Source organism: Cupressus sempervirens, chromosome 5, assembly GCF_028749045.1.
Source record: "Cupressus sempervirens isolate cs-2001-9-10 chromosome 5, ASM2874904v1, whole genome shotgun sequence".
In the NCBI taxonomy this organism is placed as follows: domain Eukaryota; kingdom Viridiplantae; phylum Streptophyta; class Pinopsida; order Cupressales; family Cupressaceae; genus Cupressus; species Cupressus sempervirens.
In genome coordinates, this window is record NC_143122.1 from 351,270,987 (window position 1) to 351,415,165 (window position 144,179).

At 34.7% G+C, this 144,179-nt stretch overlaps 2 protein-coding genes across 3 annotated transcripts; one reads left to right on the plus strand and one right to left on the minus strand.

Moving 5' to 3' along the window:
* Window positions 1-27,759: 27,759 nt before the first annotated feature.
* LOC149556168 (uncharacterized) lies at window positions 27,760-97,819 on the minus strand. Of its 2 annotated transcripts, XR_016364640.1 has the most exons (3): window positions 97,427-97,819; window positions 28,109-28,375; window positions 27,760-27,988 (listed from the first exon to the last, which is right to left on the minus strand). XR_016364640.1 is itself a non-coding variant. In XM_089830295.1 (2 exons), exons 1-2 carry the CDS (start codon window positions 97,679-97,681, stop codon window positions 28,172-28,174), a joined length of 459 nt encoding a protein of 152 aa, XP_089686421.1. In that variant the 5' UTR covers window positions 97,682-97,770; the 3' UTR covers window positions 27,760-28,171. The 2 variants fall into 2 exon arrangements, 1 of the variants encoding a protein (XP_089686421.1); XM_089830295.1 differs by having other exon boundaries at window positions 27,760-28,375; window positions 97,427-97,770.
* On the plus strand, window positions 89,840-93,759 carry LOC149556169 (uncharacterized). Its single transcript, XM_089785841.1, has 6 exons — window positions 89,840-90,984; window positions 91,100-91,252; window positions 91,394-91,794; window positions 91,937-92,342; window positions 92,477-92,585; window positions 93,531-93,759. Exons 1-6 carry the CDS (start codon window positions 90,771-90,773, stop codon window positions 93,757-93,759), a joined length of 1,512 nt encoding a protein of 503 aa, XP_089641967.1. The 5' UTR covers window positions 89,840-90,770.
* Window positions 97,820-144,179: the final 46,360 nt, after the last annotated feature.

Sequence of the window (144,179 nt, forward strand, 5' to 3'; positions counted from 1 at the left end):
ATCTTCTTACCAGTTCATGCTTCCTCTAGAATACCACAACCCAAAGAAGTAGAGGGACCTCTAATAATCAAATATAAAATAGTATTGATAGCCTTCACTCACATGTGTAAGGGCAATCCAGCATGCAACCTCATGCTCTTTGCACACTACATTATAGTCCTCTTCATGTGTTTAGCCACTCCATTTTCCTATGGAGTCCTTGGAACAGTTTTTTGTCTACGAATACCATTAGTGGAGCAATAATCTTTAAATTCATGACTGCAATACTCACCACCATTATCAAATCTAGGACATTTTAATTTCTTACTAGTCTCATTTTCAACCAAGCATTTCCATTTCTTAAAATTTTGAAATACATCATATTTATGTCTAAGGAAATAAACCCATTCTTTTCTAGTTGCATCATCAATAAATGTAACATAATAATGAGAGCCGCCAAGGGAAGATACCTGAGCTGGTCTCCATACATCAGTTATGCACAATCTCTAATTTCTCCTTTTTATTTTCCCTCCCAGTCTTCACAAAACTTACTCTCTTTTGTTTTCCATACACACAACTTTCATAGAAATCTATATTAACACATTTTAGACCTAGTAGAACTTTCTTTGAATGAAGTACTTTCATACACTTCTCACTCATATTCTCAGTCTGTTGTGCCATAGTGTTGTATTAGAATTTACAGCAACTATTTGTTCTCCCTGCTTAACTATAGCAATTGTTCTTGAACATTCATTTTTCTCTAAGACAATTAAAGTAGAAGGAACAATATGACTTGTACAAAGATATCAGATGCCTACTTTCACACTTTTTACTACTACAAGGGAACTTTTTGAAACCTTCCAATTTTTATCATTAAAAGTAACTACACAACCCTCATCATTGAGTTTCCCTACTAAAATTAAATTCCTACTCAGCCTTGGAACATGTCTTACCTCATGTAGTAGCCAATGATTCCCATTCTACAACATAATCTTAACTTTTTCCTTTCCAACAATCTGTGTCACTTGTTAGGATTAAACCATAGATAGAAATAACAATTACATGCAAATATAAATAATATAAAAAAATAATAGATCACATAAAAAAGTACACAAGACACCAGGATTTAACGTGGTTCACCCAATCCCTGGGCTACATCCACCAAACAGCAAGTTTGATATTATTATGATCCAATGACTACAACCTGATTATAATCCATAATCCCTTACAACTCAATATCATCACAAGAACCAAAATGAAACAATCCCTAACCCTAAGCCCTTTTATACAAGTAATTTTAAGTTTTTTTAGGGTTACAACATGTTAGCCATATGTCGGCCATACATCAGATATGGCCCAAAAAATATTTTCAGGCTGATGCCCTAAACCATAAAGAATTTATGATGGATGTATAGTACTTCCTTGATCAGTCACCACAAACTAACAATATTTTGGACATGATCTTTTATACCCGATCGTTGTGATGTGTCACGTGTTTTCTATGTTGAGTTCTTATCAATGTTTGTTAGTGCTTTCCAATTCTTGTGTAGACCTAAGGTAAATGGTATGATTTTTCTGGTGTAACCTTTGAGTCTTCGATCAGTTGTCTTTTGATGCTTTCCAATTGCTTGTATAGGACTGAGGTGATTATTGTGTTTCATCTTTTGGTGCTTTTCAGTTGCTTGTATAGGATTGAGGTGATTATTGTGATTGGTCTTTAGGTGCTTTCCAGATGCTTGTAAAGGACTAAGGTGAATACTATGTTTTAACTATAGGTTCTTTCTAGTTTCTTGCAAAGGATTGAGGTGAAAATTGTGATTTTATGGCTTCTAATTTTTATGAGCCTAGGGTAGGCAATATGTGTGTATGTCGGGAAGTGGCTTGCAATGGAGGCTGGAGCCCTAAAGAGATTGCCTAGGTAACCCATTGTAAGTTTTTTTAATAAGTGATAATATTTCATTAAATGAGAGTAAAATGCATTAATAAGAGTCACTATTTTTCCTCACCCATGCCTTGAGTGCTAATACAAGCTAGGATGGGAGTAGAAAGGATGCTTGGTTTTTACCTTGCTTCATTAGTATGCCTTGTCTGTATGAAAGGATACTAGTGCCACATAGAGACACTAGGGGGCAAAATCCAAAGAGGCTGCCAGGGTAGCCTTAGAGTTAGCTCATGCGATGACACTTGCCCACTTGCATAAACGATTTCCTAAGTGTCTTTGTTACCTCTGGCATTAGATCAAGATTTCCTTGACCTAGATGTTGGTTATGATTTGTGGATTGATATTTGTATGGGACTTGAGATTATCTCCTCAACATGGTGGGACTGGGCCATTTAGGTTCCACGAGGTTGAGTGGTAGTGCATTCTTACTTATACCATTTGGATCTGACAGTTGGATGTCGATGTTGGATGTCCTTGTGCAATTGATCCTTTCTTTCTAATCTTGTATTTCTATTGGATGGTTATATTCTATTATATTGTACTTTTTTTATCAGAAATCTTATGAGATGATTTATTTTATTGATGATGTATATTCTTCAAGCTTTTCATACTTTGTGATTTATATAGTAGGTGATTATGCATTTTGGTTATGCCAAGTGGCATCTTTTGTGATTGTATATTATTTAATTGGATTTATAATTGTGGTTTGTCTATGATGTGGATTTGTTATATATTAGATTTAATATTAATAAAACTTATATATGTGATTCAACGTATTGGGACCCTTAAGAGTTATAATCTATTTATGATGGTTGTATATATGTGAGTTATTGCTTCCTCTATTTTATCTCTTGTTCTTATCATCTCTTTTTTTTTTTTAATGTTTGACAAACTTAGTGAAACTTTAGGTTAGTTTCTTTTGGATTCCCTGGTGGGGTGTTACAAGTTGTTAGTCACATCTAGTTTGTTGTCAATTTGTTCTTTTTTCATGTGTATTGGCACAATTATATGATCTCAGTGAAGTGATATAACTTTTTATATTTGTAATTTCCAATGATGAATAAAAAGCTCAATTTTAGTTTCTCTATTTTTGAATTTGTTGTTTTATTTTTCTAATATGTTAACTATGAAAAGTGTAGTTAACTGTTGGAAGAGGTGCAATGATTATTTTCATGCATAAATAAGGAAAACTAGTGATCTTTTCTCACACTAGTATCTTGAAACACAATTAATAAATTGTCTATTGTGAATATTGTGATCATTAGTGTATATGGTAAAAATGTAACCTGCTTGAAGGATCTAACTATAGAAAATGAGAATTGGTGAAGTCAAAGGTATTAATATGAATAGTTAAAGGATTGAAAAATGCAACACAAAATTGATTCTTCTATTTTGATTGATGTGATCAAGAAGCCACAACCAAAGTTCAAGCTTTATTTGATGAAGGCAAGTGAAATTGACATAACGAGTTCTCTATATGCAATACCCTTAGGTGTATTGTTGATAGAAGATGTCTAATCATATATCTATTGCAAAATTGAAGTTAACTTAGAGTTGAATATATTATCAATGAGTACAAGGAACTATGTGCGAACAACAAAATTGAGAAGTGTACACAAAAATCTAGAAATAAAAGGTTTCACAAATGCAATGAGTATTCCAACATAATTTCAACATGAATGGATCATATATATATTGAGAAGACTATATGAAGAAATTTTTCCATTAGACATACCACATGTGATAACAATGGAAATCACCCATGAAGTTGTAGGTATGTGCATAATTAATGAGATACCATTGATTAGAACAAAGTTAGGAAGCTTCCTAACGTGATTTACAAAGGAAAAATATGAATCAAGATCTATAAGAATTGGTATCATAGAAGATGTGGAAGTAAGGTTTACATCTATGATGATTGGTAACAAAATTTATCAATTCAATAAGTTGAATAGTGTGTTCTTTGGAGAAATTGATGTGGTGTACACAATGGTCAAAGAAGATGTTTTCTATGATTTGAGTGAAATGTTGAGGAGTCAAATTGTTGTTGAAAATAGATTGATATAAGCATGAGATTGTAATGTTTCAATCATTGTTTTGTCACTAATGGAAAACCTGCTACTTGCTGTTAAGACAACTTCTTAGATGATTTGAGTATTATCATTTGTTTGATTGATGAGGAGGTTTTGATCAAATAAGATGACAAGATCACCTAGAGGAAAGGTTGAGTTATGGTATGTAAAAGGAGTACAAATATCAGTTAAGACAGTGATGACATAGTGTACTAATTGTCCACTTAAGGTTGCAAAGGATGGATACAGTAATTAAGTCTAGAAGAAAAAATAAGAAGAATTGATTCTCCCAAGCTTGACTAAGTGGATAGTAGGTGCTGAGAAAACTTAGTGCAAGTTGAGAAGAAAATCAATTGAAGCCAAAAAAAGTGAACTTTTAGTGTACACCGAGTGAACTTAGTGTAAGCTGAGTAAAGTTTAGTTGATGTCGAGCACTAGAAAATTTTAGTGTTTTTCGACTTATCTAGTGGATGACGAGTGGAAGAATAGTATGAAAGCCGAGTAACAACATATTGATGTCATGTGCCATTATTCATGCTAAATCATAGATTTGATGAATTTGAGCTGACTATTTTTTTTCTTCAATGGTGTGAAGTGTGTTGAAGATAACGATGATGAGTTGGTGGCAAAGAATTCAAGGTAAACCATTTTTAGGTGAATTCAAAAAAAAATGAGGGAGAATTTTCTAGAGGAACCAAATTGAAAAGTGGGTAGATTCATTGTATCCTACCTAACCCTAAAATGTATGATTGAGGTTGAATGGAAAAAGATCTTAAATCTCTATTTATAAAGAAAGTTGGTTAAAAGAAAAGGTTGTCATGTGTGAGAACCTAAGGAAGACAAGGAGTCTAGGGTATTGCTTCAATCAGTGACCAAACAGAAGAGATTGCTATTGGTAAGAAAAGCAAGAAGGCTTAAGAGTATGAATGTTTGAAGGGTGAACAAGCTATCAAAGTTGAAGTGTGTGAAAGCCAAGCAGAATAGAGGACTAGAACAAACATTTGTAATTTGCAAGTGAGTTGTAAATTGTTATTAGATCAAGCCTTATTGTTACTTTCTCATCATTGTATCAGTCTGGGGTAAATCCTTTGGATTAAGGTTGACCTAACAGTCATTTGTAAATCTTTTAATTGGGTGACATTTCAAATGAATGAGCTAAAGCCCTGTAACAAGGCTCACTCCTAATAGGGTGATTGAAATTCTCTAACCATATCACATTTAACAGTGTGCATTGTAACCTTTAACAAGGTTTTCCTTTCATAACGCATCACTTCATAAGAGTGAGAATTAGTAGCATGTTACTGTTGGTTTTTTCCAAGTAAAATCCATGTGTCAAATGTGTTATTGAATCTATTATGTTTCATGTTTACATTTCTGCAAAGATGTTTTGACCTAGGACAGAAACCTACAAAGTTTATGCACTGTATGATCTAATGGATGCATACTTATTAAGTTTATATGGATATGGGTTCACTAAGAATTGAAAGTTTTATTTGTACATCTAGACCTTGGATAACTGATTCACCCCCCTCTTAGTTATTCTAAAGAATTCCAACACTTGTTGCTAATAGAGATAAGATCAAATGGGACAAAAGAGAACCATTAAGGTTTGGTGCTATCTTGGTGTGTATATTCTTTCATCTACAAAATTTATTTCCAAGAAAGAGAATTGTTCAATGGTCTAAGGACAAACCCATGATACTACAAATAAAGAGAATTGTTCAATGGTCTAAGGACAAACCCATGATACTACAAATAAATGAATTCATTAAAGATTTAGGTGATAACTTCAACACTATCATGTGGGATTACTTCAAAGAATTTAAGTCAGATATGTATTAGAGGGGAAAAGTCCCTTCCCACATAATTGAGGAATACAAAGAAGAAATATATTTTTTGGTTGACACTAGTACTTGTATAACCCAAGTGGTTTAACCTAGAACATTCTAGTTGCCAACAATAGGTTATGAAGTTAATGAGGACACCATTAGGACACATGCTAAGGAATTATTATCAAGACCTATAGATATAATAGCTCAACAATTTGGAACCTATGAAGAAGCATTTTCAAAAATCAAAATAGAATTGAAGAAACTGGTGTTTCAAAGAAGTTCATAGAGAATGATGAGCATGTTATCGCATAAATTTGGAAGTAGTGAACCTAGCACTCAATTGTCAAAATTGAAGAATATGAAAAAGAAACTCACATTGAGTTTATAGGTGGATAAATAGAAAATACTACACCCTCCACTGAGTAAAACTATCAAAAGAATGGTAAGGAAAAGGCCAGTAATGAAAAGAAAGAGGAGATAGGTGTAGAGAGTGTTGAGGAGAATCAACCTAAAGAAATCAAAAAAAGTGAAAAGGCTTTAGTTAATCATGTAGAATCTATTTTGAAGGACATGATAGAGAATGGGAGACTAAATGACATAGAAGGAACCTATGAACTTTATGATGAAAAGGACAAAAGGAATGTGGAAAATACCTAAAGATCTCTACAAATTAGTTGATGGGAAATGGATAATTGCATTGAGGATAAAAAATGAGATCATGGTGAGAGAACTCATGGAGATATATGTTGAATGCACTAAAGAAGACATTGACATGTTCACTGAAGCAAGCGAACAAGATTTCAATCTCAGAAATAGATTTCTACGAATCATGGTAGGAGATATTCAAAGTGTTCATGAAAAATTGCGGACAACTAGAAGGACATGAAGGTTGCACAGGAAGAACTAGATAAAGAAAAATAAGAGAAAATTGATGAGAGAAAGATGGATAAATCTGTCTTATCTCAATCCCGCACTCCAGCATAAGTAAGAGGACAATCCAAGAAGGGTATATTAAATCAAGAATGGGTCGGGAAAGAATAAGAACAAACTAGTGATGATATAGTGATCATAGAAGAAATTGATCATATATCAAAAGCTCAACCAATACAACTGGTCATAGAAAAAAGTGTAATGATTGGAGAAGAATTTGTGACAAGGAAAAGGAAGTTAAGTGTTAGCATTATAAGTGAAAGAAAGAAAATTAGACCAATAATAAATATTTCTATAGATCAAACAAATGAAGAAGATGAATAATTTGAGAATGCAGACATCTTAAAGCTAAAACCAAGAGAACTAGGAGAGTTTTCAGAAAAATTAGAAAGAAAGGCAACTAGGGATGGATTGAAAGAAAAGAAGAATAAATCTAGAATAATGGAGGTTACAAGAGATGTCCTTAAAGAACTAGTACTAGATTTTTCATCTTATCTGAATGCAAGCATCATTGATTAAATGGACACATTGACCAAATCAATTCAAAGCCAAGTGCCTTAATTAGAAATGGCAATACTAAAGTTATAAGAAGATACTTATGAGAGGAAGAAAATAGAGAAGTTGATGGAAAAAATAGATAAGGACATAGTTACATTATCGAAAGAAATTAGTGAAGTCAAGACTATTCTAAAGGAAGTTGGATAGATGATGATTAAAGTACCAAACTTGTCATATTTTGTAGATGTCTTTGAGAAGTGCAAGAAGGTTGCACAAAAGGAAATGGATTTCTTAATAGAACAATTTGATCCAATGACAAGTTCAGTAATGGAATATTACTCAAAGGTGAAAAAAATTATTCAAAAGTTGAAACAAATGCAGGCACGACAAAGGAAAAGAATGACTAAACTATTAGAGATATGATCGTACATATCCCCTATTGTGGAGAAGATTTGATAAAGTGTTAGAAATGTAGAAAGGATAATAATTTTACCTAACATGAGCCCTATGGATTAAATGGAAGAATTAGCAAGTGATTTGCATAAACAAATTATTACTTTGTCATACTTGAAGAAATACTTAGAGGCATCAATGAAAAGATCCAAAACATATTTCAAAGAAATATTTGAAAAATTATGAAACATCTTTGTCATTGATGACAAAAATGGAAAGAAGTGAGTAAGTATGTAAGTACAAAGGGGGAGAAGTAATTAAGTAAAGGAGAATCAATGAAAGGAGGATAATAAGTGAAATGACAATGAGATGCAAGATGAAAGGAAAGTCTGAAAAATTTAAAAGATTTTTCCATCAATGCCAAAAGGGGAGATTGTTAGCATTTGGCAAAGAAGCTTGAAGATTGTTAGCTTTGGCTAGTAAAATAATGATAGGTTTTCATAAGGTTACTATTGATGACAACATGGAAACACAAGTGTAGAAGAAACTAGCATTCAATCAATGACACCTAGTCATGATGGTAATATAAGTTTAATTGATAGGTAATATGATCAAGTGATTGATAAAATCGATCTAGTAAAAGATAAAGTAACAATGGTAAAGTTTGTAGAAGATGGAACAAACACAATAATAGTTGGAAAGTGGAAGCCTAATAGGTATAGAGAAATCAAGTAGGAATTACACAAGAGGAGACAATGATGATCAAAGGAAAGAACTGGAAACATATCAAAGACATATAAATATGTGAAGTAGACAAGGTGCAAGTGTCAAAAGAAAGTAATTTGAATGAAGGGATGAGGTTAAGTGATAAAATAAATATAGGTAAAAAATGATGAGAGGTGAAGTAAGAAAGGAGATATAGAGAGTGAATGGTACAGGTGAAAGAGAACAAGCAGACGATGAATGTAGAGTGATAGGTGAAGACAAACACAAAGATGTGATTGGAAAAGAAGAGATCAAGTAGAGGGAAGCTTAAGTGAAAAGTAGAATAGAAAGGATCTTATAGGCAAACAGTGCCAAAGATAGGTCAACCAACTTATTTTTACCTAACAGTTGCAATGAAGGCAATCCCTTAACAAGGTGGACTTTAATCGATCTTGTGATTATAAAATCCTTTAGTAGGGTGGAGTCTCAAAAGGAGTTTTAAGTCCTCTAACCAAGGTAGATCCTACTAGATCTAGTTGTTCCCCTAACAGTGTACAAAGCACTCCTAACAAGGTGAAATCTCAGAAAGAGTTTTTGTACGCTTCTAACAAAGCAACATTTTTAACTGTACCAAAAGGATTTATGGGTATCATCCCCACCACAATTTTAACCTTCTAACAAATTTTTTCTGTGAAACCAAAATACTAGTGTTAAGTTTATTTGTCTTGTGAATGATTGGTGAGCTTAGTTTATTTCACTACAACAATTATTTGGTTGAATAGTTTAATCAATTGTTTCAATTAGTAAATTACTTATTGTACTTATTCACCCCCCCCCCCCCCCCCCACACACTCTGTACCATCTCATACCAAGAAATATCATCATGCAATAATGTATTTGATTTCATTTTCATTATCCTCGTAATTTATCAATTTTTTCTTCACTCAATAATTTATTGTGATATTGCTATCATGATTCAACTATGTAGTTTTTTAGTCAAACACATTGACCACATATTTCATGAGTAGTGGTTCATAGAACCAATCTCTCATGGGAATGAATTGAACACTTGACATGCATTGGATCTAGGTGATGCCCATAGAGGTGAAGCATCAGGACTTCCCAAGAGGTAACCCATCTTAGTACTACTCCAGCTTGAGCCCACTTAACTACGTAGTTCCCTCCATGGTTAAACCCACTCTACTTGTAACCCCATTTGCAAAACTTTCACCAAGTTTTGTGCCTTATGAACCATTCATTATAAATACCCTTAAGCTCATCGATTGATTGATTATCTCCTACTTATTTAATAATTTATTGATAGATTATCATTGTCTACCTCTATAACAAGTCTTGTTATGTTGTTTCTACCAAAGACTATTGAGGCGAGTGTTTCTACTCTCAAAATGAGTGAATAGAGATCCCTTCCATAGTTTATCATGGTTATTTGCATGATGACAAGAAGATTAAGGGTTTGGGAAATCTTGCTTCTCTTGAGCCTCTCTAGTGATGTGACTAGGTTTTGTGCACTTAAGTTTTCAAACATCATTAAGCCCATGTACAACTCAAGACATGGAGATGTAGTGTATTATGATAAGGGTGCACTATTTCCCTTAGGGTAGGAAGGAAGGCATGCCTAGAAGAGACAAGATTGGAATGAATTCCTCCCATGATCAAACTGGAACTCTCAAACTATGCCTCATTTTTATGGTTGACCAAGAACACACAGAGTGTCATGTTAGGGAATAATATTTTATAAGAAGTAGATAAAAAATGTATCTTTTTCGTTAAATGTGGATTGATCAAAAGGTGTTGAGGTTTGCAGTTGAGTCTAGCAAAGTTGCAGCATTCGATCATGGAAACTTTGGCAACCCATTTTGAAGGCATATCTTCATATTTGTACATGTGAGGGGTTATTGTAGATGGTTTCAACAACTCTCAAGTTTGTTGCATTGTTCTTTATGATTATTAGTTCAACTCTTACCAACATTTACTAATGTTGAAGGTCTTACATGCCTCATTTGATCTCGCTATTGAACCCTTCATTGTGATTCTAATTCTGGTAAGACTAAACCATCCATTGCAATTTTGGTTTGAGTCCTATTTTGAAGCAATTGGTAATTCATTGCTAAAATTATTAGGTGTTGAGAGTTTTCAGGATGCACACACATTGGTGGATATAGACAATACAAAAGAACTCACTATGAAAACTAGATATTGGATATAGTTTTTCAATACCCCCCCACCTCCCCCACACTAGAAAAAAAAAATTAAAAGAAAAAGAAAAAGACATCACATTTTTAGGATGGGGACATCTTAGGATGAGGATGATGCATCCCCCCACCATCCCTATATCACCACATGTTGCACAGAAATGTCATTGAGATGCTAGGACATCCCATGAACACCAAGAAGTCTCTTGTGCAAGTAGGGTGACAAGGAGGAAGAGAAAGAAGAGGAAGTAGTCTATACACCAACTTGGAGATATTTATCAAGCACAAGGTAGGTTGCTATGCTTTATTTTATTGTTTTAGAATTTACTTTTGTTCTTTTTTTGTAAGTTTCATTTCAAAATTTTATTTAATCTTTGATGTTAAATGACATATTCATGGATTCAATTCAATATTTATTCTTCATTTTTAATTTTGTTGTCAACATTCAACATCAAATGGTCCAATTTTTATATTTCCATAAGTTTAAAGTAGGCACTTATAGAGTTTATGTTATTTATTGCATGAATGAAGATGAAGTAGAGGTTCATTCTCAAAGTGAAACTAAATATGATTATTAATTTAAGGCTAACAGGTGACCAAGGGGCTGACTTTATAGCCCAAACTAGCTCCACGACATGTACAATAGGTTGTATAGATCACCTCTATACACCAATGGTTGAGTATGTGAAGGGTTTGTTTGATCAAGAGTTTCCTCTCAAATAGTTCAGAACAAAAGGATTACTACCAAGAAAGTCAAGGTCAAGTGGTGGCACAAGAAAGTAGAATGCAACTATTGTAGTGTAAAATGGTATGGTAGTATCGAGAGAGTTAATGCACACCTTTTTATTCCAAGAAAATTTGTGAGAAGATATGTTTCTTTTGAATCACATGAAGAACCTCAAATGAAGAGTTAAAATTAACAAGCTTTGCAGCATTCCATATGACACTTCGGCTACATTTATGCCTATTATTATGTCTAGGAGGACATATGTTCAACATAGCCAATGTAGAATTTTGTTTATAGTTTGGGGACTTCCTCAAGTGTCTTTGACCATGCATTAGAGGGTAGGAGAAACAAAGATAGAAAGTAATCTCATAGCTAACTTGTTTATGTTGAAAGATGAGATAGATAATGTCATTGGCAAGTTCTTTGTGAATGAAATCTCATTTCATGTAACTCAATCTCCTTATTGTAAGGAGATGTTATTGGTGGTAGCTAGGGCAGGACCATAATATGCTCCCTCAAGTGCGAACAAAAGGCGAGGACCATAATCTTGGATAGGAAGCATTCAAAGGTTAATATATTGGTGGAGAAGATTTAGGAATGTTGGGTGAAGATCAGAGAGAGAGTTGTGGATGGGTGGATGAACGCTAGTCATCATCCACTCACCAATAATGTGGTTCAATGGACTAAGGGCCCAAATTTTCTTATAACAATTGATTGTTTAAGGCATTGCAAAAATATTGATTTTCAATTTCAAATCTTCAAGCAAGCTCTAAAGGACTCCATATTGTGTACACACCAAGAAACAAAGCACTAAAGGACGCAGGGAAAATTTAGTAGATATGACCAAACATAGTGATGCTAGAGATATGTAGGTGTTTATCTACAACCACCACATTGTTAACTACTAGGGTTGTCATTGCACCAAAAGATCGACTTGTCAATGCTTGATACAACCACTAGATTTACAGAAGACACTGGAAGCTATTAAACCATGTTGCAAATCCAACAAGAGGAGTTGGCCCACTGCCAAAAATCTCCCTTTATTATAGCTTGCAAGGATTCGAACCTATGACCAAACTTTGATACCATTTATTAACACTACTATGATTGTCATTACACCAAAAGATTGACCTATTAATGTTTGATACAACCACTAGATTTATAGAAGACACTGGGGGCTATTTGGTGCAAGAACACCTAAGAAACAAGAACACGAGGAGGATAATATATCTTATGTGATATATTTAAATTTATTTGAGCCATTTATAATGTATTTGAGTCTACTAAGTCAAGATGTAAAGGCTAGAGAAGTCATTTGTAATAAGTTGTCAAAATTGTGCAAGGAGGTCTTAAGGTGGTCAAGTATGTCAAAATAGTTATTTAATATGTGAATGGAACTATTTGTATCCATATACAGTCATTTGAGTCATAATTTTGATCTATGTTGGGTTTATACAAAAGTTGTAATGTGAAAATGCATAAAGTGCATAAATGTTGTCAAAGTTGCATAATGATTAAAAGAATGTAAGGAGGTAATTTAAAAGGTGGCTTGGAAGTTATAAGCAACCAAAAAATATATAAAAATGGATATATGGTTGAACCAAAGTAATAATGGGAAGTAAGAGATACATTTGTAACAAATTTGGTGAAATTTTGAGTTGTTATTTTGATTGGTTTTTCAGTTTTATTGTTGGTTCCAAGTCTTCTACGGTCATGTATAGTCTGGAAACCATGTACAATTTGTATATATGAATAGATTAGTGAATAATATTTATTTTGGCTTTGGTTTGAGTTTATTTCATTTAGAAATGAAGAAGTTATGCAAGTTTTGGAAAAAGTTGTTATTTTCAGGTTTGAGGATACCCTACTAAGATTGAAATGCTTGGTATGAACATATTTGGATGAATAAAGAACTCTATTTGAATTCATTGGAAAGATATGTGAACTTTAGTTAGTTTTCAATTGGTTTGAGTCATTTTCATTCAAATTTGTGTAAGTTATGGATATTTGAGTGAAGACTGGTTTTTAAGGATCTCCATTGAAGGTGCAGGCAAAGATTTGATCTTATAAAATGATTTATGTATTGGATAAATTAATGGCTTACAGAGTATGAAACTAGATTTGATGAAATTGGTTTGGTTTCAATTGGAATCATTTGAGGAAGTTATTAGATGCCCTAGGCAGGGTTACTAGTTTTACTTATGATTTATGACAGAGATAATGGGTCTAAGTATAGAGACAATAAATTGTAATGGATTTATTGTTTCTGGCTCCACTTTGTATATGTTTTATTATTCCTAATGTGGAACAATTTCAGTAAAGGTTTTGGAAAGAAACGTTAAGGATTAAAAGTTATGAATAATGTAATCAGACATAGAAATCTGATTGTATGAATGAAGATGTTGTCTTAACTGCCTAAATGTCAGGTTCTCTATTGAAATCTTTGAGATGTTCTTAGTTCCTTGAGTGTGTACCAACCTATTGTGAATCCCTTGAGTTGAGCTAAGATTCCTTGAAGGTAAATACGGAGGGCACTGTATCACTATTAAACCATGTCACAAATCCAACGAGAGATGTTGGCTCACTGCTAATAATCTCCCTTCGTTGTAGCCTGCAAGGATTTGAACCTGTGACCAAACTTTGATGCCACTTATTAACCACTAGGATTGTTGTTACACCAAAAGAGTGACCCATTAATGTTTGATACAACCACTACACTTATAGAAGACACATGAGGTTGTTAAATCGTGTCATGAATCCAATGAGGAAAGTTGGCCAACTGCCAACACACACTTCACATGCACATAGTTCTTGAAACTCATTCAAACAATATGAACATCATAATTGTTAATGTCTGTGTAGTTTCAATTGGATAGATTGAAGATATTTAAAATATATGAAAATATATTAAATATTTTGTATATGTATAAGATATATTTTAATTCATACACACACACACATATATCTTACTCTTTATCATGACAATAAGTAAATGTTATTGATAACTAATAAGAGTTAAAGAGGTGTATCTCTATGGAGACATGCCTCTTAAAAGCATATGCATATGCTTTGAGAAGGTAACTTGAAACACACGTAAATCTACTGGTGCTATTACAAGTTACAACAGTGATAAATCTATTAAACCTCAACATAGTATCAAAACCAAATTTCTTCTCTAAAGTCTAATAACTTCAAGGTAGATCTTCAAAGTCAATTTAATCCAATTAGACTATGGAAGCAGAGTTGAATCACATATGAAGGAATAATATATGAAATTGTCACTTATCACAATGAACATATATATTAAAATACATGGATGTTGTTTGAATGTTCACTATGCGGTTGTATTCTTAAATGCCAATGTGGATTAGATTCTGAGTGGTATGATCAAAAGGGATGTTGTAACATAACTTCTCATGTTGAAGAATAGTTCGAGTTCATGCTTGAAGGAAATATAAATACAAATTGGAATGTGCACTCAGTTTTAATTGTGTATGACCTTCGAATGCTTGTGAATACGACCTTTGTATAGACCAATCTGGATGTATGATACAGGAAGGCAATATGTGTTCTCTGATATGTGATGTGCAATGCATAACAAGTTGTGTATGATGATTCATTAATCTCTTGTGTTTACAAAGGATGTCCATTGTCAAGGAGCAAAGGTTGCAATGATAATGGAAATGCACCCAAGTAGATTAGGAGGTCTTTTATACATTGGAGCATTGTTGTTTACTTTTAAAATTTTGTGTAAGTTGAGATATTCTTTTTGAATACTGGTATGTATAGAGAAACAAAGACAACAAACTGGTATATATATTGAGTGGAACATTATATGACCAAGTTCTTTATGTATAAAATCAGTCTTGACCAAGTTTTTTTTACAACTTTGATGCGCACTACTTCAATGCCTTACCAAATCATCCTGCATTGTTTCCTTCTATTGGATGCACAATTGTTAATCAGAAAAATTTTGTATGCAGACGCCGACAAATTTATGACTTTATGTTGAACAAAGGACAAATAGTATCAAAAATGGTTTATGGGAATGAGACATCCATCACAGATATTGTGCAAGATAGAAAACAAAAGTTGAGTAAATATTGTTTCTTGTTTTATTCTAATGTGTTGGGTCAAGCTAACAAGAAAGGAGCAGGAAAAAAAAAATTCATTTATTTGAAGCCGTGGTGTTGAATATGAACCGACCCCTCCTCTACCATTTCAAACTATTTGATGTAGAATGTTGCAATGTTAAACTACCTACGGGATTAAGCTAAGAAGAGATATATGTTAAGACGCTTTAAACATTTTTTCATTTCCATTGAATGCATTGATAGTAAAGGTAAATGGAGGAGGAATTGTAACTATTGATAGTATGTTGACCCCTCATGGTAGACAAATCTTTTCTATATAAGTGAATGACTTGTTGGTTTGAAGGAAGGTGTATGAGAGTTCATGAAATATATGGAGTGAACATGAATTATTTGATTTGCAAATAATTGTATAAGTTTTAGAGCATAAAATCTTTAATTTACAAAAGATATCTTTGACCTTTGACCAATCAGAAGTAGCATGTGGGAATAGTAGAAATCGGTATTTACTCATCAAAAGATGTATTTAGTATTCAAAAAGGAAATGTCATTATCATTGAAAACAAAATGCACAACTTAAAGTGGCATCAATCCTTGGTAAAGGGTAATGACTCTAAAAGAGATCACTCCTCTTGAAAGTATACAAGACACTAATAAAGAGAAACATACACTTCATGGGAAGAACTTTTGGTACAAAATGCAAATGTGGTGGAATGAACTTCTAAAAAGAGATGTGATCCTTTGAGAAGAGAAGAGTGAACTACTTTAGCATTATGTACAAATGCATATTAGCAAATCAGAGATGGCATTTCAAGATTATAGAGACTAGGGATGAAATAATGACAAACAGGAAATGTTATTAGTTCTGCAAAGGGCATGATGTTTGGTTTATAATGAACTTAATGTCATTAGAGATTAGAAACCTAATAATGTTTCTACAACACGCACATTAACAACTTCAATTGTTTTAAAAACAATCAAAACCTGGTTTTCAACACGACAAAGGAAAACACAATGACCTAAATCCCTTCCACATCAGCTGCCCTGAACAAACAACTTTTGTACACTGATGAGTAAAACTCCATTAGGTAGACAATAGGTCTATAGAAAAAGTGAAAATGAGATTAGAAGGCAATACACTTGTGCAATTGGAATATGTATTCAGGAAAAAATGGCTACAAACTCCTCAAAGCTACTCTTGAAGATGAGGACTAACCAAGAAATCTCTATTGGAATATGTATTGCCTACCAAAAGTAGGTTCATTTGGTTGGTTAGCAGTTTGAAAGAGGATTCTAACAAGAGATTGATTAATGATACTTGTTTAAATGGCCCCTTTGATTGTGTGTTATGGAAAGGGAAGAAACGCTGAACCATATTTTGTGACATTGTAAATTCTCTATTGTTCATAGGAAGCAATGCAAAAACTCAATTAGTCTTTTCCTTTTTCAAAAACTCTGAAAGATATATCTTGAAAAATATATCAAAGCTAGCTCCATAAACAATGTATACGGTATGTATTTTAAAATGTGTTTGCAAACAATCACAATGATGTCAAACATATAATGGTCAAGTGGGTCTATAAGATTACCAGCACCTAATATGTATGAACTTAAAAGAGATGAACTAGTTCTTAGACTTTCTTAATCAATATACTAAGCCTCTGGTTATGGTCGGTATTACTTCATCCATGATCGAGGGTGCATATTAACACTACAGACATTCAATATCATTGTAGACAAACGTCTTGAAACAACTAGAAATGTCATATCATATAAAAATTACTTGAGCATATGATTGCAAGACATGAGGATGGTAATTCCATTCGGGATAACAACTCGTAATCATGAGCTTCAACACAAGAATGAGTTTTGTACTAATAGTAATGGTGTGGCATTTCTTATAGCTTGAGGTGCCGCAATGTGTAACAAAATAATATAGTATTCAAGGTAATAGCAGACGGAGGATGAAATTGTTAAATTTCCATGGATATGTTGCAAATGTATTAAACATTGCCTCATTAGGTATATTTTTTCCAAATGCAACAAACACTTACATTCATATTGAGTATAAGCCATGAATAAACATGTCCCTCCATGGGACATGGTTATTTGTTAATTAGATAATTTATATTTATATTTATATCTCAATTATATCTCGTATAATTATATATATGTTTATCTAACAAAAGCTATCAAAGATCAGCACTCACTCTTAGCTGGGGAGGATATACACACGTATTACCTAAAAGTATTATCAAGTTAGCAAGATTGAGGACATCTTTGATCAAAAAATGTCCATCATTTTGATACCGAGAGTATTGGTCTCCTAGAATATTATATGATATTCACCAAATATTCAAAAGGTTTTGATATTACATTTAAAATCATGAGTCTTGGTCTCCCAGAATATCAACATTCAATATCCACCAAGTACTCAAAAAGTTTTGATATCACATCTGATATCATGGGTATTGGTCTCCCAGAATATCAACATTCAATATTCACCAATTACTCAAAGATGTTTGATATCACATCTAATATCATCAGTATTGACCTCCCAGAATATCAATGATATTAACCAAATACTCAAAATAATGTTTGATATCACATCTAATATCAAGAGTATTGGCCTCCCAGAATTTTAATGATATTCACCAAATACTCTTTGAGTAATGGCCTTCCAGAATGTTGAGATGCAAGACATTCACCATATACTCAATTTGTTTGATCTCATAATACAAGTTATTGTAAGATTGTCACATTACAGTAACTTCTGCAAATACAAGTGACATCATTTGGAAGTCGTCACTTCCTCGTGATGTGCACAAGGGATAGGCCCATTAAAATTACACAGTCATGAGACATATTTATAAATCACAGTCCTCTTGGCTGCTACAATTTATTGATCACTGGAGAATCCATCTCAACATGGTTTACTCCCTTCCAATCAATATGATCGAGATCACCAAAGATTGACTAAATCATATCCTCAATACATTCCCTCTCTTTCAAGGTTGTCACTAATGAAATGTTTGGCTCCCTTTGAATCTAAATCTCCTTCTTCTTGCAATAACATTCTCAGAGGAAAAAATCAAGCCAAATGCTCGTATAGAATATTAATATTAATCATAATGTTAGTAATCTAACTCATGCCTATTACTAACATTAATGATAAAATGTCTCCCTTTATTTTTTATTAGCAGAAATAGAAGATAATATAATACTCAAACTTTACCTTTCATATTTTCATAATAGATATCTTTATATTTAACAAACATTATATTAAATTATTAATTATCAATTTGAATAAATGTATTGCAATTACACATATAAATACACGTATTCATATATATATCTAAATATATAGCTATTATATTCTTATTATTGTCATATAACAATGTGAGAAAAAGAGAACTTAATATACCTCCTATACTCAAATGATTGTGCACCTTGGATTTATCACCTGCAATATATCAGATTGCACATTCCCTTTCTCTTATTCTATGTAATTAAGGGTCATTTTAGTCAATCCCTTTATGCATGGAATTAATGATTTGAAATTAAGAAGTTAAGAAGTTTACTTCGACTGCCTTTGTTCTTATTCGATCCTCCCTTGATCGACACTACAATGACTTTACTATATATATTATTTTTGCTTTTCTCAACATTTCTTGATTGTATCTGCTTTCTTTTCTTTTTTGCAACTTTGAACATGACTAAATTTTCCAGCTACTTCCCCAATGCCACCATGTAGCTCCAACCCTTATTATTGACTTTCTACATCTTGCTATAATGTCTGCACATGATTTGGCACCTTGGAAGTTGTTCGTGTAAATGAACCAAATGCAGATAAAGAAACAAAACGAAGGGCTTGGGCAAGTCCAAAATGAGACTAGTTGAAACCAAACCAAAACTGATTGGATTATCCCACGTTGTTATGTTCTTTTATTACAGGTATATTGCATATTGTAGATTGTCCCATGAATCTGCAATATGCATGAGTGAATAGAAGTTGGTATGAACATGGAAATTATTTTTAAACTATCAATTTTCTTGGCTTTTAGTTGTATGGACATGGTCTACATAATACTTGAGGATTGAGACCTTTTGGATGCTTTTTTTAGTTCTCATTGCAACTATAATTTTACTCAGAGTAATGCGAGTCATGGTGAGTCACGTAAGTCAGCGAGCGGAGAGTCACACAGAGTGACTCGCGTGACCCGGCCCTCCTTGACCTAGCCGCGGCAAACTTAAAATTCGGACATTAAAATATTATTTTTTACAAGTTTTTTTAAATATTTTTTTTGTTTACATTTCTTACTCATATAACCCTAAAAGGGCTCCCATAATAGTCTATAGTGAAAAGAAGAAAGAGAGAGAGAGGTAGAAGAGAAATAGAATTTTCTTGTTTTGCAACTAGCTGAAAGGAAGAGGAGAAAAGCTTGCATTTGTGACATTGGAGCTTGCATTTAGATCATCAAAGAGTTTATAGGAGCTCTCCTCAACACTTCTCAAAGCATTTGAAAGAGGTAAGACTTGATTGTTTATATTTTGATGATTTTTTTGTCTATGCTTATGGGTTTTTTACATGATTTTTTTTTTGTTTGTTTATGAATTTTTTGTTTACTTCAGATCTTTATAAAATGCAATGATGAAATAGTAATATTTGGTCTAAATTTTCTTATTGCAACAACCTTTATATTTTTCCTTAATTAAGTCATAATTGCTTCTGGAGTTAAAAAACCCAAGCTCTCTAAAGGCATCAAAAAAGACGAGTGTTGGAAGTTCAGCATAAACTTTTCGAGTAGAAAGAGAACCCAAACAAAAATGTCTATTTTGCAAAACCATTAATAGTGGGGGAATAAATAGATTAAAATACCATATTGTTGGCATACATGGTCATGATACTGAGCCTTGTGGAGCTACAACTGTTGAGGCTCAACATTTTTGTTATGTAGCCTTGGAAAAATATGAACAAGAAAAAGAATTAAAAAGAAAACAATTAGAAGAGTTAGCTCAAATTGGTTCTAGTTCCCTTCCACGCTCATCTACAAATGTTTATAATTCTGAGTCGTTAAGTTGTGTTGGAGAAGGTTCTTCTCGTCCCCACTATCGTCCTAGTGTTTCTGTTGCTCATGCTTCTTCTACATCTATTCCTTGCACTTCTAGTGATGCTACTGTTGATGCCCCTTCTAGTAGTACTGGCTTTACTTTTCATCCTAGAGTCAAAAAATTCTAGTACGTTGGACAATTTTTTTGTATTGCGTACCACTCCTGGTGCACAACCCTCACTTGAGAGAATAGGCTGGAATATAGAGATACATGAAGCTAGAATAAGAGCAATTTGCAAGTTTTGGTTTTTCTGCAACATTCCATTTATAGCAGCCAGGTACTTCAAGTTTTCAACTTCATTTATATTTGATTGTTTTACGTTTTAAATTTTAAAAATTATATTCAATTTTATACTTTTAACTTGATGTTGAAAATTTGAAATATGCTAATTAAAATGCTTTTATAAATGTAAAAGGACTCCTTATTGGCAGGGGATGATTGATGCAGTTTCCATCTATGGTGTGGGGTTCAAAGCCCCCACTGAAGATGAATTGAGTGGCCCCCTCTTACTAGATATGGTTGAGGAGATGAAACTTGAGTTGGAGGATCATAAAAAGGTTTGGAACCAAAAGGGGTTTACCATTATGACGGATGGATGGACGGATAGGAGGTCTAGAACCCTCTTAAATTTTCTTGTTTCTAATGGAGGTAATTCATCATGCTCTACTTCTTGAAGTCTAAAATTTAATCATAATGTATACTATTATTGAATAACGAAAATTTTGTTTTATTGAGTATTGATTCTTGATTCTTGAATGATAATTATTTTGTTTAATTTTCACTTTCAAAATCCACCATTTTTTGAGGTCCATAGATGTTTCCTCACGTGTGAAAATGCAAAATTCTTATGTGAGACTATTGAGGAGGTCATAAGGGAGGTGGGGGAAGAGAATGTTGTTGAAGTGGTGACTGATAGTGTAGCTAATTATGTTGCTGCAGGTAAAATTTTAACTTCTAACTTTCTAAGTTCTACTTCTAAAAAATTTGTTATAATTTTTCATTAAATTTTAGAAATTAAAAATCTTTTAATACATCAAAAAAAATTATTGTTTACTAACTAATTTAAAATTAATGCAGGAAAACTTTTGATGGAGAGACATCCAAAAATCTTTTGGACTCTATGTGCGGCCCATTGCATCGACCTCATGTTAGATGATATTGGCAAGCTTTTACGGGTGAAATCAGTTGTTACCAAGGCCAAAAATCTTTGCAAGTTCATCTACAATCATGCCTTGGTCCTCAACACTATGAGGCAATACACGAAGGGAAAGGAGTTGGCTCGTCCTGGTATCACAAGATTTTCCTCTAACTGTATCACACTAAAATCCTTGTTGACTTCAAAGTTAGAGTTGAGGTGCATGTTTGTTGGTCCAAAATGGAATTCCTCCTCCTTTGCCACCAACCCTATAGGGATAAATGCAACAAAATGCATCTATGATGATGAAGGTTTTTGGGAGCCATGTTCGAAGATTGTGGAGGTAATTTAAATTTTAAATTTTAAAAGCTTCAATCTTAAAATTTTATAAATTAATTTATGTCATACATATTTTTTATTTATTTTCATTATGCAACTTTACAAAGTTTCATCATTCATTAAATTGTTTTTTTGTTTAATTGTTTTGTAGATCACTGAGCCCCTTGTATCCCTCTCACGAGTTGTTGATGGCGAGAAGCCCTCTATGGGCTACATTTATGAGGGCATGGATAGGGTCAAGGAGGCTATTAAGGCCAAATATGTAGGAGTTGAGGAAAACTATGGCCCTATTTGGGACATAATTGATAGGAGATGGCAAAATCAGCTTCATAAGTCCATCCATGCAACAGCCTATTACCTCAATTTGGCATACCGCTTTCGTGATGATTTCAAGGCAGATGAGGAGGTTCTTAGTGGCCTATACACAGTGATATCGAAGATGTCCCCTAATCCCACAGATATATTGCTTGAGATGGATGCCTATAATAATGCATCAAGGGCCATTTTTTCAAGTCAAATTTGCAAAGGAGGTCGTACAAAATTGCAGCCAGGTAAAAATTGCAACTTAAGCCTTATACAATCTAATTTCTAAATTTTGAGCTTTAAACTTAAAGTTCAAATTTTGAAATGAGACTAATATTTTTTTGTTTTCTTTTTTTCAAAATTCAAATAGATGGTGGCAAATGTTTTGGCATTCAACCAAAAACCTTCAGCAAATTGCCATCCGCATTTTGAGCCAGCCAAGTAGCGCTTCTAGATGTGAGCGCAACTGGAACATGTTTGAGCACATCCACTCGAAGAGGTGTAACAAGTTGTCTGTGCAAAAAATGAATAGGCTAGTCTTTGTGCACTACAACCTACGCATTAGGATTAGGGAGATTTTGGATAGTGACACCTCTCTTATTACTCTAGAGGAGGTTGATCCAAAGTCTGAATGGATCACTGAGGCTACTGATCCTTTCTTTGATGATGAGGACCTACAGTGGCTTGACAAGGCAGATAGAGAGGGCCAAGCTGAGGCTATGGCTATGGCAGCAAAGGACCAAAGAGCTCTAGTTGTTCCTAGTGGCACCTCACAAACATTGGCAGAGCAAGAGGCAAAGAATACAGTTGATCCTAGAGGCACCTCAAAGGCTGATGCTATGGCTATTGAGACATCCAGGACCTACCTTAGACGCCTTACTAAGAGGCATTTTGTAGATTATACTGAGCCTGAGGTTGAGGCTGAGGTTGGGGATGACGATGACGATGAGCCTGAGGATGAGGATGATGATGAGGACTTCGACTAGGAGCCATAGCTATAGACTTATAGTCTTGTTTTAACTTTTTGTTTAAAAGTTTAACTTAATATATGATCAGCATTTGGAACATTTGAATTTGAAGATGACTTGAATCTTGATGTGTTGGAACTTGGATTTCATAATGCATAATACATATTTTTTTGATGGTTTGCATGGATTTATCATTTTATATATGATTCCATGTTTTACACTTTTACTTTTATAATGTTTCCTTCAAGCTTCAGCTACTATTTAAAACTTTAAACTTTAATTACTAGTAATATAGTATTTACTTTTAGCAATTTACCTTTGTAGTATTGTACTTATGTAATCGATGTTTGACTTTTAAGTTTTAACTTTTAAGTATATGCATTATGAATCTATGATCAAATTATCTTCTATTTAATGATGTTATTGTGTCTTTACGCTTTATTCAATAATGGGTGCATGGAATGTTCTTTAAATCCTAAAAAATCTCAAAATTTCGAGATTTTTTCACTTTGTCGAGTCACTGCCGAGTCATTGCCGAGTCGGGTCACGAGTCAGAATCGGGTCACGAGTCAAGTTACCCTTGCCGAGTCTGGGCCCAAGCCGAGTCTCGTCACTTTGATTTTACTGATTTGGCATACTTTGCAATGACAAAGGCCAAGTTTGAGTACGTTATGATACGATACATGCCAAGTCCAACTCCCTATGTAGGCAAAGATAACCCTCACCTTTCTCTAAAAAAATTGCATTATGCATATATATACAACCTTATATATCCTTGAATGTATGTGCCTGAATACCTTCAAGACTTTTTCGCCACTATATCATCATTGAAAGTTGACCAAGATATATGCACACTCATTTTACATCTAGTTTCCAAGACAAGTTGAAAGATCAAATTAAACGTTAATGCTCCTTCAACATTGCTGCAAGATTTGCAATGACATATATATTGGAGATAATTTTAATACTCACGACTTCTATTATATCTAGTGTTACATTTTATTCATGATTGTAAAATGTAGAACTCACACACCTGCATGCTTCACAATCTCTTTCTTATACTCTTCATTTGATTTACATCTACAATTAGGCTCTGATACCATATTAAATTTTCATGGATCTGCAACAAATGTATTAAACACTGCCTTATTAGGTATATGTTTTCCAAATGCAACAAACACTTACATTTATATTGAGCATAAGCCATGAATAAACATGTATATCTCTCATAATTATATATATGTTTATCTAATATAATTATATATATGTTTATCTAACAAAAGCTATCGAAGATCAACAGAAATACTTTGCTAAATAAAACTCGGAGCCATCAAACAACAAAGAAAAAGAGAGTCATTCCCCAACAATAGGGGGTGTTAAAATAGATCTCTCGCATGCTCCCTTGGTTACAAGAAAGGGCGTGACAGTGCGTGGCTATCCATCAGTCACAAGTAACTCCTCCAACTTTAAAATTTTGAAAAAGGAATAATGTTGATATGAAGGTGGCAATCAATATGGAGCCAAAATAAAGACAGAGATTATACTATCTCAAGGTTTATATCAAATGTATATTGACATCATGCTATTGGTGTCGCCTAAATTGTGTAATTGTGTGTGCGTGTGCGCATATGCGCGCATGTGTGTGCACGTGTGCGTGCACGTGCACGCACGCATGTTAGAGTTGCATTCTGATGATTACTCCATGGTTGCAAAATAAAACAAAGGTAACATTTTCTTATGTTAATAAAAGTTGAATGTTTTTCTTGTGTTAAGAACCGACCGGGTAGCTCATGATTGTCCAAGGCATACTTTGTGTTAGCTAGTCGCTAAATCCTTCACCAAGACAGTTAGAGCCCATATCTGATAATTTGTCAATTAACAAGTAGTTTCACATTTAATTGTTTTTTTATTGTGTAATTATCATTCACATGAAATATATAACGACTATATGATTATTTTAAATGGGCAAAAATTTGGGTTGTAACAAGCATAGATAGAATCTAGCTCCGAAAGGAGTGTCTTCTATTTACTCTTGAAAAGAAAATTGGGTGCTAAGAACCCTGAGAAAGCCTCTAAGAATAAGAACCAACCATCTACTCCAAGTAATTTTCCCCTAGGCCAACAATTTCCCCACCCCAAGCACCAAATTGTGTTGCTCACCTACATCACAAAACTGAAATGGATCCAAAGCCCCCTCTATACGCAAGCCCCTCGTTCATGAGATTTGAAGGAATAAGTGCTTGAAAAAAACAAGTGCCCTTTCACAAGCCCAACTCAACGCACCAAGATCTACAAACATGCAAGTTGTCAATCACTTTCTTTAATATCCTCGAGAAAAATGTAAAGAAGCAAATCATCACTATCCACACCCCCAAATTACCCCCAAACTCCTTTGTCTGCATTGTCTTCATCGTCTTTAGAGCTTCCATGCTTGCAAAAAATTCAAAACCCTCCGCCTTCCTGCTGCTTGCCATGAAGAATCTTTAACATAAAACTCTAAATTAACATAAATAAAAATATATAAAAGTTCCTCATTCACAAGATGGTTAAATTAAAACCTGTGAAATTTTAACTTGAGTTTTGGAGGAGCAACAAGAGGAACCTGGACAGCTATAGTACTAGACGCATCATAAAGCACTCTGACGGCAGACTGATAATGTCAGCAGTGGTGCCAAAGAAACTTAACCCTGGTACAAATATTGAGACAAAAGCAGAGGCCCTGCTTCTTGTACTTCTCTTACTTCAGACATGCAGACTTCAAAAGATTCATATGGAAGGGCATGCTCCGATGATTCTACTCAGCTTAAGAAAATGGCACTCTACAACTCTTCACAGAAGCGAAACATTCTAGATGTCAAAAGAGATGGGTTGTCTCATAAAAACTCAATGACTTGAGAATATAATCAAGAAAAAAATAATAGATTTCTTCACTCAAGTAGGCAATATATAATCTGTAGCCTGTTATTTGACATCTGCAAATGGATGGATGTGATGAAAGCAGAGGCTACAAGATCTATATTGAAATCAAGTTTTAAGGTCATACAAATCTATGATGTATAATCCTTGTAACATGATATTAGTGAAAGAGGGCCCTTACCACTTTTTTGACTAATCTGAAAGAAATAAAACGAAGTTCTAAATATATAGGGATAAGATGAAAAGATACTTTGATACGAATATTCATAATCTTATCGATTAAAAGTCTTTCATTTGCTATCACTGTATCTGAATTTTCCATTATATTTGTTTAAAAATTAGCACAATATTAAAAGGCTTACCCAAACACACTGCAGTTTATAGGAGGTGCAATTCCGAATTCTTGTAGTCTAATATATATATATTTCCCAATTGGCATTGCATATCTCAATCGATGTGTGTGGGGTGCATGAAGCCACCAAAAGCTTCCCTTCTTGGCCTGTTTCTTAAATGAATTTCATTCAGAAGAATTCCGATAAATAAAACACATGAATCCTCATTCCTCACTCTGTATACATGCAGGCTCATGCCTCAGTAAAACATTTTTCCTCTAGACCTATATTTCATTCAGAAGAATTCCGAAAAATAAAACACATCTATCCTCATTCCTCACTCTGTATACATGCAGGCTCGTACCTCAGTAAAACATTTTTCCTCTAGACCGATCAATATTTCAACAAATAACCAAATAAATTTATTGTTATTTGAAACGTGCTAAAGATTTTGGGCTTGGACACTAAAAGTCCAAAAATGTTTTTTCATAGACAATTTAATCTTTTCTATTATGTCTGAAAATTTTGTTCTAGTGTCATCATAACTTGCACAAATAACAAAATAATAATAAATCTTCCAATCTGGGAAAGGAGTCCTTCAAAAATCCATTTTAGATAGGAAAAGACCATGCAGTCAACAAAATACTATCCAACCACTTAAGCTACTCAATCTACTTTGATACACAAAACAGAGACCAAAACAGAGATTGACCAGTCATAAATTTACCATGAATATTATATTGTTCATTTCATTTTGCCTGAATAGTATGCCTCTTTTATTTGTCGTGCCCTGAAACTGCAAGATAAAAATACACTCTATGGAACTTCCTGTTGCTAATACATTCAACTTCCCAACATGGCAAATGCTTGTATATATACAAAGTCAAACTACAGTCAACAACATTTTGACACCCAAACTAAAGAACCAGTAAGGTATTTGCAAGAGTTGTGGAAGTTGCACAATCTCAATCAGAGATCAGTTCTCATAAATACACATAAGCTTTCACAGATTCATTTAGACGTAAATAAAGCAAAAATATAAACCATCACTAACATCGCACTGAAATATGTAGTGGAAATACTTCAACATAGTCAAATCAAACAAAATGCAAGCATCTCTGCCTATGGCTTGAGATCAAGGTAATAAGTTCGCCGCCTCAAATTTATTTCTAGTTTTGTCTTTTCAATAAAATAAGAAAATTTAATTTGCATGACTTTGCCAATATAATTGCAGTAGAAGAAAAATCAAAGCATGTCATCTACAAGTCAAGATTCCTCAACAACCCAAGTTTAAACTCAGCATAGCATGTGTTACACCAAAAATGTTTACAGACAAAGTTGAATATATTCTATACCCGGCTAAACAAATATTTTTTATATATAATCTCAGACTCCTGTGCTTTGAATAATGCATCATGAAAACATTGTTTGCAATGAAAATTGTTTCATGGCATAGAACAATCTAGCAGAACAATTACAAGGTACATTTCAACCTCTACACCTGCATATGCTCAAAGACCAACAGATCAATAAATTACGTTTGGGCATATAAAGCCAGGGAAATTGGGTACAAGATACTAATAAGAAGAAAACACCTATGATAATCCAATTTGACAATCACCTTGGTTGACTCACGAACTCGAGTGCTGGCAGCTTCTAAAGCTTCTAATGTCAACATTGCTATTTAAAATTCCTCTGGTACTACTTCCTCCTCCTCCTCCTCCTCTCCCTCTTCTGGCTCCTGTGGCTCCTCCTGTGGCTGCTCTCCCTCTTCCTCATCATCCTCAAGAGGAGGGTCAAATGGCATTGGGGGAGGAAGCGGAGTCTTCAATGGGCTAAATTGAGGGAATATATCACGCCGACGAGGGTTCCTTGGTTTTTCCCATTCCTGCAAGTATGTTGACTATCATATCACATCTAATATTGATGAAACATCTCTAAAATATTATGATGCTTCAGCTTCCTTAATGACCAAGAAATGGCTAATAATGAGGGACCAAGAAATAGTTTAAAACACCCTTTCATTAATCCTCAGAATTTGGAATCGTTAACAGTTCTAATAAATTCATTCAAGCTTATGCATTTTTATTAGACAAGTTCATAGGTCTTATATGTTTGGAACAGGATAAACTCTAATATTCCCATACATTTGTGAGTTGAATAACATGCATACAGACAAATGCAAATGAAATATGCAACTTGAAAGCATTCCATCAACCCAGAAACTGATTGGCAGGCTTGAAACAAGAAATGTTAACGCTTTGGTTCAGTAGGAATATTTTTATGCTGTAAAATATTGGATGGAAGTCAGAAAAAAAGTTACTTGAATAATCAACCTTAAAAAATGACCTCAACACGGGGATGGTGATGATCTGGAACAGACCAAGACTGATAATTTTAAGTAAAAATAAAGCAAAACCATGTGAAAAGGAGATTAGAAGGCAATACACTTGTGCAATTGGAATATGTATTCAGGAAAAATTGGCTACAAACTCCTCAAAGCTACCCTTGAAGATGAGGGCTGACCAAGAAATCTCTATTGGAATATGTATTGCCTACCAAAAGTAGGTTCATTTGGTTGGTTAGCAGTTTGAAAGAGGATTTTAACAGAAAACTGATTAATGAGACTTTTAACAGGAAACTGATTAATGAAACTTGTTTAAATGGCCCCATTGATTGTGTGTTATGGAAAGGGAAGAAACACTGAACCATATTTTGCGACATTGTAAATTCTCTATTCTTTATAGGAAGCAATGCAAAAACTCAATTAGTCTTTTCCTTTTCCAGAAACTCTTAAAGAGATGTTGGAGTGTAGGAAAACCAAAATCTACATTCTGGAGGACTTGGAACATTGTCTGAGATCAATAATTTGGAAAATCTGGAAAGAAAGGAATAGCCGCATTTTTAAGGAAAAGAAAGGAGGAATCGTGCTATGAATTGAAAATACAATTCCTGAACATTTACCTCTTGAGGTTAAATTTGACAACCATCTACATGTCAAAACCTCAATATTTATTACAAATAGAATATATCTTTAAAAATAATTTAATAAACACTACATAAAATATTTGTCTAAGTAATCAACTTTGGAGATGTAAATAATCATTTTTCTTAGAAATTAAAATAAAAAACTTACGTGAGTGCAAAAATAAATATAAATGCAAGGAAATATACATATTTTTAGTTGTAGTAAAATTAAATCTCGATCAGCATTTCTTTAGATAGATTCATTTAAGATATCTATACTCGTTATATTTATTTTTAAATGAGAAATTACATATCTTTAAATTATAACTTAATTATTTAAAATATTAAATTTCAATATGTTAATAAAAAGTTAAAACATATTATATAACAAATCTAAATGCTATATAATAACTTGTTACTTTAATGTTTCTATCCTCGGAAGTTTTTAGCATTTATGAAGTTGTTTACGTTTCAAAATGTTTTGACACATTTATGCGCAATCACATTAGCGTTTCAAGTTGAGTATGCAGTTTGCTCCCAATCATATTTAAGCCATTCCTCATTGAGAAGGGCTCAAATAAACTTCATCTCAGTTGATGGTGGAACCATTCTTACAAGTTGCTCAATATTGATTAGTACTAATTAAAAACATGCGCAAATGATAATTTTTGGAGTGCTTGACTTGGAAAAGCCATAGAAAATGAATTTTTTAAATATATTTTGTGTAAACAAATTGTACCCTTTACCTGTACAAATGTCAGGTGAATTTCAACAAATGTTTTTCAGGTTTTGAAGTTCATTGAATTTCAAACTACATGGCTGAAAATCAGTGAACCCTGTGACTTATATTTGAACACGGCAAAATTGCAATGCGAACCAGGACCATTAAACATTCAACTTAGTAACATAGTACGTAGTCACATTCCCAATACAGTAGTAAAATTCAAAAGTCAAAATTCAAAAAATCAATAAATAGGAATTTCATTTATATTAGTTCTATCAAAGATTTAAATGTCATAAAGATGATTACAATGAACAACGTGATATGGATCATGATCGATGCCTAGGAGTCCCTTGGGAGTCCTTTGGGAGTCAGGGGTGGGAGCCCACCAGCCATCCTGAGACGTCTTTGAGTCCCCAAGAATCCAACCAATGCGGCAAGGGTGTGGCTGAGAATCAATGGAGATTGGGCAGCAACAAGGTACTTGGGTACTCCAAATACCCGTCTCGAGCACATTCCCGTTTTGGGTGCTCTAGAGTTTTGGGTGGGGTGATGGTCCCCGACTTTCACTAGACCGTCTAATTGAGTTTTCCAAAGATGCATCCAAAATATCTTTCATTCAACTAAACACTACTTCTAACCAACATGAAATGAAATCCTATTCTAAGTGACGAAATGTAGAAACCATGCAATAAAAATCGTAGGATTTTAGAAGGGAACTTTCAAGATTTCATGTTTTGTATATATGAATCCAAAATTGTAACACAAGCAAACCATGTCTTCAAAACCACTACAATAATGATGAAACTGACTACATTGAGTTTTGGAATAATTTTAGATTGGTTTGAGACAATTATAAAATTGTCATGAAAATAGGAAGCATATCTTCAATCCCACTACAGGAATCGTATAGCTATTTCAACTTGACTTCAAATGAACTTTAACTAGCTTTCAAATTTTGAAAATAATTATAGAAACAAGGCACAATCTTCAAATCCGTTAAAAAACAATGTTACCAATTATAAGAGCGGGTGACTTCCAAGCCAAAGCACGCAAACAATAATCACTCAAAAAATCCAGAATGGAAACAAGAAACCCATCCCATTACACTAAAAGGCTTTGTCGTCTAAGAAAGTTATCATGTGTTATAAAACTTAATAGTTTGATATTAGAACATGGAAATGAAGTCTTCTTGAATAGAAAAGTACAAGACTATGTTTCTAAACAAAACAATTGTTAAGTGACTACGAAAATTTAAAAATAACTAATAAAATTTAACTCTAAAGATAACCAATAGAAACATTACATTATCTTAGTACCCTCCCTCAATGGTCATCGTACTAACTACCCTGCAAAAGACAATCTGCAGGCTTTTGGTCACGGATGCATAGGAATGCCACCCCCTTCTCATCAGAATACAACATGAGCCTACTACTGAGACACTCCTTGGATCTGCAAAACTTCTAGCAATCACCAAGTTAACAGCCCATCCAACCTAATGTTAAGAAACAAAGGCATCAGAGACACTGAGGTCACTGAAACCACGTTTTTGAGAAAAAAATTGGCAAATACTTGTGCAAATCGTTGCCATAGCAAGTCTAGATGCTCTAGAACAACTGCAAGAAACCATAATTTTTGTGGAAAAACCCTCCCAGTAATATTTTTGGTAAAAAGAAAACAAACCTAGCCATAATTTTTTGGAAAAGAACAAAAAACCCAGCGATGACTTTTGACGAATAAAATTGAAAAAATCAAACAAAATATTTTTGGAGAAAAATCAATCAAAGCAGGCATAATCCAAGACAGATCAACATACAAATCTTCTGTTTGATGAAAAAAGTTAAAACCTAGGCAAGAGCTTATAACACAATGGTAACTTGTGAGCCTCTCATGTGGGAGGTCTTGGCTTTGAGTCTACTTGAGCTTAATACATAGTAATAATAAATTTCAACAAATAAAAATAATTAATCTAGGCTTTGGCTGTTTATTGATAAAAAAATGGTAAGACCATTTTAGAAAATAATTTGGAGGCAAAAAAATCACATAAAAACCCACAATAGCTAAGGAAAAAAATTATTCAAAAAAAACCTTAACATAAGTTTTGCCAACAAAATTATTAAAACCCACCCACTTATTTCTTTTTTTAGGACAAAATAAGAAAAGCCATCATGATGTTTTTTTGTGAAAAAAAAAATCAGAAAACCCATAACCATGATTTTTTGTGGAAAAAATCAGAAAACTCACCATCATAATTTTTATGACAAATCATGCAGAACCCTCACACTGCAAAAAAAAAAGTCACAACTGGGGCAAACAAAACAGCTCATCTCAAAAACCTTCGCACGACAAAACACCAAACTTCGTGTGGTAAAATACCCCCCAAAAAATGGCCAAACTTCGTCACGCAGAAAACAATACATAAGCAACATGCAACTCACAAAAAACACATGCAATCAATAAGCAAGTACATGCAGCCCACATAACCCTAGGCCTTTCGTGAGGGAATTAGACCCACACCCACTTTAATAACATTAAAACAATGGAGACTGAGGCCTCGTTAACTAGAAAAGTATAAGATGATGTTTCTAAACAAAATAATTACTAACTGAATATGAAAATAGAAACTAACTAATAAAACTGAGCTGTAGAGATGACTGTTGGAAACATTACATAATTATCTTAATAACCTTTACATGTACAATAAAGTTTCAAATCTGTGATAGGTATTCAATAGACCATAGAAATGATCTTCACGGTTAACATCAAAATTACGGCAGGTGCAACTAACAGCTGGATCAACAATTTGAACTGAACCTGACACACTTTCACACATTTTTTGACAGTGCATACATGTCATTGCTTACCCTCAGATTTTGTGGTGTTATTGCTACCAATTGCGAATTCAGGCTCAGAAATATGGCTAGCAATGAAGTAGGGGACTAACTGCAAAGGATTTCTGCAATGACTTGTCATGATCACTGGATTTACATAACGCCAGCTTCTCTAGCAGAATTCAGAGGCATCTGTCAGGATCACATGACTATGCAGAGATACTTGTTCCTCACATTTCTGCTTATAATTCTGCTCTTGGTCACAAGCAGAGATAAGGTAGTTGGCTGCAGCTGGCCACAGGCAAAAGTTTCAAGGGGTGCAGCCTAGGGCATTACTCGCACCGGCTGCAAAAAAGGGACTGAAATGTAGATACCTGAAGCAAATTACTGATCTATATATGCATGCCAAGGTCTAACCTAGGAGCATGAGCACCAAGTAGTAGAGCATGAGCACTGAGAAGTAGACCATTCGGGAGGCAACTTGCAACACTTTCAAGAGCACCACAATATAAAGTCTTCTATGTTAGAGGAGTCTTAGGTGGACAAAAGGTAACAATTCTTATTGATAGTTGAGCCACTCATAATTTCATACAAAACTGATGAAGAACCAGTAAATAGCTAAGGAATAAAGATGACAGATTTTGAAGGATTTGATGTTAAAGTTGCCAGTGGGTCATATCTTCCTTCTAACAATAAGGTTTCATAAATGGAGTAGTTGATGGGAGAGTACAAGATGAAGGATAATATACTTGTGATATAGCTATCAAGATTCAACTATGTAATTTTTCAAGTCAAACTCATTGACCCATGTTTCATGAGAAGTGGTCAATGAGTTTGACATGAAAAACTACATAGTTGAATCCTAATAGTAATATCATAATTTGACTTGCTGTGGAAAATATCTCCTACTTTCCAATTTCTATACTATCAGCATGAAGGACACAAAAGTTGATCTAAGAGTTAAGTGGTTATACTCCTTCAGTAAATAAAACAGAGTTGGAAGCAAGCCATGCCAACTCTGTTGTATTTACCGAAGGAGTATAACCACTCTGTTGTCATTAGTTCAAAACCTCGCATTGTCAATAATAATAAAAAATACAAGAGAGTTATCGAACAATGGAGTTTTCATTCCAACACAAGGGAAAAAAAGATAGTTCCCGGCTTATTTAATATGGTTCTTATTGTAGTTTCAGCCAAGATGATGGAGTGCGCTTTTTTGTGAGGACCAGGTAGCATGGACAGTTGAACGTTTGATTTTAGACAAATTTCAAAGGGCGGATCCTACTATGCGGCAATTTAGTCTATTTTGGACAAGCATTGCAATGTATTTGAAGAAGTAGCAAAACCAATCAATGCCACTTCATATCCTCATCCTATGGTATACAGGGAAGAAGTTAAACAGGCAATCAAGGATCTATTGAATATGGGGTTTACAAGGCCCAGCTCTAGCCCTTTTGCCTCATTTGTAGTGCTGGTCAAAAAGAGGATGGAACTTTGAAGATGTGCATTGTTGCCCCATTTTTTGCACCAAAAATAAAAATGGCCTACAGCAAGTCTTTCGTCCTTCAAACTTCCCCCCTTAGTTTCAGCTTTGTCGGGATTTCCAATGTGGGTATGACTAGGAAACTGTCCTCGGAATCCAAGCCTTCTATTGGAAATATCCAATCTTTAGTCTTCCTTGTCTCCTTGGTCAATCTTGTCCTTGGTCAGTCAAGTGTATTGCGTTCTGCAGAAATTAAGCTTCGTAGTTGACAATCATTTCTGGAACTATCTTTGGGATCAAAAGAAAGAAATGGAACCAGCAAAAGATTTGAAGAAGATGGAATAATTCATAACAGTACATTCATTTGGAAGGGAGATTTTGTTCTTGAACAACCTTTGGAACCCAAACAATGAAAGGGAACCAAGCAAAGCTAAAAGAAAAGTTAGAAGATGCCCAGAAATCAAAGATCAAAAAAAGCCCCTGTTCTGGAATAGCCATCGCAATCTGATGAACCAAATGGAAATTAAAAATAGAGAAGAAAATGAACTCAGGAAGTAGATCCAATACACCCTTTGAATTCAACAGAACAAAAGGAACAAGTTGATTAAAGAAAAGATGATGGTGCTGTGAGCAAGATGAAAACATTAGAAGGAAGTAGAGGGAGGTAACTTTGAGTTCAAGGACCACCGTCAAAACCCAAAGCTTGAAATGGAATTACCAATTAAAGAAGAAATTGTCTCCCCAAACAAATGAGAGAAGAAAGAAAAGTTAAAAAGAAACTTCCAGAACTAATGTCAGAGTCTAAAGCCAGACATGGAAAATGAACAGAGGAAGAGATAAAAGTGAAACTAATACCAGTATTCGGAAGTTCCGTCCATAGCCATCTTTTCCGATAGTATTCAAAAAGGTGACTATTACCAAAAAGAGATGACATGTCCCAATGATGCAAAAAGCAGATGGGGCATTAATTTTGAAAAGATTGACATTAATGAAGGTAATTAAGTACCTTCATATCAAAGCTTTGAGAATGTGATTCCTTAATTATTTTACCCATATCAAAGCCGGAAGTCAAGTTTGAGCTAGGGCATCAAAGTCTTAAATTCACAGTCAAACAGAATTAAAGAAGTTAATCAACTCTAAAATCGCTTTTTTTTTCCTTGCCTTTTATTTCTGTCAAAGCTAAAGAAATACTGTTACTTCAAAATAATCATGAAGCATAAATACATGGGAAGTGATCATTTAAATGGTCCAAGTGTGCATAGAATGAAATTGGGGATACAAAATTAGGTGATGTAAAACTAGGGAGAATTCTGGGAGAAAGTAGACTGACAACCTAGACACCCAATTACTCAGAAACTAGTAGAAAGCGAGCTGATACAAGCTGCTTGCTTCCCAATCTCCATCCAGTGCTACATATATTAATGGAGAGTACAAGACAGAGACAATCCTAACACCAAACAAATTGAAGCGCGAGACGAAAGGGTTCTTCTCACACTAGACAGGGATACCATACAAAGTTATTTTCGAATACCTGTGAGGGAGACATACACAGATAGGGATTTTGCCCTATCTCAATCAGAATTCAGTCAGAAAGGATCTTACTTCAAAAACAAGATTGCAACACATTAGTTTCCCCAGCCAGGAAAGGGCAGACAAAAATACCAAAAAACATTTCTCAAACAAATATTAAGGGTGAAATTGCAGATATAATAGTGGTGTTGCACAGCTTGAGGGGTGATGAAGACACAGTTTGCCTAGATCATCAATAGATGCTTTTCTTCATACAGGTGATATGTGCTAAGATTGGATATTTCGATTGTGCTGGGTTAATCAGCAACCAGATGCATAATTTGGTTAAAGCATTCAGGATTGATCAATTCTTTATGTCTTCATATTTACTTTATGCCCTAGCATGCATGCAGATTTGGCTAGGTATGGAACATGTGGAAGAATTTGATGATGACATACAGACTTCTGATTTCTATCCTAGCCTGCACCTACAAAATAGCTATGCAAATTTCTGTAAGGTAAAGGATGCCTTACCCATGAAGTTGGCAAAAGAATTTCAGGGTTATCCGAAAAAGAGAATTTCTCCAGAGACAGTTGCATTGATAAAAACTTATGGAAGCTGTAATATTCAATTCCCTACATTTACTTACATAAGAACAGGCGCTTTCGGTGATTTCCCATGGAGGTTGTCTCGTTACACTGATGACAAGATCATCGCAGTGGAATTGTGCAGTCAGATTTGTGAGGTCAACAAGATATGTGTGGATAAACAGTGAACACAAAACCACTTATACGTGTGCCTCTTCCTCCAACGCTATCATGACAAACACAATTACCAAATACAGCACGGTGACGTATGATGTATTGAGAACACACTTTGATCCCAGTGATTATGTCAGGGGTAAATTGCAATTAGGGCTTGCATACTGCCATGTTCCCACCATCAAGGATTTCTGGGCTGATTGTAAAGATGACCTGGATGTGAGAAGGTGATCATGTTCTCTATTGAGTGCGAACCAAATTAAGGCTTTAAATATTTCGTTTGATGTTCAGGGAGTTGTGAAAGATGGGTCAAATGTTATAGACCCTAGATACTACATAAAGGTACAGGGCACTCGAGATGCTCCAGAAATGGATGATCTAGATATCAGGACTGCTCCAATTTTGAGAACTCGAAGTGGACGTTAAAGATGAGAGGAGGAACTCAAGACACTATCACATCGAGCATTCCAACAGAAAAAACAGCACAGAGCTTGACAACAACCTCTACCCAGGTTGCACCCACTCCCTGCATCACAGTGATTGATTTATCTAGAACACCTGGTGGAGGAGGTGATGGAGGACCTCCAAAGAAGCCTGTTAAAGTTCTTCCTACTTGTATCTCTAGAACCCTACCAAATATTGACCTTACAATTGATAATACGATCCCGGAGCAGCCAGATGATACACAACTCAACCATCCAGAAACTACTCAACCAAATCAAATGAGGCAAGGCGACCAAGTTGGTCCCATTGGATCAACATCTACAAAATTGGGCAGCAGATAAAGGGAAAGGTATAGCATGCCCAACAGCTTGTTGGATCAAGGAAATGTGTTAAAGTTTCAATTTTCAACCAAAACTACTACTCCTTCAGTGCAGAGGATACTTACTTTCTCCCCAGATGATTTGAATCCTGCCTCCAAGGTATTGGCAACCCCTGCATGGTTGTAGGAAAGCATCGATCAGAAGAGGAGGTAGGCAGATGTTGTCCACAAAAGGATGCAATCACATAGATTCTACAACATGCCCCTCCTAAAACTAAAAAGCTGAATACAACCTCTTGATTGGGTGAGGATGAACAAACCAAACGTATTTTCTTGGAATTTGCACAACCAGCAGCAGATAACAAGTTAGATTCTGCCACCGCTGATGACTACACCACTGCAAGGATTGACACTGGTGATCTTGAGTTCAACAAAGCTAAGGGCATTTGGCAATTTATGAATCAACTAAGGCACAAGATAAAAGAGAAAACCAAAACCAAATTAGACAAGGACCAATAGAAAGTGATAGAACCAATTGTCGTTTGAGAGCCTCAGATCAATAATAGGTCCCCTCTCTGCTCAGCAAGCTATTTTGTCTGATACTTTTTTGGACCCTACAGCAGACCCACAAACAATTAATCACTCAGTTGCAGGTGGACAGCTTATTTGGGAAAATAACTCGAGGATGGATTTTAGATTTGAAGGTTAGAGGCCTCCCATTTATTGACAGGCTTAGTGAATCATATGGTACCCTAATTTTGGCCAAGAGTGGTGCACTTTGAGAAATCAGAGTAGCCAAATTAGAAGATAATACACAAACATGATATAAAGTTAATCAAAGAAATTGTTGATATGAAAATTGAGATGGCTTTACGCCTCAGTTTGGGTATTGTTAAATGTCTACCATTGTTTTAAAAAATTAAAAAATATTTAATTGTATTATAGACTTAAATTTTTATTTTTAGTAAGTAGAATAAAGGATTAAATTAAAAGTTATTAAAAACATATATAAACTCTAAATATTAAATTTGAAACGTATTTTTGATTATCTATAAATAAAAATCGAAACAAAAAAACTAAAAACTTTTTTTTTTTTAAATACAAAACAAGGTAATAGTGTAGACGAGAAGATTAGGCAATCCAAGATTAGGCTATACCAAGGAATTTGACACAATTGAGAGTATTTGTGGAGCATTGCAGTCACTTAAGAAAATCTGTAAAGGGATTCTCACAACTTCCAGCTCCTCTGACAAATTTGACCAAGAAAGGAGCAGTCTCACGGAGTTCAACAGCACAGCAAGCTCTTAACAAACTTAAGGAGGTAATGAGCTCATGTCCAGTTTTAGCAACTTTAGATTTCTACATTCCTTTTGTGCTAAAATATGATGCTTCAGGAAAAGGCATTGAAGCTGTCTTGATGCAAAATAAACATCCCATAGCATATGAGAGCAGAAAGATCAAAGAGGGAAAACGAAACTGCTTATTTATGACAAAATAAATGGTGGCCATAAGGCATGCTTTAACTTTATTTCAACAGAGTTTGATTTGTGGAAAGTTTGTAGGTCAAATGTATCATAGAGTGTATGATTTGAATGATAGGAAGAAGAAATGTTTAAGTAAAACTCAAGCCTATGATTTTGATATTAAGTACGCAAGGGAATAACAATGTGCTGGCTGATGCACTTTCCACAAAGATTTTGTTTTATTCCATAACTGATATATCTGCTGATTGGAAGGCTTCAGTTGTAGCTGAGTATGTAAAGGATTCATTTGCTAATGACATTTTGGAAAGGAAAGTGTAAGATAAAAAGTTCAAAGTAGTCAATGAGCTCATCCTTTACAAAGACTGAGTGTATATCATACCTAAATCTAAGATGGATAAGATTTTGAGGATATATCACGACACAAACTTGCAGGTTGTCCAGGCTCCTACAAGACATACAAGCAGGTGAGAACATTTTTCATGAAAAAGGCTTAAGAATGATGCATTGAGACATGTGAGAGAGTATGGGGAATGCCAACAAAACAAAGCGAAGAATGTATTCCCAACTGGCTTATGTCAGGCCCTACTTATTCAAATCAGAAATGGAAAAGCATATTATGATATTAATCAATTTCATTACAACGTTGTCAAAAGTTTAATGTAAGGATTGTGATTGGCTCATTAAGTAGGCTCATTTTCGTTCTATATCTTCAAATTCAAAGCTCTAAAAGTGTCCAATCTGTTCTTTAGGGAAATTTTCAGACCTTGTCAATTATCAAAGAATATTCTAAGTGGCCTAATGGAAGTATAAAATGATTGTCTTCTTTGGATGCCTACAGATTCATATAGGATGATCTTCAATTCTGGTGATTGTGGCATCAAAACTCCTAAAGCCTCATCTGGCAACTCAAAGTGTAATGTCCCCATTCGTTACCAGCATCAAAATTTCAGGGATTAGCCTAATATTGGATCCTCGTAGGCTAATGAGGATGGTTAGAGGGTCTTCTAAGGATTGAGCCATCTCCAACATTCAGCTATTTATAGATTTGACCTTCGTTCGATGTCATTTGGACTCCATTTGCCATAATTACTATGTATAGTAAGTTAGGGGTAATAGAGATGGACCCTTCCTATTTTTAGAAAGTGTATTCGGTCACATGGGGAATTATGAGGAGAGATTCCTATTTCAGACAGCACGGCAATTAGGCAAGCATTTCAAGAAATATTAAAGTTCAAGTGACTTAAGTGATTTATTTAAATATTTTAATGTTATAAAGTTATAAAGTTACCTAAGTGACTAAAAGACGAAATAGTCTTTTATCCCGCATTACTAAGTTGTTCAAGCCTTTCCTCATTTTTGTAATGTCCCCATTTTGGTTGACATCGTTTTGCGTGCCGAATCAGTCTATCACAGACTCTCATAGACTAGTGGTTGTGATGAGAGGGTCATTCTGGTGTTTATTTGAGGATTGGATGGTTTATTATGCTCTTGGAGATATTATTTTATCATTACTTTTTATACGCGGCCTACATGTTATAATTTTAAGTTAAGATTGCACTTTTTATTTTATAAAGTCATTTAATTATAAAAGTGCATTATAATGGGATTTTATAATGGATGCTTCTAGAAGTTCTTAGTAACTTCTTAGAAAACTGAATAAATAGAGGGCTTGGCCTGTCATTTGCATGGACGGGATTTGATAATTCAACTACATTCTCTTTGAGCATTTGTGGCACCATCCAAGTCTGCAAATATTCAGCATAATCCTTGAGAACAATACCTCTCAAGAGATTGCATAACTGAGGAAGTGAAAGACCTTCTGAAGGGTTGCACTTTGGAAGTGATATTCAGCCATTTCAAGTTGAGATTAATTTGTATACTCAAATTACCTGAGGGTTTGATTTTTTCGAAAAAAAGCAGGCCGAAAAAGCAAATCCGAAAAAAAAGCAAGTGGAAAAGCGCAGAATCGAAAAAGCAGTCCGAAAAAAAAAGGTCCGAAAAAGCAACTCGAAAAAGTAGATACGAAAAAGCAAATCCGAAAAAGCAATTCGAAAAAGCATTTCAAGTTGAGCTTCATTGAGTTTTCAGACTAGGGTTGGAAGTGAATATCTCTGGAGTCATTTTGGTGAAAAGATTGCATCATATTTGTTAGAAGGGTTTTGTAAAGTCTGGGGCAATATTTATGCACAAATCTGATGCAGAACTGGTCATCTTCAAAGATCAGATTGGGAGCATATTTGGAGTCATAAATTCATCATACCTGGTTTGAAATTCAAGTTGCCAATTTCTTTGCATTCCTAAGACCGGGCGATTCAGACTATGCTTGATTTAGCATCATTTGGAGAAGGAAAAAATTTATACTTAAATCGAACAGGGCCTGTTATACAACTGAGACACACATATTTGCTTATATCTAACAACCAGTTGGGAGTCTGATTTTCTGTTGCAGGGAGGATATTCCTCTACCCTAGGCACCTCCATTCTTGCTATTTCGGCCAGTTACTGCCCAGCAACAATTTATGCCAGGTGTCGTACAGTCCATACAAGTACGGCTGCAGATTGTACAGCTGCCGGTGACAGGACAGATTGTGGTTGCAGTTTGATTATTACACCATCAGCGATCAGACAATATCATCTTCATTATATCAGGTTCTTTCCCTATTCGGTTGTAATAGCTAGATGATTATTCTGTCATGATTGTACTAAAGGTTTGAATAGATGTGTTAACAGTCAATGCATAAATTGCAGTTCAGTTACTGTTATATACAGCTGTATGAAACAATGCATCCTAAATTGAAGTAAATTGCATGTGACAAGACCTTTATGATCAGTCCAATCAATAAGGACATCCTTGCATTGTATAATCTGTAGTAGTTTTCTGAGAACCGGTCTATTTGTAAATTCGGAAAGTACAATTGTGTGTAAGGAAGTCTATATTGGAATATATTCACATTGGCACCATTTTTTTGCATTATTGTGTTGCCTGGATTGATTGCTCAACAATATATACGATCAGTTATTTACTACCAGCAGTATAGTTGATTGCTTGCCAAGTGTTTGACGTAATTGCATAGTTCAGTGTTAGTAGTTTTTAGTGACCTTTGAGTAAGGGTCATTACAATTTTGAAGTTATAAAGGAAAGCATTTGCATTGGGATTGTTACCACGAATATATGATATTTCTACAAAATCCTAAAGGTTGCTTAAATGTGACAAGATATTTCCTAAGGACGAAACCACTTGGTGAAAGTAGTGAGGCTAGACGAAAACCTAGTAACTCATATTTTCATTTCAAAACTGTAGTTCCAGATTGATACATTAAAGATTTGCAAGGAGTGGAAGTTCAGCAGTAAAGTGAGTCGGGTATTGATAGTCATTTCACGAAATTGGTACGTACAGTCCAGTATTGGTATTCTGGTTTTTACTTGGTAGTAGAAATAGCAGATAATAAATTCAAAGCTAAGGGAGTAGTAAAAGTACTTGCAGAGGCACATTTCCAGGTGTTGAGCAATTCATGTAAACTCTGGACCATGATTGGTCTCAACTCTTCTGCCACAAAGAGATACTATGGAGTATACTAGAAGTGAATTGCAATGAAGCAGCATACAAGTATATAATCCATGTGAGGGCAGCATACAGTAAGAAAAGTCAGCCGCAATCAAGGGAAGAAAATAGAACTCACGTGAGCAAGTTCCAGCAGACAATCTCACGTTTGTGATAACAGCTATCAGGTATCGGGCAGGCAGCAGGAGTGTAAGTTGGAGGACAGCATCAGTTTTAGATCTTGGTCAAGCTTCCCTAGTCGTAACACCTACAGAGAAGGGGGAGAGTAGAATCAGGTTGTCATATAATATAGAAGAGGAGTCTAAGAACACTCACAGTGGTTTCCAGTTAGTTCACATGGCCATTTACCTTCCAGCAGCATTGCTACTTCGCCAGTTGCACAGGCTTACGACTCTCACCCAATGGGCATTTCATTGCTATATCATTTGTACTGTTTATTTATTATAATTCAGTCTGAGGTTGTATCTCTGTAAACTCCTAAAACTCTAAATTGCTTCTGTATGATTTTCAATAACATAAAGGGAATCGATTGGATAGCAGACATCATTAAATTTGTTGCATTATTACCTTGTTGTAACTCTGTATTGCAATTTTATGTATTTAATATATCAATACTATGAGTCTTTGCAAATATTAAATCAATGAACCGGACATCTGAAAGTTAGAGTGAATCATGGTCATAATCAAGCTACAGGGAGTCATTGACCAACAGTAGTATTGTATATGCCAACTGTTTGATTAAATTCTGTGGTTTGAAATTCAGCATCCTTTCAATATCTTCCAAGAAGATTATTACAGTGGTATCAGAGTTGTGCATCCTGTCAACCTGTGAAATAAACTTTCAGCCTGCGAAACATATTTTCAAGGAAATTTAATGAGTGCCAAACCTGCCACCCTTTTGGGTTTGTTCTGCATTTGTAAACAAATCAAAAATCGCATAGTTTCCAGAATTATATTATTGTTGCTATTGCAAAGGTGTTTTAGCAAAGTTGTGGACGACATTCAAATGACTCAATTATAATAGCCAGTGAGTTTTTGGTTATTGGTGGTAGCATAGACACCCGTTTGGATTTAGTTGGTGGCCAATCTATTATTCATCAGAGCAGTGTATTTAGCCAGCCAGTGTGGTTATCAGAAATTGTTTATCAAAAATTCTACTCAGAGATTTCATCAGAAACATTTTACAAAAGGTTTAATCTGAATGGTTTAAATTTTCTGATAAATGTTTTGAAAATTGTATTCTATTAGATGTTTGGAAGAATACTTCTACGTGAGAAATAAAGTGATGCTATTGCCAAAGCTATAAGTCCTGCTATCTTGTGGAGTAGGAAAGTTATTTTATGTTCAGATTTACTATTGCTTTTGAAGCGACCAGCACTCTAGCTTTCTTTTTCTATGGACAAACATAGGAGGATTGGTAGTTCTAGAAGCCGGTGGAGTAATGCAGAATTTAACATGAAAATGAATGCTTTGCAAGAGAGTATGGAAAGACTTAAGCTTCATCAATAGAGGGTGGTAGAGAGCTAAGCTTCATCAATAGAGGGTGGTAGAGAGCTTGTCGGATCCAGAGATAGTTCAGAGGGCAGTGAAGTATATAGTTTCTGCTTTTAGAAAGCCGACTTCGAGGTTACAGGGAAGGAAGCTTCAATTTTTCCCAACAGATGTCCATGATGCAGATGTACGTGTATTTAGTACGAGCCCTGCTAGTCCTATCTGCAGTGTTGATGGTGGAGACATTTTACAGAGATCAGTAGATGTGTCAGTACCCTTGGTGGATAGCAGCACTAAGCTTCAGCACATTGAGGCCCCTAGAGTTGTTGCACTTCGTGCAGAGACAATTGATGCAGTTATTACTACTGATACTTCAGGCTCTCTTGAGGAGGAAATTATTATTGGAGATTTGCATGGGAGTTGTCATAGTGTTGCTCTAGTGTACAAGGTAGTGGCTTCCTCAGGTGGGACCAATGCATGCATGGAGTCACTAAGCTGTGATGCTTATGATTTGGGGGTTACAACGAACTCAGTAGACTTGGATTCATGCTCTAGCATTATTGATTCACAGTGTGGAATAGTCATGTGTGCAGAGTCAGGTGATGGCAGTTGAGACTATTAGGTGACGGGGATGTAGACAGTGTGGACACCTCTGGTGATTTATTGGATGATGCTATGATTTGCACTGGGTATGATACCCCTTGTCAAATACTGGGTGATGACTCTTATGAGATTTTGGATTAGTCCCAAGATCAATGTTTACAGGATCTTACTATTGAGGTGGAAGTTGAGACATGTGGGGATATTGAGATAGCGAGGGCTTCTATTTCTTCGGAGGAGTTATTTGAGGTACATAGTAGTTGTATCTCAGATGCAGAGTTGTGCAAGGACGATAGCACATGTATAAGTGATCTTGTGGAGGATAGTTATGATTCAATTTCCTATCACGGTGCAGTTAGTGAGACACAGAGCTTGCAAAGGAGTCAAGGGTTACAAAGGCATCATGTGACTTATCAGCTGAAGGTGAGTGACATTTATTCATCTCTTGATCATTATGATGCTATTCAGCATATGCTAGCTACATCTAGTTGGGGTGCCCTAATGCCAGATGAGCACAGTGATAGTAGTCTTTCCCTAGCAGAGGTTCATGCACTTCGAGAGGCTGTTAGGATCTTGAAGCATAGTTACTCTCAGTTAGTTGATCACAGAGATTAACTTATAGAGTGGGGTAGCACCTACTATGAGGCGTTGTTAGGGAAGGAGGAGGTGGTTGAGCTCACTCGGGAGCTTGAGGTGACAGTGGACTCTCTTTAGTATACTCAATTGGCTCTTCAGGAGTCATTCACAGTTGGGTGAGGTTACCGTGGAGTTAGAATGGGTATAGTCAACACCAACCCCAAACCTTGTTCAGTTACATATTGTGGTTAGTGGTGAGTTTGCTTCTACGATTGAGGATGAGGGACGTGATGATGTGGCAAACACATTCGTCCACGATGAGTGTAGTATGTACAGAGGAGGCAAGAGCATCAATCGAGATAGGCTCTCATGGTGATTTGCTTCCTTCTTCTAGAAGTGAATCTATTTCTTCTTTTCATACAACTGGTAGCATTGGGTAGTTGGCATTGTCACATTTTCAGAGAGATCAACTGTGGATTGCAGGGGAGCAAATTGATGCTTCCACATATAATTTCTACTGTACTGAGTCATTCATGGAGTATTTGCTTGACAGCTTGGATTTGTGGGAGGTTTCATACAGTATATCTGAGGGTGCTCTCATTCGAGGCTCTCGTACTATTCGACAACTGGTGAGGAAGATTGTAGACACCTTGGCTAAAATACCTCCCAATAGGGATTTTGTGGTTGGGCTTGCTGAGAGGATTGCTCAGGATCCTACCCGACCAATAGTTCAGAGTCAGAGATTGGAGCCATCTTCTGATCTCCAATTTGATGACGATGAGCCCTTGACAGAGATTGGGAGTTTTTATCGGCATTACACTGTGAGGAGTGTTTATTAATTTTCTTCTGACCCACAGGTGGAGGACTTGGTTTTTAATATTATGGATGGTGACAAAAGGTTTGGTATTCATTACACTTGCAAAGGGCATACTTCTCCACTAATGGAGGGAGATTCTGAGATACAGGGTATTGTGAAACAATTGGATGTGCTAGTGAATGAGATGAATCAAAATCACAAACAGATGACCCAACTAATTTCAAAGCCAAGATTTGAGCAAAGAATGATATCACTTTTTCTAAGAGCAGAAGGTGATGATACAATTGCAATTTCAGATTTGTGGGGCATTTCTTATGAGATACTGCATGAGTTGGGCACAATTGAGGTGGAATGTGATGAGGATTTATGTCAGGTTAAGTCAGATGATGCAGTTGTTGGCATTAGTTCCCTGGATCAGGTATTTGATGGCAATGCAGCGATAGTTGGACTAGGAGCATGCGAGGATACTATCATATCAGCAGCCACTTCTCTATCGATTGAGCCATTCAATGAGGATTTTAGCAGTATGCAAGCGGTGGTATATGTGTGCTCTGATGGTAGTACACTTGTTATTGTTAATGAGGTGAGCGATGTAGTGATAGAGTCATGTTATACTATTGATCAACAAAGTGTTGATGTTCACTTCATGAATAGTCCTATGTTTGACATTGATGCAACATTGTCTTATGACAATCCGTTGTTTGAGATTGATGATGATCACTCACCTGAGTGGAGTTGGGTTCAGTGTTCACCATTTGTAAAGATTCAGTTTTGTGTTGCGACAATTAGTAACGTTCTTGTGCCCACAGATTTTGATGTGGCAACACCTATGGTTGATACAATTGGCATGAGTGCATATGATTCTCTTGTAGCTACGTCTCTTCAAGGGATTGTTGATGTGAATTCCAATCCAATTTATATTATATGGGTGAGAACCAAGATGAGGATATTTCTTGTGGGAGATTCTTCTAGTGATATTCTAACTCCTATAACATTACCACAAGTTTTGAGTGCTATACTGCATGTTATTTTGTTGGTTTTGATGATGTTAGTGGCATGCAATTGGTTCAATGTTAACAAGGGTGTCACGTACTACTTAATTTGGGATTCAAGGGGAGGTTGGAGTTCACTGTTATTGCTGGATTGCTTGAGGGCAAACAATCTCGAGAAGGGAGGACTGTAATGTCCCCATTGGTTGCCAGCATCAGAATTTGGGGGATTAGCCTAATATTGGATCCTCGTAGGCTAATGAGGATGGTTAGAGGGTCTTCTAAGGATTGATTCATCTCCAACATTTAGCGATTTATGGATTTGACCTTCTTTCGATGTCATTTGGACTCCATTTGCCAAACTTACTATGTATAGTAAGTTAGGGGTAATAGAGATGGACCCTTTCTATTTTTAAAAAGTGTATTTGGTCACATTGGGAGTTATGAGGAGAGATTCCTATTTCAAACGACACGACAATCAAACAAGCATTTCAAGAAATATTAAAGTTCAAGTGACTTAAGTGATTTATTTAAATATTTTAATGTTATAAAGTTATAAAGTTACTTAAGTGACTAAAAGACAAAATAGTCTTGTATCCCACATTGCTAAGTTGTTTGAGCCTCTCCTCATTTCGAAGTTATAAAAGAAAGCATTTGCATTGGGATTGTTACCATGAATATATGATATTTCTACAAAATCTTAAAGGTTGCTTAAATGTGATTGGATATTTCCTAAGGACGAAACCACTTGAGGAAAGTAGTGAGGCTAGACGAAAACCTAGTAACTCATATTTTCATTTCAGAACTGTAGTTTCAGATTGATACATTAAAGATTTGCAAGGAGTAGAAGTTTAGCAGTAAAGTGAGCCGGGTATTGATAGTCATTTCAAGGAATTGGTATGTACAGTCCAGTATTGGTATTCTGGTTTTTACTTGGCAGTAGAAATAGCAGATAATAAATTCAAAGAAGGGAGTAGCCAAAGTACTTGCAGAGGCACATCTCCAAGTGTTGAGCGATTCATGTAAAGTCTGAACCATGACTGGTCTCAACTCTTCTGCCACAAAGAGATACTATGGAGTATACTAGAAGTGAGCTGGAATGGAGCAGCATGCCAGTATATAATCCATGTGAGGGCAACATACGGAAAGAGAAGTCGACCGCAGTCAAGGGAAGAAAATAGAACTCACGTGAGCCGGTTCCAGCAGACAATCTCACATCTGTGATAACAGTTACCAGGTATCGGGCAGGCAGCAGGAGTGTAAGTTGGAGGACGGCAACAGTTTCAGATCTTGGTCAAGCTTCCCCAGCCGTAACACCTACTGAGAAGGGGGAGAGTAGAATCAGGTTGGCATATAATACAGAACGGGAATCTGAGAACACTCGCGGTGGTTTCCAGTTAGTTCACATGGCCATTTACCTTCCAGCAGCATTGCTACTTCGCCAGTTGCACAGGCTTACGACTCCCAGCCAACAGGTATTTCATTGATATATCATGTGTACTGTTTATTTATTATAATTCAGTCTGAGGTTGTATCTTTGTAAACTCCTATAAGTCTGAGTTGCTTCTGTACAATTTTCAACAGCATAAAGGGAATCGATTGGATAGCAGACATCATTAAGTTTGTTGCATTATTACCTTGTTGTAACTCTGTACTGCAATTTTATGTATTTAATATATCAATACTATGAGTCTTTGCAAATATTAACTCAATGAACTGGACATCTGAAAGTAGAGTGAATCATGGTCATAATCAAGCTACAGGGAGTCATTGACCAACAGTAGTATCGCGTTCGACAACTATTTGATTAAATTGTGTGGTTAGAAATTCAGCATCCTTTCAATATCTTCCAAGAAGATTATTACATAGAGGTTTTTGTTTTTTATTTTCTATATGGTTTTGAAATATAGAACTGTGTGCAACTTAAAGAGTGATACAATTTGAGCTTGTATTGAGTAAAAGAATGCTTATACATGCTCTGTGTTTAGAAAACCTCTTCAATGTTGTTAAATGACCTTTCGTATCTTTTATGTTCATAAAGTTTTAAACTTTAATATTTTGCATCCTATATTGAAAAAATATATATAATTAATTTTAAGTCAAGAAAGCTGGCGTAAAAAAATAATGCAGGACACTCTCTTTTGCTAAACAACAAAAGCAAGGGAACCAGAAGAAGTCAAAGGAGAAGGAGAAGGGTAAAGAGAAGGAGGACGAGGATGAGGATGAGAAAATAAAAGAGTAGTCAAAGAAGAAATAGGAGGGCGAAGAGAAGAAAGATGGAGGAGGAGGAGGAGAAGGGGAAGACAGTGGAAAGGAGTAGAAGGAGAAGGAGAAGACCAAGGAGGAGGAGAAACTGAAGATGAAGCAGAAGAAGAAGCAGAAGGAGAAGAAAAAGGAGAATATGTAGAAGGAGAAGAAGAAGGACAAGGAGGACGAAAAAAAGAAGCAGCAAAACAAAAAGAACAAAAAGGAGGATGAGAAGAAGAAGAAAGAGAGAAAAAAGGAGGATAAGACACAAAACAAGAAGAAATAATAGCAAGGGGAAGGAGAAGCCAAAGGAGGAGGAGGAGGAGGAGGAAAAGGAGGAGAAGAAAAAGTAGTAGTAGGAGAAGAAGAACAAATAGGAGTAGTGGAAGGAGAAGGAGAATACGCTTGGCTTTCCCTCCCTTGAACTCCTTAGTATACACTCTACTACACCCACACGGCAAATTTGTAAGACCCTTTTGCCCCATATATCAATGTTAGAAAATTACCATTCAAGTTTTGCTTGGGAATCAGCTTAGTTTACAACATTTGTTTCCTTTCCATGTAAATGCAACTTCTTTGGAAGGAGAAAAAAACTAATCTCATGTTCGCGTTTCCATTTTCTCTCTAACAACTCAACCTCTACTATATACTAGCACTTCTCCAACAACTAAATTCTACGAATACACTCATGCTTAAACCCTAGCAGCCTGCCTTCAATAGTCCTTCGTAAAATAGGAGTAGTAGAAGGAAAGGAGTAAACACTTGGTTTTCCCTCCCTTCAACCCCTTAATATATTAAACATGATATATCTTGCCAACGACATAACCCTTGCAACCTCTTCTAGTGCAAGTGCCAATATATTTTTTATATCAAAAAAAATCTCACCATTTCACTACTATGATGTTTTCAAATTCTAAGGTCCACTCTACTACACCCACACAAGAAATTTGTAAGACCCCTTTGCCATCTATATCAATGTTAGAAAATAAGCAATGTAACCCTAGTACTTGGGTACGTCAGGATGGCGGGACACTAGGACAAGTTTTCGGGATGCAAGGAAAATGGGCCTCAATTTTAGGACGGCTAGGGGTCGGCAGCAAGGGGAGGACAAGCCGTGGAGGGGTGTTGTATAGTATACATATAGAACTTGAAATGATAGTTATGAAATGATGTTTCAGTAAAACATACCAAATTAAAATACTTGAACATAGAAAAATTGCAGCATGAACTAGAACCAGTGAACACTCAACACAGCAACATATTACATACCCAATAGTAACATTCAAAAATAAAAACAAAAATAGAAATTCAAGTACACATCCCAAGGTGACATGGTTGCGGAATGACGGATATGGGGGTACTTGGGTACTCAAGCACCCGTTGTGGGGACATCACAGGGACAGGTACTTCAAGGTTTGGGAGGGGGGTGTGAGTCCCTATGTTACACCGAAAATAAGCATTGGAGTTCTGCTTGGGAGTCAGCGTAGTTTACATTTGTTTCCTTTCCATGTAAATGCAACTTCTCTAGAAGGGAAAAAATATAATCTCGTGCTCATGTTTCCATTTTCTCTATGACAGCTCAACCTCTGTTGTACACTAGCACTCCTCCAACAATACAATTCTGCGAATGCACTCATGCTTAAACCCTAGCAGCCTTCCTTCAACCCTACAAATTTGATTTGATTTTTTTTTAGGCTGGAGGAAATTCCCTGCGGAAATTTTTTACGTTGATGAGGATTCTTCCAATTGCCTTCACAAGACATATATGCTTTTGTTTTATTGTAGATCTCGACATTTCTAGAAGCCTGCCAATGAATATCTCTCTAAAACCAAAGAATCGTTGCTGAAAACAGGTCATGGAGTTTGTACCCTTTTGCTACGGTACTTTGTCATTGGCCACACAAGATTACTTCTCTAGCCACATTTTGAAAGATGCTTCCCTCCACAATTACTCTATGGAAAAATGCCTCTATTTCTTCTGAATATGGCAACTCTAAAGAAAAAGATTGAGATGCACCCGAGTAGTGGGTGTCATCATAAGTTGCGAATATAGATATGTGGACATGACACACCAATGCAGCAATTGCTTTTGGGGAGGGTTTGGATATGTTTGGGTACAATTGTACAAAAAAGGAATTAATATATTCAATTTGTATTAAACACATTTATTAGTATATATAACATACTATTTATTAAATATATAATATATTGTATTCTAGAATATTATATATCCGTACATAACTATATTTAATACATTTCTAATTAACTAATTAACAATACTAAATATACTATTTTCTCATACTACTTAGTAAGTTTTTAAAATAATAGTATATTAATACCAGAAAAAAAACATAGTATTTGCATCAGTAGAATAATATATTAATAATAATATGTGGAGCTTGAACGCAAAGTGGCAGTTTTTAAGAAATTATTCAAAAAATTGGAAAAACAGTTTGCATCAGCCTCCAACAATTTTGATGCATTTGGAAGTAATGGTATTTAAAGCAAAATGGATTCATATCGAAAAGAAATGGTATTAAAACAGTTTGCAAAATTTGTGTTTAATTCCTTGATGTCCTACGCAAGTCACAAGGTTTTCAGATACTATAATAGTTTATGAAGAAGAATCAATCTTTAAAAAATCCATTCTCTACTAGATTCAAGCTAAATTTGACACCCAAAATAACCCAAACCCTGCCTGATTCCACTAGCAATTCTAGTTGGTACCCGATTCAGGTATTGGCTCCTACCAAAAAACAGGCTAATATTCAGACAGTTTGTTTACTTAGGTGTTATCCAATAAGAATGGTGACCAAATTCATTCTACATATGTTTTGCAACATATTCTTGCAACCATTGATGGCTCAACTCCCTGTTGGAGGAGAAGCATTTTGGCTTCAAATCCAAAGAACTCCAAGCTTGAAGAATTATCATCAAATCTAAAAAAGACTTCAAATGTAAATATGCCACAAACAAAGATTCCTATATCCCAAGCGTTGTGGATATTGTTATGAATGTAGTTTATGCCAATGAAAACTAGACAATTGTGGAAGGTAAAATAGAAATATGTAGCTTCTTTCAACATGCTCCTTCACTCTCACATAAAAAATGATACTAAAGCTTAGATTTGTAATTCTTTACAAGTAACATGTTGATGGAGTTGAAATTTTGTAAGTGTTTTGTGGCACTCCTCTAGAGATGCCATTTGGAACTGTGTAGCCTTTAATTTATTATTTATCTACAGGATACAGCTCAATAATGCATACTTCCTTAGCAAAAGAAAAATAATATGTTTTTATTATTTTTTTCCTACCCTTTTAAAGGGTTGGATTATGTACACACAGACCATAAACACCGTAAAGGGCTTCATCCACCTTGTCAGAGGTTTGCATAGTTGGCCTTACATACAGGGCTGCACTGTAGACAGTGGCAAGCTTCTTGTATATGAAATTGATTTTTATTGTTTCATAATTCTTTCAAATTAAATTTTCACCATGATGACTTCTACAAGCATCTATTTTCTTTCCAGATTTTCAAATAACAGTTAGTAATTAATTTCATACTCTATATTTTGATGGATTGAAAGAATTTCATTTGTATTATTTCACACAATAATGTGGACAAAAATTAAAGCATCCAATAAAGAGATCCAAGCGTCCAAATATTCACTCAAGGAGGTGGAGCTTTGTTCTGAAGCTACATTCAAGCAGGTGGAGCTTCATTCGAGTTGCATTCAGTGGTGCTTTGGGCTGTGCAAGAATAAAGGATTCAAGCTGCAAATAGCGGAATGAGGTTTTGGCGGTTTATGACTGTGAGGACAAGTGTGCAAGAGGGATCTAGAGTTTGGAAACAGACAAGGTTGTGAAGGCATTTGTAAGACTGTGCCTATAGGTCCACCTTTTTCTTACAGAAAACAGGTAAGGTCATGGCTCCCAGTCTTTCTTTCATCACTTTGGTGAAGTATTCCTTTTTTTATTGATTTGTTTTGCCTTGGTCCCAAAACTGAATAACACAATTTCTTAAGTATACTTCAAGGAAACTCGCCAGACCCTTTGGTCACAGAGGCATTGTGTTTCTCAACAAAACTATCGTATGTAACAACACGAAACAAGCAGATGCTAGTAGATAACACGGACCAGTTATAGCTGAATCTAGCATACAACCTTTTGAATCTTGGTTGAAGTGGCTATTTCAGGAAGGATTGATGATTTCTAAAATTCACCTTCCTCAGATTACAAAAAGACCTTCAGAATCTCATCCTAACATACACTAGAGAACACAATTGGGCCTTGGATCTCTAGTGTCAGTGGGAGACTTATCTTTGTAAATGCAAAGTAGTATAGAGGGATATTAAGACGTAGACAAATGTGCAAGATGAAGTGATCTCAGGAAAGAATTTTGTTTATGATTCTTCCAAAACCAGCTAGAGGCGGCATTAGTGCATTTTACAAGTTGCCTCATAATACAAGTGATCAAACAGAACAATATGAGAGTAAAGGTCAAAAGGAAATAGTTTTATCGGAACAGGAGGATAACAAGGCAGTACAGATCAAAACCAGTATTCCCACAGTGGACAAGGAGGAAAGGGAGGTAATGGCCAATGACCACATGTACAGCCCCACAACCACTTCACTCTTATGGAATTTGAATTATATGTAAGGAACTCATGATGCTATAGAGAGACTTGAATGTATAGAAGTAAAGGAGGAACTTGGGAATAAAGGTTAAAAGAAATCACAGAATATAGAATGAAACTTTAAAACGAAAATAGGATGTTCAAAGAAGAAGCTGCAAAATTGCAGAGCATGGCGGAAAGTGGACAAGATGAATTTATCGTTATTCAACAAGAGCTGCTCAAAACAAGAACAGCAGAGAAGGAAAGTTCAAAGCTTAAAAAAATTAATGATACAAAGAAAATGGAAGAAATCTAATAGCAATGGAAACATCAAAATAAAAGAAAAAAACTCAAAGAAGCAAATAGAAGCAGCAAAATCGTGGACACAAATTGTGAATGGTCCATCGGCTAAGCAAACAGAAATAATAAAAGAAAAAAAAAACAAGCGAGACGAGGCTGCGACTTTCATGATCAAGGGTTTGACAGATTTAAGGGAGAAAGAAGGGACTGAGATTTTAGTAAGAGATTTTCTCAAGGATCAGCTAAAGTGGTCAGGCCAATATTAAACAAGTAGGAGAAAACAATTGACAGCAGAAGTACAGATGTAAGGGTAACTTTAAGATGTGTGAAAGACAGGAATGCAGTCATAAAGAAGAAGGGTATGCCTGGAGGCACTCGATTCTACTTTGATGAAACTTAATGTCTACACATCAAGAAAAGCAAAGGAAAGAATGAGAGAAAGTAAAACTAGCAAGAGAAGAAGGAAAATGGACTTGGCCGAAAAATGTACATGCCCAAATCATTGATAGACCTCCACACAAGAATTAGAGAAATGGGGCCCCACGGGATTACCTCTATACTGTCAATTGGAGTTGTATAGGATTCCTGTGGAAGAGAGGACAGCTATTGGGGCCCATAGCAAAAGGGGTAGACATAATTGTTTTAATAAAAACACAAGCATGATGGTTGCAAAGTTCCAGATTTTGAACACTACAATAAAATCTCAGTTTGGAATGAAGGGTCTGAAACGAGTAAAGGTCATGGAGATATTGCAGTCTTAAACCAAACATATGTGGGGAGGCATTATAAAAGTTGAAAAAAAAGATCCAAATAAACAATTTGCATAATAGAAATGGCAGATAATGAGGTCACAATTTGGTTGGCTAAATGTTACTTTGCCCGAAAGAACTCAAAGTTCTACAAAAAGAGGAATCTTGACAATGAAAACCCATATGCAGCATTAAAAAATGACATCTACTTTAATTATTTAGAACTTCAGGCAAGAGAGTTTTGGTGGGTGGTTTTAATGCATGGACAGTAAATGATCATGCTATGCAGCTGGACAGCAAGAGAGGAGATGACAACAATCCATTATGGCTAGAGGAAAGTAGAAATCATGTTTGGCCAAGGGCTTCTAAAGACGGGCAAGGAAATGTCTCTCATTTTGGAGCAGACCTTCTAGGTGTTTCTAGCTTGTATGAATTGGTTATTTGTAATTAAACAAAAAGTTGGCCATGGCCTGGAGGTATTACTTGTAAAACATTCAACGGGTAGAGGATAATGAATTATGCTTTGTGCCCTCAAGATTATATTTCTAGAGTGCTGGATTTTAATATTGAGACATGCCCCTTTGAGTTGAAATCTAATTGTATTCCACTCTTTGTTGAGTTTGGAGTCCACAATCACAATCACAATCACAATCCTCGAAAAAAATTGCTTAGGAAAGAACAGCCACAAGGGAAAATAATTGTTAATCAAGAAAATCACGAGTTAGTTGTTGCTGTCTTTGATGAGCAATAGCACCTTCAAATAGCAAAGGATGACCTCCCATGTAAAGATGTCAAAAAAATAAAGACTACATTTGCAGCAGCCTTCTGGTTCCTTTAATGCACAAAGCTCTTAAAATTTGCAAAAGATCTTGACCTAAGAAGGGAGTTAACAACACTTCTCCATCTAAACAGAACACTTTTCATCTAACCACAACACTTCTCCATCTAAGCCATGGTATGATGAAGATTGCAAAGCTGTAAAAAGAACAGTCAGAGAATAAATTAGAAAAGAAAAAAATAAGAATCGACAAGAAGTTAATATAATCTATAAAGGAAAGCTAGGTTACCCAATTCGACTACCTAGCCCCCTAGACCAGCCTAAGTATGAACTAGCCCATGATCCTGGTCCACCTGTGGGTCGAGCAATAACATTGAGAGAAGTGAATCATGTACGCTTCTAGCATTAGTCTATTTGATTCTATTACTAATCTCTATAATACGCTTCCAGTATGGATCAAGAAGCAACGAGATGATGAGAGATTATATGCAAAGTCATGGACATGGGAAATGTTGCTTGTAGCCATGGGACTGAATTGGTTACTCAACTTCAATAAAGAGGAAGAATCTATTCAAATTATCAGTAAAGGAAGAAATGACATTCAAAGGGAAATTAATCAACTGCAGAATCAAATTGAAAGGGAGCTTGTGTAACATAAGGAGAATGCTTAATTCTTCGCAAGTTTCAGTGACTGCTAAAGCCCCCTATTTGGTCAAACTTAGAATCAGCTGTCTTATTGAGATAATCTAAGTAGTGAGAATGTTGAGGGAGTCTTTGTTGAGAGAGACTCTCAACTATTCTTATACATCTTATTAATGAGTTCTTCTTGTGATAGAGTAGTTTTCCCTTGTTAATGAGTTATTCTCTATGAAAGAGAAATTCGAGGTGAAATTCCTTGTTAATGAGCTCTCTATGCAAAAAAATTTGAGGTGAAATCCTTGTTCCGCCCTCTGTGACTAGGCATGGTAATCCACCCTTTGCAAGTAGGCATGATGAAGATGCATTCTTCTCTAGGAGAAGTTTGAGATGAAAGTACAAGTATGTATGTTGGATCCACCCTTTACAAGTAGGCATAGTGGAAGTCATGTGTAAAGCTCTGTGACTTATTTTTTTGTTTCTTCACCCTCTAGGAGTGGCCATGGTGAATATCATACTGAGATAAATATATCATGTTGAGAAAATCTGAGATGAAGCTTTTCTGTTTGTCAAGATGTCATGAAATCTGCAAATGATATCTCTTTTGCTAAGAGGGAGTGTTGATGTTTGCAAGAGATATCCTAATTACTTGCATGGTGGCTCTTTCATATACACACGTTTGGAAATATGTAGACATGCAACATGCCAAGAGACGTGTATTGAACTATGAAGAAACTTGCATTTGAAAAATGAAGACTTTCGACTATAATATGAAGTCTCTCTCAATTCAAGATATATATGATTGTTTTGTGTGATGAGCAAGTTATTCAGGTAGAAGCATTGTACTCAAACCTCTATTATTTAATAAATGAGAAATATTTTTGGTGTGGTTGGGTTTTTCCCCTCAAATTGGAGGGTTTTCCCAAGATAAATTGTTGTGTTTTATTGTTCTTCATTTTGTTTATTGTTCTTTATCTTTATTTTTGGCCAAAACATTAACATATACTACCACAGCATACCCTAAAACTAAAACACAAGCACCCATTACACACAAAAGAAAGAGAGCATTGGAAATTGCATTTCAAAATGAGAGTCAGGAATGTAATAAGATGTTTTTTTCACAAATGGGATGCCTTTCAATGTTGTTTGTTCCCCATGTTAAAGTTACTTCCCAGAAATTGAGATAAACAGCAATAAGGAATAGCCAAATAGATATTGTGATGCCCCTTGTTAGAATACCTCAAGATTTGACCTGCCTACTATAATTTGTAAGAGATATCTTTCTCTCTACTCCTTATGTATTCAGTATGATATGTAAACAACAAAGTCCTCATCCCAATGTCGGCTATCTCTGTATCATTCAATCTTACTCTCACTCATGCCCTGTATCATTACCCATTCCATGTCTTCATGTTTATTAGCATTTTGTGCAATTATAGTATTCTTTGATCCCTATCCATCTCATAGTTGCTTGCTAATAATTTATATTTTTTATTTTCTTTCTTGTATATAGAAGGTTGTGACCCTTCATATTTGAGTAGATGTGTCTTCTGATGACTTTCCATAACTAATAGTTATTCTATCCATTTATATATAATCTTCATATGTTTTAATTTCATCTTCCTAAGTATCATCTCTATTTCTTATCTCCATCATATCTTAATATTTTCCTTACTTATGTACATATAACATCACTTGTTTATGATTTCTTTTATTAGGATCCCTACCTTCCACCATGGCTGCTTGTTGACTGATCACTCCAGCACCATATTGTCCCTCAATGCTTAATAATCAATTTGATCGTTGTATATGATTGTGACGGGGCCTTGCTTTGTTTTGATGTGATCATCTAGACTCCTAATGGCAACATATATACCGGCATTGTTCCCTACCATCGTTTCATATTCTTTTCTTTCTCCCTATAGCTACTATGTGAATATTTTGATTATGCCGAATGGGATGTCTGCCTGTATACATCATCTATGATTCTTTATGATCATATGTTAGGTGCTGAATGTATTCATTTCTGCCAAAAGTTAATTTTCCCAATCATATATTCCTTTTCAATTTCAGTCGCTGTTATTATTCATATTTCTGAACTGTGTAATTATTTGATACTCTCTACATTATCTTGTCACTGGTATAAACTTATATCAGATATATCGTACCAATGTTCTGAGATCCCCATATAAACATATGCCACTGCTCCCTAGTTAGATAATATAAATTTATAGAACTTCATTCATCGAATGCTAGGTATTTATTATTGCTCATTTGACTGTTCAAGAATCTTTGAAATCTTCCTGTTACTAACTAGTAATCTTCTCTTCCAATATTAGATGGTTATATAGTTTGTATATCATCACTTCTGAATAACTCTAGAAGTCTCCACCTTCTTCTTAACAGCCACCGTGATTACACTGTGATTGTGTCAAATTAATTTGGTGACTATATTGTTGGTTGTGAAGGCCTGTAAATGCTCTGACTTTAATGCTTCTTCTTTGTGATTCACGTTATGATTAAGGGTCTTGTGATTGACTGAATCATATGAATATCAAAGAATTGAATGTATGCCTTGCTATCATTGAACTAATCGGTCATGTATTTGATTGTGTGTGCAATCTCCTGTCATCTTATCCTATTTGATCTAAACTCTCTATATAGAACACAAAGAAATCATTTTGAGATATAAAGCATTGAATATCCTGATTTGATTGCTGATGTATATTGTTCCTATCACAATTCTCTTTACTAATATTTTTGTTATTCTCTAATTCCTCTCCTGTAGTGGTATCGATTGTTTACCATATGGGGTAAATGAATTAATGCACACAAATAATAGACAAGAACAATAGTGCTCCTTTTATTATTCACATGTATGTCGAAGAGATTACATAGTGCTTACAATGATGATTACACTGATCCTAGATGGTGTACATATACTTCTCGAAGGGGTCCATCGACTACATAACAATTACCAAAGGAATCAGTCGGCTAAATAACAATTACCGACGACATCAACCCGTAAACTACACAATATATACCAACAACAACCACCTGTTGACTACACAATATTTACCAAAGACATCATCCCCCAAAAGAAAAGTCATCTCCGAACGACAATACAACAAAACTCAAAAACAACTAATTACATTAATGCATAGATACTAGACCGAAGGATGTGTCTCTGACTATGTAGACCGGCTTCGTCGTCGCTGATACACTTGTTCCATCCAGACCTTTAGATTAGCTCTGATCTGTGAATTCTCTTCCACTACCTCCTTCAACATCATTGTGACCTCATCACATTCAGCTTCTTTCTGATCATGTGCTTTCCTTGCTAATTCCTTTTCCTATAGTGCTGCTGCAAGTTGTTGTTTTGCCCCCTGCTTCCCTCGTACAATTTCCTCGAGTTGTGCTAATAATGTTGTCTACTTCGTTTCCCATGCAATTTGCTAGGTGGCAAGTCGATCGGCCATCTCCTCCCGAGCCTTCTCTGCGGCCTCTGGAGCTTCTTGCCCAGCCTTTGCCCATCGTCTCTCTGTGAGCACCAACTCTACCAGGAACTTGCTTCTCTCGGTGATGTCACTAAGGCATGAATGGATATCCTTATCCTTTTCCTCCACTACTGGTTTTGCCCCCGCTTCCCTCATACAATTTCCTCGAGTTGTGCTAATAATGTTGTCTGCTCCGTTTCCCATGCAATTTGCTAGGTGGCAAGTCGATCGGCCATCTCCTCCCGAGCCTTCTCTGCGGCCTCTGGAGCTTCTTGCCCAGCCTTTGCCCATCGTCTCTCTGTGAGCACCAACTCTACCAGGAACTTGCTTCTCTCGGTGATGTCACTAAGGCATGAATGGATATCCTTATCCTTTTCCTCCACTACTGGTATAGGCCCTTCATTTGTACCCTTATACTTTTTTTGGTGCTGCTACACTCTAATCTCCTACCTCTAGTAATGCAGGAACCTTGCCAACCTCGTTGTTTGACCAAATCACCTCTAACTGTAGGTCCTCTCTCATGGGAGACTGGATGGAAGGACCTCTGGCAATAGGGGGAAGTAGTCGTCGTCTCAGATACTCACTCGCCCGATTCGTTGAGCTAATCTGTACAACTGCTGGCACCTAGTGTTCAGCTTCCGGCATGCTCAAATCAGCACCCTGATCCACTGCATCATCCAATAGTGCGTCGGCTATCATGACTACTGCATCCGTTCCAATCACCTCTAATCGGACCTGCTCTTATGCCCTTCCTTGACTATCTCCTCCCTCTGTGGCTATCGACTCTACTACTAGATGTGGCTGAGGCAGACTAAATGGTATTCACTGAGGTGATCCGTGCTCCTGTGGTACGGAGGTCAATTCTCTCCCCTCTTGAACCGCTCGCTGAGGTTGCGTTCCCGTAGGTGTGGCCGCTGGTGATGCTATCCTCCAGCTTCCTGAAGGTTGGGCAGTCGCTGAGTGTTAAACTGATCCTGCCACTCCTGCTGCTATCAGTGATCTGGGGTTTAGGGTGACAGGTCATCACCACTGGCTGTCTAAACTGCTCAAACCCTGGGATGTGAACATCTGCCGTAGTGTGTACATGCAGTGCTGAAAAAGATGGCATAGCTGTCACCAGTGCAGTCGTCAACTACCGCGGAAAGCGAAGTGGGGTTGCTGAAATCACCTCGACTTCCTCATCATCTTCCTCCTCATCTTGCTCTACCTCCTCTGTTTTCTCTAAGTCGTCCTCCTCACAAGACATATCCTGTCGGCCACTATCCGTGTTTTTTTCTATCTCTTGTCGTATCCTCTTATGGCCAACGCCTTTCTGCCCTCCAAATGTGTCTAAATGCCTCCACTGCATTATTGGAGACTCACCGGGTACTGTTGGACTTGGCTAGATTTCCAGCTTTTCTTTGGGTATCATCCTCACAGTTGCCTCCAAAAAGAATCCGATAGCATGGTGCAGCATGTAAAATGTTTTGTGTTGCAATGTCAAGAACTCATCCATGCGTGTGGCCAATAGAGAAGAGTAGTCATAAACCCTCTCATTCATCAATCTGTTCATCATACTGACCAACGGAAAGGAGATGTTTGATGCCCTATTTAACCTTGTAAGTCGACTCTTTATCACATCCATGAGGCACCTCCAATGGCCTTCTCTAATATCTAATTTTCGCAACCCTCTTCCCCTCGAGGTGTCTGTAAGGGCACACTAATTCCACCAGCTTCAATTTTCTCTCCTTGTCCATCTTTCTTGGCTTACTGTCAATTTTCTTTCCTCCTTGTGTCATTCCTAGTATGCCAAATACCCTGGTAAAGTCAATTAATGATATCACCATGTCATATCCCAAGTATGGAACTGAACTTTTACAAGAGTGCCTATCGTATGCCTTAATCATGATACACAAGACACCTTCGAAATCCTAGATACAAAAAAGTGGCATCCGGATTGCCCACTCCACCTGTGCCTTCCGTATGCTTGCTTTGATGAGGTGGTCATCCGGATTTTCATTCCACCATTTCTTGCATTCCAACCCATTCAACCCTTTGAATGCTACGTTCTGTGGCATTATCTGTACATCTGGTTGGTTCTGCACTTTGGCCCTTTGTTTCCCCTTGTCTTTTCTGGCTGGCCATGCTCCTAAAAGCCCTGTTTGCGTATCTTCACTCATGGCTGAATCGTGGTCAAGTTTCTTTCTCCGAGCCCTTTTTCCAACTAACTACATACCTATTACTCCTTTGTCGTTTTGCTCGATAGATTACCATTAGGTCAGTTGCTTTTCCGTACAGCTATCTACTGCGAAAATTCCCCTCCTGACCTTTGGCCATCATATAGAAGCAATCTATATTTTTATTAATATTACCTTTTTTTCCTTTCCCTGTACGTCATACGGTTGTACAGTTGTCCTTACTTCTTTGCTGCTAGGTGTACCGTACGGACACTATGCCTTCCCTTTAACATTCACAAACCTCCAACAACTCAACACAGACCTCTAGAAGCAAATCGCAAGCCACTGGAATTCAATTGCAGGCTCCCAAATTCTATCCGCAGCCTACCTAAGCTTAGTTGCAATTACAAAGAGATGATCACTGACCCTATAAAGGTGATTGCAAGCTCCCTCCAGCACAACGTGGCCCTGAATTCTCCAACGCAAGGTTTCATATTTGTATTGCAGGCCATGAATATTCAATTGCAAGTCTTACATATTCAAATGCGCGTCTGAATTATGGATCATTTGTGGTATAACCATTGAAATTGGCCATCATCTATTTGACTTGTGAGTTCTCCAATCATGCTGCTAAATGCGTAGAGCAATGGTATGTTGCCTTTACTCAATCAATCCCCCACACGGGTTCTATGCCCTTATTTGGTCTATGCCGCCTCCAATTTCAAAACTCATGTTAAAATCCCTCCTGGAAAACACAGGCCATGGAGCCTCTAACCCCCTGCACGTTTCTTGCCTATTGCCCGTCCCTCCATCTCATGCTTTACCTGAGGAAGAATCAACCCAACTTTGCATAAAAGTGGCGCTCCAAGACTCTGATATGTGCCTTCATAATTAGTCGCACTCTCACCCTGGTCCTCAAACTAATACTTAGTTTGACATTCAGTCATTCCCTCGCCGCCTCTAGTTTCATTGTATACGCCCCTAGCTATTTGTACAGTGGAGGCACTTAACATCGTACGGTGGTCAGCGGCCTGGGTTGCCATACGGTGACGCCACAAGAGCCTGTACGATGCTTGCGAAAGCTATCAGTATGATGGATGCCGGATGTTGAATGTCATACGATGAAGGGCAATGGTGGAGTTGTACGGTAACCGTACAGTGATCATACTTTTTTTCCTTCTTTTTGTCTTTTTTTTTCTTTTTTCATTTTTTTAATTTATTTCTCCCTCCAAGTTTTGTCATTCTCCGACGAGGGGATCGTTTTGGCATGGTACATCTTTAACTTTGAACTGTTGGTTGCTTCTAGTATTTCTTGTCCGTCCAATGTCCACAACTTTATTGCTCCATTGTCACCTACTTTTCGGATCTGGTATGGCCCGACCCATTTGACTTTAAACTTGCCCAGTTTGATTTCGTTCTGTCCATCATACTTCAACACTAGCTATCCTGGTTGGAACTTGTTCAATTTTAGGTGTTTATCATGCCACACTTTGCACCTGTTTTGCGTCACCTCTGTGGCCCATTGTGCCAAAAGCCGCCATCAGCATCAATGCCTTCGGCTTACTTTCAGGGGTCCCATGAAATCCAATCCCCATCGTTCAAATAATTCCTGCGCATGTGAGAAGTGCAGCGGCATGAAGTCTCTCTTTAGCGACTTTCCAGCCCTTTGGCAAGTATCACAACCAACGACCCATTCCCATTTGTCGTTGTACATTGTTGGCCACCATAGTTTTGCCAGTAATATCTTCCTTGCCGTGGTGTCAGGTCCCATATGTCCTCTTGCTGGGCCTTCATGCGCTTCTTTCAATACTTTTGGTATTTCCTCCTCCAACACACACCGTCGTAAGATGTGATCCGGCCCCATTTTGTACAGTAATCCATTAATCAATTGAAATGTACGGCTCCTTAATACCAATTTTCGTCTTTCATTCTGTGGCATCTCCCTTGGTGGCTATCTTGTGGAAAGGTACTCCCCAATACTCGTGTACCATTTTGGTAGTACTGCAATTTGAAATAACTGTGCATTAGGAAAATCATCATTCACGCCACCTTCCGCTAGTTCACCTATTTTAATGCACGACAGATGGTTTGCACTAACATGTTTCTTCCCAGCCCGTACAATGATTTTGAAGGTGAATTCCAATAGCAAAAGTAGCCACCGGCTAATTCTTCCTTGGATGATAGGTTTATTCACCAAGTACAACAGAGCCTGATGGTCTACATAAAACAAGAACAATGTCACCAGCAAGTAATGTCGAAACTTTTGCACTACGTAGACCATTCCTAATGCCTCCCCTTCCGTTCTACTATAATTTTTCTCTGCCTTAGATAGGAGTCTACTGGCAAAATACACCGGGTGATCTAGCCCATGGTTACCTGTCTGTGCTAGAGTTGCTCCTATTGCATAGTTGGATGCATCTACGTGAACATGAAATTCCTTGTTCTGATCTGGGTACACCAAGATAGGTGTTGTGGCCAAGCGTACCTTTAACCCTTCAAATGATTCATCCTATTCTTTCTCCCATTTGAACAGTTCCCCTTTGCATGTTAACCTGTCTAGTGGGTATGATACTTTGGCAAAGTTTTTGATGAATCTGCTATAATAGCCTATATGTCCCAGGAATGACTTTACCTCCGTTACATTTGTAGATGGCTGCATTTCCATTATCACTCTGACTTTGCCTGGATCTATTTTCAATCCCTCCTTACAGACTATATGCCCATTTGTAGATGGTTGCATTTCCATTATCACTCTGACTTTGTCTGGATCTATTTTCAATCCCTCCTTACAGACTATATGCCCCAGTAATCTTCCCTACGAAACCATGAATCTGCATTTCTTTGGATTTAAAGCTAGTCACGCCCTTCGACATCTTTCCATGCATTCGCCCAATGCTACCAGATGTTTGTCTTTGGTGCTGAATACGGACCAGTCATCCAAGAATGCTTTGAAATTTCCGACAAACATATTGTCAAATATGTGTAGTATGATTCTTTGGAACATCGTCGATGCATTGCATAGGCCGAATGGCATCCGGTTGTATGCGTATACCCCACCTTCTACCACAAATGTCATTTTAAGTTTGTCTTCTTCTACTATGCAAATTTGATTATATCCTGAGAACCCATCCATAAATGAATAAATCTCATATCCAGCTACTTCCTCCAATATACTGTCGGTGAAGGGTATCGGGAAGAAGTCCTTGATTGTTACTGCATTGAGACATCTGAAGTCGACACATATCCTAATTTGGGTGGTATCCTTTAGGGATATGACTATGGGCCACACTCATTCACTTGTTTGAAACTTAAAAATAATACTGCCTCCAACATTCGGTTAATTTCTTCTGTAACCCGTGCCGCGTCATTTTTATTCATCCTGTAAGGTCACTTCTGTACTGGCATTGCACCTTCGACTAGCGAGATGTTGTGAACACACAGCTCCGGCGGAACTCCTTTCAAATCCTTATATGTCCAAGCGAATACATCTTTGTATTCCAAGAATATTTTAAATACCACTGATTTTAGTACTAGATCCCAATTATCCCCCACCAGTATGTTTTTTGGTTTGGCCTCATCTCCCAAATTCATGGTTTCCACTATGGCTTCGTTATATTTAATCGGCTTCCCTTCACCGAATACATGTGCGGGTGTTTCATCCAGCGGTGTGTCCCCTTCTTTTATTTCCGTGAACTCTTTTGGAAATTTGTCTCTGTTGTGCCCTTCCTCTACCATTAGTATATTGCAGCTCTAGAATAGCTCATAATCCTCCATTTGCCAATGAAATAATCCGTTCACCAAATCCAAATCATCGTCCATCAATCCACCTTCCAACCGTAAGGCTCCTTCTGGATCTGGTTCCATTCACTGCTTTCCTTCATCCTCTTCTTTGGAATCAGATGAGAGAGCTTCCTCGCCCACCATTTGTGTGTGTAAATCAATAATGAATTTTCGCCCTTTACTTTCCAGTGATAGTGTATTCTTCTTCCAGTCATGCTTAACCTTTGCTTGTACAAGCCATCCACGGTCAAGAATGGCGTCATATCCTCTCCTCTTCAGCGGGATGACGACGAAATTGAGTAGAAATGGTTGTGTTCCAATAGTTACTGGTTGTGCCATCCAAACGCCAAGAGGTTTAATGCCGTGTTGGTCCGCCGTCAATAATTGGAAAGTAGGTGGCCACAACGTCGGTTGTCCCAACTTCTTCTAGGTATCTTCTGGTAACACATTCACACCTGACCCTCCGTCCACAATTGTCTGTCAGAACGGTTACAAGAATTCCCATCTCAACAACCCTCGGATGTTGTCCGGATGCGAGGGCTAGCAACATTGGGTCCTCTGCACTTGCTCTAGTTTCCTTCTCCCTTTCCTGTTCTTGTGCTAATTTAGCAGTTGGAGCGATGTATGTGAGTGCCAATCGAAGTTGAGCCATTGTGAACAATAGATCGTTTATTTTGACTGGTACTTCAGTTTGTAATATCTGTCATATGATGTTTTGTTCCACACAATTCCTCGTTGAGGTACCGGTAGTTTTCTTCAATTGTAATTTCTCCACCTGCGTTGCTTTCTCAATTTTTGCCCGCACTTCTTCCAATCTCTTCTTTTCTTCAGTCAGGTCGGGGTACAGTTTTGCTTGTTTCTGTGTGATTGCCAAAACCTCCTCTTCGTCTGTCCCAATGGTGATCAAATTCACTCCTAATTTTGGGCACTTGGCGTCTTCAACAGGACCGCACCATCTGCATAACAACTTTGGTATTCGCCAATGTACAGTTTCGTGTGAAGTGGCCCCACAAATTGCATGCTCGACACTGAACCATCGAGCAGCCGTTCGCATCGTACTGAATCTAGCTACGGCCCCCATTATTATTGTTGGTATTGTTGTTTTGCCCTCTTCTATTATTTTTGTACCCACCCGAAGTGGCACCGTCATTGTTGGTGTTTCCGCTCCCTCCTGACACAGAAGCCTCCTTAGTCAAGAGCACTTGATGCCCTCTTGTTTTCATATTGAAGGGGCATTCTTTTTGTGGAATGTCCCATAATTTGACAGATATCGCAGAACTGGTTTTTCGGACAGGATCCCTTCGTGTGATCTTTTGTCTTACATTCCGTGCACCATAGCTCGTTTCCCTTCATCTCTTTCTGCATATTCTTAAATTTCTTCATCATTCTGATCATATCCTTCTGGAGAGCTCGGACCTTCTTGCTACCCTTTTCGTCACCACTACTATCTTCTTCTGAAGATGCATCATCGGAGTCGGATGAGCTACTTTTCTTCTTATTTTTCGTTTTTTGTTCACTCTCTAAGTCCATCACCCAATTGTATGCTTTGGTGTATGATGATGGCGGCACAATCTTCATTTTGTTCCTTAACTCCGAGTGTAGTTCTTCAATGAACCATCGCTTCTTCAGCCCATCTATCGGCTTACTTTCCATTTTATTTATTAATTCTTTTAACTTTCTGGCATATACAAGGGCGGTTTCATTTTTCCCTTGCTTTGTGGTGTAGATTTTTGCTACTATCTCATTGTCGTCGCATAGCAATTGAAACTCGGTGATAAAATCCTATTTAACTCCCGCCCATGTAGTTAATTTATGGGGATTGGCATCGGCAAACCAATCCACTACTACACCTCGTAGGGTTGCTAGAAATTATCGGACCAATTCATCTGTGTCGGTTACACCATTTGTCGTCCAAATTGTTTCGCATGTCTTACAGTGTCTGATTGGATCGGCTGTTCCATCACCATCAAACTTTGGCAACTTCTCTTTTGGTCCTACCATTATTACTTCACTTTGTGTATGGGCATTGTTCGGCACTCCGACATCGACGCTTTGCACTCTGACACTAGAATTGTGGCGTTGTTCTGCACTCTGACACCAACGTTGTTTCGGATAGTCGTCTTATTTCCAACAACTGCGTTCTTTGGTGAAAGTTGTCCATTCCAAAAGTGTATCGTGGAAGAAGAGTTCACTCCACGCTTGTGCTCCTTCGGTACTCCATGTCGTGCAAGTTAATTCCCTTCTGTCTGGATTCTCTTCCCTTAGCTTATACAAGTTCAGAAATTCCTCCCTTGCTTCTTCCACCAAATCCAACCGCTATCGAGTCTCTTCCAATAATTCCTCGGTTCTTCGGTGTCCGTCGGCAATCTGCTGAAACCTCCATCTGCACTCGGCCTGTTGTACCAAAATTAAATTTTCCTGTGCGATGTGTATTCCATCTTTTCCCTTTATCTTATTTCTATCCTCTCTAAGTTGATTCAGCATTAGTCTTCATTCCTATACCTTCGTTCTAGGTCCATTGGGTAACGGCACCAAATGTTTATCGTACGGGGTAAATGAATTAATGCACACAGGCGATAGACAAGAACAGCAGTACTCCTTTTATTATTCGCATATATGCCGAAGAGATTACATAGTGCTTACAATGATGATTACACTGATCCCAAATGGTGTACATATACTTCCCAAAGAACCTTCCGGAAGGGGTCCGTCAGCTACATAACAATTACTGAAGGGGTCCGTCGGCTACATAATTACCAACAACATCAACCCGTCGGCTACACAATATTTACTGATGACAACAACCTGTCGGCTACACAATATTTACTGACGACATTGGTCTACCATTATTCCCCGTCGTGTTTGAGTCTCAGTCTCTTATATTCAGCGTGAGTGGTTGTGGTTATTACACATGCTTCTTTCCTATGTCTCTATATGTTCTCTTGTATCCTTCTCATTCATGGGCGAGTTTTAATAATTATCACTGCTCCTTGTCTTTGTTCCCTATCTTCCCTTCTTCTCCCCTATCTCCTTCCATGATGATCGTATTTTATATTATTTCAAATAGATGCCTTGAAGTGGCATGTCTAACAGATAATATTATTTATTCACACATTAACAGTTTCATTATATTATTATCATTATATTCATTTCTTTAGCATTTGACTATATCATTAATTCCTATAATGTCTCTTCATTATTATCTTGATTATCAAGATATGATAATATATATAATAATTTTCATTATAAGTATTTGTTTATTTGATCAATCACTTTCAATAATTAGTTTATTTATTTATTTATGATTTATTAATTATTCTAATACTTATTTAATATTTATTAGTGAATTTGGTCTTCAAAATTGGGGACATTACAGATACAAGAGATACAGAATATTACCCTAGGAAAACCCTTCCAAAATGAATAGAAAAACCCAGCCACACAACATATCACTTTATTGATAATAAATTGTTCCAGTGTACAATGTTTTTGACTTCATGCAATATATATAACAAAATAGAGAGACTCTACACATTACAATCAAAAGTCTCTTTAATATCCCAAAATATGACTCTGTATTTCCATATGCATGCCTCAACGCATCATAAGACACGACTTTATATTTAATAAAACAATTATTATCATAAATGTCCTCTTCAGCTGAAGGTGACCATAACGGTAATAATGCCCATATTTCTAGAGAAAAAGATCTCTATTGCAGCTACAATCTTCAACACTCCTTAGCAAGAGAGATCTTTGGCTAAACAGTCACACAAGGCTGCAAACAAAAATGTCAATGAAAAATTTTAATCACAGATTCTCATAAAAAAAAACATAATTCATGGAATCGCTCTGATGGAGCCTTAATTTTAGTCTCCATCATTTACTATGAAGAGCTAGCAAAACTGGAAAGCTAGTGTTGGAATCTAGGTTACAAGAAGGATATCATGGAGCAATTTGAAATATAGCATCCACTGAGAGCAACTATCTTATGCTCATCTATGAATAACTAGCCAAAATTGATAAGCAGCAGATTATGAGCAGTTAGCCATGATCTGTTTAAAAAGAGCTTCCTCAAATATTGCTACATTAAAAAGGAGCATTAACTGTTATCTTTGGTCAAGATTATCATAGATTGGGAAGATCAGAAACTGAGCAAATCCTTATCACCAGAGTTGATATACCAGCCTCAGGAGAATGTTTGAAGGTTGCCCTTATCTGGAGTGGACAAATTGTGTTGTCCAGGTTTTTATCAAGCTGTAGCAGATAAAGAGAAGGCATAGAGAAAAGGAGAGCAATTAACTGCAGAGTTAAAAACCACTAAGTTCAACTTGTCATTGTTCGGGCCTTTTAATAATCTGCAGCAAATAGTCAAGCATTTGTATAGAAGCAAAGATCTTAATAGACCAAGTCAAACTGCATATCCAGAAACAATGATCACTATAGTTCCTGCTGACAGCAAATCATTCAAGTGAATAGTCCACACTATTCATATATATTTGCAAACAATGATATTTATGAGTCAGTCAGACCTTCAGGCAAATAAAAGAGGAAGTGGTCAAAACTGAAGTTAGAATGCATGACATGGCACAGATGGAGTTATCATACAAAATATGTCGCAGAAGAAAAGTGGGAAAGAGAAACAAAACTATATCAAGCATATGAAATAAAAAATGAATTCGGTTGTCACATTCTTCCTGATGGCACACTCATATTAGCAGTGTTAAAGCCTTGAATGAAGGAAACATGTTTGTAAAATCAAGAGGACTTGTAAAGGTGATTGTATACTTCGGTGTTGATTTCTGATAAAAGACCTTGATGTGGAAGAGGTGTGTTTGCTGCTGGTAATGATAAGAAACTGACAGTTGTGATGTTACTTATGAAATTCCTATCCCACACACTTGAATAATGGTTGTGTACATAAGGTGTGGCTGGGTCAAAATCGGGCACAATGAGAGCTAAAACACTAGAATTCCGGCCTATAAGCATAAGAAGATTACAGAGATGGAAGACTGAAACTTTCCATGTCATCAGTCAGTGACAGCATGAATCTAATATATGCAAAGAACGAAGGGCAGCGTCTTCAGCGGTTGACAGTTGCAGCAATGATGAAAAAAATAAAACAATAAGCAAGAGGAAGCAATGATATAATAATAAAGAGAGCTATGACGCCGATAATAGGCCACTAGAAGCAGCGATTGATCGAATAGAAGCCACTGTGTAACGAGCCATCAAAAATGATGAGCACTGCCATGTTCAGGAACAAAACATATAGACATTTTCATGGTGCTGACAGGACGTTAGGTGGTTCCAGTTCATCAGCCCCTGCATCTAATATAGTATACCTTCAAGATTGTCAGATACCATGAGTGAAAAAGACAGTCACCGGCATGCATAAGGAGACTTCAGTGCCCGTTATATGAATCTGAAGAGTGAAGAAGGGCCCCAACGTTCTGCAAATTTCTGAATAGACAATATTGTGACGCAGAAACATTTCAGTGAAGAAGGGATGTGTAAGCATAAAAAATATCTTGTGCGCGAACAATGAAATTTCGTAAACAGCAGATAAATCAAAGGTTATAGATTTTGAGAACTGTCGGGCATTCAATGAAATTAGAGGAGTGTGTTATAATAAAAATATTAACACTACTAAAGTCTTAGTAATTGTTGTAAGATAGTGGAATTAATTAAATGAAACGTTATGTTAATAAAAGATGTCTCTTGTCAAAAGACATAACTGTTAGGTAAGACCAAAAGGATATAAATAAAGAGTCGTCTACGAGAAGACAAGAGACATATCCGACATTTGGAGAAGCATTTTAATAGAAGAACATTTGTACGGAGGGATAAGGAGCTTAAATATGACTTTGTAATGTAAATTCAAATATTTTATTTTAATAATAAAATAAAATGTCCTTTGTTTATTTTTATTTAAGGCATGGAGATTCAAACTGCAATTGATTCATCCTTTATAATTATTTTAGAAATTCCATAAACAATTTATGTCAGATAAGTAGACACGTTCATCTATGGCATTTTAGGCTCAATCATCGCAAATATTGTGAAATATTTTATTGTTTCCGAATCTATGTCCAATCTGTCTCCCTAACCTTAGGAGTTAAAGCGCAATTTGGACTAGTTTAGAATTTTGTATATATATTTGATCTATCACATCTTGATCATTAAACTATTTATAGCTTATGTGCATAGGACATTATAAAGTTGTACGTCATAATCTTCATTGTAATTGACTTTGTTGCCCGAATAAGCTAAAGCACTAGTATTTTATCATTGACATATTTGATTTATATTTGAAGTCAAAAAACCTATAACTTCCTTCTTACAAGCCTCAAATCCATTGTGAAAACCTTAAACAATTCATTCAATTCAAACATTCAGCATTCAACCATTTTTCAGTTTTATTTTGATCAAGTTTGCGAACCTTGCTAGCCGGAAAACTCAAAAAGCTTTAATTCACTATAGAGAGCCTTGAACCAGGCAGTCAATGTTTGAGGTGAAGGTCTACTCGCCTGGGTGTAGTGGAGCCTAAAGTGCAGGGGAATCAAGGTGATTATCATCCGTTGGCCAAAATTGATTGTGGGATCCTATTGGAGAAGTAGCAGGCTCTTGGATTTCCAATCTGCAGTTTTGGGAACCACCATACTCAACATGAAAAACCCGCAAGAACCACAACCAGCTTTCATTATGGACTCTCTCAACGTAATTTTGTCATGGAATTTCTCAACACAAAACTCCTACAAGGCCCTTACATCACAGACTCTCTCTACGTGATGCTGTCATGGAATCTCTCAACATGACAAGTCTGCAAGGATCACAAACAGCTTTCATCATGGACTCTCTCAACATGAAAAACTTGCAAGAATCACAACCAGCTTTCATTGCGGACTCTCTCAACACAATTTTGTCATGGAACCTCTCAACATGACACTCCTGCAAGGCCCTTACATCAAAAGACTCTTTCTACATGATGCTGTCATGGAATCTCTCAACATGACAAGCCTGCAAGGATCACAAACAGCTTTCCTCATGGACTCTCTCAACATGATGTTGTCATGGAATCTCTCAACATGACACTCCTGCAAGGCTCTTACATCACAGACTCTCTGTACGTAATGTTCGCATGGAATCTCTCAACATGATAAACCTACAAGGGTCAGAGCCAACTTACATCACGTACTCTCTCAACATGATGTTATCATTGACTCTCTCAACATAACATCCAACTCCCATCACAGAATCTCTCAACATGATGACATCATGGACTCTCTCTACATGATGTTCACTATAATTTCTAACAAGTGAAAGAGTTTTCGTAGATGTCCTTACAATTTTTATTAATTTGAAAATTTCGCATGAATAAGAACTAATCAACAAGGAAAATCACCACTGGGACTCTCAAATTCAAAGAACATTTACAGCATATTCAAGAATAGCAGGGATTCCATAAGGACTCCCTCTCAATAAAGAACTACTTTGATCACCGTCATCAGATCGTCGTAGTATCCCCCCTCTAAAGTTTAAAATCTCCCTCTAAATATGTAACAACATCATCCCCATCTCATTACTTCTTGTTGCACCCTGCAACCAAAAGAGATATTAGAAGTTGATAACATCCACTATAATAGAAATCAATAATCCTACACTATATAACACAAATTCATGATCAATACTCAAATAAAGTTCTTATCTCTTTTATGATTTGAGCCCAATGAGAGATGATCTCTTTATTTAGAATCAGTTGTAGCTAGTAATGGAAGCTCTCGGTATCCTTTCTAGCTGGTTATGGTTCTGGAAATGATCAACTTCCTCACAACTTACTCCATACTATGAGCTTGAGATGATATTCTTTCTTTAGACAATAGTCAATAGCCACTTGTATCTTCAACCAGTTCCTAAGGTTAACATATCTGTCATTTTGATGGAGGGGAACTCAACTTTCAAACAACCAATACACCAGTTTAGATACATCAATCATGTTGTTTATCTTTCCCACTCACCCTCAACTTTTGCAATACAGTGCCTCTGCAACCCACAACACCTTTGAACCTCCTTTCACTCTTTCTAACAACCCAATTGGTTAGTGTCAAACTCTTGAAATCCTGAAATCAACACTACAGTTATTCCTCTGGAGCCATTGGATCACCTCTGTATTAAGTTCCCAAAGTTTGTTGTAACTTGGAAGATGCATTTCAGAGTGCCTATCAAACGATTAATCTTCAAACTGTGACTTCCAGTTCCTCTTCCCGATTGCTTTTAGGTGCTCATATTATCCACTTCAATTCCAATGATTATCTACTTCAATTCTAGTGATGGATGTATGCATCTGATTGGGGCTACATCCACTCTCGACCGCTCACATGGATTGTCGCCCCCAAGCTATCTTAGTAACAAGTTCGTTCTTTTCCATGTTGATACAAATTCTCTACTTTACAAAATTTATAGCAACAACGCCACTTACAAAGCTTCACAAAACCAGTCCAAAGCCTTATCAATCAAAAGTTGAGAGCATGGAGAACACGAGCCTTCATAAACAAACCATGCCAAAAGAGAGAAACTTGATGACGAACATTATCCAAATGGTCGCCAGATTATTTTAATGGATGACAGTTACAAGATTTACAAAATCATGACTAGTCACCTCCAAGATTGATACTACCGAAAAGGATAGAAGGCACACATAATATTTAGCCATCAAGACATATTGCTTAGATGGAAGTCAAAGGAATAACTCCAAGATCATAAAGAAGGATGAAAACAGAGTGATGCCTCCAACATCGCAAGAAATTGATAGCAGTTGCGAGCGATTCATATCACATGAGCCTTGGCAAGTGTCGTTACTAAACACACACAAAGAAAGAGGAATACATAACCAAAGTCGGAGCTGATGAAAATAAATCTTATAGAGGTCCCAAGAGAAAATTTTGAAATATTTCCCACTAAATCATATCCATGAGACATCTCGAAAAACCTTGCATGGTAATTAAGAACAATTTGAACATAATAAAGCAATACAGAAGCAAAATTCAAATTACCTCCAAGTTCCTATTTTCCATGGGCTCAACGTCTTCAATTTTATTTTTACCATTTCTCTTCAAAGCCTTTTTTTATGTTTTCTTCGGAGCCCTTTTTTAACGTTTTCTATGAGCCTAAACTCCAAATATTTCTTAATGAGAATAATCATGCATTCAGATATGTTGAGCCAATAACAATGATGAGCTCCTCAGGGTCCACGCCAGATTTCAATGAACTCAAGATGAAATCCGCACAAGTTTGTATCATAATTTTAGTTGTTTGCTCACACATGACACAACCTTGAACTTGTTTATCGTAAAAGAAATTACATTCTAGACTTTGAGTAATATTTGCAAGCCTCATACAGATTCGCCTTCTTGACAAAATCCTATCAATCCAAGAAAGATCAACAAAGGATGAAATCAGTGTAACACAGGGACTAGCACCCCCTCCCAAACCTCAAAGTACCCATCCCCAAGACGTCCCCGCACTAGGTACTCAAGTACCCAAGTACCCCCACCTCTACCATTCTGCAACCATGTCACTACTAGGATGGGTACTTGAATTTCTATTTTAATTTTGATTTTTTAATGTTACTATTGAGTTATGTAATATATTACTATGTTGAATGATTCTAGTTCATGTTGCAATTTCGTTATGTTCAAGAATTTTAATGTGGTATGTTCTATTGAAACATCATTTCATAACTAGCATTTCAAGTTCTATATGTATATTACATAACACCCCTCCCTACCTTGTCCTCCCCTTACTACCATCCCTTGGCCATGCCCCCGGCATCCCAAAAAGAAGCCCATTTTCCCTACATCCCAGAAACTTGTCCTACGGTCCCGGCGTACCCCAGTACTCGTGTTACACAAGATGAAATCCTTAGTTTCTAAAATCCTTTTTTGACATTCAATTGTGCCATTATTCACCAATCCTTGATCTTTTAACATTTGTGTGGTACAAAGACATTGCCCAATTCAGCAAAACAAAACCCAATATGGGTAATGAAGAGATAAAAAGATAACTAACTACATGAACCAATGTCTATTTTCATCCAGATAAAATAAAATAAAAATTGTCACACAGCTTAATAGATACTTCACCACTTTGTCATAGAGACATGATTCTCAACATATGCCAAAGAGACTCCACTATTATTGATATCTACCCTACTCTAATACCATGTTAAAGATACTGCCCAAAAATTGAGATAAACAACAATAAGGAATAGAGAAAATAGATACAAGAGAAACACAAGATTACCTTGGGAAAACCCTTCCAAAATGAAGGGAAAAAACCAACCACGCAACAAAATATCACTTTATTGATAATAAAATGTTCCAATGTACAATGTTTTTCACTTAATGTGATATATATAACAAAATAGAGAGACTCTTCACATTACAACCAAAGGTCTCTTTAATTTCCCAAAATATGACTCTTTGTATTTCCATATGCATGCCTCAATGCATGTCATAAAACACGTGACTATATATTTAATATTATAATTATTATCATAAATGTCCTCTTCAGCTGAAGGTGACCACAAAGGTACTAACGCCCATATTTCTAGAGATAAAGATCTCTATCACAGCTATAATCTTCAACACCTCATACTAGAAGATGGTAAAAAGTGTCAATGACGCTCCAAGATGGCATAAGTAAGGGCCTTGGTTATGAAAGAATACATACCACCTTGTTGGATAAAGAGGTTAAAGGGATTGGGGATGCACTGAAGCCCATAAGGGATCCATGGACTAAGAAGGGGTATCTATTGTTTCAAATGGGTGGAAAGATGCAAGAAGTCATCCCTTGATCAATGGCATAGCGATGTCCCCTAAAGGGCTAATGTTTTTCAAATCCATGGACTGTTTTTTGAAATCCATGGATTGTGAGGGGCGAGTAAAAAAATGGGTCATTTATTATTGATATTCTCATCTCTACCATGTCGTCCAAGTTATAATGGGCAACGCAAAGAATTATAGAGTTGTTAGTTTGTTGGTTGAAGAATGATATCAGCATATCTTTTGTACACCCTATGCAATCCACTCGCTAATCTTATGCAACAAAAGATTGGGAACAAAATTGAGTGGATCAAACTAGTGTATGAAGAAGTTGAGAACATTCAAATGGTTGTCATAAACCACCGTGACTCAACGAATTTTCGGATTATTCTCACATTTGGAGCTATTGAAGGTAAGTGAACTTAAAATTGAAGTAGTAATTTAATTTTAAAAGGGAAAGTTGGTATTTTACACTTTCTGATTTTCATAATTTGATTGTGTAATGTATAATGTGTATTTTGGTTTTTGTTCTAATTTCTATTAGAGGGTTGTCAAGACATGTTTCTCGTCAAACTTAATTGCCTTGAGATGACTTGTGAAAGTGAAAGTGGCATTTTGCAATATGTTAAACAGCAATAATTGATCTATATGGAGGCAAAGTAAGACTGAGAGGGCAACAAAAATAAAGCAAAGGATATTGGATGATTGGCGACGGGAATGTGTGGAGTATTACAATAATAGATAGTTTCTATTATCTTTGTTTAGTATCTAACAGTTATCTATTCTAATCTTCTGTAAATATTAGAATGTCTCTAATATTTAGCTTTCTATTTCTAGAATAGAATGTTTCTATTCTTTATGATTGTTTCTTAAGGAAACATCGTTCAATCTCTTGTATAAATTGATCCCATGATCACTGTTAATAACAAGCAAATATTTTCCAATTACTATGTAATATGGTATCAAAACCAATACTCTAAATTTTTCCGAAAATAATTATAATTTCTTAGTTGAAATTATCTGCCTTTTATTTTTTAAATTATTTACATGCATATTTGCTTCCAACTCTCTCTATAATCCGACTAGGGTTTCCGTTCTGAGAGATCTGACTGATAAAAACCGCAAGCAGCAAATTTTTTTGAAAGATTTATAATTTCTCTCGAAATTAGTTGCTCAATTTTTTTGAATTTGTTTCTGAGATTTTCTCTATAGCCCCCCGTCGAGGGTTTCTGTTTTTGTGAGAAATTCATAAGCTCTCCCAGTTTTTGGCTAGGGTTTTTCGAAGAGAAAGTTTGCAAATCGCTTTTTTTTCCCTCTCAAACTCGGACCTGGAGCAACGTTTGAAAATCGCAATTTATTCTACACTGCAAATCATGACTTCAAAAATCGCGAGTCTCTGTCATTACTCATGTTGCAGCTGCTAGGGCACTGTCTTCCCTATCCAAAAATGCGGCATCCATTGCCATTCTCTGATCGATTTCTCAGATGTTTTTCATAGGTCGTGGGTTTGCTAAAAATGGTGCTTTAAGGGTGAAAAAAAACTCCTTTTCTATCTTCTCTTCATTGTTTGTGTTGTCTCAGCAAGAACGCCTCTATTCATAAAGTCTGCAAATCGTGTTTTTTTCCCTTCTAAAACTCGAAACTGGAGCAACGTCTGAAAATCGCAATTTATTCTACACTGTAAATCATGACTTCAAAAATCACGAGTCTCTGTCATTGCTCATGTTGCAGCTGCTAGGGTACTATCTTCCCTATCCAAAAATGTGGCATCCATTGCCATTCTCCTATAGATTTCTCAAACGTTTTTCATAGGTCACGGGTCTACTAAAAATTGTGTTTTTAGGGTGAAAAAAACTCCTTTTCTATCTTCTCTTCATTATCTGTGTTGTCTCAGCAAGAACACCTCTATTCATAAACAAAAATCGATCATTCTCAGACTGAAAAGTCCATTTTTCTTTGCAATTTTTCCTGCATGGCTATCGACCTACTTTTTTGCTCAAAACCCTAGTTTTTTTCCTCAAAATTTTGTCCTAAATCCAAATTCTTTGTGGGTTTTACGAAATCTCAACTAAGTTGCCGTCTGATTTTTCTGGGTGCCTTGATTTTTGAGCCAACAGATCCAAAAATCAACAACATAATCTTTTTGGATTTTTCAAGCTCTCTTCTAAAGCATCCTTCAAATTTTTTGGGTCTTCCATTTTTTTAACTTAAAGAACGTGCCTTCATAAATTTTCACGCTTCTTCATTAAAAAACAGTGCTATGGCATCATTGACCAATATTCTGCTCTAGAGCAATTCAAAATTCAATAGTCAGGCACTTGGGAGCAGCAAATCATAGGAATTTTTGAATATCGAAATACCGATCAAATTGTTATGGGTGTTGCACAACATCCAACTGCACCTAGTACTAATCAGGACACATGGGATATGAATAATCGGGAGGCAATGATGCTTCTCAAATTATGCGTAGTTGTTGATCAGCTCTCTCAGATTCCATTCGATAAGACAACTGTTGAGATATGGGCACATCTCAAAAGTCTTCATGAGACTTCTGACAAAAGCAAAGCTTTCTTCTTGAAGAACACTCTATTCTCTATTATCATGGATGAGCGAACCTCACTCCAAGCTCACTTGATTAGTATTCAGGAAATCCGTAAGCAATTGCTTGTCATCAGTCGTAAGATGGAGGAAGAGGACATTGTGGTTATCACTCTCCAGAGTTTACCAAAGTCCTACGAGCATTTCATCGAGACTCTCAACATCACGTCTTTTAGTGTTGATCTGAAGTTCACATATTTCTGCACACTTCTACTTCAACAAGATCAGTGGAAACAACAGTTCGGTAGCAGTTCCAACGCCACCTCTACAAAGCAAGCCTTTGTCGTCAAATCCTTTCAAAAGGATAAAGGCTAATTTCAGCAAATATCCTCTACTCCAAATTTAGAAGGCCACTAGAAGAAAAACATTCAATGCAACAATTGCCACAAGTTTGGACACATAAAGGTTGAAAGTCGGAAGCACTGCCCTACCTAAGCAATCTAGTTCGCAGCCCACAACGAACAATGAAAAGCACCTTGAGCAGACAAAATCTATCTTTTACACTATTTGACAGCTTCGTGCTCTAGATAGATTAACCATTAAGGGAGGGTATTATGATAATAGATAGTTTCTATTATCTCTGTTTAGTATCTGATGGTTATCTATTGTAATTTTTTGTAACTATTAGAATGTTTCTAATATTTAATTTTTTGTTTCTAGAATAGAATGTTACTATTCTTCACGATTGTTTCATAAGAAAACATCATTCAGTCTCTTGTATAAATTGATCTCTTGATCACTGTTAATAACAAGCAAAAATTTTCCAAATACTATGTAATATGGAGTATCTCTCTAAGTTCATCAAGTCTATTATGGGCATACATTGCTACACGGACATGGATAAGCCTTGCCTTGGAGAGGCGTACAATGGTAAAAACTCAATGCTTGAGAAGATAAATTGTCAATGAAAAAGAGCAAGATCCCGAGGAGACATCCTTCAAACAATTACAAGCAATTGTTGTACAACAATGGAACAAGCTGACCACTCCTCTACATATATAGCACCCAATATATTGTTCTACTACAAAAGCTGCCACCATATAGAGATTTAGATGTGTATGATGGGTACAAGGCAGCATTTAAAAGACTTTTCCTGATGATGATATGCAAGATTGAATCACATATGAGTTCATAGAGTTTGTGAATACAAGAGTTATAAGTAATGATGCTCTTCGTAATCTGTTCAGAAAGGATGTCCGTAGCTAGTAGTAACTCCATGGCCAAAGATTCCAAACATTGCTGCCCTCATCTGTTTAGAAAGGATGCTCATAGCTAGTGGTACCTCCGTGACCAAAGATTCCAAACGTTGCAGCCCCTTGCAATCAAAATCATATCACAAGTTTGTTTTATTTTTAAAATATCAGTTCACTTTGTCTTCATGAATTGGTAGTATTTTTTAGTTTATAAGATTAATAACTCTGTTTTAATTGTTTACTTTGTCTTGTATCCATAGGTTGTTCGTATCAAAAAGGAGTTGAAGCCCATATTCTTTCATTCACTCGGTAAAAGAGAAATAAGTTGCAATGAAAAAGAGCAGAGAACTTTGTATGTGTGCATTGAAATTTGCGTCTCATCTCCCACAAGAATAAATAATACAAAGAATGGGTGATGAAGATGCGGGATTTACATGCAGAGCATTCAGACTTGGATGCTCCCACTTCTCAGCTTTTAGTTACTGAATTTGAAGAATTTGACTTATAATGTTATTAGTGCAGCTGATCCCATTGGCCTTAGCATTGTTTGTAAATCAACTAATGCTAATGAAGAACGAGATGAGATGATAAAGAACAAGAATAAGAAGATGAGGAAGAATATCAGTAAATTATTATTCAATTAGTTTAAATTGAATTTGAAACAATGATACTTGAACTTCGATGTTATGATTTATCATTTAACATTTTAATATTTTGAATCTCTGGTGTCGAACTTTAAGTATGTAATACCAAGTTATCGTTGCAAACCCTAAATTTCATCTCTATAAAAGAGAAACAAGGATAAGGTATATAATTAAGGAAAATATAGAAATAAATTGGATTAAACAAAAGTCACAGTATAGTGGATTACTTATAGATCATGATTCATGGTGCTATGATTACAAGTTTATGGTAATTTTGTTGTTTTTATGATACTGTGTGACACTCTAATCTGAACTCATGCTTCTAGGTTGCATATATCTCTATGTGTGTGTATAACTTTTACATGTTTTTGTACTAACGCACCTAAACCCCTTTTGAAAACTTTGGCATATCATCAAACTGATTCTTCAAAACCAAACCCAAACCAGCAACTTAGAAGGCAAGCTCTGTCATTTCAAAGAGAAATGTATTAATCTCCTTGGGCTAACACAATCCCAAAGGATTTTGGAGAGAACTTCAACAAAGGAGAAGACAGACAGGAAATCATATCATGAATATTCATCGCTAAGACTATCCAAAGCTTTTCAATGAGCGACAAGAAAATGTAATCCTCCCTCAATTAACACTTCAACCAGACTCTTTCCGGTGGAAGATGTCAAACAAGATATAAAATGTTTTGGCAGTAATGATGCACAGGATATTAATGGATTAAAGGATTAATGGATTAAAGGTTGAACTCTTAAAGTGGGGAATAGAGCTGCTGCTCCTCACATTCAAAAGATTTCCATTAGTGTCACTCAAAGCAGTTTTCTGGTATAGACTACCAGCATGGTTATCCCACTCTACAAGAGTGAAGACCCTAATAACCCTTCCAATTACTGTACTAGCATGGTCAATCCACTCCTTGGAAGATATTTGGAAGCATGATAGAGTGCAAAATCAGCAGTTGGTCAAAGAAGAAGAAACAAGAGTGATAGTGCAAGCTGGATTTAGACCAAGACACTCTAACATCAACCATTGCATAACTCTTAAGCACCTTATTGAAAAAGTTTGGGACCTCCAAGGTAGAGACGCCTTTTGTTGTTTCATAGGCTTCAGAAAAGCTTTCAACACTATGTCCAGAGACGAGCTTTGGAAAAGAATGGAGAAACTCAAGTTTCCAAATGAGCTTAGAGCAGCAGTACATAAACTTTATGAACAAGTTAGAGCTAGAATCAGAAAAATGAAAGTAAGTCAAAAATTCTTTGGAAATGATATTTGGGGTAAAACAGGGATACCCACTCTTGACACTCTATTTGGCTTGTATAATGATAAACTTGAATGTTGGTTAAACAGAACTATTGGGAAGGACATCCAACTTACTGGTTGTGTGTTGAAGTTGCTTCTTTATGTGGACAATCTCATTTTAATTGCACAAACTGTCCAAGCTTTCAGAAAACACTTGGAAGCTCTAGAGAGTTTTTGTCAGGAGTTTGGCATGCAAGTGAACGGTAGCAAAACCGAGATCACGATTCTCTCCTTAAAAAGGATGAAGCCAACAAGTTTATTTCATCTTCAGAGGAAGTCTATGAGAGATTGTGGAGAATACAAATACTTGGCAATTGATTTCCACAACAGGCTTAAGTTGGAGACATGTAGAACTAAATGGATACAAGGAGGTTGGACAGCTTCTTTTCTTACTACAAGAAAAGTGAAGAAAGGCAGAGCTATGAGATTGGAAAACCCCGAAAACTCTTTTTCGCCTGTTGGTGACACCAGTTGTGTTCTATGGTTGTGAGGTTTTGTGGAGCACCCTTTCAAATCACAAATGGAACAAATAGAAAGAATTCAAAAGAATCTTATCACAAGTAATCAAAGTCAATCAATGGTTCCATATGATATTCTCGTAAAGGAAGCAGGTATAGATTCTCATAAAGGAAGCAGCTATGCTTCTGCTGAGGCATTGTTGCAGGAGCATCATGGATGATCCTGATCATTTCCTTTCAAATTTTGGATTTGTGATCATTAGGAAGATATGTTTAGATGTTTTGAGCATGTTGGAGTCATTTCATATTGAGCTGTAAAAATCTGTTCATGTTGTGTCACAATAAGGCATTGTTTGCTCATTGGTCAAACTGGGTCAACATCAGTAAAAGGTCAACTATACATCAATTTTTGTTCTTGAATAAAATTTCATGTCTTGATATGTTTCTTCTTCCTTTTGGTTGCACTTGGATAGGTCATAGTTGGGTTTAGGTTGAAAATGCTCACGTATTGCATTTTTTGCAAGAAAAGTTGCAAAATGCAACTTTTGAACTTTTTCCATTTTTGTGGGAGTTGAACACTCAAGTGAAGTTTTTGCCATGGAGATGCAGCTTGGAAGCTGGAAAGCCATTTGCCACGTCTGTATAAGACCCTTCAAAGACTTTTGGTCTGGTTAATGAAGTTTGTGCTTGGATTTAGTGTGCAACTCCCAGACTGTGATACTCGGTAAGTCTATTGTCTTAATGCATTTCACTTCACACTGATTTATGTAACTTGGTGAATGAACTGAAGATGCTTGGCATTTCATTTTGTTCACATTGAATACATTGGTAGATTTTACTTGGTTTTAAAGCCTTATCAAAATTATGATTGCTCACTGGTCCTATAAGGACTGTAACCAGGATTTTGACAAGAATGGGCTATCTCTCTTAATTTCACTGTTGGAAAATGAAGATCTTTTGCAGAGAGGGAGGCAGCCTCGTGTACAATAGGGTTTTGTTCTCATTTTTCATGCCATCACCTTTTCCTTGCAAGATAAAACCTGTTAGGTTAGGCATTCAAATGTGCCTAACCTGGTATTGTGTAGCAATGCGTGGTAGTAAAGGTTGTATGAAGTTTGGAACAATATCGAGGTGTATGGGAGTGTATGAAGTGAATCCAACAAGGTTGTGAAGATTTGCCAGTTGGATGATATCCAAAATATTGAATTTGTATAACCCTACCATTAAGGCCTCAAATTCTTAATCTTAAGGTATTTAAGGTTTGGTGACTTGATACAACTTGGGGACCTAAAACTTACAAATCTTAGAGAGCTCCCAAATGGGTATCTGAATGTCAATTTGGTTTTGAGGGTGTTTTGGAGAAATTTGAAGTCATTTGCCAAAAACTCGATAAGGAGGCATAATTGAGTTAGATCTGTTTTAGGCCTAATTGACAGTATCTTATTGTGGGTGTTTGAATTGGGGTTTGGAACCTCAAGGATAGTTGAATCCAAGATGGTGGAGTTGCCTAATGCCCCTGTTATGCTTATGGGCTGCCTTGGTGGTGATAGAGCTGAAAGATCCTAGGGGGTGCTAGCGAGGATTGATAGGAAGGTGTAAAGTCCCATTGAAGTTTGGTGAAGCTTAGTGCGTGGGAGTGGGAATAGGTGAGATTGAGGTATTTGGTGGATGTGAGGGCACCATCACCCTTCTACCCAGTTGCCTGACCCATTGGAAAACTTGGCCATTTGCCTTGGCATAGCTTACCTTGACCAAGTGTGGACTTACCTTACCTAGTATCAACTCTACTTGCATCAGGCATCAGCAGTAAACAATTTGCTAAGCTATCTAGATAAAGTTGAAATATAGATAATCATCAATGGCCCAAACTAGTCATTGAAGAGAAGCTAGTGTGTAGAAAGAAGGCATAGATGAAACATGAAAATAAGTGGTTGAGCAAATGGGACATTAACATGCAACAATGTCCCATCAATATGTAACGTTCCCATCTTTTTAACAACTCAGTGGAGTTCTTAGCCTTTACATTCTCCGAAAGCTAAGTGAAGAAATAAGGAGAAATTGATTAAATTAATTTCTTATAAAGTCATTAAAAAAAATTAAATTAAAAGGTGACTTTATATTTAATTAATTTAATTTTCTAGAAGCACAATTAATTATTGTATTGCAAGGGAGAAGCTTCTAGAGAATGCATTTTCTAGAAATACAATTAATTATTGTATTAAAAAGGAGGAAGCTTCTAGAGAATGCAATTAAATAATATTTTATTTCCTTTTAGAAAGGTGAAGGAAAAGAATAAATAGAGGTGACAGCTTCATTGTTCATCATCCAATTATTGTGAATTGCATTTGCTATAAAATTGAGAGAAGAAACTAAGGTTTCCGATTTCAGTCAACTATTGGAGAACGTCAACTCTTCAATGTTGCAACTATTTGAGGTGGTGAAATATCCACTGAATTTGGTATTCAAGAGAGCTTCAATTCAGCAGTTCTATTTGCGCTTAAATTGGAGCATACATTTATTATTGGCTGCTACAGTACGCAAATGATGCTGCACTACAGTACTTATGCTTGATTCATCCTTAGGCATCACTATTATCGGGTTCCTCTGACAGCTATTAGTAGTTAACATTGTAATTTTTTTGGGCATATGATTTTGCTATGATAATTTAGAATCAGATTTTGGCATTATTGTAGTCATTATTGTAAGCCATTTGTCTTGGCAAACTCATAGCAACATTGTACATGAGAATGAATTCAATAAAGGAGATACATGTTGCATACCATTTGTTTGACGATATGTCCATCTAATAGCATATATGCTCAGCATAATAGTTGTATGTCAATTGCTTGTCAAAATATCAGTTCACTATAGGTATGCATTCCATATCTAGTTTCCATGTATATGCATTGAAAATATCAAAAGAACTGCACTTGCATATTAGTTCATTGTAAGAGGCATTGTAATACCATTTGCGAACATTCTAAATTTCTTAGCATTGAAAGGCAGCAATACAAATGTTTGACAATATTCCTTGAGCTAAAATCAGTTAATTTGGGCAAGGGATATTACATTGGTATCAGAGTTAAATCCTCCATCCTGAGGGTTTAGCAATCACAAGCCACTTGGGGTTGGCTCTCACAAATTTTTCACTATCAAGTGAGCTTTGTTTGACAAGGAACGAGATTTTATCAAGCAGCTAGACACCATGGGTGACAGGCAACAGCATAGCCCACCAAGAGACAATAAGAATGAGGATCGGGAAACAAAGGAATTTTTCAAAGCAATGGTTACAGGACAAGAGCGAATGGCTCAGGCTTTGCAGGCACTCACCACCATGGTTGAGCACATGAACCCACAGGACAGACGGAATTTGGAACAAAGGGATAACAGGAGTGCAGTGGGATCACCTAAAACTCGTAAAACTCTTTCCAGAATAGCAGACAGGCCCACACCTCCTACTTTAGTTAGAGAGGAACCAGTACAAGAACCAACTGAGGAAGTTGAGGATGAGACATTTGCAGATATCCTTATGGCTGCAAATGATGAATGGGAATTATTGGCACCACAAATTTGGGAGAGGATGACCTTTGAACACTTTGCAAATCAGAGAAGAGAACATTACAGGTCACTCAGACAGGATAGGAGGCCTAGGGGGTCAAAATAGTGAGCTGAAGAGAGCTACAGACAAGCTTATTATGCCTACATTTGATGGAAGTGGTAAGATGACAGCTCAAGCTTGGATTCATAAACTTGACACATCCTTGGCACTGAGGCCAATAATAGAGATTGAAGCTATCAAATACACCACTTTGCATTTGGAGGGAGTAGCACATGATTGGCGATAGCATGGTATGGTAACACGTTAACATAATCAGGTGACAAAGTATCAAGACTTTGTGGATAGGTTGGTTGAAAGATTTGACAAGAAAGATCTAGATGTTTACTTCTGGGAATTAGCACAGCTGAAACAAATAGGCAATTTGGAGTATTTCATTGGTGAATTTCAGCAGTTGGCAGTCATGGTGCCAAACATTTCAAAGCGTAAATTGATATTTTTTTCATTGAAGGCCTATCAGAACCATTGAGAGGTTAAATAAAGGCATTTGATCCCATTTCTTCATAGGAAGCTATAAAAAAGGCAAGAAGTGTGGAACATGCAGTCCCAACAAACAAATTTCAGTCCAAAGGAGCATCTTCTAGTAAGGATAACAAACCATTTTATAAAAAATCAAAAAAGACTGATTTTTAAAATGATTCTAAAGATAAAACTCCAGCACCTTTTGATAGGGAAACATTAAATGATTTAAGGAAGAAAAAATTATGTTTCTACTGTAAGGGACCTTATAATGCAAACCATAACTGTCCTCTTAGACCAAAGGGAAAAGCTAACAGAGTTATGTGGGCATACGATGAGGAATCAGAATCAGATGATTAAGACCAACAATCTGATATAGAGAAAATAGATGGTGAAAAAAAGGAAGACAAGGCTGAAAACTTGTCTAAAATGAAGTCCACGAATGGGCAAGGAGATGGGCAACTTAGGGAACCTTGTCTCACTAGTATCGAGCAGGAAGGATCATTTCGAATGAGAGGAGTACTTACTGGACAATGAGTTATAACTTTGGTTGATACTGGAGCCACTCATAATTTCATTGATGCTAGGTTGGTGGAGAAGAGTGGCATACAAACAGAGGAATTTGGGGGAATTAGAGTGAGGGTAGCTGATGGCTATGTCCTCAATTGTGATTGTAAGATCACTAGACTCCCATTGGAAGTTAATAATTATGCCTTTAAGGAAGATTTCTATGTTGCGCCTATGAGAGATACAGATATAATCCTTGGGATGAGTTGGTTGCACGATATTGGTGAGTTCACTCTTAATCTCAAGGAGATGGAGATGAGGTTTAAAGTGAATGGGAAGACACAAATTCTTAAAGCACTTAGGGACAGTGATTTCAAAATGGTCTCTTTCCGGAGGATGGCTCAATTGATTCAACATGATCAAGTAGAGTGGGCAGCAAAGTGCATATTAATGCCATCAGAGGAGGGACAGCAGAAGACTGAATATCCTCCTAATATTCAAGAGCTTAGAGTTAAACACTCTAAGGTGTTCAGTAACATTCCACTAGGTAGACCACCAGACAAGGGTATTGAGCACATCATTGAGTTAGAGGAGGGGGCTAAGCCCATCATGATTACACCTTATAGGCATCCAAAGAGGTTGAAGGATGAAATTGAAAAAACCATAAAGAAGTTACTTGCTATGGCCACATTAGACCAAGTAAGCCTCCTTTCGCTTCTTCAATGGTGTTGGTGAAGGAGGAGGATGGGACATTGAGGATGTGCATTGATTACAAGGTGCTTAATAGGAAGACAATTAAAAACAGGTACCCCATTCTCAGGATCGATGAGTTGATAGATGAGCTTCATGGAGCTTGCTTCTTCTCAAAAATAGATTTGAAATCAGGTTATCACCAGATCAAAGTTAGAGAGCAGGACATCGAGAAGACAGCCTTTAGATATCATTGTGGCCATTTTGAGTTTGTAGTTATGCCATTTGGGCTAACTAACACACCTGCTACTTTTCAGGCAACAATGAATAGGGTTTTCCACCCTCAGTTAAGGAAATTCGTACTTGTCTTCTTCGATGATATCTTGGTGTACAGTAGATCTTGGGAGGACCACTTGGTTCACCTTGACACAGCGTTGGATATATTGGGCAAAGTCATTGTATGCAAAGGAGTCGAAACGTGATTTAAGTATGACAGAGTTGTATTTAGATCACATCATCAATGCAAAAAGCGCACGCATGGATCCTGAAAAGATTTGTGCCATTGTGGAGTGGCCTTCACCACTGAACCTTACACAGTTGAGGGGCTTTCTGGGATTATGTGGTTTCTACAGGAGGTTTGTGGATGGCTATTCCAGGCATGCAGCACCCTTGATAGATTTGATGAGAAAGGGAGCTTTCTTGTGGACTCTTGAGGCACAGAAGTGTTTTGAGAAATTTAAGGAATTGATGACTTCCTATCCAGTGTTAGCGTTACCAAATTTCAGCAAACCTTTTGCGCTACACTGTGATGCTTCCGGAGAGGGCATTGGAACGGTGCTTATGTAGGAGAAGCACCCTATTGCTTATGAGAGCAGGAAATTAAGAGGGTCAAAGCAGAGCTCCAACATATATGATAAGGAGATGTTAGCCATTATGCATGCATTGGCTAAATTCAAGCAATATTTGGTAGGTAGCAAATTTTGTATTAATACTGACCATAATAGCCTAAAACACTTTTTGGGACAGTGAGATCTCAATAATAAGCAGCAGAAGTAGGTGAGCAAGTTACTGTCCTATGACTTTGATATTACATATTTTAAGGGGACACAGAATGTAGTTGCTGATGATTTATCACGTAGGCCCCATTTGAGCTTATTGATAGATATATCAGAGGATTGGAGACACTTGATTCTTGCAGATTATGCAAAGGATGCGTGGATAGTCGGATTCATAGATGGAACCATAGTTCCAAAAATCACCATGAAATCGCCGAAATCGCGATAAGATTCATGGCTCCCGATTTTTTTGGAATCGAAAATCGCTGGTGGCGATTTTTTCTTGTGAATCGCCTGAATCGCCAAAATCGCCATCGTGAATCTCCAGAAATCGGCCACGGCAGCAAGGATAGAAAGTTCAATTTTTTAAAAAAAACACATGTTTTATTTGCTTTCTAAGTTGACTTTCCTCTTTGTTATAACCCTAAAGAGCCTTCTATTTGCTTAGTATGAGTAGAAGAGAGGAAGAGTGAGAGAGAAGAAGAGAAAAGAGAATCCATAGGTTTCCAACCGGCAAGAAGGAAGAGCACCAAAGAGATCAGAAGTCCATTTGAGGAGGCCATAAATTGCATTGGGAGCATTAAGGAGTCAATATCAACACTCCTCGACTCATTTGCAAGAAGTAAGTGTTGGTTTTTTTTTTGCATGTTAGTGTAGTATGCATTTTTTGTTAAATTTTTTTAGTGTTCATTTGCAAATCTTGAATGTTTTTTATTTTTACTAAATTGCAAACTAGGGTTTGTTGTTTTGTAGTTTTTGTTTATTAGTTGCAAACTTTGATTTTTTACATGAATTTTTTTATTGCAGTAGCCCTTTGCTTTCATTTTCCAATTTCCACAATGGGTAAAAAAGATGAATGCTGGAAATATAATGAAGAGTTTCCTGGGAGAACCAAATATCAAACAAAATGTATATTTTGCAAAGAAAAAATAAATTCGAGAGGTATCTATAGATTGAAATACCACACTGCTGGCATACCTGGCCATGATGTCACAGTTTGCACTCAACAAACCGCTGAGGCAAAACGCTCTTGTTTAGTGGCATTAGAAAAAATTGAACAAGACAAGTTGACTAAGAAAATTCAACTTGAAGGGTTAAGAGGTATTGGCTCCGGTGCTCCCACATCCGCAACCGCATCTACATCTGCAAGTGCATCTGCATCAGCTTCCGCATCTGTAGGTTGTGTTGGAGAGGGTTCTTCTAGGCCTCCTTTTCATCCTAGTGCTAGTGCTCATGTGAGTGTTAGTGGTAGTTGGTCTCATACTAAGACAGAGTCCAACACCAACCTATTGCGGCCTAGAGTGCGGAAAAGCAGAATGGATAGTTACTTTGTGCCCCACACTACTCCTGGCTCCCAACCCACGCTTGTGGGCATGGGTTTGAACAAGGAGATTCATGATGCTGCTAGAAAAGAGATTTGCAAATTCTGGTACTTTTGCAACATTCCATTTATTGCAGCCAAGTAATTGATTCTTTTTTCTTTGTTATCTTCAAAGTTAAAGTTAAAAGTAAAAGTAAAACTTTAATTATATCTACTTGTTTTATGATTTTAGTTTTTGACATCTAAATTTCTAATCAATATCATTATCTATTTGTGACAGGACTCCTTATTGGCAGAACATGATAGATGCAGTTACCATTTGTGGTCCGGGGTTTAAAGCCCCAACTGAGGCTGAGTTGAGTGGATACCTCCTGGAGGAAATGGTTGAGGATATGAGGCATGAGCTTGAGGACAACCGAAAGGAGTGGATCGAAAAGGGTTGCACCATCATGACTGATGGTTGGACAGATAGGAGGGGAAGAACACTCCTCAATTTTCTTGTATCCTGTGGAGGTGATTGATCATTCTACTTTCCTACATACATAATTTTGAATCGTGATTGACTATTTCAAATTTTGATTTGCTGATTGCTAATAGTAATTATAATTCGTTGTTTTGTTACTTGTAGGATATACCATGTTCCTCAAATCCATTGATGCTTCTGCTCATGTAAAAAACGCCACATACTTATGTGAGGTTATTGAGGAAGTTATAGCAGAGGTGGGGGAACAACATGTGGTGCAAGTGGTGACGGATAATGCAGCAAGTTATGTTGCTGCAGGTAAACTTTTAACTTTTTAAGTTTTGAAAATAAATTTATTTGAATTTTGAACTTTTTCTAATTCTAAATTAGAATTTCTAAGTTTCCTAAGTTCTAACATGTTTGAAATTTGAATTTCTAATTATCTTAAAATTGTTGTAGGCAAACTTTTGATGGAGAGGCACCCCACCATATTTTGGTCCCCTTGTGCAGCACACTGCCTTGACCTCATGTTGGAGGAAATTGGCAAACTTGAGTGGGTCAAGTCATGTGTGGAAAGGGCAAAAAACATATGCAAGTTTATTTATAATCATTCATTTGTCCTTAGCACAATGAGGAAGTACACAGGAGACAAAGAGTTAGCTCGTCCAGGGATCACGAGGTTTGCCTCGAATTTCATCACCTTGCAGTCCTTGTTGACATCAAGGGATGATTTGAGGAGCATGTTTGTTGGGCGGGAGTGGATTTCATCTTCCTATGCTACGACCACTGCAGGGATAGATGTGGTGGATTGCATATTTGATGATGATGGTTTTTGGAAACCTGCTAGAGAAATCCTTAAGGTAATTTTATTGCAATTTAACATTTAATATTTTACAGTTTACTATGCTAATTGTTTAATGATTTAGTTTTACCTTAAGTTATATTATTGAATTATTCTATGTTTAAGTTTTGACTCAAATTTTTGTTTTACTTTATATGTAGGCCACTGAGCCTCTTGTATCTCTCCTACGAACTGCTGATGGGGAGAAGCCCTCTATGGGCTACATATATGAGGGCATGGATAGGGCCAAGGAGGCCATTAGAGCTCAGTATGCAGGAGTGCAGGAGAAGTATGCCCCTATTTGGGACATCATTGATAGGAGATGGCAGAATCAGCTCCACAGACCCATCCATGCAGCAGCTTACTTTTTGAATTTGGCATTTCGTTTCCGTCCTGACTTCAAGGCGGATGAGGAGGTTCTCACCGGATTATATACAGTGATCCAGAGGTTGAGTACTGATGAGGATAGCAGTGCTGCAATTATTGAGCTTGATAAGTTCAATAATAAAGAAGGGCCACTTTTCTCTAGCAGGGTAGCCATAGATGCTCGGGAAACAATACAGCCAGGTAAAAATTAAATAATATATTCAATATTCATGAATCTAGATTCTAAACTTAAAGTTGATTATGTAATTTTAGAGTTAACTTTTAATTTGTAATTTGTAAATGAGACTAATTATTTTTATTTTCCCTTATTTCAGATAGATGGTGGCAAATGTTTGGGGCCACAACCCCAAAACTTCAAAAAATTGCCATTCGTATTCTGAGTCAACCAAGCAGTGCTTCTGGATGTGAGCGCAGTTGGTCCATGTTCGAGCACATCCACTCGAAGAGGAGAAACAGGTTGACAGTGCAGAGGTTGAATGATCTTGTCTTCGTTCATTACAACCTCCGTCTTAGGATCAAACAGATTTTGGGCACTGACTCCTCTCCGATCATTCTGGAGGAGATTGATCTAGAATCAGAGTGGCTCACAGAGGTTGTAGATCCAGTCTTCACTGAAGAAGACCGTGCGTGGATTGACCAGGTGGATATAGAGGCTGAGGCAGCTAGAGCACGTTCTTCAGGCATTGGTAGACGCACACGTGCACGCACAAACACAGGCCCTAGCGACATTCGTGAGCCCATCTTATATGCGGGAGATATGGCTCGACAGTCCTCTAGGACCTACATTAGACACCTTGCTACTAGGCAGACTGGATACTCAGAGGCTGAGGCTGAGGCTGTAGCCGAGCTTGAGGATGATGTTGAGGATGATGATGACTATGAGCCTGAGGCTTGAGCTGGAGCCTTGTTTTTATATTTTGTTTACAGATATTGATACCGAATCATTGATAGACATATGTTTCAAACTTTCATGGATCTTCATCTTAGATTCTTACATAAATTTATGATTTGATGTCTTATGGATCATCTTACATACATTCTATGATTTAAATCATTATGATCATTTGATTTCTATTTACTTCAGCTAGCCTACAATTTACATTTTAGATAACATAGTTACGTATGTGATGGATTTTATGTTCCATGTTTATGTATGTTAAGTTTTAACTTCTATTTGATGATGTTATAGTGTGCTTAAGTTATATTCAATAAAGGGTGCATGAAATAAGTTTTAAATTGTTAAAATCTTTAAATTTAAAGGGTTTTTTCAAATTTGCCGATTCATCGCCAATTCATTGCCGATTCACGATTTGATTCGGCCTTGCCGATTCCGATTCGCGTTTCTTTGGATGGAACTATTCAAGACAGCAAATACACCCTTGTGAATGAGCTCATCATTTACAAAGGGCGAATATTTTTGGTTCCGGGCTCAGTAGTGAGGAGGATGGTTCTGAAATCTTTTCATGATTTACCTACGGTAGGACATCCTAGTTTCTACAAGACATACCAGCAAATTAGAGAGCGCTTCACATTGAAAGGGCTCAAAGCAGAGGTACTTCAGTATGTTAGGGAGTGTTCCCACCTGCCAGCAGAATAAGCAGGAACACTCCTATCCAGGTGGTTTACTTCAGCCACTTCCGATTCCTAATAGGAAGTGGGAGTGTTTATCTATGGACTTCATCATAGGACTGCCTAGAGCCCAAGGTAGGGACTGCATATATGTGGTTGTGGATGGCCTTACGAAGTTTGCACACTTCTTTCCGATCACTGCTACACAGGTGGTAGAGTTGTTCTTCAAGGAGATATTCAGATTACATGGCTTACCTCGGAGCATTGTGAGTGACAGAGACAGCAGGTTTATGAGTCACTTTTGGTAGGAGCTATTCAGGTTGTGTGCGACAGAGCTCACTCTGAGTACTAGCTATCACCCTTGGACAGATGGTCAGATAGAGATAGTGAATAAATGGGTGGAGGGATATCTCAAAAATTATATAGCAGGGCAACAGAAGGCATGGGTAAAGTGGATTTATCTCTATGAGTATTGCTACAATACCGCTTATCACAAGTATATTCATATGTCACCCTTTATGGCCCTGTATGGGTATGAGGCACCCAATTTTATGGATCTACTTTTGAATGATAGTAGAGTGCCTAGTGCAAGTGATTTGTTATAGAAGAGTCAAGACATTGTTAAGACTCTCAAGGATAATATAACCAAGGCACAGAATTAGCAGAAGCAGTATGCAAACCAGAAGAGGACTGAGTGGACTTTTGAGGTTGGAGATATGGTGTATCTCATATTGCAGCCTTACCATCAATCCACTCTCAAGAAGAGTGGTGCCAAGAAACTTAAGCCACGATACTATGGTCTATTCAGGATTATCAGGAAAGTGATATAGGTGGCTTATGAGTTAGCTTTGTTGGCGAAGAGCAAGGTGTACAACGTTTTTCATGTGTCACGGCTCAAGAAGGCTCTAGGACATCATATTGTTCCTTCTACAGTGCTTCCACCCTTGGATGATGAGGGAAAATTGGTATTGGTGCCAGAGGCTATCATTGATTTGAGGGAAAGAAACTTGAGACGGCGTACTATAAGGGAGCATTTGGTGAAATGGAAGGACCCGCCAATAGAGGATGCGACATGGGAGAATGAGGAGATTTTGCAGCATCCGAACTTGAAGTTGCTTGAGGACAAGCAATTTCGAGGAGGTTGGACTATAATGTCCCCATGTTTTTAGCAACTCGGTGGAGTTCTTAGCCTTTACATTCTATGAAGGCTAAGTGAAGAAATAAGGAGAAATTGATTAAATTAATTTCTTATACAGTTATTAAAAAAAATTAAAATTAAAAGGTGACTTTATATTTAATTAATTTAATTTTCTATAAGCACAATTAATTATTGTATTGCAAGGGAGAAGCTTCTAGAGAGTGCATTTTCCAAAAATACAATTAATTATTGTATTGGAAAGGGGGAAGCTTCTCAAGAATGCAATTAAATAATATTTTATTTCCTTCTAGAAGGGTGAAGGAAAAGAATAAATAAAGATGACAGCTTCATTGTTAATCATTTGATTATTGTGAATTGCATTTGATATAAAATTGGGAGAAGAAACTAAGGTTTCCAATTTCAGTCAGCCATTGGAGAACGTCAACTCTTCAGTGTTGCAACCATTTGAGGTGGTGAAATATCCGTCGAATTTGGTATTCAGGAGAGCTTCAAATCAAGAGTTCTATTTGTGCTTAAATTGGAGCATACATTTATTATTGGCTGTTACAATACGCAAGAACGATGTCGCACTACAATACTTATGCTTGATTCATCTCCATCCTTGGGCATCAATATTATCAAGTTCCTCTTGCAGCTATTAGTAGTTAACATTGTAATTTTTTTGGGCATATGATTTTGCTGTGAGAATTCAGAATCAAATTTTGGCATTACTGTAGTCATTATTGTAAGCCATTTGTCTTGGCAAACTCATAGCAACATTGTACATGAGAATGAATCCAATAAAAGAAATACATGTTGCATACCATGTGTTTGATGAAATGTCCATCTTATAGCATATATGATCCACATGATAGTTGTATGTCAATTGTTTATCAAAATATCAGTTGGCTGTAGGTATGCATTCCATATCTAGTTTCCATGTATATGCATTGAAAATATCAAAAAAACTGCACTTGCACATTAGTTCATTGTAAAAGGCATTGTAATACCATTTGCGAACATTCTAAATTTCTTAGCATTGAAAGGCAGCAATACAAGTGTTTGACAGTATTCCTTGAGCTAAAATCAGTCAGTTTGGGCAAGGGATATTACACAATAATCGAGAGATGTAAAGATATGTGCTAGAAAAATTCAGGGCTGTCATGTGGACAGCACAAATGGGGCCAAAAACAAACAATTTCGTGAAAGAGTTCAATCCGACTTGGGACGTGGCAATCAAAGGTAGGGCTAGATTGGTAGTGGCACAACTAAGAACCAGGTCTCATTATCTAAAGAGTGAGACAAGCAGATGGATGGTTCCCAAGGAAGTTTGGGAAGTAAGATTGTGTACTTTTTGCAGCAAAGGGGTAGTGGTTTCTGAATGCCACCTTTTCTTTGAATGTGCTGCTTACCAAGATATCCAAGTTCAATATGAGAAAATCTTGAAGGAAGGTTGTCTAAAACAACTTTTTGAAGAACCGAAGATTCACAAAACTGTTGGTTTCCTAATAAAGATCCACAACTGAAGAGCTGGCATTTTGAAGAACATGAAGAAGATTTAAGATTAAATTCTTGGTCTCTTAGACCCCTGGTCTTAAGGAAGTCAATAAAATTCCTTCATTCATTCATTCTCTGCTACAAACACTAACATTGGACTTGAAAGTCATTCCAAGTTCCAAGGCCTGCCAGTTTTTTATAAATCGAGAATGGCCATTGAGGGACTATCTCGAGAACATCCTACCATACCCACTTCACTGGAACAGCCGATATAAAACCTGGGGATGCATCCTCGAGAGACGTAAGAATTTTTCTCTTCTTAGTTTTACAGTTTTCTGCATTTTTGTGAAAATTCACTTTTTCCCTCGTTAAGTTCCAAAAAAACTGTCTTTAGATTTGAAGGATTTTGCTGCTATCAAAAGGTTACTGGGTAAACAAATAGAGCAGAAATTCAGACAGCATTTCTTCAAAGTCAACAGGAATCGTACAGCAATAAAATCTTGCCTGTTCATTCGCTAATATTAACTGGGTATAAAGATACTGTATTGAAGAATATTGTAACTTGTTAGCTAAGTGAGGTATGATACAGTTAATCGTTAACTGGAATTTAGATTAAGAATGACTGGGTATCTGTTAAAAAAAATTACTATAATGCAGACGTACAATATCTTAAAAGCCCTTGTAAGACATATGCAGAAAACATTAGATCCACTTATGCTAAAATATAGATAAAAATTTAACAGGACATTAAACCCACATAGTAATGTGATGATTGTAGGCAAATCTCCTCACCCCATACAGAAACGACGCGACCTGAATTTAACCAATAATAAAAATATGTGCATGGCGAAATTCCAAATACATACAGAAAAAACGCATCCCATCTTTAACTAAATTTCCAGATGTATTTAACTGGCCATTAGATAATCACAAATTTTATAATGAAAACGGCCCGTGTCCTTAAACCTATTTCAGGTATAACCATGATTAAGTGCCATCAACACGACAGAATAAAATTCACTTCAAACAAATCAAAAAATGATTTAAAATGTCGACTTACCGGGGGAAAATCCAACGGATTACGCCGTGTTATTCTATCTACCTCAGGTGCCATTCGAACAACAAATCTTTTTCTGAGTCTTAGCCCTCTCGTTATCTGTAAATGAAGTGCACTTCTAATTGAGGCTAATCTGTTGAATGAAGTAAACAGGGATGTTGAACGAGGAGTGTTGGCTTTTGAACAACAATTCTGAACATTGCAAGGCCTTTCAAGAAGGAAAGAGGATGAATTGAGCAAGCATAGAGATGCTGCCATGGCTCGAACCGATAGCTCCGAAGGGACTTAATTTTGTGTACGCCTATATATTTATTCTGAATCATTAGTTACCTAATCTTTTTTCCGTTGGCTTCTTCTATATTTTACCTGTACACTATCAAGACTTTAATTAGTCGGTGAACATTGGCGGCTCTTCAATCAGTTTCCTTTTATCCGAGAAAAGGATATAAAATAAAGCACGAAATTTTCTAGGCCAATTACAACTAGGAATTGTAGTTTGGGGTGTTGCGGGTATTTAGTAAAATTTTTAAGGTTGAATTGAAGGAAAGTTTTGGTCTATTTGGTATAAATGTTTTAATTGGATGGTAAATGGATCTATTTGTTTTTGGCTTTAAGATGAAAACAAGTGGCACAAGTGCCATAGTTCCTGCTTTCCAAGTTAATCTCAGCTCTAGGATATATTATGTATTACAAAAGTGTTTAAGAAAGAGTACAATCTTAAATGGTAGTTTATAACCAATCATATAGTTGTATGAAATATTGAAAGTGTCATGAACATAACAAAGTATACATTATTAACTTCTTTGGGAGAGAGGTAGAGAGCAAGGTTTTATTATGCACAAATAGGACATTGGGTCCTGCCAGAAGTTAGACCATTGCTCCGCAGTTGTGGCTATTAAACCTAAGCTTAACTCACTAGGATTATTGTCGTATTAATACAAATAACTAATTCAATATTTAGCATCTAAACGTTAAAGGGAAAGTTGAAGAATGGAATGATCTCTAGCATCTTAAATTAGCCCCCGAAAAAAACTGAGATGGATCTAGTAATTGCTTACGTAAATATCAGTCAACCGTGTTTTGCTAAATTATAACATATTGTCTTCTCAAATCATCTCTATGTTTTATTTTGTTTAGGACAAATAAGTGGAACTAAATATCAAAATGCAAGTTGACTTTTGTTATTTATTTAAGTTGTGAAGATAGTACAATAGATTTTTTTTTAAATAAGAGTATGTCAGAGTGCTTCTTGGAAAGGAAGAAGTTAATTTATTAGCCATGAATATGACCCAGCCAGGTCAACGAGACTCCAAAAGCATAGCAAATTACAATAACAAAGGAATGCTTAAATTTCATAGATATCTTATTATTAAAATTGATGTACAAATGAGCCATATCTAAACCACAATAATAAGCCAATTTCCAATACAGAATCACAATGTCTGATGGAAAATAAAAATCAAAAGTATGAATAAATAAATGAAAATCATAAACTCTTAAAGAAAGATGGAATTACATTATGGTATATAGATGTTCAGTAGCAAGAGGAAGAGTATTGTTGTTGAATTACAAATGGTCTTTTTAATGCTAGAGGAAGGAGCTTTTTTCCTAGTTGTGAACTAAGAAGAATATTAGTCTATTGCCTCTCATACAAATAACCAAAATATAGATTGATCAGGAAAAAAAGAGGAAAATTACTTCTCTATTTTTGGTTGTAGCCAACACATTGCCAAACCTGTGCAATAAGACTGTAACATTTAGAAATCTTTGGGCAAAAACTTGTGGAAACAGTATCTCTAAAATGGAGGCCTTAATTAAATGTAATTTAAGAATCATAAATTGATCACAAGTACCTGTAATATTGATACTTTTACCTATATTTTCACTAGTGGAGTGATATTTTAAATTTATATGAAATAGTTAAATTTAAAGAAAAATGTACAACCACTTGAAAATATGAGATTAGTGAATTTTTTTATATGATTGGATAAGTCCAATAACATGGTTAAAATTTTGAATTATAATTAAATTGATAAATATTTGTAGATTTCAAAAGAAAGTAATATTTTTTATTATTTGTTATTTAATTGTGTCCTATGTGAATAATACTAATAATGATGTATGAACTAAATTTCTACCAATTAAATTCATATGAGTTCTTCATAAACTATCTTAAATAATAAATGTGTTTAAAATAAGAAATATATTTAACTCTATTTGATTAAAATATCTATATTTCAATAACATTTTACAAATTACAAAAATAAACATCAATCTAAAACTAGAAATAAATATATTTAAAATAAGAAATATAAAACATTGAAGTCTATATTTGGACTTGGTAAGTAAAATAGATAGGAATAATTAATATTGATTAGACATATTTGTGAGGTGGAAGATAGAAATAATTTTAAATTTCTATGAATCAGCTAAATTTAAATAAAAACATACAACCACCTAAAAAAATGAGATTAGTGAATTTTTTTATATCACTGGATAAGTCTAATAACATGGTTAAAATTTTGAATTATAAATAAATTGATAAATATTTGTAGATTTCAAAATAAAGTAATATTTATTAATGTTTTTTATTTCATTGTGTCGTATATGAATAATACAAATAATGATGTATGAACTAAATTTCTACCAATTAAATTCATATGAGTTCTTCATAAATTATTTTTAAAAAGAGCTCTTTGCAAGCTGGAGTCCCTGCCTTTTGGGGTCATAGTGGGGGTTGTAGCTATATGTGTTAAAAAAGGAGATCTTGCAATACATATATCGTATATTTGTATTTAAAACATGCTTCTTTACAAATAGTGGAACAAAATAGAGAGTAAGGAAGATAATAAGAGTTGACAACGAACAAAATAAGAGTTGAAAAGAACTCAAACACTAATAGTTAATATGAAATCTATCATATTGATTTATCTATTTTAAATTTTAATAATTAAAAATTATAGTTTATGTTTAGTTTGTAGTTTTAAATTTTTTTTGATCAAATGACATAAGTTTACCCAACTTTAGCAATCTATCTATAAACTTGATTGTGATAATATGATTTTCAATTAATTCATTAAATGCATTAATTAAATGTTATTTATATATTTAATAAGTATATTATACATGTGTTGTGTATTAAAATAAAATCATATTTATTTTATTTAATAAATACAATTTTAATAAAAGATTTAGAACACTCTTTTTTAAATATAAAATTTTATTTTTTAAACATAGAATTTTATAATACTATATTACACTTATTGTCGCTAGATTAAAAAGTGCTCAAAAAATGAATTCTAAGGTATTATGAGTATTCATTATGAAATTTCTCCTAGTTGAATGGAAAATACTGGTTCTTGTTAAAAAATAATAATTTATATGTAACTAAATTTTCACTCTATTTATTTTTAAAATAGTGTTATGTTTACACTTTAAAACTAACATAATGATTCAAAAATTGAAAGTAAAATACATATTATTTATCATCATAAAATATCTATTCTTATTTAAAATATAATTTATATTTAACTTCTAATTAATCATAAAATGTAAGATGTTATTGTATTGTTTTTTTTTAAATTGAGTCCAAAAAAGTTCCTTATTTAAAATATAATTTATATTTAACCTCTAATAATCATAAAATGTAAGATGTTTATTTTATTGTCTTTTTAAAAAGTGAGAATCTAAAAAAGTTCCTTATTTAAAATATAATTTATATTTCACTTCTAATTAATCATAAAATGCAACAAAAGTGAGTCTAAAAAAGTTCCTTATCTAGATAATATTCTTACATTGGATAATGATAATTATATAAAAGAAAAAATATTGATTAATTACATTGATAAATGTTTGATCGTATGAGAATTTATAAATGAATTATTATTAACGATATATGAATAAATTTGTAACTTAAAAGTGTTCCTACATTTATGTTGTTGAAGGTAGACAAGAAATGCTTGCATTTCAGTGAGTGTTTTGAGTTTTAATTGTTGTTTTTCCTGACAGGAGGTTCGAAGGTGTATTAATGACAAAGAACATTAAATTTTTTTGGAATTTTTGCTTGATTTGGGCCCGGGGCTGAGGAATCTGAGAGTTTAAGAAATGTAGGACATTTTCTAAAGTGGATTCAGTACAGGTGGTGAACAGCTCGGGGATACGTTCACGCCTTTTTCGAGATCAAGCAACCTAGAAGCTTCCACACACGTTGCCTCGTAATTTTTTGGATTTTTAGCTTACAAAATTCGTAATAAACTCCAGGAAATTGCCACATAACCAATCAAAAAATGAGAACAAGTATTTAATAATTAAATTTTAAATCAAACTTTACATCAACCGTTACGAAACTTTGGAAAATATCAGCAGTTTGTCTGGCATAAATTAATGGGGGGGTAAAAAAAAACATTAGTTCCCTGCCTTTTAAAAGGCAGGGACTAATAATAAATGTGTTTAAAACAAGAGACGCAATGCATCATGGTTCCTGCCTAATGCATAATGGTTGTAGAGGTGTAGATGAGTGAGAAAAAAGTTAAATAGTTCTAAATTAACATTGTGAATGCATTAATTTTTACCTAGAAATGCACTTGTGATTTGATAGGATGGCTCATATTTTGTTGTTAAATTCTTGTCCCAGAAATACACTTGTGATCTGATAGGATGACTCATATTTTGTTGTTAAGTTCTTGTGTTATATTATTATATCTTTAGGCATTTAAGCCTAAGAATAAGAGGCCAAAGTCCCCAATATGACACTAAGTACTTAATGTCATACTACTATCAATTCATATGCTTTAGACAAATTTGCACCTTCTACATTGACAACTTAAAATATGTGCAATGAGGAAAGATATCCATACCAATATTTGAATTATAGAACTTGAAGAAGTGATGAAGCATTTGGAGTATCACATTATATGTTTAAGCATGTTATGCATGCTACTAGAAAACCATAAGTAGTTGGAAAAACTCCCCCAACTATGTATTATTCTCATCTTGATTATCAAATGGAAGTCACACTATTTTTAATCATTAGATAGAGAAAAATAGTAGTATAGAACAATAACAATATAAGCATATATGCAGAAGAGAAAATGATAGATAATATAGAGGAGGAAGATGAAGAGAGATAAAATAGTAAGATAGAGTGATACCAACATAAGTTGTGCATGTGTGAGAGAGAGAGAGAATTAAATATATATATATATTTTAATAAAACAAATAGTCAAAATAAAATCATGGTTATAATAAAAAATTAAAATATATTATATTTTAATTAATGAAAGTAAGAATTTAATTTTTATATTAAAACTCACACTTGTATAAAGAAAAATGAAATGTATTGAAATATAAAAATATTTTATAAGTAAAACTAATTGTTTAATTTTACACAATTAGAGAAGGTTCACTATTTAATGTTTTGTATTTCCAATTTTTTTTATAAAATTAAGTAATTTTTAATTATGAAATAATATCTATATAATTTAATATGTACATTTGTAAATAATAAATAGATGTAATATATAAGTTTGATGTTGATGAATAAATATGATGTAATAAATAAGAAATAGAATATAACTATTTAATTTTAATACATAGTTTATAAAACTTAATAATAATTTATATATCTTTTAGAATTGAATTATTTCTTTTTTTGTGGTTATCTTCTTTAGTATTTTTTTTTTAATCTAAAATATAATTATTAATTTAATATTAAAATAGATATGTGAGTTTTAAATATATTTAAACTAAATGATAAATTATTTAAATAAAAAATATTACTAATAATAAATGATATAATTTATAAATTGTAACACTTATCAATTATACATATTACAAACACTATTATAAAATATAATTAGAACATAATATTGTTTAATTTATTTTTATAAAAGTAAAATAATATTAATAATTTAACTACTTTTATTTAAAAATCGAAATTTTAAAAAAATTAGAAATTAAAATACAAAGATATAACATATTGAAATTATATTCCTATTGAGAATTAATATTGATTAGACAAATTGTGTGAGGTGGAAGATAAGATGACTAAAAAAAAACCTTATGAGCTTGTCATAAATATAGAAAAGATAAAGTTGTTATCAACAAAAGATAAAGTTGCAATTAATGCATATATTAATGGTTATAAAATATTTGTATTTTTGCTGAAGAAAATTAATTTTCTCTCTTACCAAAAATAGTATGGACCAATGGAATAAATGAAAAATATGATTTATAAAATAATGAAAAATTTAAAAAAAATAAACATTTGAAATTTCATATAATCTTTTTAAATTCTTTGATTTGATTGGTTAGTGTTAATGTGATATTAGCACTTACATGAATGCATAAGTATTCCTGCCATGCCATAGGCAGGAACTAATAAGAAATATATTTAACTCTATATTTGATTAAAATACCTATATTTGAATAACATTTTACAAATTATAACAAAAATAAACATCAATGTAAAACTAGTAATAAATATATTTAAAACAAGGGGCGCATGCGCCAAAGTTCCCGCCTTCATGATTTTATGGTTGATTGAAGTAGATTTTGGTTAAAATATAATGTATTTTAATTTAATAAAATAACAAATAAATAGTAATGAAAAATATAACATTATAATGCTAAAGTAAATTAAATTATTAGTATAGTTAGTATATTATTAAATTAAATAACTGCAATGATGTATATTAATTAAAATAGTAAAAGAATATATAAATAAACATTATAGTATCATGCTAAATTAAAATTAGATGACATCCTAAAGAACATTTATCATACCAAAGATATTTATCAACTAATTATACATGAGATATAGATAAAATTGTATAATTTTTTTAAAGAGTTAAATTGATTAATTTCAATTATTAAATTGTTTGATATATCTTGTTCAAGTGATAAATTCATTCAATTGCAGAAGCTGGACAATATTCTTAAGGTTAAATATAATACATAAAAAATATATATATAAATTAATTTAAAAATAACATTTATGCTTTAAAAAAATCACAAACACACTTGTAATAAATAAAGTTGATAATATACCAAGCTAAACAATTTGAACTTTATTAAAATTGATACAAAATTAATATATGTATTTTAAAGTATAAATTAAAAATATCAATATAGTAAAAATTATATATGTTAAATAAATGTATAATCTAATAAAATTATATATATAAATAAAAAAATAAAAGAAAATGTATTATAAGCATTGGTTTAGATATGTAAAAATAAAAATAATTAAATTCTAATTTAAACCTATATACAAATAAAAATAAAAATAAATATGAAATTAAACTATATAAAAAATAATTTTTGAAAATTGACAATTTAAAAGAGTTAAAATGTCTATATTTGATTAAAATATCTATATTTGAATAACATTTTACAAATTACAAAGATAAACATCAATTAGAACTAATTGTTTTTTTTTTAAGTTTATCCACTTGTCACAAATGTGGAAAATATAAAATTAAAATTAATGCATTCATTAATAGAGATGTTAGAAAAATGATTATTTTAAAAAAGTTTATCCACTTGTCACAAGAAAAGATAAGATTGCAATTAATACTTGGATTAATAGAGGTGTTGAAAAAAATAAGAAAATTGAATTTTTTCATTGTCTTTCTCATCATGAACCAAAAAAGTTTTAAAAATTTGTATTTTTCAATTTTAAAAAATATGCAAATTAATAAACCTTTTGCAAACATTGGTATATCAATGAAATTTTTTAATTATAGAACTAATATGGAACTTGGTGATTCCATTAGTTTCCTGCCAAAGGCAAGAACTAATAAAAAATAGAAAACATTGAAGTCTATATTTGAACTTGGTAAGGAAAATGGATAGAAATAATTAATATTGATTAGACATATTTGTGAGGTGGAAGATAGAAATGATTGTTTTTTTTTAAGTTTATCTACTTGTCACAAATGTGGAAAAGATAACGTTGCAATTAATGCATTCATTAATGGAGGTGTTAGAAAAATAATTGATTTTTTTTTAGAAGTTTATCCACTTGTCACAAATGTGGAAAAGATAAAGTTGCAATTAATGCATTCATTAATAGAAGTGTTAGAAAAAATATTTGTATTTTTGTTGAAAAAACTTGAATTTTTCATTGCCTTTTTCATCATGAGCCAATACAATTTTTTTTAAATTGTATTTTTCAATTTCAAAAAAACATACAAATTAATATAACTTTTGCAAACATTAGTATATCTTGAAATTTTTAGATTATGTAACTAATATGGAACCTTGTGATTGGATCAGTTTCCTGTCAAAGGTAGGAACTAATAAGAGATGCATTGCATCAAAGTTTAGGAAAGAAGGAAATTAGAGAGTAAAATATATGAAGAGAGAGTTAAAAGAGATATATTCGTCGTAATAGTTTTTTTGAAAGAGGGGTAAACGCTTTGACCTGGAGCTATGAACCAGTGAGGCCACAAACGGGGGACCTCATCCCCATTAGATTTGAACCTTGATGGCAAGGATAACAACTCAACAACTTAACCATCACAACATGCCACTATTGGCATATTCGTCGTAATAGTTAGAGAAGAAGGAAAATGAAAAGTTATATATATGAAGACATATTAAAAAGAGAGATAATGATAATAGAGATTTATAGATAGAAATGAAGGATATGAAGAGATTTAAGAGAGAGAATGACATATTATAGCAACAGTAAATAGAGATAGTTGGAAGAGAATTATAAAAAAAAAAGATTAAGGATTATGTTATTTTAAGACATATTTAAATAACAATTATAAAATTGAGTTAAATCAATGAAGTATTCGTTTCTACCTTTTTCCAATATAAATTCAAATATTAAATTTAAAAAAATAAATTGTTGACTACTTGATCTATACCAGCAAAAGAGTTAGTAAGTTTGAAGAACAATATTAGTTTTAGAAATTTTAAAATGCAAAAAAGAATTAAAACAAGATTGGAAAAAATAGCTAGTTAAACATAGTGTGACAAAAGTTAGCATTTACGATTGACAAAAGTAAGGGACTATTTATTAATTTAATTATAATGTAGAATAAAAAATTAATTTTAAAATTAGACTAAAATAATTTTAAATAATTGTGAACAAAATTAAATAAATGTATTTTAAAATGATATGATAATTAGTTTTTAATTAAGATTTTAAATAAACTTAAACTCACAAGATGTTAAAAATAATAGATTGATATATTTACAATCTTTAGTAAGAAAAATGATTTAGTTATTATTGTTGATTAAACATACATTTATGTCTTAGGTAGTGAGGTGGAAGATAAAATAATTACTTTTTGGAAACTCTATTTAATTTGTCACAATTGTGAAAAAGATAAAGCTATCATTAATGCATGACACCATTGTTGTTGGGAAAAATATGTGAATTTTTGTTAAGGAAAATTGTTTTTTCTCCCTACCAAAAATAGTATGGATCAATAAAATGAGCACAAAATGTCATCTATAAAATAAGGAAAAATAAAAAATAGACATACACATTGTAAGTTTCATATAAACTTTTAAATTATTTGATTGGATTGGTCAAGTTAATGTCATATTAGCACTAACATGAATGCATAAGTATTCCGCCCATGGCAGGAACTATTTATAATATTGATAAATTGGTATAGGGAAAGGATTTAGTATTTGAGGATTTTGTATAATTAGATGTTAATTTGTTTATTTTTTATAACATTGGATTCATATGTGTCACTTGATGTAGTTATTGTTGATGATGAGTATGTGAGCCTCACCCTATCTGTCATAGTATGGATGACATATTTGCATTATGATACTTCTAATTTGATGTTTTGATATACTTTTGAGACTATAGGTTTATGTTATTTTAATATCTACATTTTGATGATCTGCACTTATGTTTGCACGTTAAGACCTAAATGATATAATTAATAATTTTGTTAATGTACTAACTTTTTTCAATTGCTTTGATAGAAGTTGAATTGCAGAAATGCTTGTAATAGTGGGGGTATGTTGCTTTTTGATATTCAGAATTTGGATATTTTGACATTTACAATAGAGTTTTGCATCTATGATATGTACTATGAACCTGATATGGTGAATGGAATGATCGAACACGTATGGATACAACTTTATGACATGATAGAATTAGATTATGATATGATGATTACAATGATTTGTCATTTAATATGATATGCAGATAAATTTTAATTTGATTATGATGGTTTATGATTTAATGAGATATGCAAATAAATGTTAATTTGATAATGATGATTATGATTTAATGTGATGTGCAGATAAATGTTGATTTGATTATGATGGTTTATGATATGTAGATCATGATATTTTAACATTTTGAATGATTTGAAATGATTAGGAAATAAAATTAACTTGACTTATGCTAATAAGATTACATAACATTTGAAATGATATGCATTTATGATATATATTTATATGACCTCCTAGACTATCGATGCTCGAGTTTAATGTGCAGGAAGTGGAACCATGGAAATTTTGGGGGAAACAAGATCCAAACCTATGTGAATACAGTTAAAGACAAATCTATGAAAAATTTGAAAGCCTCGTTGTGATGTATTTTATTTCGTAAATGTAAGTTTTCTTGTATGTGGAAATTTTTTATTATAAAGATGCATTAGGAACATGTTGTGGTGACATTGAATGTGTTTTTATGTGTCACTTGACACTTGAGGATTTTGTGTGTAATGACATGTCATTTAGGGTTTTGGTCAAGGTGGCATCTTACCCTAAAACTAATTACCTTGTTAATGAATAAGTAAACCCACTTGACAAGGGGTAAGATGGGTCACAATCAAAGGAAATTCGGATTTGGACTTGGCTAGGGTTTTGAGGGGTCATTAGGTGGTCCCAAAGTGTTTTTTATGTGAAAATGAGCTACCCATTTGATGGTATAACATGTTAGGGACCTAAATTTGACCATGATAGTGACTAGATAGCCTAGGGCGGGGCCTTTTACCCATGCATTCTTCCATCAATTCGAAAATGGACTCGTCACGTGTGTTCTCTCCCATGTTTTCACTAAGTCAAATATAACAAACTTAGAGTGAGACAAGTTTGTAAGAAGTAGTGGCTTGGTGTTTTTGTTAAAATAGTTAGTGGGAAGGCTTTATTAGGGAGTCTTGGATAAATTAGTGGGGTGTTCACCCACTCTCTAAGTTTAGAGATAGTTAGGATTTGGAGGGAGATTGAGGGAGCTTTACAAGAACTATCATTGCCTTTAGCTTGGACCAAGGTTGGTGCTCAAACCATGATCATGTTTCTTTTAGCATTTCATAATGAATCTGTAAGCATGGAGTGTTGTATGGGATCTTGTATTGTTATTGTGAATCTTGGTATTGTGTTGTGGTGGTGTGATTTGTGCATTGTGTTTCATGAAATTTCTTGATTTTCTTTCTTGAATCTCCTTGTTTTGATTTGAATGTCAAGTGTTGTTATGTGTGAGGGCTTCACTCACCCTTTGGGAAGGGAAGAGAAGTCTAGGGTGAAGGGCTTAGTTGGGCTTGAAATATAGTTGAGAACCTTGGAGTATGGGCTCCATTGCATGCCATATTCATTCATATCATGCTTTGGGGGTGATAAGGGAAAGAAGGTGTAGAAAGGAAGTTAATGGAGTATGGGCTTCAAAGAAGCTATAATTGTTGATAGTATGTTGGAGGATGTTTGTGGAAGCCTCGAAAGGGCATGGAAATTTGATTGAATTGTGAAAAGCCCCGAAAGGGCATGAAAAATTGTTATTGTAGATACGGTATGATATGGCAAGTCTCTTTTTTGAAAGCACACCTTCACCCTATATTCAAGGTTCTAATGGTGAATCAATATGCAAGCCATGGGAGGGTTATTTTGTGTTATGTGATATGTTTTCATGTATTGACAAGTGATGTGTGTGTATATCCCATTTGGACTTGTTTCCCCTGCTCGGTGGGTGGCTTCATAGAAGCTTAGGATGGGAGGTGATCCTCCATGGTTCCTAGTTTGTGTGTGTTTGCAAGTTTTGTGAAGATGGAATCCTTGAAGATATTAGGGTTTCACCCTTGACAAAGTTGAAAAATCAAGTGTATAGAGAGACCAATCTTCCTATGTTATCACAAAATGTGTTGTGATGTTAAGTCTCCATTTTTGTTTCAATGTGATGTAAAAAGAAGTCTTCGTATTATTGAATATTGTTGAAATGGTGTAAGGATAGATTGAGAAATTGTATATAGTTGCTTGTAAGGAAATATTCATTGTAAGTTTTTACATTATGTGGTTTGATGTAATATAAAGAATCATGTAAATGAGACACTTCTTCTTAAAAATCAATTGGTGGAAATATTTCATTATGGTTATGTTTCTTTTGATATAGTTGATTTAAATCAAAACATAGATGATTGCATTCTAAGTTTATATGTTATGTATTCAATATAATGGAAGAAGTTGCCATACTTTGATAGTTCATTTTATGTGCTACAAAATTCAAAATTATTGTTGCATGTAAATTTGTAGAATATGACTCATAAAGTTTAAGATTCAATAAGTCAACAGACTTCCATAGAACCCACAAGAAGATGCATTAATAAATATGTTAAGATTGACATTAAACTTAATACCTTAAACAATCTCATGTCAAAAACATTTTAGCAAGGAGAAGGAATGGGTAGAAATCATAGTATAAGATATCATAAAATAAATAGGCATGTATGTGCATAAATTACTCTCTGGATTTTGTATGGGAGAGACAAATAAGTCTCCTCCCTATTACAGTCTAATATTTTAATCCAAGGAATATCCCTTGGAATCTCCCAAAAAGGTGTCATGAAGGTCAACCCTCTAACCAAGGAAAAAGAAATAAACTTAAGCTAAAACAAATACACCATGGGTCCATGATAAATAGGAGGATGGAAAAAAAAAAAAAAAAAAAAAAAAAAAGAAATATAAAACCTAACACTTGAACCAATTCCCCAAACAAAAACAAAAAAATGCATACATACATATACATATACATATACATATACATATACATATACATATACATATACATATACATATACATATACACATACATATACATATACACATACATACATACATACATATATACATACATATATATATATACATATATATATATATATATATATATATATATATATATACATATATATATATACATACATATATATACATACATATATATACATATATATATATACATACATATATATACATATATATTTATACATATATATATATACATATATATATATATATATGTATATATATATATATATACATATATATATATATATATATATATATATATATATGTATATATATGTATGTATATATATGTATGTATATATATATATGTATATATATATATATATATATATATATATCCAAAATTACACATTGATGAATCCTATTAATCTAGGCGTTACCTCTAAGCATACCATATTCAACATGGAAAAGGGAGGAGTTGTGGTCCCCACTAAGCAACCTAGCCTTGTCACACCTTGAGCACATTTAGTAAACAATGATATGACCTTTTTTTACGGACATATGTCAGCAACCTCCTCCTAGGCATCCATCTTCTTGTTTGGAAATGCGAGTGAATGTAAGTCTTAAACTTCACCAATCATGACACACCTAGGGAGGAGCAAGTAAAATTGGGAAGTAATCCATATTTGATTTGATGTCTTCCTTGGGATCCTTGCTGCCCACATGGCATGATTGTTCCCTAAGCGTCCTCTCCTCTTAGCAACCTTTCTTGGCACATGGATTGAGGGTTTGGGTTCTGACATTTGTTTTGACCTAAGTCAAAGATCCCCTCTCTTAGGTGCTAACCTTTAAAAGGGAGAATAAAGCTTTATACATCATGTATAGTGGGCCCCATTTTACCTATCCCCATCTTACCTTGGGAAGAATATTTGGGCACTTGGAAAATGCCCCATATCATTAAAATTGTTTTAAGTTGCCTCCACTTTAGAAAGAGTGGAAAGGCGACCACCCCAAGGAGTAGGTGCATTATCATGGGGAAGCTGCCTAGGAATAGGATAGAGGTAGGATCAGGAAAGTAGGAGGTAAGTGGGGGTGGTTAGTAATGTTTAGGGGTTAAAGTATTTTTTTTTTAAATTTCATGTGCATTGAAAGTAAGTGGGGAGTTGAAAGTGTGTGGGGGTGGTAGGAAAGAAATAAGGATGGAAAGTGATTAGAAATAGGAAGATTAGTGGAGGTGTGTTAGGTAAGTAAAATTGCATTTATCCATTGGTTGGTTAGTGAGTATAATACTTAAGTTTTTTTTTTTTAAAAGGGATAAAGCTTTAGATATGAAAAGTTAATAAACTTTGCATATGTTGTAAGGTGGAAATGTATCTAATAGATTTAGGATTAAAATGTAAGGTAAATAATTAGGAATCATATATGTTATGAGTTAATTTTGGAACCATGCAGTTTGTAACTAATAATATATGAATAATTTTGGGGTTAGGGAATATGCAACCCACCACCCTTGTATTATAATTATTTTAAACATTTATTTATTTTTATTTTATTTTATTTTAAATAATATACATAATTTTAAGAAGCAATGTGAATTCTTATGTACATCAAATAATAAGTATAGATGTTTATGTTAAGTCATTGTACTTAATCTTTTCTACTAACTATAACCAATGAACATAATACATGATAAGTAAGGTATAACTATGATTTACTTGTGAAGGTAAAGGGTAACTTTGATAAATAATATATTAATTGGGACATACTTAATATGATGTGAACTATAAATAATTATATAGGTAAATTTAGAACATGTAATTATAATTCCTCAAATTAGTGCAAGGTATCTTTCAATTAGCAGGTTAAATAGAAGGAAGTTGATTAAACAAGATTTACATGTGAAATAATATAAAGAAGCTAAGTAGATATTTTCTTGTTAGCAAGCAAAAAAGGTTACTAGTCATGAGTATGCCTAGTCAGTTTTAGTGTTAGGATCAAAAAGTTGAAATATTAATTATTGGAAAAAGGGTCATTAGAAGATAACACATTACAGTGGTTTGGAGAATAAATAATTGAAATTTGATTTAAAATACCTAGTTGAAGAAACATCAGTTTGGTTAAAATGTAGGAGGTCAATTAAGACAGTAGCACCTATATAATAACACACCCAAATAAAATAACACATAAAAGGTAGCAAGTTAAGGTTATGTACATATATGGTAAGATGACCCAAAAATGGAACACCTAAGAAAATTATGAAACATTTCCACTTTTGCAAACTATTGAATCAATACAACTATATGAGTGTAGAGATTCTGCTTCACATTTATATACATAATGTCTTATTTCAAGGATAGGATGTGGTTTTGTAATGATTGAACAGGCAACATTCTAATACTCAAGGAAACATGAATGGTTATATTTCTGACACCTCATAGTTCAATGGAATACTGATAACAAAGTATAGGTCTGCTTAAGTGTTATCCTCTAGCTCACTTTTCAAAAAAATAAATAAATAAATAAAAGAAAATTTTAAAAAAAAATTGTTGGTTGGATTTTGCCCTATAAAATTTAGGACATGACAAAGTAATTATTATTGAATAAAATATATTCTTTCGTTGAATAAAGTAACCATGTCACAACAAGTTGGACAAGTATTGGTCTCTTTTGTTAGACAACTTGACAAAAAGCATGCTAATGTGGATTGTATTTGATGATGTCGCATTGACACCTTAGTTGTAAGAAGGGGGTTTGCTAAGTAAGTTGTTGCAAAAAATTGGTATTGATTTGAGATTTTGATAAAATATTTTGAAAAGTATCAAAGTTAGAGTACTCAACTATTGAATCATCTCCCTATTGAAATCGTCATTATTTTAATAAATCCAACAAGTTTAATAATGTATCATATGAAAGTCATTTATCTATTTCAAACATCAAGTTTGAACATAAAAATTATTCAATGTCAAATAGTGTTCCCAACAATTATCTACAATACATTATTACAGTTGTCTTACATCTTGAATGAAGAATTTAAAAAAAAAAATTATTGAAATATAAAGATTCTAAAAATTGTACTAATTGATTAAAAATGAAAAATAAGTAATGTAGATGTTACTCACATAATATTATAGATATTTATGTTCATTTATTGAAAATTGGAAGAATGGAAGATAATGACAAATAAATTTTGTAAAGACAATAAAACTTGTTAATCTCAGATTAGTTTTGACAAGTGAGTGTCTATACACTTAAGTCATTTACTTAGTTCATGTCAAACATGTAACATATATCGATCACAACACGTAAGTTAGAGCATGTCGAGTAAACAGTGAGTGTCGAGTCACTAATGTGTTGAGTCATTCAAGTGTCGAGTAGATAGTATGTGTCGAGTGATTCAGGTGCCGAGCAAGTAACACATGCCGAGTCATTTAGATGTCGAGTGACAACATTGAAGTCATAGTTAGTGTCAAGCACCAAGGACTTCAAATGTTGAGTAACATAGTTTTGACAAAGTTGTTTGTATTGGCACAAACTACTATGTAAACCATTTTTGAGCTGACTTAAGGATTGATTTACAATCTTTTGTTGATAAGGATGAATCTTAAGTGTGAATCCCTATGTATTACATGCATCTAATCAGAAAAAAGAGAAGGTTTAAGTGGCAATATAGGTGAATCATAGTTGTTGATTCATTCCTAATTCTAAGTCACCTAGGTCTTCTTAAGGGGGACATACCCTAAATGTTCCTAGTAGAATCTGAGATAGGAGAGTTTTGCATGTGCAAATAGGACATTCGTGGTGACCAAGGTATTATGTTTTGAGTTACATTGCAAAATCAGTTAAAGGAGAATAGAGGAAGGAAACATTGGACAACAGAGAGACATATGATCATAAAGGATCAAGTACACATCAGTATAGAGGTGATCTGACATCAAGAAATGTAGTGCCAATCGCAGGATCATTGCTCAGACATTCTAATAGGTGAATCAATTAAATCTCTTAACAGAGTAGTCCTAACATGTTGTATTGAAATCCTCTAACAAGGTGCTTACTTAATTGTGATTTGAAGTCCTTTAATCAAGCACACTTCTAACAGGGTGTTGAAATACTTTAACAGGGTAAGACCTAACAGTCTTTGTAAGCTTTTAACAAGGTAGATCATGTTTTATGATCAAACATTGTAACTTTCATTGGGTGTCAACCCCACCCCAATTTTACCTTCTCATTAGAGGGTTTCTGGGTAATCATATCTTGTCTCATATACGTGTGAATGCTTACTTGTTTACATACTTTAGATGTGCATGCTTTATATGTAATTTTAGTTTACTTATTGAATTTTGAGATGGATGTATGGTGAATGTTCTTGTAAGTGAAACTTTGAAGCACTAATTCATGCCCCCCCCCCCTCAAAGTTTACCTTTCCTATGGTAATTCCAACAATTGGTATCAGAGCCTAGTTCTTTGAAAGTAAAGTTTTGCAGCTTTGAGGAAAGATCTTAGAAATGGAAGTCTACAAGCTAGGAAAGATTATTGAGAACCACGAAATTAAAATATAACTCATTCTACATTAGTTGAATGAAGCAAGAGAAGATCTAAAGAAATCATTGAGAAGAAGGAAGGAAATTGCTATTGAGGAGAATGACACACAATACCAAGAGATGGAAACTACTAAACTATTTGCAAATGGAAACTTCAATGAATTTGATGCAGCAATTGCATATCTAATGGAAAAGAATATAATTCTAGCTGAAGAGATCATAAATCTTAAGATAGAGCAAGAATCACAAGCCATATTACTATGTGAGGTGATCAGATAGAAAAATAAAGCTATGGAAGATAAGGTTGTGATTGAAGATGATAAAAGATTTTTCACCAGCAGATTAGAAGAGAAATCATCATAAATAAATAAGATTTCTCACATGCAATTGGAAATAATGAATCAAGTCATGATTGCTAATCATGAAATAAATAGTAAAGACATTGAGATCACAACATTGAAGTTGCAGAATGAATAGTTGAGCAATAATCTTAAAAGGGAAAAGGATTTTGTTGAAAGTTTCAATAAACCTAGTGAGGTCATCAAGTACTTTGAACAATTGATGAGATCCCTTAGATCTAACAATGATACATCTGAACTGGGATACACTAGTATTGAAGAAGGAGAATCATCCAAAAGTGCTAAAGAAAGAAGGTAAGAACTCCAAATCTACTTGTCATAATTCTGGTAAGAAAGGAAATAATGCTAATGTTTGTAGGAGCAAGATTGTGAATTAGAATGTTAAGTAGAAGAACATGGATCATTTCCATAAGTGCAACAAAAAAGGTCATCAGGCACATGAATGCAGAACCAAGATCATGCACACTCAAATATTTGAAGGATACTGTTATAACTATTAGAAGTATAGACAGAGCTTTTAAATGCATATCCAAACCCAAGCGGTCATCAAACAAGCAGACAAAGGTAAAGAACAATGACAACTTTTATAATTGGGATTATAATACAAGGTATAGTTATCACTACTGTCAAAAGTATGGGCATATTCCTGAGAATTGTATTAGAACACATTTCAGAAGTGATTACAAAAGGTGGTTGAGTCAAACCACATGTTTTAGCTGTTTGAAGACTGGTCACACAAGCATATATTGTCCAACAAGGTCAAAAACACCAAGTTGTGAGTACAACAAAGGCAAAGGAAAGGCAGATATTGAAAACTCCAAAGATGAAATGAACAAGACATGGAAGAGAAATGAGGATTGCAACACATCAAGCGTAGATGAGATCACTTCACCCAATGGGTCAGGTGATCGCACCTCATCAAATTAAGCAATCAAGAGGTATGTGGGACTGATATTTAAAAGATATAACATACATCAGTTCCAAGGATCTAGTTTTGAAAAGATTACATATGTAGGAATAAAGATGCAAAGTGTTGTTAGGAATTAAGAATAAATCTTTAAGTTTTGTCAATTTTCTTGTTATTGCTGAGCATTAAAAGTTTCATATGGTTGTCGAGTGAAATGTTGGTAGATGTTGAGCTAATAGAATTTGTTAGTTAAGGCCAAGCTCATAGTGGTTATTGAGCATATGAAGAACACATGGATGCTGAGTTAGCCAAAAATTCAATTGAAGCCGAGCTTACAACTATGTAAGCACTTAGCATTAAATGTAGTGTTTTAAGGGCTATTTGATCGATTTATGTTCATTTGACACCATTCAAATTTGAAGAAGAGCACAAAGAGCTAAAGGTGATCTAGAGAATTTGATCTAAGCATTTGCAGGAGATTTAAAATGTTGTTTGACATCATTCCCGTAGGATTCACAAGGTATTTATCGTGTGTTGAGCTATGTAGTTTTAAATTTTGCAAACCCTAGTTTCATGTAATGTCATCTAGTTCTTCAATAGCTAAAGGTGTAGAGGAAAAAGAGGTTTTAAATTTTCAATTGATAAGTAATGAAATCAAACAACCTACTTGTAAGGCTATCCCAGATATAGCTTATAAATAAGATCCCTCTGGTACGTTATCCATGATACCACAGCAAGTCTTGATGATTCAAGATGTTAGGAATTGTTACACATGCAAAATTAGAAGCATATGAGATATGGAAATCAAGGAAATATATGAGAAACTATGTGTAAACAGAGTGTTGAAGGAAGAGATTAAGATTGTCAAGAAGAAAGGGTTAACTTGTGCCCTAGATTTCCCTAACGTATTCAAGACAGAGTGGATAAAAAATATTTTGAGTAGAATTTATGATAGCTCTATATGGTTAGATAATGGGATAGTAAAAATCACTAAGAAGATTGTTCACAAAGTAACAGGGTATCCAACCCTAGATCGGCCAAAGACCATGAGAAGTGAAGCAAAGGAAATAATTGAAAAGAACATAGGGACTATGTGGAATAAACGGGGAATGACAATTGATACTATCATAGATCCCCTGATAGCTTTTGTAGTGAGGGTCATAACACACACATTTTCTCTATCTAGCAGATTAAGCATTGTACCCTGCATTGCAGTTGATATAGTTTACAAAATTGTGAAGAAGGATCATACTTATGATCTTGTCGAGTTGCAGTTGCAACAATTGATTGAGAATTTGGGATCCATAAGGAAGACCAAAAGTGCATAGTGTAAATTTGAATTTATTCTTGTATGTATTTTCTTTTATGTGCAGAATACATTTCCTACATTTGGTAAGGTTGCATAGAAAGTGAACAGACCTATTGCAGTTCAAATAAGTGAATTCATTAATCAACTAGGTGATAACTTTGATTGTCATGTCAAGTTATTTTGAAGGTTTCAAACACCTTATGAAGAAAAGATTAAGGATACCAATTTCACTAGTGGAGAAACATTTTGATGATGTTTGCTTCCTAGTTGATACTGATTTCACATATGTGCAAGCAACGATTCCCAGGGTGAGATGGATAAGGTCATTAGGATATGAAATAAATTTTGATGAGGCCTCTATAGAAATCACAACATCACTTGTAGAAAAAGTGGATAAGGAAGCTAGATCATTTGGAAATTATGACTTGGACAAATTAAAGATCACTATTGAATTGAAGACTGCTTGAGTGATCGGGAAAAAGAACAAACTGGTAAAGAAATTGAAAGAAATATTTGGTAAAGGAGCCAAGGAGGAAGAAGAAGATGAAGATGATGAAGAAGAAGAGGAAACACAAGCTCAAGCACCATTGGAATTGACACAAGGTTAAGGAGAAGACCAGCAAGAAGATGAAGTAGAAACTACAAAAGGTGTTGAGGAAGAAGAAGTCGGTGAAGCACCTACAATTACTGAGAAGAAAAAGAGAAAAGAAAAGACTTAAGAAATGAACAAACTAAAGAAGGTTGCTAAACTGAATCAGCCCAAACCTACAACACCTACCACAAGGGCCAACACTAGAGTCACTGCACAAAAGGCTAAAGAAGTAGCCCATCCTAAAGAGAAGGAAGCTAAAGCATAGAAGAGCCCAAGGAGAAAATTTGTTGCTCAAGTTGAATCTGATGAAGAGAAGATAGTCGCTCTTCAGATTTAGACAACTTATGTGAGAACATTAGGAACAATGTTGATTTATTAGGATTCTCTCATATTGAGTTTGACAATCTTGGGAAGATTGAGAAGAACCAAGTTGAAGAGGTAGTATATGCCATGATGGATATACTTAAAATGACTCCTCTAGAACTTTCCAACTCCATACCTAAAAGTTTATATGATAGAGTTGAGCAAAAATGGCATTGTTGTTTAGACACTGAAAAACAAATTAGGGAGACAACCCTTACTCAAGTTATGCCAGAACTTAATAAGGTTAAAATTTGTAAAGCCATTAAGAAGTATGATGTAAGATTTGTGCCAAAATATAGGGCATTCAGTGTATTACAAAACAATATAGAGGATGTTGTACAAAATTCCAAACAAATGTGGAAGATAGCATATGGACTATCAACATCTAGAGAAGCTGACTAAACACCTATTCATGTAGGAGAAGATGAAGAAGATGATACTAAATAAGGCATAGTTGAGGGAGGCACAGATATGAATATTGACAACCACGCACTAGCTGAGGAAGAGAAGCAAACATAATAGAGTGTACAGGACACACAAATTCCAAGTGCCAACCCTCCATAGGCGACAAGTGTGAATATTGAAATTGTCAAAGTAAAAGGATGTTTCTGAGACCATTGCTTAGAACATCAATCCCCTTACAAAGGATGATTTGAAAAGGATACTTGTCCAGTCCACTCTCCAGGCCAAACTATGTGACAACAATATACTGGTGAGTGTAGATGAAATTCAGAAGATCGAAATAATAGCTATAGGGGAGGAAGTGAAAACACAAGAAGCATCTATAATCATTCCTCAAGTCACAAGTGTACAAACTTCACAACCTATAGTGGTATATCAAAGGAAGGAGACAAAAAGTTTCACTGTTAAAACACTTATGCAAGAAACTTCAGTCTTAGTGAATGTACCAGAAACTGAAGAAGAAAAGGATGAGATAATTGGAGAAGACAAGATAGAAACATCAGAAAATTATGGCACTCAAAGTCAACTAGGTCAGGTAGATACACCTGAACCTCCAACACAAGATCAAGGTGCAATTGGAACTATAGAGTAAGAAAATTACAAGACTAGAGAGTCAAGCTTGACACCCAAGCCAAAGGAGCTACTAGCTATTCAAGCACTGGCGACATTACTAGAATTTGGTACTCCTTCTAGTCAAGCTCTTCAAAGGCCGTGCACAGATGCTACACCATTGCAATTCTCAAGGCTGAGTCCTAGCTCATTTAAGGCAGAAGAGGTAATTACTTATGGAGATGTTAGCCTAGATGAAGATATTGTATTGCCTAAATTTGATTTGGCAACAATCACAATTGAGCAAATGGGTATATTACAAGAGGTCCTAGCAAGGAAGAAAAATCAAGAATTGCTCAGAAGGGAGCATAGGCAGAAGCAAGCTTTGATTGAAATCAAAGAGATTTTCCTAGATCCATTCAGTCTATTGACTCCAGATGAAAACAAGCCCATCATTGAACAATTAACCAATATAGTGGAAAGGGTTTGTGACACAGACCTAGATACTAATGCAAAATTACTAGAATGGTCCAAAAAAAAGTTTCAAAACAAGCTAAATGAGAAGATATCAAGTACTATTGCACTGACACAGGTTGAGCTAGCAACCAAGATAGAAAGTGTGAAGAAGGTACTAGAAAACATTTTCTCTTTGTACACCAAACTATGTAATCCTACACTCTTCACACAAGACGTAAGGAATCACATCCTGAGTTTGGAGAACCATATGCAGTCATCTAGTGCTACTTTGCCCAAGTCTCCAACTCAAAGTGAGAAACATTTCAGGAACCTCTTGTAATCCCAGAGTCAGTTAGCATCATTACAAGCAGATGAATCCAACATAAGGGCTAAACTAATCAACATCCAGTCAACCTTGACTCCTCACATGGAGATATTACATAAGGAACTAGGCTATGCAGAAATACTTATGAAGAAAGACCCCAATCTTTCTACATTGGATGACTTAGTACACCTTGCTGTTGAGCTGGCCATCCAAATCAAGCCTTTAGAGGTAGCTTGTGATAATTGGGATGCAGCTCTTCAGGTTATACTTGAGGTCCATAAATCTTTTTTGGACAAATACACTATTAGTGTATAACCCATTGACATTAGTGTCAAAAAGTGGGAGTAAGAGAAATAGGGGAGAAAGTAGAGCAAGCAAATAGAGAAAGAGTATTAATAAGAAACAAAGGGGGAGTAAGAGAACAAAAAAATGCAAACATCAGTTTAGACAGGCACAAAGAAAGAATATTAGTTGATGCAAATCTACTCAGTAGGAGAAATATTTTGATACAGAATACAAAACTAAACTAAACATTCAACTCAAGGGGAGTTATGAGATTTTGAGGTACAAATCATGTGTTGCAAAATTTTGACATTTTGAAATTTTGTATAGAAGCCAAATAAATATCTATGTTATGCTCATAAGGATAAGATCATTAATGCATGACCAAGTGTTTTTGGCACTCATGTCAAAGGGAGAGATTGTTAATCTCAGTTTGGTTTTGACAAGTGAGTGTTTATACAATTAAGTCATTTACTTAGTTCATGTTGAACAGGTAATGTATGTTGAGCACAACATGTAAGTTAGAGCATGGCGAGTAAATAGTGAGTGTCGAGTCACTCATTTGCCAAGTCATTCAAGAGCCGAGTAGATAGTATGTGTTGAGTAATTCAAGTGTCAAGCAAGTAGTGCATGCCGAGTCATTCACATGTCGAGTGATAGCATTGAAGTCACAATTAGTGCCGAGCACTAAAGACTTCAGATGCCGAGTAACACAATTTTGACATAGTTATTTGTATTGGCACAAACTACTATGTAAACCATTTTTGAGCCGATTTAAGGATTGATTTACGATCTTTTTTTGATAAGGATGAATCCCTATGTATTACATTCATCCAATCAGAAAAAGAGAAGGTTTAAGCGATAATATTTGTGAATCACAATTGTTGATTCATTCCTAATCCTAAGTCACTTAGATCTTCTTAAGGAGGAAAAACCCTAAATATTCCTAGTAGAATTAAAGATAGAAGGAGAGTTTTGCATGCACAAATAGGAAATTCATCGTGACCAAGGTATTATGTTTTGAGTTACATTGCATAATTAGTTAAAGGAGAATAGAGGAAGGAAATAGTGGATAGCAGAGAGACATTTGATCAGAAAGGATCAAGTACATATTAGTATAGAGGTGATCTGACATCAAGCAACAGAGTGCTAATCACATGATCATTGCTGAGACATTCTAATAGGTGAACAAGTTAAATCTCTTAACAGAGTAGTCCTAACAGGCAATATTGAAATCCTCTAACAAGGTGCTTACTTAATTATGAGTTGAAGTCCTTTAATCAGGCACACTTCTAATAGGGTGTTGAAATCCTTTAACAAGGTAAGACCTAACAGTCTTTGTGAGCTTTTAATAGGGTAGACCTTTCATAGGGTAGATCATGTTTCATGATTAAACATTGTAACCTTCATTGGATACACTTTATTACTGCAGTAGTGAAGATTTGTGGGTGTCATCCCCACCCTAGTTTTACCTTCTTGTTGGAGGGTTCTGGGTAATCATATCTTGTGTCATATATGTGTGAATGTTTACTTATTTACATACTTTATATGTATATGCTTTATATGGTATTTTAGTTTACTTATTGAATTGTGAGATGGATGCATGGTGAATATTTTTGTAAGTAAAAGTTTGAAGCACTAATTCACCACCCCACCCCCCCTATCAGAGTTAACCTTTCCTATTGTATTTCCAACAAAACTAAAATATTTTGGTTCCTTTTTGTGCATATGTGAATTTCTAAAAGTTGGAAATTTTTGAGGAAAACAACAATGAAATAGTATATTGTAGTTGAGAAAATAAAAGTTTGTACCAATTGGTTAATAAACTTTTTTATATATCTAATTGTTTGTTCTTATGATTGAATGCTTGCTTTATTGAACAATAATACAAATGAGATTAAGGGAGTAATAGAAGTATTTAATAAATAAGCAAGAAAAAAAAACTTAATTTTTTAATAATTAAGTTTCATTATTTGAGGAGTATGTATTGGATAATTATGTCAAGTGTGTTCTTCTCCTTTTTTCAAGTATTAAATGGGTTGTGTCGCATGTGTGCAATGTAATGCCCCTATTAATAAGAGAAATAAGGTTGTACATTGCATAGATTTTTACCCTAAGATATCTTATGTACTTAGTTTATATCCTAGAGGACATGGTGAAAGAAATAAATATTTTTGGTAGTGACTTTAGAGAATAGATAACTCATAGGCATTTTGCATGAACAAAAAAACTGTATAAAATCTTCATCTCTTCCTATTATATTTATTATATGTAAAAATTAAGGTTTTCTTTATATTTCCACAAATATATCTCTCATATATGTGTATTTTTGTCTTTAGATATGATTTATAATTATTTATATATGATATCTCATGAAGAGACGTGACTACTAAGGATGACTAATGATCATTAGTAGTATCCCTAGATGTGGAGTTAGTATAGTTGGATGTGAAGTGTGACCAAGTGTTCTCTTAAAATACCATCCATATCTTTCAAATGATTGTATTTGTATAATACTTATGTTATATGATCCTTTATATTTAGCATATGCTTCCCTTGTCTCTTGATTGTGGTAGGCCACTGTAATAAAATGGTACAAGACTTTCACCTCGAATATATCATCACTTAAGATTTTGGTCTTCTTCTCTAATTTTATAGGTATGGTAGTGCACTTCTTCACATGTTCATTTGTCTTCTTCGTTATAACCTCTCTACGAGCTTATTTTCTTATGTTGTCCTTTGTGGAGGCAAAATTTTCCATAAACTATCTACCAACTATATCTACTACATCTTATAACTACTGTGCATTGATAACATGTTTTCTTAGTAGTTGTTCCCTCCTAGTAGAATTTAAGATATCCCTTAATTATATTTTTAATAAGAGTGAAATCCTTAATAGATCTACTTTTTGTCCAAGCATTGGTAGTTGTATCAATTTTGGAGAGGGTTCTACTTGTATGTTTTATTTTTGTGGAAAGAAATTTCTAGGTGCAATGACTATGAAAGTAAAAGTAGAGGAAAAAACAAGGGATTTTTTTGGCGTTATTGTCTTTTAGCTCCCATAGGATTATTTTCTAGCATTGATGGCCCTTCAATCATTTCATCAATACTTTTCAACATCTCTATGTGTACAACTTTTGAGTCACCTAATGTGTTTCCTTTTAGATGTTATCTTCAATCTTTGGATCCTCCTAAATAAGTTTATAAACCATATTCTTTGAGCAAAGTTCTTTCCCTTGTGCATGTGATAACTCTTCATTTTTATCTTTTGTAATATTAAGGCTAATGTCAAAGATTGCAATAACTATTTATTTCATAAATCCATTCATTGCATACTCAAATGGTTTATTTAACTAATAAAGATAGTTCTTAAAATACCATATTTTTCTTTCTCTATTCATCACATTTATATCTTCATGTATTTTAAGCAATTATGATGGCATTTTATTGCCTTTTCCTCAGTTGTTATTCGTGATCTTTTGGATTTTTCTTTGTCTTGCTCCCTGAGATCACTTATTTAAATTAACTTGTGATGTTCTCCTTTTTTGCGGTATAGATATTGTTTATGTGGAGTTTATGACACCTTTTGAACTCCCAAGTGATGCAATGCAAATCTTTCTTGATCTCCTTAGAGAAGTGATCTTGAATTGTGTTATTACAACAATGAATTAAGTGAACCCACCTTTTTGTATCCCTCACTTTTAATATACTTTATCTTTGTTCTTTTCAAAAATTTCACATGACTTTCTCTTGGTTTGATTCCCCATTACTTTCATATAAGTACCAAATTATTCCACAATAAGGTCTTTGGATTAGGTAATCAAGTTGGTGGAATATACATCTATGTCATAGATGTAATGATCTCATAAGGTCGTCGTGGTATCCGAACTATGTGGGACCTACATCTTCTATGTAGATGTAACTTTGTCTATTATGAATATAATTATATTTGTTTATTGATTGGGAGATTCATGGGGAATCCTCTCTATTGTTTCATTTTTTAGTGGTGAGTTTTGAATAATCCCTAACAAGTGGCTTTTATGAGACAAATTTTTCAAGAATCATAAAGCATGATATTTGATTTATGCTACCATCAACTGATCTCATCACTTGATTTTACCCTTGAAGTTTTGTAAGTCATTCATTAATTAAAATATCAAATGAATTATAAATAGAGCACCATATTGAAATCGGTACTTGGATTTCTTAATTTTATGAAAGTTTCCCATTAGCTCCTCCTTTATGTCCTTAGAAAGATCATAATCCTTCCCTTCCACCATAATTTAGTATATTTTGTAAATTGTAGTTGCAATTATTAAACCCTCTAAGTTGGAATGTGATGACCCTATGGTAAGACATACTGTCAATTAGTGCAAAAACACTTAGTCACCTTAGGAAGTTTGTATAGCCCAAGATACCAATTAGGAGAATGTTAACCGAGCTCTTGTATGAATCGAAATAATAGTGTTAATTGAGCTCTAGTGTAAATTGAGTTAGTTTAGCATTCCAATTTTAGAATGAGAACCAAATAGACAAAGTAGTGTGCACCGAGCTAGCTGAGTTTGCCAAGTGATCAATGTGAACCAAGCATCTAGAGTTAACTAAGTGAGCACTATCAATCAAGTTGACAGTGTTGCCCGAGTGTCTCCATATCACCTGACTAAGCTATTGGACCCAAGTATCAATATTTAGCTAACTTGGTAATTGTTTTTGAAACTATTGTGTTGTTATTGTAGTCGACTAATGCAAAGTTACTATTGGGATCAATATATATGAAGGATATCATGTTTCATCCAATCATCATTATGAGATATATTAATTATTCGTGAGCGACTATGAATAATGGAAGAGTAGATTGATTAGGAGGCTACCAAGCAGTACTGAGGAAAAGTAGAGATTCATCTATCACAGTCAGATGATCAATATATTATTCAAAGGATATTCATTAGCAAATATAGTTGCAAAGCATATATTAACTTGTTGATTCATCCTAATAGGTGTATAAATCTCAAATCCTCTAACCAAATAGACTTCACAGTCTTTGCAGAATCTCTTAACTGAGCGTGTACTTCATTGTATTGTATAAATCATTTCACAAGGTGGACCTAGCATTCCTACTTGATCTTAACCAAGTAAATCACCAAAACTGATCAGTTGTAAGCCCTAATAGGCCAACTTTATTACTCTAGTATTAAAGCATTGTGGGTGTCATCCCCACCCTAGTTTTACCTTCTACTTGGAGGGTTTTTGGGTTACTAAATATTGTTTCAAAGTGCTATGGTGTTGTTTCTTTTATTGCTTTATGTTCTATGCATGCAAGTAGATTAGATAATATATTGAGATTAAGAGAGACAGAAGTTTTAAGTGGTTCTTGATTCACCCCCCTATCACTCAGTCATCGTTACATTTCCAATAGAATGTAGTGTAATGTGTATGCAATGCATGTGGTAATTTATTGAACTCCGACATCAAGAATTATTTTACATTCATGCACTTACTATACATGTTTGAGCTAGTTAGATATTTTACTTCATTGTTCTTAGTTATGATCTTCACTCGATATTTTTTTTCATTTTGAGCCCTATCATCACATGAATTTCCTCCTTTTTTGTTTGGTGTCATCTATGGAGATATAAAAAATAATCATAAACCTAGATCAGAGAAATCCTCACCCTTTCATGTTCATCATAGAATTTTATATATTTTTTTCAATATGTATAACTTCTCTTTATCAATATCCTAATATTCATCCTTGTAGGTACTCCTCTCATCCTTAACGAATTTTTGATAGAACTCCTCAAACATGGTGTAATCCCTCTATATTATCTATGCATGAATATACTTTTATACATCACCAAGGTATACAACATTATGAGGCACATGGGAGAATGTGCCCTCTTTATTAATTACTAGAGATTTGTAGAAATAGTTATGATATTTTGGTTAGGGTTTCTCAAAAATATTGACTATAGTAGGAGTCATCATTGTTTCAATAGAGAAATTTGAAAAGAACAATTGGTTCCTAAACCTAAGGAAAAGAATGTTATTGGAACTAAATGGGTATTCAGAAACAAGATGAATGAAAAAGGTGAACTTATAAGAAACAAAGCAAGATTGGTATGTAAAAGTTATTCGCAACAAGAAGGAATTGACTTTAAAGAAACTTATGCACTTGTTGCTAGATTAGAAGCAGTGAGAATGTTTTTGGCATATGCAACTAACAAGAACTTTAAATTTTATCATATGGATGTCAAATTAGCTTTTCTAAATGGAGAACTAGAAGAAGAGGTTTACATTGAGAACCCTGGTGGTTTTATTTTGAAAAATGAAGATGATATGGTTTGTATATTAAAGAAGGCATTGTTGAAGTTGATGAAAGATCAACCCCACAGCTCCCAAGGATCACCTTCATGCAAACACCTATCATAGAAAGAGAGAAGAAAAAGTGATACCATGTTGAAGTTGATGAAAGGTCAACCCCACAACTCCCAAGAATCACCTGCATGCAAACACCTATCACAAAAAACCTATCACAGAAAGAGAGAAGCAAAAGGTTATGGAGGCTAGAATTCCCTGATCCACAGATGATATTCTTGATGATAAAAAAGAGAGATTCCTATTATCAAATATGAGTTAATGTTTACAATGAGAGATCATCCTTATAAAGGAGATCAAAACCCTAAGAAAGGTCTAACCTAGGGGTGAATGCACAAAGTTGGGTTGTAATTCTGCGGAAGTCAATTCCACATAATGAGACCTTTTCAAAAATGAGTACCCAATTTTAACTAATCGGGTACTCGTTATGGTTTAGGTACCCGATTCATATGAATATGGATCGAGTACCCGAACCATGATTTCAAAATTGGGTACCCGATTTCTAAAAAGCGTAAAACCCATTTTTTGTGGGTTTTGCTTCATTTTCATTGTCATTATAAACAAGAGCCCAATTTAAGCTTAGAAATGGGAGCCCATTTTTGGTTTCCTACTGACCCCTAACTGTTATTTTTCACTGTACCAAGTATTTTACTTTATTTTCTATTGTTTTATTTCATTGTTTTCAATTTTTCGTTTTATAATTCCATCAATTTATTGCTTCTTTTTCATGTTAAATAGTTTTCAATATTTAAAATTGTAAAGATTTCCATTTTTAAAAGTTTTATATTTAGATTGTTGTATATATGTTCATTTAAATAGTTTTGTATTTGTTCATTTAAATTTATGTTTTGTAGATGTTCATTTAAAAATTATTATTTTAGATGTTTCAATGTATTAAATAAAAGTTACAGTGATGAATGATTAGATAGATGTAAATTAGATTGTTTAAACATGTAATTATATTGATGTTTTATATTTATTTCAACTAAATAGTAATTAATTGTAAATTAGTTTGTAAACCATAGCAAATTTGTAAACCATGATGTTAGACACTAAATTCTAAATGTAAATGTAAACCATAATGTTAACTACCCATATCCATACCCTAACACTAAACCTAACCAAGTTTCATGAACTCATGCCCTAAAATGTTATAAATAATAAATAATCAATCTTTATGTATTAAATAAATTCTAAATTCAATATATCAAATAATATATAATTTAAGTACAATTTAACTATATATCAAATGACTTTGATCACAAATATTAAAGCATAATGGTAAACAAGGTACAAAATCTTAATAATAATTGTGACATAGACCTAAACCCTATATTAAAAAATGTAACTTCAACCATAAAACTAACTATATTCCTAAGTCTAATCTCAACCTAACCATAACTATACAATAATTTAATCTAAACCCTAAACATAAAACTAAGTATTTTATGTGCTCCCTTACCTTAAAACCATAATTTTAACTCTAAACCCTAGATTCATGTAACTCTAATTGTAAGCCCAACTCTAATCCTAACATTAACTAAAACTGTAATCCTAAACAATCATGTAACCAAATCCTTAACACAACCTTAGCCCTAATTATGACATAAACCTAGATTCTCTTAAATTCTATTTGTGATTTTCAATAAGTCATGTTTCCCTTCCAAATCAAATGTAAAATTTTCAATGACCATATCTTTTTTTTTATAAAACTACACACTAACCCTAAACATAGTATTAACCTTGATGTAAAATGTCATTCTCACCATAATTTTAAGCCTAACCCTAAAACACTAATTAAAAATTTAACCATTATATTCAAAATGAGAAACCTAACCCTATTCATTAATTTGAAACCATAATACAAGTATCCTAACCCATTTCTTAAATGATAAACTTTATCCTAAATGTTAAACCCTAATTAAAATTGTAACTTCAAATCTTAAACCTAACACTTGAACCTTAGCCCTAACTATAATAGTAACCATAATGGAAAGTAATCTTAATCCTAACCATAATTAAAAATTGTAATCCTTAAAGCTAGCACATGATCTTAAAATGTAAACACTAATTCTAATCCTAATTTTTAAACACTAATTCTAAGTGCTAAACTAGAATCTTAAATTATCATCCATAAATCCTAAATCTAAACCTAAACCATAATTCTAAATTCTAATGCCTAATCTTAAATGATAAGCCTTGAAATAGTAGTTGTAATCCTAAATCTTATATTTTTTGCCCCAATCATAATGTTGATTACTCTACCCTAATTCTAAATGGATAACCCTAAATCCTAACCCAAACTGCAATCAAGTATTTAAATGTTAAATCCTAATTGAATATTTTAATATTGAACCTTAATCGTAAATGCTAAGGCATAATCCTAAACATTTAAATCTATTCATGCTAAAAACTCATATTAAAAAATCCTACAGAACACATACCATAATCATAATCATATTTCTAATTTAATGATGTAAACTCATACCATAATCTTTACCCTAGCCCTAATTCTAAATGCCAAACCATGATTATAAATTCTAGACCCTAATTGCTCAATAATTGCCCTAAATGTTAAAATCTAAATTACTAAACACTAAATTATCCCAATCTTAACCATAATTACAAATTACCTAATCTTTAAAGCTAGCACGTAATCCTAAAATGTAAACCCTAATTCTAATCCTAATTTTTAAACACTAATTCTAAGTGCTAAACTATAATATTAAATTATCACCCATAAATCCTAAATCTAAACCTAAACCATAATTCTAAATTCTAATGCCTAATCTTAAATGATAAGCCTTGAAATAGTAGTCGTATTCCTATAAATCTTATATTTTGTGCCCCAGTCATAATGTTAATTACTCTACCGTAGTTCTAAATGGATAATCCTAAATCCTAACCCAAACCACAATCTTATTTATGTTAAATTCTAATTGAACATTTTAATATTGAACCTTAATTGTAAATGCTAAGGCATAATCCTAAACATTTATATAAGTTATTTTTAGAATTCACATTTAAGTTAATTTATTAATAACTTTTTGGAGTATTATTTTATGATTAGGCTTAAATTTGGTACAATATTCAATTAAGATTAAAGTTTACTTAAGTGTTTAACCTTATTTATATAATTGATATGGTTTTAAAGATGTACATTTATATAATTGAAATTTTAGATTTATTTTATTAGATAGTAATTTTGTGAATTTTTATGTTGTTTACATATATGCATATTATATTTGATGGACCCACCCCTACCCCTACCCTTGCCCCCACCCCGCCCCCTCCATCTCCACCTCCACCTCCACGACCACTTAGTCCTCCTCCACCATCTACTACGGAGGATCTGAGGGAGAGCATCAGGTGCGACCTTTGCAATCTCATGCACAATATTCAGACCATTAGGCACAAGGCCCAACCCCCTCACCTACTTTTCCTTGTAGATAGTATGCAAGGCGTTGTACACTCTATCAAGCATTTGGATAGTGACATCGATAGCTTTAGATTATGGAGGCAAAACATGCATGCCTTCTATTCTGATGGCCTATCCTATAGAGAGGTCAATCAACTCAAATTAAATAAATGACATTTTAAAAGATATTTTGTAGACCCTAAGATGGGTCTTGAGATTAGCAAGAAGAAGCCTCACATTTCTATTAGATGGTGCACGCATCCACATATTTCAGCGTACTTTTGGGAGTGGTGGTGGATGGTATTTGACCACCCACCACATGCAAATCATGAGGTGCCCAACTACTTTCTTAAGAAACTGTGGGTTGAGTTTGAATTGGTTTTGAAACCCAATTATTTTGATATTAGATCATTTCAGGGGGTTGGTGGAGGGATGCCTTAGGATAGGTCTAGGGAAAAGTTGAGAGATAATACAAGGAATCACATACGTCCTTAGCCTCTTGTACCTCTTCCTACACTAGTTGTCCCAACGCCTCACCATCATCAAGTAATGTCATCTACTCTTACTTCACTGAGTGCCCTTCTGGGAAATTTAGTAGAGTAGTGGATGTAGACAATAGATATTCATCCACTTGGACACATTTTTACCTATTGTGGAGGTATATATATAGGCCCCCAGAGTGATCTCGATGCAACACATGATTGCCATGATGCTGAGGGCACTAATTTTGATGATGAAACATACGCTTCTCATGGTGATGGCAGTGATGATATTGATGTGTCATCATTTTTTGACCTTCTACATGGAGAGGGAGATAGTCAGGAGCAGTAGGTAAGAATTTAATTAAAATTTAAAAAGTACATAATTATTTACTTTCTACATATATGCATAATTTTACTAACCATATTAATGTATGTTGATTTTCAATTAACAGAGGATGGATGATATTGTTCCTCCTGGGAGGTAGTATAATCTTTTTTTGAGACTTACAAATGTTGGCATCCCTCAAATGGTATGTAGTTTGAATTACACTGTAAATAATGTACATTGGAACTCGAATTTAATAACATGTGCTCATATGTTCTTTTTATCTGATTTTGTAGGGGTTGTTGTCTATTACATAGTTCAATGTTTGTACAAGTCTTGATCCATTGAACACGCCTCAAATACATACGGTATGAACTTCTGAAGATAAATAATTTGTACTAGTTTTTGTACACATTGTTATTAACTTATCTTCAACTTTGATTCATGTATAATTTTATGTATTTTGGTTTTATGAATAGGAGATGGATCATACTTATCCATATAGGCCTCAATATAGTTTATTTTTGACTCCTTCATCTTTTGGCCATTTCAGAGATGTCGATAATCATCATGGTAGCATATCTTTAGACACATCAATGACACTGACTACTCAGGTATGATATATATGTTTTTATTTCAAAAAATTGTAGTGTAAATTATATACTTTTTAATTTACATACTCTATAATTCATGTATATATAATTTTAACTCAAGGTTTATTTATCCATAATTTTAGGACTATGTCTCCATGATTGTTGCTGAGACTACAAGACTAAGCCAGATGGAGGTACATACATCATCCTTTGAGGTCAGTACTGTGATTTATAGATACATAGTTTATTATGATCTTTATCAAAATTTTAAAAATTATGTATTGTAAATTATAGGACCTCACTACTGCTACATTTGGTAGCTTTCACAATGCACCTCCTTTCGTTACAGAGGGACACCTATCTCACGTGGTATTAATTTTATTATGTACTAAATATTTAATTTATTTTCAATCTAGATTTTGAAATCCATTTCAATTAAGCATGTAAATATTGTCTTCTCGGGATGTGACACACGATGCCCCACATGATGAGACACCTCAAATTACACAAGATGATCTATGTGAGTCCTCTTCATGTAGATTAAAGATGACTATAGATTAGATAGATTAGGTCTTTTGACACCTTTAGTTTGTGTTTTTATGACACATATTATTTATTTTGATACACTTTGTATTAGGACAGTTAATTGTATTATATGTATTTTTTGACTTCATAATTCATGGAGTTTCCTCAATGGTTAAACCAAAGCTTGTAAATGGGGTTGCAAGCTTTGGGTTTAACCATGGAGGAAACTCTGTAGTTAAGCACACTCAAGCTGGAGTAGTACTAGGATGGGTGACCTCCAAGGAGTCTCGGTGCTTCACCCTTGTGAGCATCACCTAGATCCAATGAGTTCTAAGTGTTCCATTTATTCTCATGAGAGATGGATCCACATTGAATCACTACTAATGAAAGATGGGTCAATGAGTTTGACTTAAAATTACATAGTTAAATCTTGATAGCAATATCATAATCCATAAATCATGTTATGATATGTTAGACCATGTACTATATTTTTACGACTTCTTATCATGCTAGTGTATGCAGTATAGATTATTATGTTATCATGTTGTAAGTATGAACAATTTTCTTTATTGTGACATATTTTATTCATGTTATGACACATTTTGTAAGTATATGGTACATGAACAATAATTTTAATTATTTTAATTATTTATATAGGAACATTAATTTAAACATGTTTGAATGTAAAATTAATGGAAAAAATAGGAGATTATTACTTGAATTGACAATTAATCTTCAATATCAAGTGCACACCTATAACTTTCAAATAGAAGTGAACTCCTATTTTTAAATGTTTACAACATGTTTCACAATATATGTTTGAATGACATAAATAGAAGTGGACTCAAAATATAAAATTGGTTCAACACATTTCTTCAAATGAGGTCCTACAAAATAAAAATTTAAAACAAAAAAATGTGTTAATAAAAGTATAAATTAATATAAGCTAATAGAATTATGTAGATATGTGTAATGTATGGACTCACTATATGAAATTGCACAATATGTTGATGTTCGATCCACCTTAAACATTTAAATTGGCATAAATTATAATTGAGACCTGAATAACTAGTTTGCTATTGACAACACATACATACATTTAAAAATTGTATAAGTACATATATAAAAATAGCACAATAAAGAAAAAGCTTACATGTGTTTGATTTAAATGTAGTCATCCCATTGTACCATTTGCATCCTCTCTCTCTTGCAATGCATCTATGATTATCTCGTGCTCATCCATTGAAATTGTCCATAATACCTTATTTGCGGGTCTCCCTTTATATCTTTCTAATTTTTTATTCATTGCCACTATTGGTGTTTTAAAATCTTATGCTTCAAATTCCCAATGAGAACATGATACATCTAGGGTTAGCTAATTCTCATCTACAACATACCCTTTCAAGCACCAGGACTAACTATAAGGCTATACCCTTCTTCTACTTCAGGCTTTGCAAAACCTAAGCAAGTGTACCTTAGATTCATTTATATGACAGTACCAATGTTCAAAAGCATACACTTGAGTCTAACAAAGTAGACAATACCCCTAATCTTCTAATTCTTATATAGACAACATAGGCATGAAATAGCTAATAACACAACCTATGAACTAGATAAGACAAGTGAGGGTAACCCTTTTAGCTCTTTCAACATGAAAGGGAAAAGATTTGATTAGTGATGTTGAATATCACTAAGACTAAGGTATAAACAACAAGAACACGTATTCTCCTAAGCTGATCAGTCCCTTATCTATTGGGTAATAACTAAGTCATAACATACACATGGATATCCTATTATACTCATATATCTAGATATCAAATCTATCTATCTACTTTGTAAACAGACATATATCTTCAAAATGAAATTCATGCTTATCATATCCTCTCATGATCCTACAATTTTGTTAATGTATATCAAGCAATTTACTCAAGTCCTTGATCCAACAACAAAACATACAATGACATTCAACTTCAAAGCCAAGCTACAACTGGGCAATATGCACATTATGCCTATATCAACTAAAAATCGTAAATCCATGAAGATGGAGACAAATTTTTGACTTAAACTTTCAATTGAGGCTCTCTATTGATTTCCTTGAAATCAATACATCATGGTATATTCCAAAACTCAGAAAGAACACAACAAACGACCATATAATATGGATACTTCAAAGAAACTATAGAACTAAACTATTCATAGCAAAGAAAATGCTGAAAAAATGGTATCATAATAACACAAAATAGAACTAGAACCTAGTGGTCTCAGTCCAAAACTAGAACTGGAGAGAACCAAAAGTGGTCTCAGAACAAGAAGGTTGGAACCTAGAAAATTGGAACAGGACCAGAACTGGAGAACTCATCTTCCTTAGCATGAAAATCCTTATATAAGGAAGGATTGCAACCATCTATTGATGAGGAGACACATGTCATAATTTGGCTGGAAAACAATATACAAAGATATTTGTATTTCACCATTCTTTGCACTTAGACTAGGACAATTAGTATGGTGATACTCACAATAGGAGCCCTCAACTTGATGAAATTTGTCCTTTACCACCTTCAGTCATGACAAAATTTAATTTCTTTTGTCGGCATAGTCTGATCACCTACAACTGCCTTCAAAATATATACTTTCTATTTGGTGGTTGTTTCAAAAATTTGATATTATTTAATCTTCACTATAGCTTTACTAAACTAAAAATTTGATCTTGATCATGAATTTTGAGGATCTTGAAACACCAACCCATTTATCTGTTTAGCGCCAACCTAAGCCATGCTCTATTTCTATTTTAATATCCAAAATACTTGTCACCTTTAGGTCAAGCCTTACTGACTACCAAATGAGATCAAATATAATAGTTGAAAATTCAATTTGAAACTTCAACTCCTGACCTCACAACAAGACGACATTACGATAAACTAGAGAGAGAAGACTCTTTGTAACATCTCAACATCTTTTCATTCACCCTATGATCTTACGATCATGGCTAGCAAACCTTCTTGTAGCATCGATAGTTAAAAATCAAACTCATACGATGTCATGACATGGCTTATCATAACATCGTGACTTCATTTTATATTCTTCATGACCATACGACAATATTCATCTAACTATTTTGTAGCATTGGGAACCAAACATTCAATCTTTGTGATCTTATGACAAAGTATAGTCGTAGTATCTTACCATCGTAACATCATAGGTTTATGATCTTCTCATAGCATCTCTAGCCTAATTTCTTCATTTCGTGATCTCATGATTGCCTTGTAAGATCGTATCTCTACCTTTTTGGTTGACTATCATTGAATCAATGTATTCTTCTTCTTTCGATCAATACTCCTTCGACAACTAAACTTTGACCTACCATGCAACCCTATGATCTCACAATGCTATGATATATCCAAATAAATCACATCGTTACAACTTATCATTGAACTACTTATGTTGAATGAGATACCAAATGAACTCAATAATAGCTTTATCGATCAAATCCTAATTCAAAATTGATTTTCACCATTCATGCGACCATGTGAAGCACCAATGCTATGATCAGACCTCAATTGCCCCTTCACAACATTTAAGCCCTAATAATCACATCTGACCATGACCATGTGACAAATAAGAACATTGACTATGTCGTAACCTCACAACATTTATTTTAACCATTGGGTCTAAGTTGCGGCACTGTGCCAATACAAAATGTGGATTGTTGACCTTTCAACCCTTAGATTGCAAGATCACAACTTACCATTTAAATGAACCTTAACCTCTTGCATAGATGCGACAAAGGAATCACCATATCATTGCATTAACCCATGGTTAATCTTAATCCCTTGCAACAATGTAACAAATTGAGAATCAACTATTCTTCTAATGAATATGTCAGATGAACATATTATATATTTTATTGATAAAAAATCATGAAACTCATTCGAAAACAACACTTTACCATTTCTCTTTGGTCTTTCAACCCTTTCTAGAGTTGCCAAGTGTCAGCCATTTATTCACTAACATCCTACTCTAGCTTTGACTACCCAGATCAATATGGACACATACCTTCATGACATATTCTTGCTTTCTTTAAAAATCTTATAGCTTCCAAATGCAGGCATACGCCAACCCTTGATCTCCATCATCAAATGTTCCTTAATATAATGAGGATACTTTGATCTTGCTGACATCTCCATCCAATCAGAAGTTGCCCATACTCCAACTCATCCCCTTCGATACATCACATAAATTTATTAAAAATTTATCAATGGTAACATAGAAATTCATACGAAGATTAGGCCTACCATCCTCTACAGACTGTCATGCTTTGACTGTGCATTTCCTTGCTTTAGATAAACTTTGAACATCTTTAGAATCCAAGTAAGTGATAATCGTAGATCATTGAACATCTGATGATGGACGTAAAATTACAAAAATTGTGACCCTTTTCTACCTTACAACCAATTAGGAACTTTTCGTACACCAGCTCACCCTAACATTGTACTACCATATCATTTAGATTATCCACATGGCAATGAGTTGTACCCTTGGAACACTAATTGATGATCATCATTTAACTCTAGTGATCTTGTAAACCAAAGAAAACACATCATCATAACTAAAACCTAGGGTCAAGCTTAAACACATGTGGCCATGCAACAAAAGGCAAAAGTTAGCATTGATCACTCAGTTGCAACTTAACTGCTCAACTCATTTTTAACTCTTCCAACCATGTGATAAGGCAATCCCAACATTGACCCACTAACCTCAGGTTACCATTAACTCATTGTGACTATGTGAGAAAGTTTAAAACTTAACCAAAATTCCACAATCACAACCTCATAACTTAAAACAATACCACTTCAGACCTATGCAATTGTGCGATAAACATTTTTTCTAATTGTTGGATGACCTTCACAACTTCATAGCTTGACAACATTTTGACTTGAGTTGACCTATGACCATGCAAAAAACTACATATCCATTCTTGGTTGCCACTTTGCAACGTAAATTTTTTACTCAACATTAACCCTTTTGAATGTGTGACAAAGCAATCATAGTATCGCGACCTTAACTCTAGGTTAGCGCTAACCCACTACGACCAAGCGATAAGGCAAACCTTAACTTCAACTAAAAATGGGCCCATGGATACATGTGGAAATTAGGCATATTCCCACTTTTCTTAAACTTTATTCAACTTTAAAATGTGGACATATGCCCACTGTCGATCTGGGAAGATCTGATGGCAACGGTGAAACACTGAAAACTTGCACTAAATTGTACAACAGTCGCACCACCATGACTTAAAATCTTGACTCCATCAAAACCCCAGTGACCTAGTGACATAGTTTTCACTCTATCATGATTACAAACCATGGTTAAGCTAAATCACTTGTGATGCTGCAAACACATTAAAACTTTAATCATTTTACCTTGTTTCCTAGTCATAACAGAAAATCCATCTGTAATCATTTATCTTGTGAAGCCGCAATATCTTTCATGAAATCATTTCAGTTGGTCACACCACAAACTGTAGAATAGGTCATAACTGCCACAACACCATATAGAGGGAATGAAACTACCATCACACCTTCTCACCACAAGAAGTTGTTAACTGTTAACAGGTAGCAAAGCTATGCCGAAGGAATTGTTGCAACTTAAAATATGTGAAACCAGACATGAAAATAAATGTAAAGGGCTCAAACTTAGGATATGGAAAATATGACATGGTTTTAATGAATCCCATTAAAATTTCAAAATCAAAACCCTTAAATAGGGAAAAGACAAGGTAAACCCTAGGGTTTGAATGTGAATGAGAAGAAATTTGAAACCCTAGGCAATTCTAGACAAATGCTTCTTGATTTTCACTAGTTTTTTACAATTTGTTTTAGGTAAACTAAAAATCAAGCCAACAATGGCTCTTTTTAGGGATGCATGTCCCTTGTGAGCATGGAAAGGATTTAGAATTACTGGAGGAAGTAGACCACACACCTGACAACAAAACCTTCTTTGAACAACTTATTGAAAATAGGGAAATCTATTCTAATTGTACAAGGAAAGGTGAAAACTTTTTACCTATGTCAAACACTTGATTTTCATTTACATCACCTTGAGGTAAACTAGAAGTATCATTTTCATCAATTTCACAAACATATCAAAATTGCTCATTAGCTCATTAGGTGAAATAAAATCATTCTCATTGTGCATATAAAAACTTGAATTACTCTCTTCATCTTGCTCAGTATGAAAATAAAGGTTAGCATGCCCTTGAATATAACAATCAAATACAAAGTCTTCAAAACCAAAAGACTTATGCATGTTATCAAGAGGAAACACAAAGCACTCGTATTCCACTTTGTTCACCAAGTTGCACATGTCAAGAAAATGCAACTCACCTTATGTATCTAGATGTGAAGAGTATTTGAAATCTGATTCCTACCTACTTGTAGTCATGTTACTTGTCAAATAAGATTTGTCATTTTCTAAAACTCCTTCATATTGAATTTTTTTATCAGTCACCAAGTTTGAAAAATTGTCTTGAAAATGCTAACACAAAATATGCTGATCAAAGCTATATTCTTCATCTAAAAAATTGTCAAAAGGAACCTTGAACTTATCATTACAAGATTTATTAGCATATAAAGGAAATCCATAGTTAGATTGACAACTTGCAACCTCACTATTTTCCTCTTCTTCACATGAAATATCAAAACATATTGCAGCATAATCTTCAACATGAGAAAAAATTGAAATAATATCAAACTTCCCTTCAATAACATCCCCTGCATCTAACAAGTCATCATATGCAAAGATATTTGAGGTATTTTCATATACACCTCCAAGATTTGATAAAGATTCATTCTAATTTTGTATCTCTTCCACATCAAACCTTGGGGAAGTGACTTGACTAGATGACAAAACATTATAAGGGATATGAGCATCCTTGGAATTATTTACATATTTTTCAAAATCATTAGCCAACAAAGTTGAGATTTCATCAAGGCTCAAGAAGAATTTCTCACAAATCTTATCCTGGTTGTGATTATCATCCGGATGACATGAAGAACTTACAACAACAAAATCATTAGTATAATTAATCTAAAACATCATAATCATTACAACACTAATTTTTATCATGGTAAGAACTACCTCCACTAATGTTATGCAATTCTTCAACTTCATACTCACTATAACAAGATTCATTTTCACTTTCATATCCATCTTCCTCATGCTGACTGCAATCACCTGATTCACTAGCATTTGAATCCATATCTTCACACTTGGAAGACAATTTATCATTATATATGGATTCATTATATTCATTACTACCTTGACTTTCAACACACCCATTATCATTATTAGAAGATATAGCATGAACTCTATTATTATCACTTTCCATCTCCTTAATTAATCTTTCAACTTGTAAAAGCTCTTGTACTCTTATAGGTGCTAGCCAATTAACTAAATCTAGCACTAGAATGTCAAGGAAAACACTAGGCAAGGAAGATTCCTCAGGTCTAGAATGAAAAGGAATCTTACTAATTACCAATTTAAGCTTTAGATAACATTGTTCAACATTTAGACCCTAAGTACTTCGCATTGCAGTTCTTATGATATTGACAATCCTAATGTGGATTTTCTTATTCAACATAGCAGTATTGTTAACCACAGTTTCCAAACTTTTAGATCTTGGTAAACTAGTCTCAAATCTAAGAACTGACTCCATTTTGAAATAAAATTTTACTGCCTTTATTAGTGCTTAAAATCACTAAATGAGGCACTAATTTCTAACATTTGACATTCCATGAAAAAGAAAATCATGAAAAGAAAAATACCTTTCAGTGTTGATGCAAAAAATTTCCTCTACTGATTTGGCATGGGTGTGAACAAGAAAATCTCTCACACCATTGATAAAACTTTACAGAGCTACCACCTCCTTGAAGAGGATAAATGAATCACTTCTTACAATAGCAAATGCAATACAACACTGAACACTATCAAGAAACACTTCTTTTCTAAGAAACTATCAAAAGCTTCAAATCTGCCCATACAAATTGAAATTCCTTCAAATTATTACAATGAAATCAACTAGGAAAAATTGGTATAGAGATATAGAGTCACAACTCACACATTTGAGAAATAAAACATAATTTATCATATGACAAAATCTTAACCATACCTTCAATTGTAGGAAATATGCAAATCATCAAACCACTCTTGTAGATTTACAAACTTGAAAAAGAGAACAATCATGTTGTTCATTCTTGACTCTAAACACTACATCACTTTGAAAATAATTCTTTAGCTAAATTGATTTATGATGGATCACTAGTAACACTGCAATTTACATTCAAACTTCAAAGCTACTATGGCCTTGGATAAACCATTACCAGGAGACATAAAACCTCAACATGACCTTGCTGCTGATAACAAACTTTGCACATGCCTTTCTTCTAACCATATTGAATCACCTTTCAAATTCAATACTCCCCAATAGAGTCACCATTTTGTTGGTGTTTTAAAATATTACACTTCAAATTCCCAATGAGAACATGATACATTTAGGGGCAGCTAATTCCCATCAACAACATACCCTTTTACGCACTAGGACCAACTATAAGGCTATACCCTTCCTCCACTTTGGGCTCTGCAAAAGCTAGGTTGGTGTACCTCAAATTCATTTATATGGTACTAATATTCAAAAGCATACACTTGAATCTAACAAAGTAGATAGTACCCTTAATCTTCTAATGCTTATATAGACAACATAGGCATGGAATAACTAATAGCACAACCTATGAACTAGATAAGACAAGTGAGGGTAACTCTTTTAGCTCTTTCAACATGAAAGGGAAAAGATTTGAATAATGATATTGAATATGAGAAAGACTAAGGTATGAAAAAAAAGAATATGCATTCTCTTAAGCTGATTAGTCCCTTATCCATTGGGTAATAACTAAGTCATAACATAAACATGGATATCCTAATATACTCATATATCCAGATATCAGATCTATCTATCTACTCTACAAACAGACATCTATATTCAAAATGAAATTCATGCTTATCATATTCTCTCATGATCCCTAAAATTTTTTCAATTTATATCAAGTAATTTACTCAGGTCCTTGACCCAACAACAAAACATACAATGGCATACAACTTCAAAGCCAAGCTGAAACTGGACAATATGTACATTATGCGTATATCAATAGAAAAAAACAAATCCATGAATATGGAGACAAATTTTAGACTAAAACTTTCAATTGAGGCTTTCTATTAATTTCCTTGAAATTAATGCATCATGGCATATGCCAGAACTTAGAAAGAACACACAAAACTGTTGTTCATAACAAAGAAAATGCTAAGAAAATGGTATCATAGTAACACAAAATGGAACTGGAACCTAGTAGTCTCACAGCAAGAAGGCCAGAACCTATAAAACTAGAATAGGATCAAAATTGGAGAACACATCTTTCTTATCATAAAAATCCTTATATAGGGAAGGATTCCAACCATCCACTGATGAGGAGACACATATCATAATTTGGCTAGAAAACAATATACAAAGATATTTGTATTTCACCATTCTTTGCACTTAGACCGGGACAATCGCCATGGTGATACTCACAATAGGAGCCCTCAACTTGATGAAAATTTTCCTTTACTACCTTCAATCATGAAAAAATTTAATTGCTTCTATCGACATAGTCTTAACACCTACAACTGCCTTCAAAATATTTACTTTTTATTTGGTGGCCATTCTGCAATCTGATTTTATTTGATCTTCACTATTTGAACTGAAAATCTAATCCTGATCATGAATGTTGAGGAGCTTGAAACACCAACCCATTTATCTATTCAGTGCCAACCTGGGCCATGCTCCATTTATGTTTTAATGTCCAAAATATCTACCACCTTTGGGTCAAACCTTGCTGACTACCAAATGAGATCAAATATAATAGTTGAAAAATCAATTTGAAACTTTGACTCTTGATCTCATGAAAGGATGCCCTTACAATAAACTAGAGAGAGAAGACTCTTTGTAACATTTCAACATCTTTTCATTCACTCTACGATCTTACGATTATGGCTAGCAAACCTTCTCATAGCATCAATAGTCAAAAATCAAACTCATATGATGTCACGATACAACTTATCATAACATCATGGCTTCATTTTATATTCTTCATGACCATATGAAAACATTAATCTAACTATTTTGTAGCATCAGGAACCATACATTCCATCTTTGCGATCATACTATTGAAATCTGATTGAAAAAGAGATTGTTAAGGAGACTATTGAAGAAGATTATGTGTTTCAATCATTGTTTTGTCACTGATGTCAAACCTGCTATCTGCTGATAAGACAATTGCTTATAAGATTCAAGTACTATCACTTAGTTGATTGATGAAGAGGAATTGATCAATAAGATGTAACAAAAGCACCTAGAGAAAAGGTTGAGTTATGATTATGTAATGAAGTACAAGGATTAGTTAAGACAGTGATGGCATGATGTATTGATGATCTACTTAAGGTTACAAAATGGCTAGCTACACTTAGAAAGTTTAGAAGAATAAGTTAAACAAAGTTTTTCTGCCAAGCTTGACTGAGTGGATAGTAGGTGCCAAGAAAAGTTAGTACAAGCTGAGCAGAAAGTTGAAGCCAAGTAATAACAAAGTTCTAGCGAATGCTGAGCAAGATAGTTGATGCCAAGTAAAGTTTAGTTGATGTTGAGCACTAGTAAACTTTAGTTGATGTCGAGTGATTTCATAGTTGATGCCAAGCAATGGAATATGTACCAAGCATCATAAGGTTGATAATGTCAAGCTATTGCATTATGTTAAAAATTGAAGATTCACCAAATCTAAGCTGACAAGTTTATTTTCTTGAAACTTGTGAACTAAGAGGAAGATAAGATTGATGAGTTGGTGGCACAAAATTTGATGTAAACCATTTTTAGGCAAATTCTAATGGATTCTAGGAGAAGTTTCTAGAAAAGACAAAATATGGGGTAGATACATTATATCCTACCTAATTCATCCAAAAACCCTAATTTGGATGATGGATAATGAGTGGGAAAATATTGTAATTTCCTATTTATAGGAATGTTTGGTCATGAAGCAAATGAGGTTGGTGTCATGTGTGAGAACCTAAGAAGGAGAAGAAATTAAGGGTTTTGCTTCATCAAGTGACCCAAGAGAAGAGTTTACAATGGCATGTCAAGCAAGAAAGGCTTAAGGAGATGAATGCTTGAAGGGTGAACAAGTTGAGAGCTACAAAATATGAAAGCCAAGTAGAATTGAGGATTGAATACAGATCTATAATCTGCAAGAGAAGTTGTAAGTTGTATCAAATTAAAGCTCTACTATTAGTCTCTAACAATTGTATCAGACTAGTGTAGATCCTTTCGAGTAAGGTTGACCTAACAATCATTAGAAAATCCTTTAATAGGGTGGAATTTCAAGTGAATGGCCTAAAGTCCTCTAACAAGGCTCACTTTTAATAGGGTGATTGAAATTTCTTAACCGGATCACATTTAACAGTGTGCATTGTAACCTTTAACAAGGTTGGCCTTTCACAAGGCATCACTTTAGAAGAGTGAAAAAGGAGTAGCATGTTATTGGTGATTTTTCTAAAATTGGGTTTCCACATAAATCATTGTGTCAAGTGTGTTGATGAATGTGTTGTGTTTCATGCTTTACATTTCTGCAAATTGATTTGATAGCAACATACAAGTTTTAGTAAATACATAATGGATGCATGCATGAGTATGAATGTTCTATGGGTTTACTGAGTTGTGAAAAGTTTTATTTATACATCTAGACCTTGAATAACTGATTCACCCCCCCAAACAATTGGTATTAGAGCCATTTTCTTAAGAGGACTAGTTTGAAGGTACTAGA

Bases quoted from the DNA above. Each gene is read 5' to 3' on its own strand.
- LOC149556168 (XM_089830295.1), bottom strand. From the start codon at position 97,681: ATGGCAGCATCTCTATGCTTGCTCAATTCATCCTCTTTCCTTCTTGAA. The intron at 28,376-97,426 runs GTAAGTCGACAT...ACATACTTGCAG, and splicing joins ATCCGTTGGATTTTCCCCCG to GAATGGGAAAAACCAAGGAA.
- LOC149556169 (XM_089785841.1), top strand. From the start codon at position 90,771: ATGATAGATGCAGTTACCATTTGTGGTCCGGGGTTTAAAGCCCCAACT. The intron at 90,985-91,099 runs GTGATTGATCAT...TGTTACTTGTAG, and splicing joins TTTTCTTGTATCCTGTGGAG to GATATACCATGTTCCTCAAA. The intron at 92,586-93,530 runs GTTCGAGCACAT...TATTCAAGACAG, and splicing joins TGTGAGCGCAGTTGGTCCAT to CAAATACACCCTTGTGAATG.